At 32.4% G+C, this 115,141-nt stretch overlaps 8 protein-coding genes, 1 long non-coding RNA gene and 1 other non-coding gene across 17 annotated transcripts; 5 read left to right on the forward strand and 5 right to left on the reverse strand.

The window, feature by feature from the left end:
• Positions 1-6,751: 6,751 nt before the first annotated feature.
• On the reverse strand, positions 6,752-7,897 carry LOC130828172 (protein DOG1-like 3). The gene has a single exon (XM_057694009.1). The coding sequence runs from the start codon at positions 7,789-7,791 to the stop codon at positions 6,952-6,954; it is 840 nt and encodes a 279-aa protein (XP_057549992.1). The 5' UTR covers positions 7,792-7,897; the 3' UTR covers positions 6,752-6,951.
• A 5,024-nt stretch (positions 7,898-12,921) lies between these two features.
• LOC130828173 (ABC transporter E family member 2-like) lies at positions 12,922-20,439 on the reverse strand. The gene is made up of 13 exons (XM_057694010.1): positions 20,152-20,439; positions 19,222-19,375; positions 18,041-18,126; positions 17,832-17,929; positions 17,634-17,751; positions 17,462-17,551; positions 16,142-16,446; positions 15,846-16,041; positions 15,592-15,777; positions 15,176-15,445; positions 14,672-14,917; positions 14,314-14,494; positions 12,922-13,690 (listed from the first exon to the last, which is right to left on the reverse strand). The coding sequence occupies exons 2-12, from the start codon at positions 19,322-19,324 to the stop codon at positions 14,375-14,377; spliced, it is 1,818 nt and encodes a 605-aa protein (XP_057549993.1). The 5' UTR covers positions 19,325-19,375; positions 20,152-20,439; the 3' UTR covers positions 12,922-13,690; positions 14,314-14,374.
• A 3,183-nt stretch (positions 20,440-23,622) lies between these two features.
• LOC130828174 (alternative NAD(P)H-ubiquinone oxidoreductase C1, chloroplastic/mitochondrial) lies at positions 23,623-33,894 on the forward strand. The gene is made up of 11 exons (XM_057694011.1): positions 23,623-23,820; positions 26,789-26,982; positions 27,557-27,652; positions 28,532-28,598; positions 28,688-28,868; positions 29,225-29,318; positions 30,043-30,255; positions 30,501-30,896; positions 31,033-31,109; positions 33,232-33,335; positions 33,431-33,894. The coding sequence occupies exons 1-11, from the start codon at positions 23,772-23,774 to the stop codon at positions 33,568-33,570; spliced, it is 1,611 nt and encodes a 536-aa protein (XP_057549994.1). The 5' UTR covers positions 23,623-23,771; the 3' UTR covers positions 33,571-33,894.
• A 1,229-nt stretch (positions 33,895-35,123) lies between these two features.
• Positions 35,124-35,208, forward strand: TRNAM-CAU (transfer RNA methionine (anticodon CAU)). Its single transcript is given in 2 exon segments — positions 35,124-35,161; positions 35,173-35,208. It is a non-coding gene; the product is annotated as a tRNA-Met (tRNA).
• A 591-nt stretch (positions 35,209-35,799) lies between these two features.
• Positions 35,800-44,622, reverse strand: LOC130828175 (filament-like plant protein 3). 4 transcript variants are annotated; one of them, XM_057694014.1, is made up of 5 exons: positions 44,227-44,601; positions 43,284-43,510; positions 41,182-41,362; positions 38,835-40,741; positions 35,800-36,728 (listed from the first exon to the last, which is right to left on the reverse strand). In XM_057694014.1, the coding sequence occupies exons 2-5, from the start codon at positions 43,398-43,400 to the stop codon at positions 36,372-36,374; spliced, it is 2,562 nt and encodes an 853-aa protein (XP_057549997.1). In that variant the 5' UTR covers positions 43,401-43,510; positions 44,227-44,601; the 3' UTR covers positions 35,800-36,371. The 4 variants fall into 4 exon arrangements, with proteins under 4 accessions (XP_057549997.1, XP_057549995.1, XP_057549996.1 ...); XM_057694012.1 differs by having other exon boundaries at positions 43,284-43,518; XM_057694013.1 differs by having other exon boundaries at positions 43,284-43,544.
• Positions 44,623-51,327: 6,705 nt separating this feature from the next.
• LOC130828177 (uncharacterized) lies at positions 51,328-53,620 on the forward strand. The gene is made up of 3 exons (XR_009047332.1): positions 51,328-51,975; positions 52,439-52,510; positions 52,933-53,620. It is a non-coding gene; the product is annotated as an uncharacterized LOC130828177 (long non-coding RNA).
• A 3,723-nt stretch (positions 53,621-57,343) lies between these two features.
• On the forward strand, positions 57,344-65,827 carry LOC130828176 (CBS domain-containing protein CBSCBSPB3-like). The gene is made up of 14 exons (XM_057694017.1): positions 57,344-57,709; positions 58,154-58,328; positions 58,421-58,553; positions 59,470-59,640; positions 60,232-60,310; positions 60,391-60,504; positions 60,598-60,664; positions 60,767-60,872; positions 60,957-61,015; positions 61,851-61,951; positions 62,026-62,153; positions 62,503-62,585; positions 63,087-63,176; positions 65,175-65,827. The coding sequence occupies exons 1-14, from the start codon at positions 57,573-57,575 to the stop codon at positions 65,358-65,360; spliced, it is 1,629 nt and encodes a 542-aa protein (XP_057550000.1). The 5' UTR covers positions 57,344-57,572; the 3' UTR covers positions 65,361-65,827.
• Positions 65,828-66,698: 871 nt separating this feature from the next.
• On the reverse strand, positions 66,699-94,646 carry LOC130828178 (zinc finger CCCH domain-containing protein 19-like). 5 transcript variants are annotated; one of them, XM_057694020.1, is made up of 20 exons: positions 94,294-94,645; positions 92,645-92,724; positions 78,702-78,889; positions 74,999-75,935; positions 74,331-74,362; positions 73,639-73,698; positions 73,246-73,296; positions 73,079-73,151; positions 72,428-72,874; positions 71,763-71,866; positions 71,073-71,132; positions 70,645-70,695; positions 70,495-70,567; positions 70,060-70,157; positions 69,501-69,951; positions 69,017-69,171; positions 68,403-68,462; positions 68,070-68,120; positions 67,660-67,731; positions 66,699-67,240 (listed from the first exon to the last, which is right to left on the reverse strand). In XM_057694020.1, the coding sequence occupies exons 1-20, from the start codon at positions 94,401-94,403 to the stop codon at positions 67,034-67,036; spliced, it is 3,360 nt and encodes a 1,119-aa protein (XP_057550003.1). In that variant the 5' UTR covers positions 94,404-94,645; the 3' UTR covers positions 66,699-67,033. The 5 variants fall into 5 exon arrangements, with proteins under 5 accessions (XP_057550003.1, XP_057550001.1, XP_057550004.1 ...); XM_057694018.1 differs by having other exon boundaries at positions 74,259-74,362; XM_057694019.1 differs by having other exon boundaries at positions 66,700-67,240; positions 69,068-69,171; positions 74,259-74,362; positions 94,294-94,644.
• Positions 94,647-106,015: 11,369 nt separating this feature from the next.
• Positions 106,016-106,659, forward strand: LOC130828180 (uncharacterized protein At4g08330, chloroplastic-like). The gene is made up of 2 exons (XM_057694024.1): positions 106,016-106,148; positions 106,233-106,659. Exons 1-2 carry the CDS (start codon positions 106,081-106,083, stop codon positions 106,657-106,659), a joined length of 495 nt encoding a protein of 164 aa, XP_057550007.1. The 5' UTR covers positions 106,016-106,080.
• A 274-nt stretch (positions 106,660-106,933) lies between these two features.
• Positions 106,934-113,136, reverse strand: LOC130828179 (uncharacterized). The gene is made up of 10 exons (XM_057694023.1): positions 112,586-113,136; positions 111,413-111,533; positions 110,768-110,853; positions 109,800-110,205; positions 109,598-109,698; positions 109,020-109,086; positions 108,670-108,897; positions 107,491-107,967; positions 107,305-107,377; positions 106,934-107,181 (listed from the first exon to the last, which is right to left on the reverse strand). Exons 1-10 carry the CDS (start codon positions 112,990-112,992, stop codon positions 106,934-106,936), a joined length of 2,214 nt encoding a protein of 737 aa, XP_057550006.1. The 5' UTR covers positions 112,993-113,136.
• Between the last annotated feature and the right edge of the window lie 2,005 nt (positions 113,137-115,141).

Here is a 115,141-nt window from a genome sequence, read left to right on the forward strand (position 1 = left end):
GGGATGATTTATATCCTACACGTTTTTCTCAACTAATTAAATTAACAAGTAGTTTAATTATTTCAACCATATAAATGTGCAACCAAAATATACTTAGCAATTAGTTTATTTTATTTAACTTCATTATTTTGGAGCAGATTAATAATAAATTATACATTTTAACAATCTATTTTGGGTTTCTTTTATATTTAATTATTTTTCAATTACAATATACATATATAAATACTTTATAACCCACCTTCATTTAATATTTTTATTAGTCTAAAATTTCATTAAAATATTACCGTATTTAAAATTCCGTGCAATACACGGGTTTCTATACTAGTTTATTATAAATGGTTAATGGTTATTTTGGTAATCTAATGTATACTTCTATAAGTAATCCTAAAATATTTATGCTTTCTTTTTGAGCTAGCTAAGAAATATTTTACTTCAATAGTTCCTCTTTAAGTTTTAACTTACGAAAAATGCGCGTGCATTATTGATTGAACAATTTTAATTTGTATTTTCTTTCTAACAAATTAGTTTCTTTAATTGAATTTTCATATCATTCAATGTGCTAATTTAAAACTTAATTTTTGTAAAAAAATACAAATTTTGCTATTTTTCCTATTAATAATACCAACTTTTTATCAACCATAATAATATACAAATTTAGAGGTGTTTACCTAGAATAATATCGACTTTTAATTAATCATAAAATATTGTACTTTGTTTTTAAACTATTAGGAATATTATAGGCAAACATCCTCATTGGTTTGTATTATACATGTTGAATTAAAAGTTCGTTTTAATGTAAGAAAATCGACAAAAGTTTATATAGACGACAATTTTTTGCTAATTTAATCCTTAATATTACTCTAATTAAGTGTGCATAATAAAAATCTCTAGGAAGATAATATTAATAATCCTAATTCAATCGCAGCCTTTATTTTTTTTTCCCTCGTTTTTTTATCTAATTTTATGTTGCGTCTGTAAAAAACCGCAGCATATGTAGCGCAGCAAATGAAGTTTTTTCCACTAGTGATTCTCTTGACTATGTTCTATTTTATACTTTAAGTATAAGTTAAAATATAGTTAAGTAGGATGTTTGATTTGTCTCAATACATGCTTTATATAATCTTTAATTATATAATACATAATATAGTCAAGTAGGATGTTTGATTTGTCTCAATACATACTTTAAATAATCTTTAAAGGAAATTATCAATGGTATCCTTGAGTTTGACACTTTATCAATGGTATCCCTAAGTTTTTTTATTATTAATAGTACCCTCGTATTATTGAGCGTTTTACAACCGTAACCTTTTTTAACTTCTTTCATCCAAAATCGTCGAAAACCGTTAACTTTCTTTCTTTTTCTTTTATTTTTCAATTTAAAATATAAAAAGAAAGTTAACTGTTTTGGATGATTTTGGACAGAATAGTTAATAAAAGTTACGGTTGTAAGACGCTCAATAATATAAGGGTATCATTGATAATAAAAAAAAATTAAATGTACCATTAATAGTAAAACAAAATTTAAAAGTACCATTAATAAAGCGTCAAAACTCAAAAGTAATATTGATAATTTCCCAATCTTTGATTATATAGTACATAACTAGCTAGTTTGACTCCTATATGCACATGCGTAGATTACTAAGTATTAAAATCAATTTGGTTTTAAATTTTTTTTTTATTTTGATGATTTTTACTTTTTGCCAAGTATGTTAATATTTACCCAGACTTTAAAAAATACAATATTAATAAACATGTTATTTATTGTACATAATTCTAGGCTCACATTTTTATTATATCCAATTAATATCAATTGGTGCAACCCTATCTAAAAGATAGGTACCTCTTTCCTACTAATGCATCATGACCAATTGGGTTGAGAGTAGGGATGGAAACGGTTTCATAAATCATACGTAGGACTCCGGACTCGGATGCGGATTCGCGAGTTTAAATTTTCAGCACCCATATTTTAATTCATGATATTGCGGATACAGTATCAGACCCGTGTCCTAAACGAGTCCAACTTATTTTATTTGAATCTTGCATCGTATTAAGATTTCAATAGAGTAGTTATATTCATTGACTAATAATAATAATAATATATATAACTACACTAAACCTAATTATATCAATAATATATAATCAAGATTACTTAATAATTTAAGTTCAATTTGTTTTGGGTTCCATTTCAATTCTATCAAGTACAATTAACAAAAAAATAATGTGAATCAAAGAAAAATCCTAGAAATTTAAATTCAAAATCTAAAATTTACAGTAAATATGAAGAAGAAAATACCATATCAAAGATGAACAGCAAGATATTCCATAATCAAAGAGAAAAGTTGGTGTATCTATATTTAAAGGTACTTTTTTAATATAAACGGGCCCTAGGATCCATGGTTCCGGTCTGGGTATTTTTTAAACTTGGATTTGGATCCGTCAATTTTAAACAGATTTAAATCTGACCAGAATCTAACAAGTCTAAAACTTTAGAACCCACACCCGCGAAAACGAATCTGGATCCACGGACCAAGGCGAGGTCTAAGATCCATTTCCAGCCCTAGTTGTGGCTTTGTGTTTGTACCTACCCTTTCTTTTGTGCAATGGAAATTTTCATTTTCTAAAAAAAATAAAATAAAATAATAATAATAATAATAATAATAATAATAATAATAATAATAATAATAATAATAATGATAATAATATTAATAATAATAATAATAATAAAATTATTATTATTATTAATATTATTATTATTATTATTATTATCATTATCATTATTATTAACAATAAATGAGTCGCCTTAAAAAATTTGGGGGTCCTATGCAAAATTTTTATTTTGCGCCTTATTAATAATAAACTTCACATTTTTTTTAGGAAAAAATTATTAAAAACTACCTAATCTAATTTTTTTTTTGTAAAAAACTACCTTAAATGACATAAACGTTTACAAAAGACTACCAAATGACGGAAACCGTTAGTTGTTGACTTTGCATATGATAGGCATGTGACATAGATTAAACTCACTAAATTAACAATTTCATTTGTTCTAACCTACAAAAAATTAAATTGACAAGAGGGCATTATTTTCCTAAACTAAAAATAAAATCATCCATGAACAAACCCAAAATGAAAATCAACCTATCATTAATTGCTTTAGGATTCGGCTATAACGAATTATATATACTCCATTAATTATGGCGTCGTCTTAGCTTTGAAGGAGGAGCAAATATCACATTGTCGTCTATGATGAACTTTATCATCAGAACTACTAATACTTCTTCCATTAGCAGAAGAAGAAGAAGCAGCATCATGGCTAATCGCCTTAAATCTCCATAATTCAAATCATAATAAATATTTATTGAATTTAAACTCAAAGAATTTTCCCTCTCTCTCTTCCACTTCCACCATTTCCGTATAATCAGAATTCCTTCTATAAAACACCACATTAGGAACAACTTCACCAGTAGAATCATTTCTTATTGAAGAGAAAATGGATTGATTAGTTGGGATTGCGATTTGATGATGATTTTGATCATTGTGTTCCAGATAGATTGTAATTTGGTGAGGTAATTCATAAAAATTAGGGTTGATTGCAATTGGGTTAAGCCATTCAAAAATTTCACTCGGAAAGAGTAGACAAATATCTTTGCCAATCAAACAAGAAAATATCTTAATTTAATTTGGAAAATAATTAAGGTTCTTAGGGATTGAAAGGGAAAGGGGGAGAATTAGGGTTCTTGTGATTTCAAGGGGAAAGAGGAAATAATTAGGGAAAATCGTGTTTTCAAACAGAAGAAATCAATGCCTTAAGTAAATCACGTGAGATACGTGCTGGTCAACTAATGGTCAACTAACAGTTTCCGTCATCTGGTAGTTTTTTGCAAAAAAAAAAATTAGATTAGATAGTTTTTTGCAGAAGGTGCTATAGATAGGTAGTTTTTAAAATTTTTTCCTTTTTTATTAACTTTTTCATATACGGAATAAATAGGGGCCTGTCGGTCGATCACCTCATAAACCCTTAAAGACCCCCTGAATAATAATAATAATAATAATAATAATAATAATAATAATAATAATAAATAATAATAATAATAATAATAATAATAATTAGCAGGGAACTGCACTTACTTTGTTGGACTTGGTTTATTGAAGTTGTCTAGAATTCTAAGCACAGTTTAATTACCAGGAATTTTTGTATCATTTCATATGTAATTGATTTGGTAGATGGATCATCTAGTGTTTTGTGGCGAACAAAGGGTAAACAACAATAACAACAAACAAAACAGCGGTATTGAATTTTACAGTATCCCTTGGAGAAACTTCTAATCAATCACCGTAATTTATAAATCACTCTAAAAGATAAAAATAATAATAATAAAATAAATAAAATTAAAAAAATAAATTATATTCACAAAACTCTCACCTATAAAATCCAACACATAAAACTAATTTGTAAACTCTACAAATAACGGTTATTAACTAACACGTTCTCGTATCCCTTAATCTTCCTTAAACCCATGTGATAGGCCCTCAAGATTATATGAGTAATAAATTAAATGCGATTTGTTGAATGTTATATTCCTACTAATAATGTGTCACTTTCGGTAGAATCTAAGAATTAAAAATAAAAATTTATATATACTACCCTTTCTATTCCTTAAAAAATACTCACTTTCTATTTTGGGTATTTCATTTATTGTTCTCATAAGAAATCTTTCTATACAAATTTTGGACAAAAATAATCTTGACCATCCTCATTTTAATATTTTAATAATGCTTATGGTACCACATATCTTCCACTAACTTCATTTTAGCATTTTTATATTCCTTATGGTCCTCATATGCTTTCCACTAACTTTATGATAACATTTTTTATTTGTTGTAGTTTCCGTGTTTTTTCAACTAACTTTGTTTTAATATTTTTTTAATGTTTATTGTACTCACTTTTGCTCTATCAAATTTATTATTCAATAAAATAATATATTTACCATCTAGAAGATTCTATTTTTCTAAATTCTCGTGAACATTTTTTATGTGAACTTCATTAAGAAACGGAGGGTGTATTATGCTACAATGATTTTCCTTGGCATTAATTACAAGCTACCGTTTAGATATGGATTATCATGTTGCTCATACTTTCTCCGTTCTAAAATACTCGCTACATAAGTGTTTTTGACACTATTTATCGATTAAGCTTATTCTATATATTATGTCTGATGTGTAAAAAAAAATATAGTCAAGTGAGATCTTGTTTAAATCATCTAATCGCATACTTTCATAATATTAAGTTTAGATGTATACATTTCAATATATAAATAATCAAAATAATACATTAAATTGCATAAGAAGTCAAATATAACAAATATAATGGAAAATATTAAGTATTTTAACTTAGTAATATACCCAATATTTGATGCATAGAATTACGTGACATCTTTGAAATCAAACAAATACAAAAACTCAATTTCTTATGTGGTCATTTTTTATTGCGTAGTCAATATTTTTTCAAGATTGTCTCCTTTAAAAAAAATTTCCCAACTCATGCTATCTCTTTAATCTTTCTTATACTCCTTAAATTTTTATTTTTTTTTTTTGAATTTGAAATTTTGGAATTTAAATAAAAAAAATATCTAAGTACGAAATAAATTTAAATAAAAAAAGAAATTAATGAAATAGTAGAGTTCATGTCTCAAAATGTAACATAATAAACTTATATGATCATTATTAAAATTGTAATAATACGGAAATACGTAGCTTTAAAAAGAATGATATGCCTAAATGGAGTTAAAAAAGAAAAAAATTTCTATTATGGTGTTCACTTAAAAATATTTTTCAAAATGGTGTTCATATCACTAACCTATTTTAATTTTGGTTTGGAGTCTTCAAATCTTATTGTGAAATTAAAGAATAGTAGGTCTAAGTAGAACTAGAAAATAAAACAATATAATCTCTAGTCCTCACTAAAATTTATTTTCAAAAAAAATTTTTTTAAAGGAAAAAAATTAAACCAAATTTATCTGAATTTGATTTGAAAACTTCAAACATAAAAATTAGACCGACAAAATAATGCGTATATACATCATAGAACATGTGATACATAGAATCAATTATGATACAATAATATAGATATAAAATCGCAACAAAGAATTAAAAGTCAGATTTTATCATTTAATCATATGGGTTAGGGGAATTTAGAAAAAAAATAGGATTGCATGGTTGAAATATTTAGGACGATGTTAAGCAGTTTACTTATTTATCTACTTTACTAAAAAAAAGTTGTTCCCAATAAAAACGAGAAAAATCTGACAAAATATCAATTATAATTTATCTACTTTATGAGAAGGGTCCACCAATTGTACGGATAATTTTGAGTTTACCAATACTAAGAATTTTTTTGAATTAACGAGACAGAGTTAAAATTGTTATTAACAAATTTTCTAAAAATAAATCAACGTCCAATGATAATTTTGTATCTAAATGTTCATTATAAGTTTATAACTTTTCTTCTTTAGTTTAAACTGTTATTTTACTCAGATTGATCCAAGTCTCAAATGCATCAAGTAGTTGTGACTAGCTATAGGAATATCAAGAGAAGTGATTTTTATTTTTTTTCATCGCAAATTGAAAATATTTTCAAATATTCTTCAATCCCTTAAAAAATATTCCAACAGTTATTTTAGCTTACATTGAGATTTGAAAATTCCAAAAAAAAACAAAGTAGTTTAGTGTTGAACTTTGCCTATATAAACTACTTTAGGAAATTTTTTTCAATTAGCACCAAAATAGGAATTGTTTTCTTTATTAATAGGCGAATCATTCCTTTAAAAAGACATTCACTAGTAGTAAGTAGTAACACGCACGAAAACTATTTATAATTATCTTGCATAATTTATAATTAAATATTAATTATAGATTAAGATTCTGAAATTATTATTATTCTATAATTAATAATTAATGCAGTTGTGCATCTTTCTTCATTCCCCATTCATGCACCTTAAGATGAAGCTCAGCAGCTGCTATCAAGAAATGAACGGCTTGGATTGGACTAAAGATTTCCACCACTTTCTTTAATGTTCTCAACCGTAGATCATCTGCCTTCCTAAATATTTCTTCTAACTTATCCTCTTTAGACTCAAGTATTATCTCAACTCGTTCACTCACTGACTCACCATTTCCAACTCGCTCACGAACTCCGGAGTTAATATCACATGTTAATGCAGTAGCGTCACGTGAGAGCTCAACCATGGACGAGTCAGCAACTGTCTCTTGTTGTGAAGCTAAGGATTCAGTCAACTCCCTCTCCTCCTTAACTGTTTGACGTTGTAGCTCGTTGACTTTAATGAGTTGACTCGATGAAAGGTCTCTCAAATCGCCCGTTTCCAACCCCTGTATCAACTCACTGAGTTGATCTTCGAGTTGCAACCCGGAGATTGAGAATAATAAATGAAAAGCCATACTTGGTCTCCACCCACCTATCCAGAGGAACGCACTCTCAAGATTCGACCTCCATGTAGCAGATAACATCTGCAGGGCGTTTTGTTTCATTGACTCGGATTTGACTCGGTAATAATTCTTGTAGTGACTCATGACTCGGTTCACGAGCTCCGCGAGTTTTTGAGTTGACTCATTGTGTGATTCGGTTATGATTAACTCGGGGTAAGCCTTCGCGGCTGACCTCAGCTCATCTAGGCTCCGCTTTTGAAGTATCAGCCAATTATCAAATACCTCTGTAAAAGATTCTTTAGATTTGAATCTTACCTTTGCTTCTAAATCTTTAAAACTAGGCAACATTTTTTTCTTTGGTTTTTTATTAATAAGGCTTAGAAGTTAGAATAGGAGATACTTACTATATATAGTTGTATTTGGTCCGTTTTGAAATACTCGCATATAAGGCTTATGGGTGTTATTTACTTTAAACTTAATTTTATATAATCTTATATGAATTATCTAGTCATATATTTTTTGATATCAATTTTTTGTATTAGAGGAAAAGTGAGATTATAAACATTATAAAAATATTAAAAGAAATTTAGTGAAAAAAATATATAAGGAACGTAATTATTGAAAAAATATTTTTGTATAGTTAGTGAGAAACATTTGAATACCAAATAAATAATATTAAAATATTAAAATGAAATTAATGGAAAATATGTGGGGACCATAAATATTATTAAAATATTAAAATAAAATAAATAAAGTTTAATTATTAAAAATTTGTAATGTATATATAAAGATTCTCTATATGAGGTAATAAATAGAACAATTCAAAATGACAAATGAAAAAATAAATATGGGAGGGAATAATTTTAGCTATACATAGTTTATGATAAATCGATCAAAACTATACATTGAACATACATGCATATTAGAGGTGATCAAACACCGGGCCGGGCCGAGAGGCAAAAATCTGTCCATTGATGCGGGCCGGGCCAAAGTGCGGGCCAAAAAGTTCTTGCCCAAACCCGTACTTTGCGGGCCTATGTAATATATTATTTATATATATTATGTAAAATTTAAATAACTTTATAATTTTTAAATTTTTATGTAAAATTTATTTATCCAATCTAAAAGCACTCATCAATAATGCTTTAAATTAAAAACTCTCATTTTTTATTTAATAATTTCTAATCAATCACCGTGATTTGTAAATAACCAAAAAAATAAAAATATAAAACTAAAATAAATAAAACCAAAAAAGACAAAGAAATTCACAAAACTACAAATACAATTGTTGCAAATTATACATAATTTAAAACTCAAATTAAAAATAATTGAAATAATCAAATACAATTGTTACATATTATACATAATATAAAACAAATTTAAAATGCAAATCATGAACACACACTTTTTCAGGCCGGGCCGGGCCGCGGGCCAAACACCAAATCCCAAACCCGTCCCAAAAAAAATCGGGCCACTTATTTTCTACCCAAACCCGCGCCATCGGGCCATATTTTGACACCCAAACGCTCACTTTTTCGGGCAGGGTTGGACCGGGCCGGCGGGCCGGGCCGCCCATGATCACCTATAATGCATATGAATTAGAGGTGATCAAACACCGGGCCGGGCCAAGAGGCAAAAATCTGCCCATTAATGCGGGCCGGACCGGGCCGAAGTGCGGGCCAAAAAGTTCCTGCCCAAACCCGTACTATGCGGGCCTATGTTATATATTATTTATATATAATTAAAAACACAAATTACAAATAATTAAAATAAACAAATACAATTGTTGCATATTATACATAATTTAAAACACAAATTACAAATAATTGAAATAAACAAATAATTGTTACATATTACATATTATACAAATTACAATTAATTGGTTGTGCTTATGATATAATTCATATGATATGGCCATATGGGAAAATAAGCTTAATATTAGATGCTCAATGCTCAGAAGAGTAGTGCGGCTAAGAATTATGTGCCGAGAATTATGTAGGTGCAATATTAGATGTTGAGCTTAATATTCCTAGTGGGGTATTTGTTTATTGTTGACTTGCAAAGAAGAGAACAAATCATGAACCCACACATTTTCGGGCCGGGCCGCGGGCCAAACACCAAAACCCAAACCCGTCCCAAAAAAAATCGGGTCACTTATTTTCTACCCAAACCCGTCTATCGGACCATATTTTGATACCCAAACCCTCACTTTTTCGGACCGAGCCGGCGGGCCGGGCCGCCCATGATCACCTCTAAATTATGAACGTAGACTACCTATACATTGTACATTTGTACGATGGAACTTGGAAGCATTATTCTAGAAGATATCTTCTAGTCACTCCCTTTCATTGAATTAGTGAACAAACGAAAAAAAAAAATAATAGTTATATATATTACGTGGAAGTATTAAGAAATATATGAATGAAATAAAAAAGTAAATTAAATTTACATACAAATTATAATAAAAGATTGTCTCTTCGAAAGACTTGTTAAATGTATAGACTAAATAATTTAATTTATACAAATTAAAGAGAAAATAAGAATATAAACTTCTTATTTTAAATCGTTTGTTTGAAAAATAATCTCTTTAAAAAAATATCTGAAAATTATAAACTAGAATTATAAAAAGAATATAAGTCATAAAAAAATAAATACAAAACATTTTTGATAAGACAAACTAAAAAAATACTCCCTCCTATTCAGCTCAATTGTCCCATTTGTTTTTTCACACTTGCCGAGGCAACATTTTAACTCTTAATATCTCAAATTATGCTTAATTAAAAATTATAAAAAGTTGATATTAATAATCCTTGTATTGAGACGAATCAAACAAGATCCCATATGACTATGTTTTAACTTATAGATTAAGAGTAAAATACAAATTAAGAGTGATAAGTGAATAGTGCCAAAAAAAAATGGGACAATTTAGCTGAATAGGAAGTAGTAGTAAATTTGGTAGGAGATAAGGGATAGTTGTACTTGCTAGGTAGAACAGTAGAAGTAGAAGTATTACGTACTGAGTGAGATCATGTGCAAGTTGGGGAAAGGCGGTTTGCAGCTGGAGAAAAGGCACATAAATATAGTGTTAATTGAATATTTGGCTGATTTATGAAAATTGAAAACCCTCCTAATTAAGCAAACGGGAATTACAGATATACCCTCACCTTTGACATTTATTAATAAATGATAGTTTATCTGTTTCATAATACTTACACCTAATAAATTTTTGCGCAAGTCAATATGTCGGTCAGATCATTTATATCTATAGTTATACATAACTAAAAATTATAAAAATTTATTATGAAAATATGCGACGAGACGAATAAAACAAGATCCCACATAACTATGTTTTTTTCTTTTATAATAGTTAAAATATGTAAATTACCATAGAATGAAAAACAGTGTAAAAATTGGTTTAGTGCAAGTAATATGAAACAAAGGAAGTATAAAAATCTCTCTATCTTTCTGAAATAATACAATTTAATTCAAAAAAAACTCATATTTTTAGTTAAAGTAATTATAGTGTCATTTGATTGGGCATATTTGTCAATACAATAATTTAGCATTAATATATTTAATAGTACATAATTTAAAATTGTAAAAAATTGATATTAATGATTTGTGTTGAAATGAATTAAGATAATACTTAATTATGTTATAACTTATAAATTAAAAATAAAATATAAATTTTAGGAGTGATTGATAAACAATGTTAAAAATCTTGAATGAGAGGAAGTATTATATCAAATGGACAAGAGTTCGAGAGACATTGTTTTAAGAACTAAACGACTTGGAGTATAGATCATACACGATACCATATCTTCTCTTTTTCCTTCCCTTGTATATATTTATTTATTTTATATATTTATTTATTTATTATAGGATTTGTTTTTTGAAAAATATTTATTATACGATAGTTTGGTGAAAAGCAAATCAAAAATCTTGTAAAAAAAAATTGCATTTGCTCCATATGAGAGAAAATTTGATTCTACTCCCCTTTTATTTATTGATGCGGTCAATGTTCCTATAAATTTGTACTATCTTTTAGTTATAATTAAACTATACACCCTCCAATCTTAAATAATTTTCTCATATGAATATTTACATAAATTAAAAGAAAACAAGATCTTTTATACTCCATAAGAGTAATAATAAGGTATTTAGGTGAGATATTATCTTGATTAACATATTACAAAATAAAATTTCTCAACCGATAACCTAAAATAGCCAGAAATCAGACAGTATAGGTTTAATGATTAGTTTCTAACTATTTTAAATAGTTGGAATAAATGTAGTCGATATTTTATTTTAATAGAAAATCAATCGAATTTCCGCCTAACATCTAATAGTCGAAAACTTAGTCAAAATTTCCGACTAACAAGTTAGTGAGAAATATTATGAAATTCCTATCTGAAAGCTTTTTTTCCAAATTACATCCCAAAATGAAAAATTTTAAAAATTCTAACCATTTTTCCAATTAATCTATGACTAAAATAGTAACATGTACGTTAAAAATAATATTTAGAAAGCTCCACCAACAAGCCATATCCAAAACCCATAACCTCTGATATCAAGGGAAACAAACAATTCATAGAAAATATTTATTTTGTATCATTTTATTTAATATTTTATTATTGTAGTTGTTGTATTATTATTAGTATATGGTTCGTCATATTAATATTGTGTTAGTAAAATATAGTCATATTAGTAAAATATTAGTCGTATTATTGTAGTATTAATTTATTATTAGTCGAATTAGTACAATATTAGTTGTGTTAGTTTAATATCAGTATATAATCAATTGTATCAATATTGTATTAGTACATTATTAATTATATAAATATAGTATTAGTATATCCTTAGTCATATAAGTATTGTATTAGTAAATATTAGTCGTATTAGTACAGTATTAGTCATATTAATATTATATTAGTTTACTATTACTCGTATTAGTATTGCGTTAGTAGTACAGTATAGTTTAGTTTTATTAGTGTATTTTTAGTACATTATTAATTATATTAGTGTTTTATTAGTATATTAATAGTCTTATTGGTAAAGTGTTAGTCGTATTAGTACGTATATTATAAGTCCTATTAGTATTGTATTAGTGTAGTATCAGTCGTATTATATTATTAGTCGTGTTAGTTTAGTGTTAATATATTATTAGTCGTAATAGTATAGTATAATATTTGACATAATAGTATATTATTAGTCATTTTAGTTTAATTTTAGTTAAATTAGTATACTTTAACGGGGAGTGAAAAAAATATATCTATCATGAGATGGCATTGTTATATTATAATTATATTTATTATAAAATTTTAATGTAAAAATTTCAACTTGATAACAATAACATAAGTGTCTAAAAATCATAATACTTTTATATCTTAATACTAATAAATCCGTCCATTGCACAAATTTTTATGTTAATAATTGTAGAATTAAAGAATTAAAATGAGAAGAGAGATTAAATCACAGAGTACCAACATTTGTTGTCTTTTTTTCCTTTCAAATAGTGTGACATTGTCTTTTATTTGTTAGCTGTTAGTAAACAACGAACAAAAAATTTAAAATTTTTTTAATCAGTTTCTTTGTTCGCTGTTAGTAAAAGCTAACAAATACTTAACCTCATCTTTGGCATGAAAACACTTATTTTAAAAATTAAAATATCACAAAAACTAATTTTAAAAAATTATTTTTAAAGTAAGCTTATTTATTTTCAAATTTTCCTTTTATTGAATTATATACTCCTATCACCTCTGTGAAATGTGAACCCTCATTTATATCAGTATCAGATATTGTGAAATATAGTACGCATTTTTACAACGTATCTACTTATTATGAAACTGAACTACAAACCTAATAAACTCAATGAAAAACAAAATACATTCTAATCAGACACATTACATCTCACACATTATTATACTTCGTCAAAATGACATTCTAATTTCTAATCAAATATCAATCAATACCAAAAAAAATAAAAAATAAAAAATAAAAAAAAAACACGCTGAATCTGATCAAAGCCAAAATTAATTTAGGTAAAATCCACTCACTACTCACTAATTTGGCGATTTACCAAACCGCAAGCCTAAACTCGGTGCAAAATTGATGACTACAGAAGAGATCCAATGCTACACAAATAGATTCAGAAGCATAAATTTGTATGAGGATTAGATAATAGTCACCTTCATCACCCGTCCTCAGCGACAAATTTATTGTTGTGGTGGAAGATGTAGCACAACTCCTGCAACATCCGATGTAACATAATTAGAATTCAGACTTCAGCTTGTGGAAAACACAGACTATATAGAGAAAAATAACCTTATTAAACTAAAAAATTGTAAATATATGTTGAAGATTGTCTTGGGGCAATGTGAAACTCACAAGACCGTTTCACCCTTCAAAACACTAAATCTGGGAAAGTATCATCCGGAATGAACACATAGTCAAACTATCCATCAGGAATTTGGTCATGTTGTTTGAACCAGTGTCACATGATTCGCTAATTTCTTGGCGAATTGCGATTCGAAAAAGGCAAATTATGGTCGGTTTAAGGCTATTTTTGGGCAAATTTGAGCAAATCGCGAATTCTAAAGGCGAATTAGCTAGCGAATTATGTTATATTGGTTTGAACAGATAAACAAACAAATCCATAAAAAGTGATACTAGCAAAAATAAATTCACGATTTCAGTTATGTTATATTGCAAAAAGTTTAGACCACCGATCCAATGAATTAGGCTCAGGCTAAAAAAGAAAAGAAATTCAAACACAGAAAAAGCATAAACTCTCCTTGCAACCGCAAAATCTAGTTTAGCATCAGAAATTGAAAAGTGTAAACACAGCTGAATCACATACTGAAGCTTTACCATCAAAAGGAAATTTAAGCTACAGAGCAGATTGTTGAGGAGGAGGAATCAAACATCAATCTCAATCATCCAAGTAATAATAAGTTCCTGCAGATTTCTGCTCCCTGTCCTTTGTGGATTCTGACTTGTTAATCCTTGGGCGATAATTAGTTGGGTCTCTTCTGAATGTGATATCCAAATGCTGCAATTTCCAAGGATAAGGTAATAAAAGTTACAAAACACATCACAAAATGAAATTCAGAATGCAAAAGATCTTGCTACTTTCCAACTTTAAGACACAATTATCATCTATCAATCAACCACAAATTCAAGCTTAATCCAAGACATTTCCAAGTACCGATTAAAAAGGGAGACTTACAGATAAGAAAAGATTCATTCCAGTCAACAATGATTGAGGTGCATTTGCCGTACAATCCACGGATGGCATCCCTTCATATACAATGACTCTGTCGGCTAGATATGTTGCCATAATAAAATCGTGTTCAACAATAAATGCAGTCTTCTTTGCATGGAGAATAAATCTCTTTATCACCTTTGAAGCCACAATACGTTGCTCAGAATCCAGGTATGCACTAGGTTCATCGATCAGGTAGATATCTGCCGGCTGTATGATTATGCACAATGTTAAACATACAATATTTTGAGAAAAAACATTCATTTCAGCCATCAACTTTGTAGGCAATAGAATGAATTCAATAGGAGAAAATGCTACCACATGGACACTCTTCCATAATAGGCACATGTTTCCAATGTATGTTCCGCATATAAATACTATTAGCAATCAAGAAATAAGGCAATAAAAGAAGCCAAAGGGAGATAAGACGACAGAACATTAACTGAGACTTAGAAACACAAGGTTTACCTTTCCCAGGCACAAAGCTAATGCAACTCTCTGCAATTCTCCACCAGATAAATTCACAACTTCTTGATCCATTAACTGCTCTATCTGAAGAGGCTTCATAACATCTGAAACAAATTGGGGATGAATATACATATCCCTTATCTTCTGATGTAATAGGTGCCTCACAGTGTTTGGGAATCTTGGACTAATCTTTTGGGGCTTGTAAGAAACATTGAATTCGGGTATTTCCACATCAGAACCCTCCACAGTATCAGGCTTCAATAGACCAGCCTGAAAATTTGCAATTGAAAACATTTCAATCCTAAAGCACAAAAAACCTCACCTCAGAAATTCACCGATTTATTTATTTATTCTCCAATAACCAAAACCATGATTTATCACCTACAGAATTCTCAATATACAGAAGGAGAATATACCAGCATACGAATAAAAGTTGTCTTTCCTGTTCCATTTTCTCCCAACATCACAATAATCTGTGAATCTGTAAATTCACCTTCCACAGCACGCAGTCTAAAACCACCCTGAGTTTTCGTCATGGTAGGGTATTTGTATCGAGCATATGTCTCAATATCCTCAGCATTATCTTGAGGTGTCTCAGCAACCTACAAAAACTAATATTAACAAAAAAAAAATGGAAAAGCATATGTATTTACGTGAAAAGTCAGTTTACCTTGAAAGTAAGAGATTCATCCCGGAAACGAAGATTCTCTGTGGGTACAAATCCTGCCAAGAATATATTGATTCCTTCTCTTACAGAAAACGGCAGAGTGACGACCCCATATGCACCTGGTTTACCATATAAGCAGCATATGAAATCTGAAAGGTAGTCTAAAACACTAAGATCGTGCTCCACCACAATGACATAGCTGAAAGGGAAAAAAAGAGCACAGTAAAAAAGAACCTTTAGCGGGTGTTGTCCAGTACAAAAAAATATGGAAGGTCAAATTATAAAGTACACAAAGATACCTATTTGGCCTAAGCAAAGATCTAATAACTTGGGCAGCTTTAAGCCTTTGTTTTACATCCAAATAACTTGAGGGTTCATCAAACATATATATCTCAGCACTTTGTATAGCCACCACTGCAATTGCAAACCTCTGCAGTTCACCACCAGACAAATCTCCAACATTACGATCCAGAACTTTGTTCAGCTCCAAATCTTCACAGAGTTCAGCCTTCATATCTCTCTCGTCTTTTTGCTCAAGGACCTGTCCAACATTTCCCTGTACTGCCTTTGGAATATGATCCACATACTGAGGCTTGATAATAGCCTATAGATATATACATGTCAGCAACAACACAGAAAAAACACAAATTACAAGTGATCACATGAACCTTAGTTTTAAAAGGGGCAAGGCGCACGAAGGTGCCGGAGCATAAGTGCGACGTGGAAGTGCGAGCATATGGTGGTGAGTGAGGGCTGAGGCGCAGGATTTTGTCCAAAAGCTTAGAAAGCCATTTAAAACATATTTGATGCTTAAAGCTATACAAGATTCATATTAATGTTGCATTAAGCCAACAATATTAAGAGGGTACCAAAAACCCACTTTTTTAGGCATTATGTCTAATTATCTCTATCCAGTTGTCAAATTGTTATTAAAAAAGAAAAAAGAATAAAAGAAACTTAAAAATCGAAGAGAAAAATATAAAGAAAGAGAGAGCAAAATTAAAAGAAAATACAAGCCGAAAGTAGAAGAAATAAATCGAAGAGAAAAATTAAAAGAAAAAACTAGAAAAAAGAAAATACGAAAAATGAAAAAGCCAAAGGAAGTAGAGAAAAGAAAAAATAACAAATTTAGAAGAAGAAAAGAAAACATCAACAAAAAATAAGATAGAAAAGAAAAACGAAAAAAAAGAGATACCTTAGGTGGAGGCACTGAGCCGCATGCTTTTAGGATTCCAAGTATATCATTATTTTCCCTTTTGTCTTTATCTCTCTTTGAAAACAAGAAAATATTCCTTTCTTCTCTCTTTTATTAACACATAACTTTTATTGTCTAATTGTCTATGACATATTATTGAAAAAGGCTTGTCCCAAAGAAAAGCAAAAGCGGTAAAAGCTTAAAAACGCACAAAAGTGTGCCCCTCAAGTATCTCGTTGAGCCCAAAGGCCCCAAACTAAGAGAAGCGATTTTTCTAGAGCCTCTCTTGGAGGCGCTCCATGGCGCACTTTTTAAAACTAATGAGAAATTAGAAGAAAATAAAAATAAAGACAAGCACACCTTAATTAGTAAAATAGGCAAAGCAAGAGCATGAAGCTAAAAATCAATCCATCAATGTTTCTACCTTCAGATTATCTTCCAATATGCGTGTGAAATAGTTTTGCAATTCAGATCCGCGGAAGTATGTTAAAATTTCCTGCCAGTCAGGTGGGTTCTGCAAAAGATATATTTCCCTAATAAATACCTTGAAGAGGTCAACAACCACTTAAAAGAATCAGCGTAATTATGCACATTACATTGAACCTGCCCAAATTGGGCTTCAATTTTCCAGCCAAAACTTTTAGAGCAGTTGACTTCCCAATACCATTTGTTCCTACCAAGCCAAGAACTTGACCTGGCCTCGGGACAGGTAACCTGAGAATAAATATTTTCACTTTAAAACTGAAAATTAGAAAATACCATGTCAAAGACCCCAGGAGGCCAGGACAACTTACCTATGTAATTTAAAGGTATTGGCACCATAACGGTGTGTTGTATCCTTGTCAAGATCTTTAGGAAGATTAATAATTTGAATTGCTTCAAAAGGGCATTTCTGCATACACAATTGGGCTACAAATTAGCTATTAGGTGTGATAAGCAACAACGAATGTGCTTGTGCAAACGTGTATGGATGAGTGAGGATGAAGGATGAATTTAATTTGACCTTGACACAAATACCACATCCAATGCACAATTCCTCTGAAATAAAAGCAAGCTTTGATGCAGAAGTGACCTCAATACAAAGTTTGCCTGAAATAAAGAAAATGAACAATAAGGAGTCATTCACATACTAACATACACAAATCACAGGGTTTACCAGCTATACAATACTGCGTGGTGTCATGAGTTATAAGTGAGACATAATTTTAGTTACGCCCAAGTATCTACCCACTTTCTCAAAGAACGAGCCTCCTTGTCCGCCATCATAGCTTAGTGAACAAAAGCACATATGTGGGCATATTTATAAAGATCCTCCCCCATCAGCCCACACGACAAAAAGCACACATGAAGGCACACATGCACAAAATATAGCAGCAACAAGAACAAATGCCCCTCAAGCTCCGTCCTCCCATTCAAATTGAATTTGAGGTAGAAAAAAAGAATTTTAAAACCAATGCCTTGCAACAAGATGAGTGACAATGAGTAGACCAACAAATAACATTTCAGGTTAATCCATTATAGTCAGATTTACCACCCATTATCTCCAAATTTTCAAACTGAGATGCATCAACAAATATGATAGCCACACAATTGTTATAATGAATGTATGAAAGAAAAAAAAAAAAAAAAAACTGAAATTGCCTAAGCAAGCTTAGTTTTAACTGATGTAGGCACCCTAAAATGCTAAGGATCACTAGAGCTAGGCTTTAGGAGGCTGGAAAAAGTGCTAGCTTTTGGTAATTGGGGGCGAAGCACTTCAAAACCCAGTTAATAAAACAAAATAAAAACTTTACAAGAACCCAAAAAACCCAAAAGAAGGAGAGAATTAAAGAAAAAGAGAAGTGAATTAAAATAAGGGAAGATAAATATATTTGGTGAGTCAAATGGGATCCTTCTGAGACAAACCAAAAAGCCCTGAAAGGCATTCTGATGCGCTCGACTTAGGCGCTACAAAGCCCTCTAAGACGATCGCCTTAAGGATTTGTCTCACCTCGCCCAGCTGTATCAAGGCACTCGATCCATTGCCTGCCCAAGGCACTAAGTCACTAACCTTAGACGACCTTTTTAATAATAAGCAAGCAAATCACTTTAGCCATGAGATAAAAGATGGTAAATAGGTAACTGAAGGTGAAGTAATACTATCACACAAAAATTACTAACTGGGTTACACAAACAAAGGCATACCGGTCTTAACTACAGGACAGCTCTTCTTGCACTCCTGACGGCATTTTTTAGGCTTGCACCGATCAGAGCTCACAATTGCAATACGTGTCAAACGATCAGACATGGTTCTTATTGCAGTTCAAAAGGAAACAAATGACTGAGCAGCCTATTAACACTGTAGAAAGGAAACAAAAAATATAACAGTGAAGCAATCTGATCAATTGAAAATATTTCAACTACCCATAAAGATCTTCACTCAACACAAGATGAATTACAGACTATGAAGAAAATATTCATACTAAATTTAAACCAACAGTTCTAGAATAAAAGTGACTTTAAGTCTTTAACCGATGAAGGCTGAAGCCTCAGTTCTACTTATAACTGATTTTGTTTTAAGCACATTCTCTATTGCTTTTTCCTATCCTCGATTGCTTGCTCGTCACCAACCAAATTATAATCAGTAAACAATACATGACAGAGAGGTAACAGAAGGTGATCAGCAACATTTCGTAGCAGCAATGCAACTAAATGGCTCCAATTATAAGGTACTCAAGGCATCATTTTGCGCAAATACGGATCAATTCATTACTGCTGACTGGTCCAAATATCCTACGTAATCCCAAATTAACCAATTACATGTACTCAATCAAGATATACAAAAACTTTTCCAACCACCAATCGTCCAAAAGTCTAACATAATCTCAAACTCAAGAGGTTACCAATATATACTCACACGACTCATCACTGAATACTTCAAAAATAATTAATATCAGTATTCACCATATTAATAACCACAAATTAAAGCCAATTCAATACTCAATTTTTATACAAAATAGAAATTCCATATACAATTCTATACCATTGACAATGAAAATATAGAATTAAAATAAAAAATAGATGTAACTAAAACCTAGGTAATTAGGGTTTTGCTAGAGTTATAGGCTTTGATACCTGATCACAACAGATTTTCCCCGTTAGAATTGACACGGATCCGGCACCGAATACGAGTAGGATCCCTTGAATTGAACTTGGTTCCGTTAGGGGTTTTGTTTAAGGATCCTCTGTTCTGTGATAATCGTTCTCACTGTCGACTTTATCGGATCACATCCGCCCTTTTCCCTCTTAACGCTAACTAGCTAGATGTCGCACTGTCGTGTGGCATGCACAAGTTTTTTAGATTGGAGATAGAGATAGTTTTTGATTTGAAGTATTTGATAAACAATAGAAATGTTTGGTACAAAACCAAGGCCGAGATTTTGGGGTATTCGATCTAGTATTCGGGTAGATACTCCTATTAGACATTATTTAAATTTGTAAAATAATTATTGATATAAAACAGGAGAAAAAATTAAATAAGTTGATTAAAAGTGTTGATTATGATATCCTTTACATTCAAGATTTGATTCCCATGTGCAGCATATTCATTCCTTTTTAAAAATTTTCATTACTTGATGATTGAGAGCTCCGACTTTTCAGCATTTACTCCATCAAAATCAAACCTAACACTATGCAGCGTAGCCAGCAACATTATTCCTCTTCAGTCTTCCCCAAGAAGTTTCAACTGCAAACTTTCTACCTACTCACCACCACAATAAGCTTCGGTCGCCAGCCTTCACCTATCAACTATCGTTGTCTATCTCACTGTTTAGTATGGACCAAAATCCTTAAATCCAAATCATCCATTATTACAATGATATTTACAAAAAAGAGTGTCATTGTGATCGTGAAATTCAATATGATGGGGCCTAGAGAGACTTTGATCAAGGTTGATTGTTGTTGAAAGTTTTTCTTTGATGACAAATTTTCTTATACTTAGCTTAGGTGAGTTGATTCAGTTGGCACAAAATTGTAATAATCCGACTTACTTATTAACTAACTAAGTTGGGTCATTTCGGGGCTACTTAAACCAAAGGAACTAAATCTCAAACCATAACCTTTAAAGGGGTATTATAAGGTCTAAATCTAACTATAATAACTGATCTCAAGCTTAACATCTAAACTACAATTCAAAACATAACTTGAAACTACACAAGTCCAAGATGAGTCTACAAAATCAAACTATTACAACTTCACTATTAAACCACATGGTCTCCACAACAACTATTCAATCAATAAAAAAAGTCCGCAAAACTCTAGTCACCTCGAATATCTCAATTCTCACCCTTCTCGGCTGGTACCGATCTGCGAGGAATCCATAAAAAGAAACAACGGGGAGTTAGACGTAATTGAATGAGAAGAAGCTATCCAAAACAAAACGAAACATGTTAAATCAAATCAAAGGTTTAAAAGCAATATCAGTCCTAGATCGTTGTGCACACTAGGAGTCTGGTTGAGAGGAACAGAGTCTGGTTGAGAAGAACATCCATAGCTCCAAGACTACATCACTAGAGCTTTTAGACTTTTTTGTCGATTGAATAGTTGTTGTAGAGATATCCAACTCCCTGTTGTTTCTTTTTTTTAGATTCCTCGCAGATTGGTACCGAGCGGGAGGGTGAGATATCCGAGGTGGTTAGAGCTTTGTGGACCCTTTTTGTCGATTGAAAATAGTTGTTGTAGAGACCATGTGGTTTATAGTGAAGTTGTAATAGTTTGATTTTGTGGACTCATCTTGGACTTGTGTAGTTTCTAGTTATGTTTTGAATTGTAGTTTAGATGTTAAGACTCGAGATAAGTTAATATAATTAGATTTAGACCTTATGATACCCTTCAAAGGTCATAGTTTGAGATATAGTTACTTTGGGTTAAGTAAACCCCATAATGACCCAACTTTCTTAATAAGTAAGCCGAGTTGTTAAAGAAATAGCAAAAATATATTATTACTAATTTCAATAAAGAGAAAGAAGAGCTTCAAAGCGAGTAGATAGCTTAAAGCAACAATTAATGAAATTTTGACCACCTACAAGACGAAAGAAATGGATCGGATCATGATAAAATTCAAAAATTAATGTTGTATAGTGTGTTAAGTTGTATTGAGGAATAAAATGTTATGTTTTATGGTGTATTAATGATCAAAATGTTATGTAGTATTGATTTATTATCTGATTGAATGTTGCAGTTTGTAATTCTTAATGAATATTAATGAAATTTATGTAATATTTTAATTTAGGCAACATATTCCCTATATTTCATTGATTGTGTTTTAATGCTTTTTTAATAAATCAATTTTCCACCCTAAAGTAAGGCATTATAGGCTAATATATAATCGCTTATAGAAGTATAATTTATCACCATAACCTCCGAGCATTAATAATTACAATATGAATATAATAAAACATATACAACAAAAACAATTAATACTCCAACAAAAATATAGAACGATTCAATATATGCAATAAAATTTATACAATGTCGTCACAACTAGTGTCCTAATCCTCATCACCCTAGGATATCATAATCAATACGTTACCAACTTATTTAACTTTTTCTCTCGTTCTATATTACTAATAATTTTGTTAATAAATTTAAATTATGTTTAATATTTATCCGTCCTAAGTCCACCTTAAATTTTTACCAAATATTTCTAATGTTTATGACAAAAATTATCTCCAATATAAAAACTTGTGCATGCCACACGAGACACGGCAATGCGACATCCAAATAAAATGGATAGTGAAAACGAATATTAGAGGATCGTCAAACAAAAGCCCTAATACTCCTAATAATAATAATCTTTTTCAAATAGTAACAGTTATTATTATGATTATTATTATTATTATTATTATTATTATTATTATTATTATTATTATTATTATTATTATTATTATTGAAGAGAGCGAAGAGAAAAAAATCAGCCAAATAACACCAGAGTACACGACTAGAGCTTTAACCCCTACGGAACCAAGTTCAATCCTAGGTATCCTATTCGTATCCGGTGTCGGATCCGTGTCAATTCTAACGAGCTTTTTGCTCCGGAAAATCTGTTGTGTTTAGGTATCAAAGCCTATTACTTCAGAAAAACCTTAAAGCCTAGGTTTTATTGACATCTATTTTGAATTTTAGTTCTATATTTTAATTGTCAATGGTATGGAACTTCTATTTGGTATAAAAATTGAGTATTAAATTGGTTGTAATTTGTGGTTGTTAATATGGTGAATACTTATATTAATTGTGGTACGATTTTTGTCATTCGGGAAGTGATTGCAAGAAAAACCGCTAAATTTTAAGGTCGTATTCTATTAGTAAATGTTAATAAAAGACTGATAAATAATGTCAACATATCCTTATTCATTGTTAAACAAATAACGAATAATATACACTTTATTTGACCGCTTACTTCTTTGTTTACAGCTAGTAGCAACGATTAGGAACAAGTTGAATTTTATTGACTCTATCAAAATATCTTTGAGGAAGTTAATTTTTAATGTTTTTTTTTCTATTAAAATAAGCTTATAAATTTCAAAAGTTGTTTGATTATGAAAATAGGGTAAAGTTAACGTGGAAACAAAAGGGCCAAGTAGCGAAGGAACACCCAAGCTCCACAGTCCACTCCTTAGTTAATCCTTCAATTCTCTCTTTTTCTGGAACAAACGACAGAGTTAGAAAGGGAAACAGGAAGACCTCTTCAATAATCAATGTCGCAATTCGCATTGTCAGCCACAGCAACGCTTCCTTATCTAAGCCGTAAGTTTCTTCTTTATACTTCACTTCATGCTATTTTCCATTCAATTCATGTGTAATACTATTGTAATGCAATTTATCATAACTATTAATTGTTGTTTCAAAACCTAATTTTTGGTTAAGATCATGTAGTTGGAGTACGTTTTAGAAGCTACCATGGATGAGGTTTTATTCATAAACATGAATGAATGTAGTTGTGTGATGTGCTGATAATTCTTTAAGGCCAATTTTGAGTTCCCTTTACGCTTATTTTGATTTCTGGCTTTATGTTATGATATCGGTGAATTGTTCAAAATTATCAAGGGAAAACAATTAACAGAGACAATAATAACAACTTTTCATTACCATTAAAGGACTAATATAGGTTCAGATGTACACAACCTAATTGTTAGGTTGATCGTCGAAAGCTTTATGTCACCATTTATTGTTTTTATATGGACCTCCTTCATCCGAAACTCCATAGTGAGTTTAGAATTATTCTTTTGAACTTCTAATGTTCTCAAGATAAAAAAACTCCCTCACGTAACGCTCATTATGTAACATGTTTGAGATTTGTCGCGACGTTAAATACTGTTATATAGCAGTGCATGAATTTTCACCATCAAAATGTCGCGTTGAATGTTACGTTATGTGTAATGCCCGTTATTTCATCGTTACAATTATATTTCACCTCTACAACGTTATTTGTCTACCATTAAAATTTCATTAATACCCATTAACTTGAATTATTATGATCACTTTAATTATAGTTACTCATAATTTTTTTTTGTTAAACAAAATAATTAACTAATAAATAGATTAAATATCCACTAAAAGTATCTCATATAGTGCAATTATAATAGATTTGGGCATAATATTGCATAATGATAGTAGTTCAACAACAAAAATATAATTATAAATTCAAAACTCCCCTAATGTGATTTGTTTTCAAAACTTCACACCACATCAGCCGCAATTTGCATTATTACTCCGTTATTGCTGTTATTCGGGATACCGTGGTTGTTTTCGAAAACGAATCCACCACCGTGGTTTTTGTTCCATGTGCTCAAGTGGCCAAGTTAAGTTTTCAAAAAGAAAATCATCTCATCTTCAAGGTTTAGATGAAACTTGAATATGTCAAAGACAATCAAGAATTAATTATGAACATACTTGTTTCACTAATGATTGAAAATTTAAGGAGTACATCATACGTTTTTGTAAAAACATTTGTGAATGAAAATGGTACAATAGAATTATAAGAAATTACATCATGTAGCATTGAATGCTAAAACTAACATAAATTATAGAAATGTTGAAGTTCAATGGTTAGAAGTGATACAAAACTGAGTCATCAGTGTGTAAAGATGATAGCTTTGGTGAATGTCGGATGGTTTGGGGATTTGGGATTGGTGTATCTTTTGGTGTTTTTTGAGGTAAAGGTCGAAGCTTTATGGTAAAATTTGATTCTTTGGAATTTTATATTTGTAGTTAAATGAATAACGCGATCAGAGGATTTTTGGTTTTGGTCTGAGTATAAAGGCTGAGGATTTTGTGTTTTAATGGTGAGTAAAGGGATAGGATAACAAATCTTAAACTACATTAAGATACAATTGCACTACAAAATTTAACCTAAGTTTCCAAAGATCAAAATTGCCTATGTTCAGCTGTTAACCCTAATCTTGAAGGGTTCGAATAGCCAAAAGGAAGAACATAGGTTTTGAGTTTTTAATAAATCAAGCGTGGTATTTATTTGATTCATACACTTCTCTAAATAGGCAAACAAAATAAGTGTTTAAAAATGAAACTAATTTGAATTTAACTAACTAGTCTACATAAAAATAAAAGTAAAATAAATGCTAGCTTAAATTGGGTAATGACGTGTGGAAGTAGTAGTCCTCACACGTTAATTCAACTTGTCTTCTTGTTCATCTGTGCTACCCTTGATCCAAAAAAAAAGGATCAATTGTTGATTAAGCACCATATAGGATTGACTAATATTCTCGAATTCTGGTGGACTTGGATGAATTCGAGACTATCATGTGCGTCTGACTCACCAGATAAATGGCGCTTGTCATTGCCATTTAATAATACAATGTTTAGACTATCTCTCAAAAAAAAAAAAAAAAAAAAACTGTTTAGACTAATTTAATATTTGGGTTTTGGTCCTCCATCCGCCACTTCCAGACTCCTTCTCTTGATTTGGGCTTGTTGCATGCCATCCGGTCTTTCCTTCCTATCAACTGAATCAATTCATAGTCCTATATTCTTCCACTTAGGTGTGTGTTCCAGTTTTAGTTGTTGATTTTTTCAGTTACATACTTAAACTACAAGCTAGAAAGTCCAATTCTCGTAACTTCTAATTTGACATTCTACTCGAAGCACATGCAATCCTTTTTTTTTGTTAAATTTAAATAACTTGATGGAGATAATGTATTGTTGATGAAATAAATGTTTTAAGACTTAGACTTGACTGACTAATGAATTCTACAAAAGATAATCAATGAACATCAAGAACGTCATTCTCAACATCCACCATGGCTGTGAAGACCTTCCACTTTGTCACACCTTGTCAAGCAACTCTGAAGAATTTTCGAACCGGAGGATGATCTTGTATCAAAAAGTTTGATGGAATAAATTTAAGAAGGATTTTACTATCAAAATGAGGTGCTTATACTCGTTGCTTCAGTGAATATGTTTCTTCTTAGATGTGGTGTCTTATCATGGTGTCTTTTATACTCTATAGCGTTTACTTGTACCAACATAATTCTGACCACAAAAAATTGTGCACCTGTGCAACTCTTATGTACTATGAGCTGAATTTGTTGTTATGTTATGAATGAATTAGTTGATCACACAATTTGGTTTAGAAATCTAGTTGTTTGGGATCTGGACACTAGTACTTGCTCAATCTAGCCTAGAAAGTAGAAACCATGTTGGTTTCCTTCTTTTCAACCTTTATGATGATTGCTTCTCTATACTTTATTCTTTTCAGGAAATGTAAAGCAGTTGAATAAGGTTTTTCCCATTTTTACGGGACGGTATGCTATCAAATCTTCCATGTATGGAAATTCTCAAAGGAAAGGATTCTCTGTCATTGCCTCATCTAATACAGGAATGAATGGGGGTATTGCTGAATTGTCTGAAAGTGAGCAAGATTTGAAGCATTATATGTGGCCAGACAAAAAGGTTTGATTTATACTATAGATGCAATGCATGCTCATTCACTCCATGAGTTATCTTAATGTTTCTGACCTAGTGTCGCCTATGTAGCTTTTGTTTTCAGTGATTTTGGCCGTAAAAGGACCTGGTAGATCAAAATAACTTGTGTATTATAATCTCCTCTGCGAATTTCGAAAAGTTATTTCTTTGCTCTTTGCAGAGAGATGACGTTTTCCACAGCTGATACTTACCAACCTGGCCTTGATACTTATTATTGATACCCTAGGGGTCATGCTTGAAACTTTCCATGTGGAACCTGTCTCACTGTATGCGGGGTTATTAGACAACATGCTATAATCTATAGTTCCATTTGCTTTGCTTGTTTTTATGATTTATAATTCTTTGGGGTGATTTTCATGCATCATCTCTTTGTTATTGATTTGTCTCTTCAAATTTCTATCTGGAGAGTGCTAGTTTCTTTTGTTATTTGACTATATAGTGTGTGCACTCTGGTATTCATTTCTGTCCCAGAAATAGCTTTCCAAATTTTTGCTCTTTTTTTTTTGGTAGTTCCTTAACTCTTTCTGTCTTTGTTGACCAGAGGCCCAAGGTGTGCATAGTAGGTGGTGGATTTGGAGGGTTATATACAGCTTTAAGACTAGAGTCTCTTATATGGCCTGATGGAAAAAAACCCCAAGTAAGCTTCTTTATATTACATGAATTCTTTAATCCTTTCAGGCTGGTGATATTAAGTTCACTTTAAATTGGAAACAGCCACTTTGTGTAATACATGGATAAGATTGCAATTATCCGACCCCAAAACCCTGACTAGGTGACCACCACTTGGCATTGGGTAATGGCATGGCACCAAAATTAAAGGGATCAATGACTGAGAAATGTCGCCATAACTTATCTTTTGTTGATTTACATTTTTTCATAATTTGCATATGTTCTGATGAAATATTATTAGGAATAATGTTGGCTTTCTTATAAACTAAAGTGTTATCCTGAACCCATTGGCTTGATATATGTTAAGTTTTGACAAGTAAACTTCACGTTTATGTTGTGTACTTGTTAGCCACACAAAGATTAAGAGTTCAGACCATCATTTGTTGGCCTCGGGAAATTTTGTACACTGGTTACAGATGCAGCACATGTTTTCAGCTTTTTTTAATATAAAATCTATTTACAGAGAAATGTTTTTAAGCTATTTTTTTTATCTATCTGTCATCACCATCAGAGTGAAGTTGGATATTACAATTTTAACGGAAAATGCCATCGCCTTTTCTGATATGTAAGGATTTCCATGTCATAACTCGTTACCGTTGGGGGCTGAAACTAGTATTCAATATTCCACCTGAATAAAGATATCAGTTGAGTGTTGAGTAACTATTAGTCGGTCCTATACAGTTTCATTTCAGAAATTTATTGCTGGATGTACTATAATTTCTGAATAATATCTCGAAGGTGTAGTTCATCAATAGATTATGATGGCCTGATCTGTGAATTCAGCTATTTTATCTTAGCTTCTTGTATGGTGCTCTAATATTGTTTACATTATTTTATCTGGGACCAGGTACTTCTCATTGATCAGTCTGAGCGTTTCGTTTTCAAGCCGATGCTTTATGAGCTTCTATCTGGAGGTTCGTTTAGTTTTTCATGATTAATCTTGTAATGTTTTCCATGAATCATCCCCGTATATTTACTCTTTCCTTATTATGGGTTATTACAGAAGTTGATGAATGGGAGGTAGCTCCCCGATTTTTGGATTTACTGGCCTACACCGATGTCCAATTTATCCAAGACAGGGTCAAACTTCTGCATCCCTCATATGTTCCTGCTAGTAATGGCCAGAGTTCTTCATGTGCTGGAACTGTGCAACTCGAAAGTGATCTTCTTATTGAATATGATTGGTATTAATCTTTTCAGCGTGCTTTCCTTTTGCCATTATTTGACTTGGCATATCAGCTTGTGGTGACTATTAGAGCAATAAGTCCTTTACATTGTTTGAATTATGATGTAAAAATGAGCTTCTCACGTATTTTTGTGTTATGTGTATGCAATTATGTATAGTTCATATGTGATTTATTCAATTTTAAATTGTATTTTATCTTTCTCCTTCTAGGAAATTGTGGTTGCTAATAATGTATTTTTATTATGTGTATATAAAGTTTCTCCAAGATGTCATCCTATCTTGGCTGTAATCTTCTATGGCTGTTTAAATTTATGCTGCATAGGCTGAGTACCATTTGTTTGCCTGGACAGCCAGGTTGGTTCTTGCTCTGGGGGCTGAACCGAAGCTGGACAATGTCCCTGGGGCCGTAGAGTATGCTCTTCCATTCAACACTTTTGCAGATGCATGTGTAAGTCATTTGAGCTAGTATCGTATTATTTTGGGATTTATTTGATACTTTGATACGAATATCTGCTCACCTTGATACCGGCCTGGGTTTTACCCATCAGGCCATCATTCCTAGACCTCATGATTACTAATAGTTGATGGAATTGAAAGCAAAGTAAGAATTTTAAATATAATTGATTCACAAGTGAATTATAAGAGAATTTAATGGCTCTGCGAAGCCCTTTTTGCTACTGAGGCTTTAGTTGCGTCAAACAATGCCTATTATCACTGGATTGATGAATCCAGCAACATGAAAATGGAGCATAACTTTGTATACAGATGAGAAATAATTGCCATAAGATAAATATCTTGAATCCTAATAAAACTATTATAAGGTTAAGGTATAAGTTATAAGTTGCTTATTGATGAAAAATGAGAACTGCCCCCTTTTCTAGGTTAACTATTTGTGTAATACTGTAATATATCTATGATCTGTGTCATTGCTTCCAATGCTCCTGGGACATGTGCAATGTGTTGAGAATTCTTAAGGTATCAATATTCAATTTTGCTTAAGTAATACAACAGTAATTATAACCTTAATCCCGAAATATGGGGTCAGCAGTCCGCAATCATTTTATTTTTGCTAAAAGAATATTTTAAAAAATTTCTACCATTTGGGTTTTCCAAGATCCGTCATGCTTTGTCCTGATACTGTCTTGATAGCTTGCCCATCATTGTTTTGGCAGAAAGTTAACAATAAACTAAAAGCATTAGAGAGGAAGAATTTTGGCAAGGAACTTCCAATCCGAGTAGTGGTTGTAGGGTGTGGTTACTCTGGAGTAGAATTAGCTGCAACAGTAGCGGAAAGATTAAAGGATAAAGGAATTGTGCAAGCAATTAATGTGGAAAATACAATCTGCCCATCTGCACCCCCTGGTAACAGGGAAGCTGCTTTCAAAGTAAGTTTTTTCTTTTCTTTTTTTTTTTTTTTTTTTTTTTTAAGTGAAGCGATGAAAGTAAGTTTTTTAGTCTTTCTACATTTGGCTTTAATTTTATACCATCTGCTTTAATTTTTTTTTCGCATTGAAGACTTGAAGTTAAGTGGGTAGGTGCATAGTTGCTCACTTCCTTTCATTGCTTCTATCTTTGGTAATGATTTCTTATTGGCAATACAGAATCCTCATTAATTCGCATTTACTATTAGGTGCTCTCTGACAGAAATGTTCAACTCATGTTGGGGTATTTCGTCAAATCTGTAAATACAGCTGCAGTGGTTGAGGAACTGGACCAGTTAATAGACGATGGAAATATCGGCGTGCAGCATGATGCAGAAGAACTTATTGTGGAAGTCCAGCCTGCTGAAAGAGGCCTGCAAAGTCAAATCTTGAAAGCAGATTTAGTTTTGTGGACTGTTGGAAATAAACCTAGCCTTCCCCAATTGGAACCTTGTGATAAGCCCCATATGCTTCCTCTTAATAACAGAGGACAAGCTGAAACTGATGAAACCCTTCGGGTCAAGGGTAACCCACGGATATTTGCATTAGGGGATTCCTCTGCTTTGAGAGACCCCAATGGAAGGCTTCTCCCCTCTACTGCACAGGTAGTACCGTAGTAGTTTGCAAGATTCCTTTTTTCCATTCATTTGATTTTTGTGACATCATTTTCCATTATGGCCACGTCAATTATTGATCTATGTTGTTTGATTGTAGCATTTCCCTTGCCATCATGCTTTGCAGGTAGCTTTCCAACAAGCAGATTTTGCTGGCTGGAATATATGGGCTGCTATCAACGATCGTCCTCTACTGCCTTTCAGGTTCAGTCTACTATAATTGTTTTGTGTATTTTATGCTCAAATGTTCAGGTGTTTCCAACTGGCGACTTCCTTAGACTATTCAGTAAACTATCCCTGCCAAAATTTATTAGCCTTCTCTAGAATAACATCTGTTGCCATCAGGGGCGGACCCAGGATTTAAAGATGGGGTTGCACAACTTATTTGTATGTATTTTAACGTACGATCAAAACAAACATATATAGTTGCATTACATCGATAAAGTATAAGATATAGAAAAAATACATAAATAAAGCAAAACTCCACTAACCCTTTAATCGTTTAAGATCCGACAACAAAGTATTTGACTCTAACAAAATCATATAATTTTGTTATCAAGTAACCTGCAAAAATACCAATTTTCATGTTTTAATCTGCATAAAAATAACTTACCATCATTATCTAGTATTAAGCAAACAAATAAACAAACAAATACAAATGCACACAAAAGTACTAACAAAAACTTGGAGTCATACAAACTTGATAAGTTGAAAGTTCAGTCTTTTATTTGCTTCATTATGAAATTTTAACAATCATAATAAAATATGAACACATAAAACCCAATTGCTTAAGAAAACATTAAATCAAAACTAGCAATTATGAATGTAAAATTTTAAAAACACATTGTACATGCAAATTCTAAAAGCACACTAACAAAACACACACGACGTAAATATAATTGCTTTATAATATGCTTCAACAAATAGTGCAATTGGTGAAAAATAAAACTACACAATGCCTGTATCTTTATTTATAATTTAAAAATTACAATTTACATAAAAATAGGTCAAATATGAAATAACTATAATTGGAAATTACAAAATAACATTAGAATTTTTGGGAATATATAATCTAATTTTGAATTGTGATGGAACGGTGATACAACTGTATCATGTGAGACATCAAAGAAGAATGATTAGATATTGGCCATCTATTATTTAATGGCAAGAACATTAAACTAATAAAAACTCCTTTGGCCAAGCGGTGTGGCACTCCCAGTGGTTGCGGCTTCGAAACATAGTATGCACAACTTTCTTAATTTTTTTAAAAACGATGGGGTGCACATGCAACCCCAAGCAACTAGCTGGGTCTGCCCTTGGTTGCCATTGTCCATAAACAGTGCAATACCTCTTTTGTTTTCGTCTGCACTTGTCTTGCAATGGTAGATATATTTTTTGAGAATGTTCTTGCATGTTTAATGCAAAAGAATCCTCAGCTTCATTTATCTTCTCTTCGGTTCTTCAATTTCTTGTTATGATGTCAGCACTCAGACATATGAAGTTTAATCTAGTGATCTTTAAACATATCTTGACAACAAGTATTTTTCAAGTGACGCCTTCTTTTTCCATCTGTTCTCTCTATAGGGGATGTGGTCTTTAATCATTACTATTCGCTCATTGGGTCATCTGATTTCACCATACAATAGTTAAGACTGTAACTTTTAATAGTTATGGGGAATTTAAAAATGCTGTTGACTTGAAATCAATTCCTATACACAAATGTCTAAGAAAACATAGTTGTAAATCTATGCTAAACTAACTAAAAAAATAAGAATATACTATAAGATTTAGGATACTAAGTGACATTCCCTTTTTCCCCATGAGAATGCCACAATTTCTATATGATCTGTCCGTTTTTCTTTGCAATATTTCCTTTTTGAATTATGCCCCCACCACTCTTTTTAATTCTTATCCACTTATTTTCTCTCTTTAAATTATTTTCACACAATGTCAACGTCCCCACCATTTTTTTAACGTGTGTGCAAAGTTGTGATGTAGCATACGCATGATGATTGAGGGAGTACTAAGACGTATTAACATCTATTCTTACTAGTATTACATGAAGAATAAGATTTTTATCACATTCTTTTTGAATTCTTGATGACTCAGTTCATATCTTTGTTTTTATTGGACTCCAATTTCCAACCACGAGATTCATTAAAGTGCTCACTAGGTCTTGAATGCATTCTATCCGCATTTAACGAAATTCCTTTCATAATCGACCCATTATAGGGAAGCTTTCTTCTTCATCCATGGCTATCAATTCTAGGTACTCCAAAAAAAATCGTTAAATATTTTTGACAAGTTATACTCTTTGGAATTGTAGGTTTCAGAATCTGGGAGAGATGATGACGTTAGGTAGATATGATGCAGCTGTTACCCCTAGCTTCATTGATGGGTTAACCTTGGAAGGACCCATTGGCCATGCAGGTAAACCTTTCCTCTCTAAGCTTTGTTAGAAATATGAGTCGGCCCTCGTCTTTTTAGGTTAATAGCTAGCTATTCATTGGTGACAATTGTTGCAGCAAGGAAACTGGCATACCTTACCAGGTTACCGACTGACCAGCACCGGATTAAAGTGGGACTCAGCTGGTTCACAAAGGAGGCTGTTGATTCTGTTGCAATGATTCAAACTACCTTAACCAAAGTACTTTCAGGATCATAATATGCATCTCCTTAAAGAAGTTGGCAAACTGTTTTATTTTTAATGTTCGCCTGCTTCGTTTAGTTCACAAAAAATAGTTGTGTTCTTGCACTTTCTGCAAGGCTTCAAGTTGTTGACTTTTGATTTTTTATTATGCCCCATATAAGGAAATGCAATTTGAAACACAAAATAAAAGTTTCGAAAATTTGTCTATTATATATTTTCCTTTTACTGTTATGGGTGTATTATGCTATAATATTGTGATAAAAGACATAGTTTTTGATTTGTGCTAAGCTTATATTTCCGATATCAATGTATTTGGACAACATCATGGCTTTTTCTCAACTCATGTTGGATCAAATTTTGCTTTCTAAGCTTCAGAAACATTTAATTAAGTTTCTCGTACTGAAAATATATTTCTGGTTTTGGTTTGCGTTATGGTAAAAGGACAAGATTTCCTGTTTAATATCATCTTGTGGCTGTCCATATATGACTAATTGACAATACGATCATCTTTGATAAACACTGCAATTCGGTTCCTATTGCTATTCTCCTCAGTGATTTCTCATTTCCAGAATTGCAGAACTGCATGGGCACTTTCAAAGTAAGAATAAGTCTAATGTGATCTTAGTGCACGATATTATTATTGTGCACTATTTTTTAAGTGCCACTTCATTGGTCTATACTCTTCACTTGCGACTTCACTAGCCACACTTTCAAATTCACATTCTATATTCTACGAGTTAAAGGTTGGTATTTTGTACTGAGCAAAATTTGAAACAAATAAGTAATTTTAACAAAAGAAAAAAAGTTAAGCTTCCAGTAAACTTAATTTCAAAAATAAATGTTTTCATGTCCGAGCCTAAGGTTAGGTAGGTTTGCAGTTACTAACAGATAACAAAAAAATTGGTCAAAAAAAGTCAAAATTGTTTGTTCGCAGTTATTAATCGCAAACAAAAGGGAGACAATGTTATAATGTTAGATGGGACAAAAAAATGAAAGTCATGCTTAACAACATGTTTTCCAATTTTTTTTGTCTCATCTAACATTATGACATTATCTCTAGTTTGTTAGCAATTAATAACTGTGAACAAATAATTTTGACCAACTTTTTTTGTTCGCTATTAGTAACTGCGAACATACCTGACCTTAGGCTTGGACATGAAGACGCTTATTTTTGAAATTAAGTTTATCCGAAGTTTTTTTTTTATTTCTTTTGTTAAAATTACTTAATTATTTCAAATTTTCGTGTACTAAGTCCATATATGACCGATTCAAAAAGAAAACTTACGATAGTTACGAAATTGAGTATGAGTGTATGACTAAGATCTAATTCCCTAAAGAAGCATTGAGTTTTCTTTCACCATTTTAGCAGAAATTTGATTTTTACTACTTACAAATTAAATTATTTTTTTCCCTTATATGAGATCATGACATATTTGAAGTAAAATAATTTAAAAAGATAACACGTGAAAAATGTTTGAAAAAAAATAATGTCAGCCTGTTATGCTGTAATTATAAGACTGTGAAGTCTCTTTTAGACAATTAACACAACTTTCATAATTATAAATAAAGGGGTGGTGGCGCAGTTGGCTAGCGCGTAGGTCTCATAGCTTCTGAGTGATCCTGAGGTCGAGAGTTCGAGCCTCTCTCACCCCATATCTTTTTTCCTCTTATCACCACTAGATCATCAGGCTGGGTTGGTTCTTGTTAGTGCAACCTAGTAGCTCTTTTTTTTTTCAATCGGAAAATAAGTGTTCTTACCAAGTTTTATCATCTCTCGTTGTGAATATTCGGTTTCATTAGGTCATCGAGTCGATTTCGATTTAGATGTTTCAGATTGAGTTGAATTTGAATCTTATATTTATATTGATTTTTATATAATTGTTAATCCAAAGTTACAAACTTTTATTTGTTATTATTAATTTGTCCCTTTACATTCATTGTGAAAGAGTTAAAAATCTGTAAATTTCTATTCAATTTGTGTTATGTAGTAGACATTCAAAATGAAAGAAGTACGAGACTAATTGCACATATATTTAATACAAATAACCTTAAAATATAAAGCAAAAGCTATTACAACTCACATTATTGATGTAATTATGGAGAAAGTTTTTGTTATAATAATAATGTATATATATGTGGATAATGTTACATTGGTGAATATTCTTTCAATAAATAATGGTATATGTGAATAATATTAAATTAGTGATGTAGGAAATATGTCATTTTGAAAAATTTTAACTAGAAACTTAACTAAATTCTATTATAATATTTTATTGGTGATGTAATCATAGATTTTTACTTGTACTAGTTTGATCACTTAAATCTGTTGAATGTACATTCCAGGTTTCATATCGAAAAAATAAGAAAGCTTTGACAAACATAAAAGTAATTGAATGATGCTTCTTGGGAAGGTATACCCTAAAGAAATTATGTGTGGGCTCAGATCTTAGCAGAGATTATCATACTAATGTGGATTATTCATGGCTGTTGGGCCAACAAAAAAAACAACTAAATTTATCTTGCCTAAGAAATTCTTCACACGATGTACACTTTCACTTTTGTTATACCTCACCAATCAAAAATGTGGATCAAGAGTTGCACATGATGATAAAACTCCCTATACACAAAAGTAATGTACAAATCCGAGGCACGGATTTATAATAAAACAATAGACAATAGAATTATCTGAGTGCGCGTTTCCTCTCTTTGGAAGGGATACGGGTATGATCTGTCCGCTACCTTCCTCCCCGGACCCCACTATGCGGAGAATGTGCGCAGACATCACATAGTATAAACCATCTGTTTATTCAAGTGTTCTAGCTTCTAACTATGCTCTTAGTTCGAGCAAACAATTTCACATACCCATGTTCGTCTTGCTTGCTGTCTAGACTCAATGATGACAAACCCTTTTTAGCAGCATCATATTTGGCAGACTTTCCCTTAATTTCCTTTCGGAATGATGAAGTATTCCGGTAAGATTCTGACGTTAATGTATCAGAAATTACACTGCTGCTTAGAGGAAGATCTCCAGAGACCTCCATCAGCCTCTCTGACTCCAAGAAAATATCCTCGAGTGATGCCAGCGATTTCAGTTGATTTCCGAGTGATGCAATTGTTTTTTGACATTCTGCCAGTTTGTTGGCAGCTACTGCTAACTCTTTTTCCTGCCAAAACTATCAATATTATATACACATATGTGAACATACAAATGCTGATAGGAAATAGGAAGTAACATATTACATTGAACAAGAAAATTTACAAGGTGAAGAATTTTTTTTTACATTTTATTTCATTACCCCGATGTAAATATATGGCTTCCACCAATGCGGGATTTGGGAGTCGGATGTACTGAATCTTATCCTTGTTGGTGATAACAAAATAGTTGTTTTTGATTGACCTTAAAAGACAGTATCCGCAACTTCACATAAATAAGAAGTGCACAAGATTAATGAGCCATAGAGCTATGGATCTTTGGCTCCATCGACAAAACTAAAGATCAAGGACTTTTGAAGGAGTTCAAATCACATAACATTGTTTGGAAGACATCATGTTGCAAAGACCGTTTGATAGATGCGACTCTCATAAACAATTTATGGTACGGTATATGAGGATTTGAGATGGTATGGGCGTATGGAAAAGGGAAGAATATATGCTTGTGAATGTTTGATTGTTGCTGCACAGACGAAGGAGACTGTAAGTTGCTTTAGCCACTTATAAGCGCAGCTTTGAAGTATCATGCTCCGTTTTGTAGTGTGAGTAAACATTATTAATTCCCCTTTGTTCTAATGACCCGTAGTATATATACCCATATAGTACATCATTTGAAAAGTAATTAGCCTTGTATTCATCAAGTGTGGAGGATTATCCTAGTGAGTGAGAGGCACAAACGTTAGGGTTTAGTGAGAGAGTTTGGGATTAGGTTGTAATCATAGTGTAAAACAAGGCCGCATCGCATAGCATTGGCCGCGTTGTAAAGGTTTTCAAAAGAAATGAACTGATATTTCCCGCATTGTAAAGATGTAAAAAAACCCGCATTTTGGACGTATCAAAGGATATTTTATAAATAGGCCGATATTTGGGCATTACGATAACTGGATCACACCCGTTACCGTATCACACGTTAAATTACCACTATCGCGACAATTACTGTGTTGTTACACTATGGTTGTAATCAATAATTCTCTACATCAATAGAAGTATCTTCCAATTGTTTAGATTGGATTTTATAGTCTAAGATCAAATTGATCTTAGGATTTTACCCACCTTCCAAATTGTTGTGTTCTTTCTCGATTGCATTTTGATTTCTTTTCTTATTACTTTGTTGTTTCAACCTTCAATTTGAGTTTTTGCCCTAACACTGTCAACTATTAAAGATCAAGTCCTAGATTGCTATGAGGTGTATACTGGAGTTTGTTACGATCACATATTTCATTCGCCAACAATCACCAACTTATAAATGTATATTCTAAAATCTATTGTAATTTGTTTGGTTCCTAAACAGGAAATTTAAAGGATATGAACAATAGGAAAGTGTAACAGATCAGCCAAGATGATAATCAAAACGACCTTTATTAATGAATACAAGAACAATAATATGGGACGTTCGAGTCTCCCAAACACTCCTAAGTGTTTCCACTTCTCTCTCTAGATATTTCCTCCCCCAAACACCCCGTACTCCCCTCTATTTATAAGATATGGGAGGGGAAATACAAACAAGAATACAAGCTAATAAAAGACTCCTAACATAACACCCTAAAAATATAACTCTAACTTTTATTCTATTACATTATTTAAAACCCTATGAGTATGCCATGTATGACAGAAAGGACTGAAGATGGAAGGGAGAATAGAATAAAGGCAAGGGAAGGAGATGTAAATGTGGCATATCTTATATAGAAAAGAAAATTACTTTCAACCATTCGGAAAACTCAGCGTAAAGTAAAAAAGTTATTTAAACCCTGCAACCATTGTCACATGATTCACTAATCTCTTTACGAATCACGAATCAAAAAAAGTGAATTATGGTCGGTTTTTGGCTATTTTAGAATCATTTTGAGCAAATTGCGAATCCAAAAAACGAATTAACTGGTGAATCATGTTACACTGCCTTCAACAACATTTTTCATTTCTGCAATACCATATACTGGCTTCCACCAAGGTGGGGTCAGGTGGGGTCGGACAAACCAACCATACCCTTGTTAGCAATAACAAAGAGGTTGTTTCCGATTGAGTTTTGATAGCAAACACCATCCATATGTTCTTATATGAAGTAAACTAACCTGCTGTTTATTCAACTCCTCCTTGGATATCAGTGGAACCTGAAAACAGGCTTCAGATTTTATCTTCGAAAGCTCATATTCTAACTTCCTACACTTGGATGCAAAGTCCGCGGACAACGCCCTCTCGTTTTCCACTTCATGCTCCAATGAGCCAACTTTAGCAAGTGCTTCTTTAAGTTGTGACTCTGCTTCTTCTTTCTTTGCATTTATCATTTGAAGCTCTTCATTAACCGAATCCTTCAAGTCATTGGCCGAAGTTAATTGACTTTTCCAGGTCTCAGCGTCATTTTTCATTCTCGAAAGCTCATTCTCTAACACCTTACACTTGGCACTAAATTCTTCAGACAACCGTCTCTCATTTCCTATATCTTCCTCCAAGGAACCAATGTTAGCGAGTAGGGATTTGGCCTCGGCATTCACATCTTTTAGTTGTGATTCTGCAGCCTCTTTCTGCGCAGTTGTACTCATAAGTTCTCGCTCAAGCGCTTCCTTTGATTCATTCATAGATGCCAACTGATCTTCCAAAGTTCGACACTTTACTAAAGCCTCGGCTTTCACATCTTTTAGTTGTGATTCTGCAGCCTCTTTTTTTGCAGTTGTGCTCATATGTTCTCGCTCAAGTGCCTCCCTCGATTCATTTGCAGATTCCAACCGACTTTTCCATGTATCATATTCGTGTTTCATCCTAGAAAGCTCGTCTTCCAAAGTTCGACACTTCATTGAAGCCTCTTCACATAATGCTGTCTCCTTTTCAGCCTCGCCCTCCAAAAAACTCACTTTAGAGAGCAAACTTTCCCTCTCATCCTCGATTACTTTACACCGAGACTCCGCCTCTTCCTTCCTCACATTTGCATCATCGAGCTCAAGGTCAATTGCCTGCCTCAATTCATTTGCCAAATCCAATTCATCCTGCAACATTCCAAGCTTTTTATTCGCTTCTCTCAACTGTGCTTGTGATATCTTCAGTTGATTCTGACATGTGTTCAACTGAGCTTCCGAAAGCTTCAACTTATCCTGGCATTGAGTTAACGCCGAAGCTAAACTAACCTTTTCTGTTTCAAGAAACTCGATCTTCTCCTCGCGCTCAGCCGCTCTTTTTATCATGGTATCAAGTTCCAATTTTAGCGAGGAGCAATTGTTGTTACTATGTTCGTCAATTGAGGTTGCACGTTCAAAACTCCGATTATTTTCATTCTCGGGCAATGCTGCTAACATCTCCATCTCGAGGAAATCATCCATGAGATTAATTTCTAGTGGTGGGGGCATGTGGGTTTTTGAGGGCGTTTTTTCAACTTTATGAGAAGATGTGCATAAATCTGATCGGTTTGGCTCACAATCAGTTAACCTTTCTCTATAATCTGATTGACCGTCAGTGGTAGAATCATTACATGATGTTACCTTACGGGCCATGGTTTTCAATCTTCGGCATTCAGCCTCAAGCTTAGCAACCCTTTTTATGCTCTCTAAGTGCTGTTTACTCGCTGTTTCTGCTGTTTTTGTGCTCAAATCCCTTTCAAGAGTCCTGATTTTTAACTCTTCTACTCGAGAACGGAGTTTCATTTGCAAAGAAGTATTTTCCTTTTCTATATAACCTAGCTTGAGGCGAAGATCGGACTCCAAAGAAGCCGCAGCTTCCAGCTTACCATTTGCCGTTTCAAGTTGGGCAAGTAGATCAGAAATCTGAACTTCAAACTCACATTTTTTGGACTCTGAATCGGGTGCTTTCTTACAAATGGCTTCTTCAGTCTTTTCATCTTTCTCGTCTCGCACTTGTCGCAACTGCCTCAAGCACTCCTTGAGGGCCCCATCAAGATGCAGTATCCTATCCTCAAGTGACAAGTTTTTCTTTGATGCAGCATCGAGTTGCTGCTTTAATATAACTACCTCATTTTCAGCTTTTTCCCAACCTAAGTTCATTTTGAATCAAAACAGCAGGATTAAAAGGTTAGAAGAAGGCTAACTCATATTCATATGTAAGTTTTTCATCATCATCATCCCAATGAGTACCACACAAAGCTGGTTCTGAGGAAGGTAGGAAAGAAGGCAGACCAATACCCTCATCATCATTTAAAAGTCAAATAAACATATCATTCAAAAGAACGAGTGATGTCAAAGAAACAACAGATTGTTGTTAGCATGCTAGAACTTTTAATCATTATCATCATCATATCCAGTATATCCCACTTATAGAAGCTATGATTAGGGTTTGGGGAGGGTTGGAAGACGGTAAACCATGCCGTTATCAAATGAGATAAGGAGGTTGCTATCAATGAGGCCCTTGGTACGAGAGTGACTTGCAAATGAAAACAAGACATAAAGTTTATGTAGAGAAAGACCAAAAGGAAACCTGCAACAGCTTCTTCTGCAACTTTAGCATGCTGCTTTACCAATTCTTCCTTTGCACTAATAGTTGCAACAGCAGCAGATAGTTTCTTGGTCAAAATATTCACTCCATCATTGACATCTTCATCATGAGGTGCCACTTTTGAGGTGACCTCTGGTGATTGCGTAGTTTGATTTGGAGATGCCTGAAGTCATGTTCAAAACTTCATTAGTGTACATATGGTAATCAAAGTGCAAAAACAAGGTTGCATCACTGTATCACGACCGTATTGTAAAGGTTTTTGAGTTTACCGCGACCGAAATATAGGCCGCAGCCCGCAGTGACCATGGAATTATTCGTGTCGACCGTGATATCTGTTTCACGACCAGTACCCATGATGACCTTTACGGCCCGTTTGGTTAGTGGTAATGAGAATGATTTATAGTGTAAAATTTCATCAAAAGTTCTATATCATTCCCATAGTGATGAAACTTTGATCAAAAAAAGGTTTTTTTGTTTACAAATTTCCATTACCACCTAATACCACCTCTCCCAATGGTAATGCATTGGAATGAATTTTATAAAATGAGATGATTGAAGTTGGACAAACATGCCCATCAAGGTAGCCAAGAGATTTTTCAACCAAAATTACAAGTTTTTCATTCCCATTAACACCGTTTATTACCACCTATCAAACGGGTCGTTAAGGTTATAGGCACAAATCAAGATATTAGTTGTTATTTTCATCACCACCAACAACAATATCAGAGCATTATTAGCCCCAAAAGATTAGAGTCGGTTAATGATCAATATATCAATTATAGTGGTCGTCCACGTGGATTTTTCTTCTCCAACCATTTCGATTTTCTACTATCTTGACCTAAAAGTCTAAATCAAACATGATGTGACATACAATGAAACATGGATAGTTTTTATCACATATAATACAGAATGTAGGGAGTATCTCACGAAAGGTTCAAATCTCATATAAAATAAGCCAATACATAATGGGAAATACATTCCCAAAAGTGCAACATATTCATTGAAAACTATTCTATAGTATTACACAAAAAACTATCACTTAATCAGATCTCAACTCTCAACTCAACTAGGCAGGCTTGACTTTATATACTTGAAATCACATAAGATAACTCTAACTCAAGTTTGAATTAGGTCAAGAAGTTCAGCAACACATAACTACACACATGCCTGAAGCCCTGAATGTTACCAATAAATCATCCCAACAACAAGAGTTATATATTCTTTACGCGAACAATGCCGAAGCCTTAGATAATATGACTCATGTTGTACATAATATTATTTTTAAAGAGGGTATGATAATATGAGAGCGTCTTATTAGATGATGGGTTGTAGATTGTAAGGGTCCTTCTTGAGGGTAGCTTGCGTGTTTTGGGCTGGTGGTGGGTTTTGTTGTTGAGCTTTGCTTGGGATCGTACGAAGTCAAGCCTTTTTGTTTATCCCCATTTTTGGTATATATCTGTAGTTCTATACTAATTATTTGCCGGAAAAAAAAATGTCGAAGCATTAATCACTGCTACATGAACAACTAAAGCAATCATGGCGGTCGTTCACATGAATAAATTAAGGGGCTATGTTTAAACTCTTTGGCCTCTTAGTTTTTTTAGGGGCGGAGCAAAAATATTCAAAATTTTCTGCGGCCTTGTATATTTAATATCTTTATCGATATTATGGAGCCTATAAACAAGTAATCAAAACTAAAGTAAAAAGTAATGTTAGGCTTCTTAATTAAGAAGCTCTCTGTGTGGTTAGGCGCCTTGCACATGCCTAGAAACACGCTTAATTTTCTTTACAAAATTCAAAATAATGTGATGAGAACAACCTAAAATAAGATTGGAGTCAGCTAAATAAACCACTAAATCGATCACGGAGATCATCCACATGAATAAATTAAGGGTCTAACTACTAAGGTCTAAACTCTTTAACCTCGTAGTTTCTTTACAGAATTCAGAATAATGTGATCAGAACAGCCTGAACCAACAACATACAATAGACATTATAAATGAATCACACTTAATAAATCATTCAAATTGATGAAAGTTTCCATGATTTGAATCAAACTAAGCACAATGTGATCAATAACAAACCTGGTGCTCATCTGAGAATCTCTCAGAAGGGGAAGAAATTGATCCTGAGCTATCGGTCTCAGCACCAGGACACTTATCTGATGACCTTCTCCTCCATAACCAACTCCGACGGTCCATGAACTCACCTTGATCCCACAACTCACTTCATTACCCTTCAAAACCTCTGATCAATTCAGTTTCACCCACAAATCACCCACAAAAGTCATCAACTCTTCCTACTTGAAACCCTGAAAATCTTTATTGGGTAGATGTCAGAATCTCCTGATTGTAAGTCAATTCACAAAATTATCAATCAGAATGTGCAAATTTAAGGATCACAGTACAAGATAAGACAGTATGGTATTACGTATTTAAATAAAGGTTGGTGCTTGCCAACAAACTATTGATGTTTGACAATGAAATATGTCCAATTTTTTTCCAAAATTGAATTAAAAAGAGTGGTGAAAAACTTTGCTTATAATTCAATTTTCAGAAGTTTTAACCTTCATTGATAGATGACCTTAAGACTGAAAGATTAAACCTTTGGGAAATGCTAATAAAGAGCAAATAAATAACACCAAGATATTGCAAAAAGTATTAAATTTTGAAAACAATTGTTAGATTGGGATTGGAGATTGCTTGAAGCATAGATTTTTGAACAAATAGCTTTGATTGTTACCTACAGTTTGTCACTCTTCTATATTGTGACATACTATTGTGTAATGTTTGTGAACATCTCCAAACACCACCCCATCACTGTATTATCTTAACGTCATTAGATGACTCACATTTAGAAAAAAATTAGAAAATTTAAAAGTTAAAAGACATATGTAATCTTATCCTTTATTAATAAATTATAATAACACTAACAAAAAAAAGCTGCATCCATTTAATCATCAACTAACAATGACCCACAAAAAACAAAACTCAAAAATTTGCACAAAAATAGCTCAATGCCCATTACCTAAACTATCTCAAAAGATTTCCATCACCTACAGGATGTATTAATTCTTATTTCCTTATTGATAGGAATTCTGTATCCAAACCTTGAATCAAAAGGAAAAAAAATCGCAAAGATTGAATTTGGTCAAAAAAAACATGCCCAGAAGCGAAAATCAGTAAATTAATCAGAGAACAGAAAAGGGTAAATCTCAAATCCCAAAAAACAAAGTGAATAGTGTGTAACAGCAAAAGATCTGGGAATGTCAGAGTGTGAAATAAGGAAGTTGGGATTGTTGAATTATCTTTTATAATAAATATAAATTGTTTTCTTTGTGGGGTTTCTTTGAAATTATGATGAAGGAAAGATAAAAGAACATGTGAAGCTCAGGTGAGTATCAGAGAGGGACTGATGGAGTGTGACGATCACCCCATTATTTCCTTTATTTTATACTTCCTCCTATTCACCATAACTGTCCCATTTGCTTTTTAAACATTACTCTTAATTTGTATTTTATTATTAACTTATAAATTAAAACATAGTCAGGTGAGATCTTATTTGATTCGTCTCAATGCAAGATTATTTATATCAATTTTTCATAATTTTTAATTATGCATAATTAGAAATATTAAGAATTGAATAAGTGCATTGGATAGAGTGTATAAAGCAAATGGGAGACACTTATCGCGAATAGGAGGGAGTATTACTCCTTTTGTTTATTTTAAATATATCATTTGCTTTTGGGTTACTATTTACTTCCTTCATTCCTATGAGAAGAACCAAATTATTTTAAATAGAATTTAGAGAAAAGTGAAATTTAGTTGGAGAATAAGACAAAACAAGTGGATGATAGAAATAAGTGGTTTAGATGAAAAGAGAAAATAAGTTTGTGAATGAAATTTAAAGAAAGGAAGTGAAGTCAAAGAGTGCAAAACGAGTGAAACAAACTAAAATGGAAAACTACGATTGTTATGTATGAGATCTGACAATGTTGAATATCCTCTTTTCACATCGTTGTTTGACACAGCAACAAATCAATTAGATACCAAAATTCAAAAAACCAAGTTTCCACGATGAGAGGGATCAAAATCCAATATATGGGTAGAATCAACCCAATAAATGGATAAAAGAGAACAAATATTTATTCTAATCATATTGAAAAAGCTTGAAATAGAAAAATTAGGGTCTTACTGTCAACTAAAAGGTTGATGATAGCCCCAAACCAATAATATGGTTAAAATTGTTATGTATTTGCTTATATTTATCTCTGATGTAAATGTCATATGACTTTTTATTAATGAATCAAGTATTTTAAAAAAATTAAAATGGAAAAAGGTACAAATTCGAGGGACAAGTGAGTATCAATTATTATTAAATTGCATTTTATTCTTAATCCATATATTAAAACATAGTCAAATGAGATTTTCCTTGATTCGTCTCAACATAAGTTTTATTAATATCTAGTTTTTATAATTTTTAATCATATACAATTAACGCTATTAACTATTAAATTAATTGGCAAACGTGCAAAAAGCAAATGGGACATTTGAAATAAAACAGAAAGAATATTACTCTTTTTCAAATAATGACTACTTTATAATCTCTTCTATTCAAGCTATTAGTCTCATTTGACTTTTGAACTGTTCATCAATGACAATCATCCTTAATTTGTATTTAATTCTTAATCTATAAGTTATAAATTATAACATAGTTAAATAAGATTTTATTTGATTCGTTTTAATGCAAAGATCATTAATATCAACTTTTTACAATTTTTAATTATGCACAATTAGAGATCTTAATAATAAGATTATTGTAGGCAAATGTACCTAATCAAATCAAATGGGACTATCATTATGAATAAGAGAGTATTAATCTTATAGGTATATTTTATGTAATAAGGGTATTTTTTTTTAAAAAGGACAAAAGTTTAGAGTCATTATTAATTAACAACTTTATTTTCTTATTTGGATTAATTAGTGTAGATATCTTATTATGTTTAAAAGCCTATATAAAAGAGTATAGTATTAAATAAATTAGTTAATGAGGTAATTAATGTATGACATAGATTTGACAAATTGTATATTACTCATATATTTTAATTTTTATTAATTTTATCCACACATTGAAATTAATTCTCTAATATATTTTAATTTTTTCTAACAAAATATACTTCTATTTCTTATCGCTATTATCGGGACAGAGAACTGAAAGGAGTATGCTTTTTCCTTAAGATGGCAAGACTTTTGTGCAATTATTTTTCCGCTCCAGGTTTTTGTGGAGGAAATAAAGTGGGGTCTATTAATTTTTTAAAACAATTTGAAAATAAACAAAAAATTTCAAATGTGTAATGGCGTCATTCCCGCCATGGGAACATGTTGATTTGACTCACATACTTTATCTTCCATTCTTCATTCATCTTAGCTAAAAAAAAAGGTATACTTGGAGCGGGGAGCCTAATAATATTATACTACGAAATCTCAAATTACGCCGATTAGGGATGAAACTTCAGTTTATAATATAATATTTTATAAAACAAAATGGAAAAATAATCAGGAATAATAAAATATTTTGCTTATATTTTTATAATATTACTATTAATTTTTGATTAACCATGAATAATATAAACTTATGGGGTGTTTTCCTAAAATATACCTAACATGTTAAAAATCAAACTATAGGTTATTATGTGACAAAAAATTTTAGTAAATTAGTTAATTAACTAAAGTTGATATTATTCTACGAAAAAACCCCCAAAATTGGTATTATTCATAGTTAATCAAAAGTTCGTATTATTGTAGGGAAATTAACAAAAGGTTGTATTATTCACGATAATTTTTCCAAACAAAATCAAACTAAATTTAATTCAGTATTTGATTTTTCAATCTAAATTCAAACCAAATATACCTAGGGATGGTAATAGATATTGAACCCGACTTGGATCCGTGGATCCGTATTCATTTTTTAGGGTCTGAATCCTAAAGTTGGACCTGTAAATCATTTGTATTTCACGGGTTCGGGTCTAGATCTCAAAAAAATACCCAGACCCAGATAATTAGGATCCTCTTTATTATTTTTTCAATTACTCATTTTAAGATTTTAACATCTATTTTAAAGTAAAAAGTAAAATCTCAAAATTCTCTCTTTTTTCCTCTATCAAGCTATTCTAACCATTAGATTTGAGTAATGAATCATCCATTACATTTTAAGTAATGGAGAAATTCCTAACTCAAGAAAGCTTGATTTATATACGAAACAATCATAATTTGTTAATGGGGTATTTTCAAGACAATTTTAACTTGTATAATGTTATTTTGGATGATCAATTGTGGAATTATATATATTATTATCAATAGTCAATGAATATAGCTTTATCGCAATCTCAACACGATCCAAAATTACCCAAAATGCAAAAAATAAGCTAGAACCGTTTAGAACCCGGATTCGGCATTGGTTCCGCGGCATCCACATATCCAGATATGGGTCCTAAAAATTTAGACCCACGGATCTGGGTCTTGACCACGAAAACGAATCTAGATTCGAGTCCACCTAGACCCAGTCCAGATTCGACCCATTGTCATCCCTATATATACTCATTACCAAAATAAAAGTCGCTTACATCATCATACTCCAAAATTGATGATGTGTCTTTTTGTAGAAAAAAATTTTCCCTCAAAAATAGGATAATGATGTCATCCTAAAAATCTAAAATTAAAAACTAATTAGAATTGGAATTTTCAATTGGTTAATCCTAATGTGAACTTTTTGTTTTTTTTGAATAATACTTTATTCATTAATAAAGAATCATACGACATCTACATTGGAGATAAAAATTAGCGAGTACATAACAACTTTAACCAAAGATAATTCAAAATTAACAAAACTACGATCGTTGTAGATAAGATCTGACAATTCTGAATATCCTCTTTCACATCGCTGTTTGACACAGCTTTCTACGAGGGGGTCTTTCAATATGTTGTAGTCTTGAGATAGAATAGAATTTGATGTAGTTGATGGTAATTGCAATATCTGTTGCATTATTGCTACCAACAAATCAATTACAAACCAAACTTCATAACTCCAAATCTCACGAAGAGAGAGATCAAAATCCAATATATGGGTAGAATCAACCCAATGAATGGATAAATTACCTCTCCTGTAGAGAGAAAACAAAAATTTATTCTAATCATATTCAAAAGCTTAAAACAGGCAAATTTAGGGCCTTATTATATACCAAAAAGTTGATAATAGCCTCAAACCAACTATGGAGATTAGGATTTTTTAAGAGAGAAGAGAGAAAAGAAGTATTTATTCTACTAATATATTATTGAAAGATGTACACTTATTATTATGGTCTACACTTATCATTATTATTATTGTATGAATCATTAGAAGATGTACATAAATGTTTATTATCTTTAATTTACAATGCAACATTAAAATAATATGATAAATAAATAATCTTATGATAAATTCCTTCATCATAATTATAATCATAATCATAAATCATATTCATCATAATCATAAATACTAATAAAAATGTAGGAAAATAACAAATGTCATCCTTAGAGGAGTCATGAAAAATAGAATTATTTTAGTGGATAATAGTTGATTACATGATAATATTTACCTAATTTAGAATTTAATTTTTTTTAAAATCATAATAAATAATATAAATGTAGGAAAATAACAAATGTCATCCTTAGAGGAGCCATGTCAAATAAGATTATCTTAGTGGAAGATAGTTGGTTACATGACAATATTTACCTAATTTAGAATTTGATTTTCTTAAATTGGAGCTAAATTAGGTAAATTATTTATATATTTTATTATAACAATTCTATATATCTAACCTAGAATTTGATATATATTTAAGAAAAATTTGATTTTAATAATCTCAAATTTGAGCGCTTTTGCGGGAAATAATCCCAAAATTTGAATTATTTTTGTATAATTCGAACTTTCAAGTTGATTTGCTCGTAGCATACCGGATCACCTAATGACCTGGTATAGCAAGTTACATTCATTAGAAAAAAAATCTGAAAAAAATAATCTAAAAACCAGGAAAAAAAACAAAAAGAATTTAAAACCTCCTGCCACCACACCCCATCCCAGCCACCTCCCTCACCAATCGCACACCACCATCTTCTCCCACCAGTCACACAACCTACCAACCACCAGCGAATCTCCACCACCGGAACACACAATCGCACACCACCAGCACAAAACAATCGCACATACACCCGCAATAACCGTAAATCGAGCACCACCTTCACCAAACGACCACCAATAATTCGAACACCACCTTCACAAACGGCCACCAACGAAAACGCCAATCGACCACCAACAATTTCACTAGCGTAGGATAGGGTTTCGATTACCTAGATGGTTGTACAAGAAGGGATGGGTGGGTAGTTTTTTTTTTTTTTTTTTTAAAAAAAAAAAAATTTTTATTACCTAGATGACCTACTATCTCGGGTCAAATTTTAAGAGGGTATGCCACCAACAAATACATCCCAAAGTTGGGATTATACAAAAATAATACAAAAATGGGATTATTCTCGGCAAAACACGCAAAGTTCAGATTATTAATGTTAAATTTTCCTTTATATTATTATTATTATTATTATTATTATTATTATTATTATTATGTATGACTCAATTAAATATAGGAAAAATTACCTAAAATAATTCAATCTTTTCATAATTTTTCTACAATAATCCCAACTATTGATTAATCATGAATAATCCTAATTTTATGGGTATTTACCAAGGGTAAACTTAAGTATTCGGATGACCTACTATAATAGGTAATTTACCAAAAAAGTAAACTATAAATTAAAATAAAGTTAGAGAAATTTTTTTCAAAATTTACATAAAAAATTCTAATTTTTTTAAACATTTTTCAAATATTTTTTTCGACATTTATTTTAATTTATCTTTTTTTAAAAAAAATTTGCTATAGCAGGTCATCCGGTTACCTGAGTTTGTTTTAGGCAAATACCACAAAAAGTTGGGATTATTCATGGTTAATCAATAGGTAGGATTATTGTAAAAAAATTATGAAAAGGTTGGATTATTATAAGTAATTTTTCTTTTTTTTAAATTAGAGCTAAATTAGGCAAAGTATTTATGTAATTTATTATAGCAATTCTATGTATCTAACCTAGAATTTGATATATATTTTAATTGAGTCATACATAATAATAATAATAATAATAATAATAATAATAATAATAATAATAATAATAATAATATTTAATTGTTGCTTTGAAAAAGTCATGAATTCAATAAATTTAATCATGATAATATATACTTACATTATTCTTTAAAGTTATAATTTTGTATATTTTCATACTAATAAATTTGTGCATTGCAGGAATTTTTATACTAGTTTATTTATAATTATTTTCCATCTTCTTTTGTTATTAGTTGAATTTGACTTTTCAATGATCTACCTCATTACATTGTCTCTATATATAGAAGGTTTACTTGGGAATTCAACTTTTTAACCTTATTCTTATTTATATTTGGAAATTGACATGATGGTAATCCACTATGAAAATATGTAAGGTGAACATTCAATAAGTTAAGCTAAGAGATATCATCCAACAAAATCATCTTTCTGAGTATAGTTACGGTGGATGAAAATTTTGATGATATATATGTTGGGATTATTGGTGACTTATGTTCACCAGGTAATCAAAATAATGATTAAAAAAATTAATCATATTAGTTAGTGTAGTTAGAAGATGACACAAATAACATTGTGATTGGATGATGGAGAACCAAGTAAGTATACTAGTACATTATACTAAGTGTTTGTGGTTGCTTGTATGAAGCAAAACTTGGCCTCCAAAGACTCCCTTCAGAGTTGGGACAATAGTACGTTGAGCTTGATGAGTATGGGGACCAAGGGACATGTGGCAAGGAAGAAACGAAGAATAGAACAACAAACTGCAGGTGTAACATTTGAGAAATTAAAATTGGGAATTTAAAACAAATATTAGTATGAGAATTATTTTGGGTTGAGTGAAATAAATAATTATGAGCTAAGTTAACGAAATAAATATTTGGCCTACTCCTTACTTTTCCAATTAATATTTAATTTTATTCTTTTATTATTATCCCTGTTTCTATATGTTAGAAACCAAAAATCAGATTTTGGCCTTAACATTACAAGTATTCATCTTCTCCTCAAAAACCCCTCCTCCTTCTTCTATTTCCTCGTGATTCTCTGTAATCTTGAGGTAGTAATGCAATGTTCGATTCCTGTGAAGCCTTGAAGCAACTTCCTCCCTCTCCTTGCGACAGAATCGGGCAGCCATCAAACCTCACCTTCTTCCTTTTTTTCCATCTATTATTCATCTTCTTCATTTGCCCCCTTTTCCCAAAACCCTTACATTTTCGAAAACCCCAATCATCTTCCTTTCATTCTTGATTTCGAAGCAAACTAGCAACCAAAAACATCATCTCATTCTGTCTCGGTTTTGAATTGTAGTTAACCCCATTTTCTCTCATCTTTTCTGAATTTCGAGAGTGCTTTTGGCAAATACAAGAACCATTATCTAATTTCTTGGGTTGATTTCTTTGGTGTACGACTGGGTCAGTGTAGGTGCAAGCTGAGGCAACATCTCAAGGCTAAATTCTTGCAGTCTCTCTTTCTGGAAAATTTCGAAAGAACCAAATATTAACATTTCCTCCAGTTTCCTATGATTTCTCGGCCAATCAACAACAACTTCCTTCGTTTCGGTTGCCACTGGTTTCGAAGTGGTATGTGTTAATATACCCTTGGCCCTCTTATTCTTATATATTACTTTTATTCAAACAATCCTCTTTTGATCTAGTTACCTTGTTATTTTACTGATTTCTTATCAAGAATTATCACCATCATTAGATCAGTTTGTTGATTTCAAGATTTATGACATATACTTGCTTCAATTGAGTAAATAGATTTAACGTTGTTTGATATAAAATTAGTGAATTTTGAGATTATAAATATTGTTGGGAAATAATTGTGGTAAAATAATGGGTATTTGACGTTCTTTGATGAATTGGGCCCTAAACTTTATTTATGGTGAATTAAAGACTAGATTATGCACTATTATGATAATTTAAACATGTTAGAATAGAGTTTTTATTAAGATACAACTTTAGGAGGAGAGGTAATAAGTTATATGTTAGTATAGCAACGTCGAACGCACTTAAATGGTGTTATGTTATTGTTATGCTCCAGGGAATGACTTTGCAAAGGATCTTCTAGTTGATAGCTATAATTTGGACTCAACTCGTTAAAACAACGTTGTAGGTGAGTAGTAGCAGTCCCTTAAAGGGTCTGATCAGACTACATTCTTGAAAATAAACTTTTTACTAAAGCACTTTTGAAATTGAAAATTTTTTGAGACAAATGTTGTTGTGACTGCTTATGTTGATCTTATGATATGGTCAATGGATCGGGCTTCCGAGCTGGTTATTGATGGAGTTGAGGAACATTGTTCCTTACTCTTTGTTTTTGAGGCGAGTTGTCATTCAGATATTGGCTAGCTTCACCCGTGAGCGACATAGCCTTAGAGCTATGGGGCACCTCTCAAACTAGACTCCCTGTGCGCACATAGATCTGGAAAATTGATGTTGCTTTTAAACCTATGATTTGAATTATTGTGTCTTGTTGTTTTGGATTGTTACTTCTCATTCAGTTGAACCTGACCCCTTGTTGTTTCCATCTTTTAGTTTGTTTGCAGATTGGAACTGGTCGGGAACGATGGGTTAGCGGTGATGATTAGAGATACAGAGATGTTATATTTTGCTGAGTACGTGAGAAGTGTAGTATTGTATTAGGTTTTTGATAAATGTTCATTAGACGTGGTTGTGTTGGTTATATTGGACTTATAGAGTGGCTTTTATGATTACAATGTATTTTAGTTATATGTTTGGTTTGAGAATTAACTGATTTAGCTATGTTTTAGAACTGGTGACCCTTTTGCTCAAATTTTGGAATTTAGATTTAAGTTTCTTAGGAAATAAACTCCGTGATGACCCTATTTACTCAGTCAACGGTAAGATGGGTTATTACAGCAAGCTGCTCAATCAATCGCTCGCTCGAGCATGGGTCGAGCGAACCTGTTGCCCTTCTTTTCGTCAGTTTCTGTCTTCTATTGTGTATGCTACGTTGTTGCTCCCTTCTTATGGTTTCTTCCCCTATAAATATTCCTTTATATGCTAAATAATTGGTACACCAAAGTCTCATACTTAGAGCAACCTTTATTGTTTAGTTTTATGCTAAGTTAGCTCCTCTCTTCTATAGATAACGTCTATTGTAATTTCTCTCAAGTTTTGTATTTCTCCTTTAAACACATTAATATAATTCTAGGCTAGATAGTGGATGTACCATATTGATTGGTGAACCATCTTAAATCCTTGTCTTGATTATTTCTTTTATTTTGTCATTCATTACATATGCTTGCATATTTAATTCATACACTTTGACGCAACATAAACATCATCTAAACTTCAGTTTGAGGTATATACCTCTTCTTTTTCAATATATTTGCAACATCTAATTTTTTTGGACATTATAAAGTTTTTAAATATCCAGTTTGTCTAACAATGATGCTAGTATTAGTTGAGCTGTCTGTTAAAAGGAACTTTGATATTTACTCCATAACTATGCGCAAAACTATGTCATTTTCTTTTATTTTTATAAAATAAAATATTATTGTATTATTAACCATTTGCTTATTTTTGATAAATATTTTAAAAATAATATACTTTTATTCAATATTGAATCAAAGTTAAATTAATTTGTTATTATATATATCATAATGACGTATATTTTCACAATATTATACAATATAAATAAAATATTTTACAATGCATTCAAATTGAAAAAGTGATATAGAATATTAATGATAATATAAAAATTTATTTCTAAAACTATATATTAAATTAAATATGTAAAAATTATTGTAAAGTCATGCATCGCATGGGTATTATCTAATTTGGTTACAATTCAAATCAAACCAATTTAATTCGGTGAAATTTTTTAAGTCCAATCCAAATAAAATTACTACTTAAAAACAAATTTAAACTGCAAATCAAATTAGAAAATCAAGATACTACATCAAAAAATTTAAAGTTATACTAGCAAAAGTAGGAATGAAAAAATTAAACTTGAATTGTTGATTGAATTGTTGATCTTTTTGCTTAGGTTTTTTTTAGTATTGCCTACTAAGGTGACATTAAGCTCATATTTTATTCGTTTTAAAATTTTAGTTTTCGCTCTTTGTTAAGCTCAAAGCTAGTCCAAACCAAAATATTTCGTTCTGAAAATTTTCCAGTTTAAATTCAAACTAAATTATGATTAGTCCAAACTATATTCCTTATTCAGTTTGAATTGATTTGTTTTATATTTTTTATTCAAATAACTTTAACCCTTAATGTGAGTTAGAGTATTGAAAGTTTTCTGGTTTATTGGTGTGATTTTCCACAATGCTGGGATAAAGATTTTTTTCTTAATTAAAGTTAGTCTTTTGGGCTATGCACAATCGAATATAAGATCTGATTTGATCTAAATGCTTGAAACTCTGAATATTAAAAGCTTGGTTTCTTAATTTAGAATTTTTTTTTTCATTTTATACATGTCTGGATTTGAGTCCTTTATTAATAAATTGGGAAGATCTCTTTAAAATCTCACAAAGGACAAAACATTAAATGACGGTTGCAAGGAATAGTGCAACTACGTGCTCCACCAACTTTAATGATTGGACTAAAGCATACCTTTAATTTGTTAAGAATCGAATCTCTTTTAAAGTGGAAGTATTTAAAGGAAAATACTAATTTTATTTCCTTTTTTCTTTCCTTCCCTTCTAAACAAAAAAATTACACTCTCTCTTTTCTTCTCCTTTTACATAAGAGTAATGAGTCATTGTAGAGTATAGCGGGTCGTCTTGTATACTAGTATCTAACTAGTACTACTATTTAATTACTTAATAATACTTTTAGAGGACCGAGCCTTGCTAGCATGGTGCTTTCCATTGATGGGAAGATAATTGATTCAGATCAATCGTTGTTATAGATTTGCTCGACCATGTGTTTTTCACGTTAGCTACATCAGTAAACCTCGTAAATTTTGTGTTCTTCTTTATTCTTACTTAGTATTCCATCTTACTATTTGTATTAATTACCTAGTTCTTGTCACACCTTCAAACTGCAATTTTCAACACGATTTTAACTTATTTCTCGCTTCTGCTCCTCAAATCGATTCATAATAATATGTCAAGTTGATGAATTATCAAACAACAAAAAATCCACTACTCACTCTATCTTGTAAGTTTTCCACTGAAAGTGATATTTCTCTTTCAGTAGCAAACTCAAAAAGTACAAAGCTGCAAGAGCTACTTTTGTGAGAGATCATCTCTCGGTGAGACGATCTTAGAATAAGGAGTCTATATGCTGATAATTATATTACTTGAGTTCTTTAACCCATATACAAAAAGCGTCTTATGAAAAGATCGTCTCACACAAGATTTTGCGAAGCTCAAAGCATCTTGTAGCATAGGCATCTCAAAAGAAGCAAAATGATACATTTTGCATACCCATCACCCTTCTTGTTACCCTTGTTCTTCCAAGGTTTGAACTTTGAACAACAACCATCATGACAATATGGAGCAAATTGTACTCAAACTACTCATGACTGAACCCAATTATGCAAGTACAGGCCCATTTACATATTTTGACCCCACATTTCAGTCCATCATCAAAGGTGACTTTAACTCCACGTTGCCCAAACAAACAACACAAATACAAAAACACATCAAAACCATCAAATTTTTGGCACCTTCACAAAGTACCCAAAGGATAAATGCTCATAAATAAATGTCTTTTATTGAAAAATACAAAAAATATTTTAATAACCCAACAAAAGCTTGATTTTGAACCCCCATATTTTGGGTGGCAAATTCAACCTCATTATAATTATTAGGAACCACAAAACAAAACTTCCACTTCCTCAAATGTTCCCCTCAATTGATTTCATTGGTTATTATTGTCTTTTTTTAAGACAAAATTGGCTATGTGCCATTTAAGACAAATTTATTTAGGAATATTGATTTGGCCTTGTCTCAATCATTATACACTAATTTCTTTTTTAAAATTAATAATTTTCACAATTGTCTTATAATCATATATTCATATTCATAGATTCAAATATTTTTTAAGTTAAAATTTATTACTGTAGTTTATTATATTTACATATTATTTTTAATATAAACCTAGAAAATTAATATTTATTCATATATTATTTTGATATTGCTACAATATGTATTATAGTGATATTATCACTTGCAATATGTCATTATCACTAGAAATTTTAAAGAGTGTATAAAATTCACTATAGTAAGAAGTGTTATTTAAATTAGATAAACTGAGTAATACAGATCACGTATGTATAGGGTAAAGTAAAAATATAACAATTTAATGGTTTCATTTATTTAACTTTTTGTGGCATGGTAAAAAACATATAACTAAAACTAAAGCAAAATAATATTCAGCAAATCTCCTATGAGACGGCCGCATACATGCGATCACTTACAGGTCCAGTCCATAATTTTGAAGTTGCCATTTTAAACCTTGAACTGAACACTTTGAACCTTGAAATAGGCATTTTAAGTCTTGAATTTGACAAACTTTAAACCATGAAATAGACATTCTAAGTCTTGAAATAAATATTTTACAGTTGGAGTAAGTAAATAAATTATAACATTAATGGTTGAAATAGGGGTTTCAAGAATTAGAATTGACATTTTAAGTGATAAAATAGGTTTTTTAAGAGTTGAAATTGATAGCTAAAAACTTAAATTAAGCATTTGGAAAAGGAAGATTGAGGCTTGGAGTAGGAATTTTAAGTGTTAGATTCGACTTTTTAAGTCTTGAAATAGGTGTTTCAAGGCCTAAATTCGACAAGTATAAAAATCTTTTGGTCACACACATGAGACGGCTGCACGTAAATTTTTGTGAATGATATTAACTAAATTGAAAATCAATTGTAATTTAATTCAGAGAATTTATTCAATTCAATTGAAAGTCTTTTACATACTCAGAACCACTGTTTTAATGAGACCCATCAAACAACATAGTTGAGGTAAAACAAAGAAAAAGAAAAAAAACTTAAAACTACATAAAAAAGGGATATTTTATTATTTTCTCTCTCCCTTCTGAATTTTCAAACGATAAATAAGATTCCACATCATTTGAATTTAAAACTCAAATATAATTCCCAACTAATAAAGTTCCTTTTTTTTTTGAATTGGAAAAAAATTTGATCTTGAAACCTAAAAAATTTGGCCCCAGGGTTGAATTTGATTCCGGAAAAGATGAGTTCTCAAGTAGTACCACCGCCAGCTCCGAGAAGAAATAGTTCGACGCATAAACGGCAACCGGGGCCGAAAAAATCGGCACCACCTGCTGAAAATGGAACCATTAATTCATCTTCAAAGCCTACTTCACCGTCGTAAGGCTTCATCTTCATTCTAAGTTTTTGTATTAGCAATAATTTGGAACTATCTGTATAGGAAATGAAATATATACTACATATCTTCAATTTTTTGAATGTGTTTTATGTTTATATTTGATGAATTATTTACTTCAATTCAAGTTTCAAGCTTCAACTGAAAATATGAAAAAACAGTATTGGAATGCGTTTTGCTTATATTGATACTCCTAAATTTTTTTGCCTTCAGTTTTAAGAGTTGAAACATAGCAAATTTGAAATGACCATTGGAAATTGAATGGGTTTTTGGTTCATGTATATGGGCTGTGTTTAATTTTTGCAATTTTTTATCATTTCAGATTTTAAAATTTTGAGAAGTTGGTATTGGAAATGAAATGGGTTTCTTGATTTTTGTTATGGGTTTTGTTCAGTATGATGAATGATTAGAAACATCAAAATTTACAGGTCATCGGTGGTGGGAGGAGAGAGAACGGTGAAGAAATTAAGGTTGTCTAAGGCACTGACGATTCCCGAGGGATCGTCGGTGTCGGATGCTTGTCGAAGGATGGCGGCTCGTCGTGTTGATGCTGTTTTATTGACTGATTCTAATGCTTTGTTATCTGGGATTGTTACTGACAAGGTTTTTGTTGCTTCAAGTTGATTGATGAATGATTAAAATTTGTGCTTTTTGAGGTTCATTTGAGTTTTTGATTGGTTTTGTTTGGTGGATAGGATATTGCTACTAGGGTAATTGCAGAGGAGTTGCGGCCGGAGCAAACTCCACTATCGAAAGTTATGACAAGGAATCCAATATTTGTAACTTCTGATACATTAGGGATTGATGCTCTTCAAAAGATGGTTCAAGGTTAGCTCAAAAAATTTGTGTATGATTTACTTGGGTGCTTGTGTTTTGATTTGTTTTGTCTTTAGAGTGTTGTAGTTGAACATTTTTCGAAGGAAGTGGAAAAGAAGCAATATGAATAAGTTTAGTGGGCAAAAATTTTTATGATAGGACCGGTGAGACATAATTTGTTAGTTAGTTCGCCTTTTGAATTCGTGATTCGCTAAAAATGATTCAAAAATAGCCTAAAACCGACCATAGTTTGCTTTATTCGATTTGGTATTTGCGAGGCGGTTAGCAAATCATATGACATTGAATGGGCCACGAAATTGAAGTATATGGATGTCAAACTTGTTATTTTTGTTTCAGTGCATCAAGAAAATTGGTGAATTTTGAGGCTTTAAATGGATGTTGTATTAGTAACTAAAGTGCCTTTTCTATTGTAGAAGTCAAAAGGGTCATGTATTAGGTGCTTGGGTTACCCCTCCCCGTTGCAGGTATTTGCCCTTTGTGCCTCAACGTGATACAAATTAGGAATGTAATGTATCTTCTTCGATCTTCTTTAATGGTGGAAGTCGACTTGTGGCAGTGTACTGAAAATAGGTTAATAATCATTTTAAAAAGGTTAATGGCTTTGTTCGTTTGGACTTCGGAATATGCATTTGAGAAGATTTATAAAGTGAGGATTTCTCCCTATGGAGGAGAAAGTTACTACCTTTACAAGCCAAATCTTTTTACCATTATCTTATGTTTGCTACCTTGAGTCACCTATAATTTGTACAAGTGCCAAACTGATTTTGTTTACTGATTAAAATTCTTTGGAAAATCCTACCCCTTCAGTGAATGCATATCATGATCGTTCGCATATTAGTTAGCAATTAGGATTTTTCTGTCGTTGAAATGCTGTTCAAAACTTTCTGATATCTCAAGTGTTTGGCAGGAAAATTTAGGCATCTTCCTGTTGTAGAAAATGGTGAAGTAATTGCTTTGTTGGATATCACAAAGTGTTTATATGATGCCATATCAAGAATGGAGAAAGCCGCGGAGCAGGGTAGTGCTATTGCTGCTGCAGTTGAGGGAGTTGAGCGTCAGATGGGAAATGGTTTTGCTGGTTGGATAAAAGCTCTCTCTCTTTCTCTATGTTTCTTTTTAGGATTGTGATAACTGATACGGCTTTTTCACTCATCATTTCTGTGATATGTTTGGCTAGCTGTCCAAATCTCCTCTTGCAAAAATTTATTTCTTGCAACAAGAATTTTGTTTCGTTCCTTGGAAATTAATGTATTTTCCCACTCCCTTGCGTACATCAACGCTTTAGCGCCATCGTTGTAGTTTGTACAAGTCTATTTTTTCATTTTTTATTATCATGCTTGCTGATAGATTAAAGATAGTGGAGCTAGTGGAGTTCTTTGGTATTGGAGAAACCTTATCAGTATTAAAAATAAATGACATTATTTTCCATCACTTTTCCAGCTTTCAGAGTCCTTGAAAATCGTTATTTCCAGTAAAACTGGTCTAGGAATTAAACATTCATAAATGTTTTTTTTTGGCTCTTTTAATGAACTGCAGTTGTTAAAGCGTAAAACATAGATATTGTTGAGTACCTGACTGAATTTTCGCTTTCATTTGTTTTCAATTACTGACTTTATAAATGTTACTTTTTGTTGACGGTTGTTATTTATCAATTTTTCTCTCTGTTTAGCGCCTGCTGCGTTTATAGAGACATTAAGGGAACGGATGTTCAAGCCTTCTTTGTCAACTATCATCAGTGAAAATACCAAGTATGTACAAAATTTATTTGCATATGATCTGAGTTGTATTGTGGGCATTGCTGGCGGATTAATGGTTGTTGATCTTTTAGGGTAGCAACAGTTTCGCCATCAGATCCTGTTTATGTTGCTGCAAAGAGAATGAGGGACTTCCGTGTTAATTCAGTCATTATAACAAGTGGGAACAAAGTTCTTGGGATCCTAACGTATAGTTCATTCACCTAGATACTGTACTTTGTATTCTGTTTGATACATCTTGGATTTGCTTATGGTTAAGGCACAATTTGTTTACTTTGCAGGTCAAGGGATATACTCATGCGGGTCGTAGCACAAAACTTATCAGCTGAACTAACTTTGGTAGAAAAGGTTTGGAAGCTCAATGTTACTAAAACATACATCTTTAGAATACAAAGGAATTTGTCTGTTCTTTTTCTGGTTTTGGTCTTAATTTGCAATTTCTCATCCAAGGTGATGACACCCAATCCTGAATGTGCAAATGTGGATTCAACACTCCTTGAAGCATTGCATACAATGCATGATGGAAAATTCCTTCATCTTCCTGTTTTGGACAGAGGTATACATAGCCGTTACAAATACACCTTTATGTATTTGTTAAGTGACTGTATTGGATGTTTCTTTGATTGTTTCCGTTCTGCAGATGGATCCATTGTCGCTTGTGTTGATGTCTTACAGCTGACTCATGCTACTATTTCCATGGTAACTCTTTTCAAACTCTTTTTTATTATTATTGCTTTTAAAATGGGAACCAACAATTTTGTATGCCTTTCAGTGACAAGTATGTCATCTTTATTTTGCATGTTTTGCGCTGATTTGTGGTTAATGAAGTGGAAATAGTTGTATTTTCCACAAGAGTGTTTGCCATGTTTACTCTTATCTTCTTTGAATCTTTTGACTATTTTGAGTGTTGAGTGTTGACATCGTACCTGTGTTATTTCAGTTTATATGTTAGTTGACTCTATTAGCTCCTGGCACTAGCTCTGCAGGGTGTACCAGATACACATGTCCAGCAGGCATCTTCGCTTGTAGGTTCTCTAGTGAACATAAGTCTGTAATGGGGATGCTAGAAATTATTGGAGGCGAACTAATGCAGCTTCTTTTATTTTTATGTTGTATTTTGCAAAGATATATCTCCCACGCTGATTTGTTTTGGTTCAAGGAGCCAACCCCATATGTTGGGAGTAAGGCTTTGGCACTTTTCTCGATGTTTTACAAGGAGCTATCTCTAGATTATCAAATGGCTGTGCGTGCTGCTCAGTTTCTGGTGGTTCATAATCTGCTTATTTGCATACACTGCTATTTCTCTTTAAAGAATGTAGATTGTAGCCTGTATCATATTTATAAAGATTAGGTTAAGGCCTATTTGAATATGTACTAGCTGGATATATGTTTTCTTCTAATGGATTGAGATATACAATATTAAAACCAGTTAAAATTTTATGTAGCCTGGATTTATGAGTTATTGCATAGTACTCAATGTTTATTATCAAATTCTTAATTCTTAATTTATGCTGATTTTCTTGCCTTTAACTAGGTTGAGAGTAACTCTGGAGCGATGGACGAGATGGCAACCACAATGATGCAAAAATTCTGGGATTCAGCCTTGGAGCCACAAGATGATTCTGATTCTCATAGGTTTGTATTCTAATAAATTGTACTTCAACATTTATGGTTTTGCTACTAACAGTTTTCGTTTTTTTTTGTTGCAGTGAAATGTCAGCTGCATTCATGAGTTCCGAAGGACCGGAGATGGGAAAATATCCATCACTTGGTCTTGGAAATTCGGTTTCCTTCAAGTTTGAATATCCCAAAGGTCGTGTTCATCGATTTAATTATGGTGAGTACTACGTCTCACCTTTTCAGCTGTTTGGGCTTTTGAATAACTTGTTAAATAAGAATGATGTCAGGGTATTAAATTCTCGTTTCCCTTAGTGGTGTGTAAACATATATCTTACTTATTTAGAGATAGTATCTAGATGCTGGCCATGCAGACTTGTCAATATCGCAAAGGTTGTGTTGTAGTTTTATCGTGTTAAAATTTTGGTGAAGGTTTGTTCACATTGGTATTTGATTGTATGTGTGATGCACTGGGCGGCATCCTTTTTTCTTGGTTATTCGTCATGTATCTATGATTTGGAAAGATTATTGTTTATGTATGATTAATGCTAATACTTATACTCTGTTAGCGGCCGAGAGTTTGGATGAGCTTGTATCTGCTGTTATGCAAAGAATTGGATCTAGTGACGTTAACAACCGTATGCAATTACTGGTAAACTTTTCTTATTATTAGTCTCTTTTTTTAACACTATGTTTGGCTGGAGGGATTTGGAGGGAAAGAGAGGGATGGATTTAGAGGGAAATGATTTCCTTTATCTGGATTTTGGGAAGGAGGGATTTGGAAGGAAAGAAATGGAGGGACTAATGTCCCTAATTTTATTAATAACCAAAAGATTTGGAAGGAAAATAGCTTGTTAAGTAGAATATTGTTCATATTCAAACTTTTTTGTGAACTCATTAATATAAAGCTAGAGTGTGTATTATTATTGGTAGAAATTAAGTTATTTAGAATTTTGTAAATCTATTTTCCTTTCCTTTCCCTTTAATTCCCTCCTTATCCAAACAAAGGAAATTCTCCTCACTAATCCCTCCCCTTCCTTTCCCTTTTCTTTTTTTCTTTTCCCTTCCTTTCCTTTCCCTCCTAAAACCTTATCCAAACATAGTGTAAATCTACACATGTATAGTTCTTGATGTGAATTTCCTTTGATTATAGTATGAAGATGATGAAGGTGATAAAATATTACTCACATGTGATTCTGATCTCATTGGTGCGGCGTTTCAAGCTAGATCTGCTGGACAAAAGGTATTGCATTTTACTCATTTTGGAGCCTAAACTTCTTGCAAACTTTAGTCTATCTTCCATATCTTGGGCTCAATCTCCTATTTAGACCCTTAATAATGGTTCGCAGTCTTACTCTAGGGCTCTTGGACTTGCTAGTAGTATATCATTTGCTTGAGTGACATGATGCAAACTTTTTTGTTAATGTACATCTCTTTTTATAAATCAAACAAAAGTCAGAATGTGCTATATATTCACTGTTCATAAGGAAATGGAGCCTTAAGCATGCGCAACTTATTTGGAATTTCGGATTGAAGAATTTGGTGAGTTGAGTGATTTTTATCTTGCATTCTTTAGTAAGCTCCTTTGAAAAAAATGGGAACCCATATTTACTAACTCTATCATCATGCAATCCCTGAATTCCCTCAAGAGTTTCCGATATTTCATGATCCTCTAGAATCACAACATATTGTCCTTAATTGGTAATGGTCTTGTTGTTTGGCTTAGTTATCTAGATTCAGGATAGATTTGTAGCTTTTTTAAGTAGATTTAGGTTACAACTGAGGGAACAGTGTAAATTGTAGGATGATAAGACCATAGGTAGCTGTTAAGAGTGTAACATGATTGCACCCTAGTTTGATTTGGATGCGTTGGCGAGAGTAGGTTGATAAGATCATAAATTCATAATTCATAGGTAGCTGTTAAGACTTGAGAATGTAAAGTGTAGCCGTGTAGGTACCATATGGCCTTACGGCCCGTTTGGTTAGTGGTATTAAAAGGTGGTAATGGAAATGATTTATAGTGTAAAATTTCAACAAATTTCTATGTCATTCCCATGGTGATGAAACTTTGATCATTAAAAAGTTTTTTTGTGTACAAATTTCCATTACCACCTAATACCACTTCTCTCAATCGTAATGTATTGGAATGAATTTTATGAAGATAATGAGATGATTGGAGTTGGACAAGCATGACCATCAAGGTAGCCAAGAGATTTTTCATCCAAAATTACACTAGTTTTCATTTCCATTACCTTCGTTTAATACTACCTGCCAAACGGGCCGTTAATGTAACAAAGACTAATTTGTGGGAACATCTAAAGAAAGGATGATAGGGACGAAAAATTAAGAAGACTTAGAGAAAATATACATGATGAGTACATGCATCAAATGGGCTTCAGGGTCAACAAGACCAAAAGGCTCTCAAGAGCTTGCCTTTTAGGCCATTATAAGACGCTATCAATGCACCCAACTTATTTTGTCCCGCTCAAGGCGCTTCTAGACAAGCTTAGTAAGTTAGTGATATTTAAATTAGAAGTGCTTAGTAACGATCAAAGCTAGGTGTTCCAGTTATTGACAAATTAAAGGTTTGATATGAAGTGAAATGTTTCCTACTTTCAAATCTGTTGAAAATTCAAATCTCCCTCAATCTTTGCTTGTCACTCAATGAACCTATTTCAATAATCTAAATATATTTTTCGAAATTTATAAAGAATACCTATTTATTCCAAAACTATCTAAAATGATCTAATCACAAAACAATTAAAGTACCCAAATACATAAAAAATAATAATGCAACATTAATTGTGTAATTAGATTAGAATCAGTACAAAGGGAAAACCTTTTTGGAGAAACCTTGCTTATTATACTAGGATTCCTAAACTAAATTCGTTATTAGTGAAATGTATAAGACCGTACATCCATGCACACCCATACGATCACTTATCCATCTGCACCTCCTAATGCAAGTTCTCGACTATGCCATGCAAGTTCATGGCCACACCATGTCTACGAGTTTCATGCATGTTCGTTGTTAATACCATGTTCCTAGTTGCGGCTACACACCTCATGCTTTGGTACCATGCTCCTAGATTACTCGACAATGTTTTTCATGTGCTGGATATATGTCAACATTCATTGATGAATTCAACCGTGTTCACTCTGACACTTTTTCCCGATTAATCCTTGATAGCTGGAAGTTTACGTATATCAAGTTGCTCTAATGTGATCTCATTTTTGACAGGTTTTAAGGTTGTTTTTAGAGTTTCCTGAAGCTACAAAGGAAGCAATAAAGGAAGCAATTTCAGAGACTAATGCAACTGTGCTACAGAAATCTGGATGGACATCAGTTCAATCAGGGATTTTGGCTGGCAGCATGGCTCTGACAGCCATTGCTGTGCTGATATATTTGAAGCGTGTAAAACACTGACGTATTGCAAGGAATCCACAGATTGGTAGTCCTACTCCTAACATAATTATACGAAATCTTGTTTTGGCTTCGTTTAGGAAGTTATATATCTTTAACATGTGTTGTATGCATAAAATTTTGTTCGCCTTCAGAGCGATGGTGACCTTCAACCCATATTTTGTAAATTGATATGCAGTGCAAACAACACACTAATTTTGCATGACTGCCCCTGCTTTTGGGTCGCAAAATAAAGTTTTTTGTATTAATTGAAGTCATTTTAGGCTTCAAAATGAACATTAGTCTTGCCTTTTGTCATCAAATATGCCTAAATCGGCATTAGGAATGTAAGTTTAATGTATTAATTGAAGTCATTTTAGGCTTCAGAATGAACATTAGCCTTCCCTTGTGTCATCAAATACGCCTAAACCGGCATTAGAAATGTAAGTTTAATGTATTAATTGAAGTCATTTCAGGCTTCAGAATGAACATTAGCCTTGCCTTTTGTCATCAAATACGCCTATACCGGCATTAGGAATGTAAGTTTAATGTTTGGTTTTGATTTAATACGATGTCAAATTAAATCAAATTAAATTTGATTTTGATTTTTCAGTTCAAATCAAAATCATACTCTACTTTTATGTTTTGTGATTCAAATTTAGCTAAATTGACTTATAAATGTTAATCCAAATTGAATCAATTTAATGGAATTGACTAGATTGCTTTGAGTTGGCCAATTTATACCAAATTGACTAATTAACATCAAAATTACTAGTTTGCGCTGAATTTTGTGAAATTTATAACAATATAATAGTGCTATGCAAGTCTATGCAAGTATTGCAATAAAAAGTCTAACTAAACTCCTAATTGTTTTCCAATTCCAAGTCTTGATCATTTTTCAACTTTTTAACTAGTTATACAACGTGATGCAAGTTTGTTAATATTCTACTTCAACACTTTCATACTCCATTCATAAATGTTGCTTCAAGAGAAAGATTCATAATTTTGTTTGAAGGTTTTTAGGTTTTAACTTTCAAAGCATGGACTGTGTAAGTCCTAGAGTTCTACCTTAAATTTGGTATTTGAATTTTTTGGTTTACAAAACCTCAAAACCAAATCCAAATCAAACACCGACCTAAAATCAAATTACTTACACCATTAATTTGTCAATACCTAATTCATAATATTTGTTGTAATAAAAATTAACCATTTTTGAAATTACTCTCTTGCATACCTAATCAATCACATCGAAGTATACAAAATCTTTATCATTCATGTCCCCTTCCCTCCCCAGCCCCCTTTTACTAGGAATCAATAACAAATCTACACTTATCACAAGGCTTAAAAAAAAAGTTATTAAACTATATGCATTTCTTGATTTGTAAATTTGTAGACGGCAACCGCTTTATTATTACTAATTCGAATGAGGTTGTAAGGTTGTGTACATTCAACCCATATAATGACATTATTGCAATGAAATGTTGTTTAAAAGCTCCAAATACATAAAAACAGGTAGAATTACTCCTAATCACCAGTAGTTTTACTTGAGCCTTTAATTTCCATGTGAATTTGGAATACATACATATAAATATAATGTTAAAGCATCACCTTAAGAAAATAAGGTCTCGTCCAAAGTAGTAAATGTGAATATCCATCATTCAAGCACTATTAACATTACCTGATGTGCAGAAAACCTATTACTCTTGTTTGCTCCCATTGCCTTCTGATTTTTCACCATGATTTGCATGTGACCAAACAATTTCGGAAATATCATACTGCCGAGTCTTCTCTGATTCAGGCTTGACCTCAATGACATCTGCGAGAATTTTAGGAACCTCATTTAGCAAGCGTGCCTGCTCGGCCTGTGACTGAAGCAACTCTCTCTTTCGATGATATTCAAACATTGTGAAAATCTATCGAGGTCAAGGATAAATACTTCAACATAGTAAAAAACGAATGCCAACGAATGTGAGAGCTTGCTGCAAGTTAGCACCCACTAAATATACAAGCACACAAGATTCATTCCGATGGTGATAAACTTTGATTAAAAATTATTTTTTTTATTCATAATTATCTGCCATCACATAATACCACCGCTTCAAATAGTAAGTTAGTTACACATTAAAATGCTATCTCATTTTAATAGAACAAACATAATCATTAAACTTGTCAAGATATTTCATATCAGAATACGTTTTTTATTATTGTTAAATGTGCGACTAAGGTTTAGAAAAGGATTTTCTTTCAACACGCGTAATTTTGATTGAAACTAAATAACAAAAAATGGAAGAAAAAAATCAACAAATAACTGATATGAAGGATATTTAGCTCGTTCTCCCTTTTCATTTGCTAGATCAATGCGGTTTCGTAAAATAGAGAGTTCCATAGTGATCCACTGCATGTAGTTGCAAAGACATAGTAAATCAAAATCAATAAATAAGCAAGCCACAACCACCAAAGGATACACGGATACCACATGTAGCCCATTGAAAGCCAATACTGACCTTGTCAGGACTCAGATACACAGGCTCAATGCACATACTAAGCTCAGAGGGATAGAGTAAATGCCAAATTAGAACGATGGAGACAAGGGTTGAAGTCACCAGGTTTCAAATTAAATTTGAGCAAGACAGAGTACATGAATGTAATTTTAGCACAAACGAGATAAAGCTAGAAGAGAAAGAAATTGTATGCTAAATTGAGTAACACTCAATTAGTAAGTAAAATACTCACATGTTTTGTCATATCTTCATGGAGGTCTTTCACTTTCTTCTCAAGCGCTTCCTGTTTAAAATAGTAAACTATTCTTATTAAGAATGAAGTCCCCATTGTTTCGATAAAAAAAGCAAATGATATTTCTTCTAATGTATTTTAATGGAAAACATTCTTTTTTTTTTTTTAACATTTTATAAGGGTTAACCAAATTTATGCTTTATAAAACATATAATGATGTCTCTCAAAATAGAAAACTAAAATTTTACTCGCTATCAAGACTTCTGCTTAAGCAATTAATATAAGATTTTATATTCAGAAATTCTATTCTGTATTAAAGTTGAGAAGGCTTACAACAGTAGGCTTTGAAATAAGACCATTATCCACTTTTTGGCGCAACTCCTCGTAATCTTGCTGCATATGAAAAACCATTTAACATGCCACAGTTACTAAAAGTACATACTCTTAAATCCCTTCACATCAAAGAGCAACAAATAAGCAATCAACAAGAAAGCATATGATCAAATACTATATCGATAAAATAGGGATGAAAATTCACCAAGGATAGAATATACAGACAGAAAATTATGTCTAGGGAAAGGACATGAGGACTAGCATGTTCATGCCAAAAGTTTTATAATTTAGGAAGTATAAAAGGGATTAGTTAATCGTCAAGACCTCATTATATCACTAACGAGGGTAAAGTTGTGTATATCCGGCTCTCTCAAATCCTGCCTACATAGCCTGGGTGTGAGTCCCGTAAATGCATTGGAGTAATGGAATTTATGTCACATTTTAGGCATGAATTTGTAGAAAAAAATCCTCTTTTTTACTTTTTACATCCCATTTTAACTAAATGTTGAAATCATTAAACAATCTAGAATCTAGATATTTACTAAGTAATAATTATAACATTTCACATTGGAATGCAGAATAATAAATTTGATAAAAGAATTATTGGAAATTACCCTGAAAACACATAATACATATAGCGAGCAACAATATCTCGGATTGAGTACCTCAGAAATATCATCGTTTGATAACAAGCGCATGGGGACGTCACTAGCAAGATTAGATATTTGTAGAAGAACCTTTTCATTTCCATCACCAGAATTTTGGACTCCTAAGAGGGTACACATAGAAACAATCAGTTTGTTGAGCAAATATGATTTTCAGTAAATGAAACCAGTGATTTCAATTGGTAACTTCCAGTTTGCTTCAGGGTATATCAATGAATACGTAACATTTATCTACAGTTTGGATGTGTTTTTACAGTACCGAATTAATATAGAACAACAGGTTGCTAACTTTGCGAGTAACTGAATTATCTTTTCGAGAGAGATTATACACATAATTTAAGTGAACAAATTAAGAAAAAGATATAAGGACATCAAACTCTGCTATATTTCTCGTCATCACTAGATATTGTCATATTACTAATATATGCATTACCTATTACTGGAAGAAGTTGGTATGGATGCTTTGCATCAAATGGGTCTGACTTCACTTTCACAAAGCTTCCCACCACTTTGCTTTCAAAACTTTCACGATTCTCCAACAGTTTCTCTACAAAACACTTCTTCAAGTAAACGAGCTTCATGTTTTGTGGACCTATGGTTGCATAACGACTATAGATGTCTTCAACCACAACTTTTGTTTGATTAGGCTTGTCTGATATGGATTCTTTTTGTTGAAACTTCTCCAAAAGCAATCCATTACGTTGAATTGATCCAACTTTTCTCCTCCAATTCTGCTTTTCTGCTGGCATGGAAACATTGTCTTTATCATACCCTGAACTGTACACTTCATCTTTTGATTGGTCCACATTTTCAACAAAATGTGGCTTCAAGGGAACATTGTCCTTATCAAATCCTGAACTGTACTCCTCAGATTCAGACTTGAGCTGAATGACATTTGCAAGTAGCTTAGAGACCATATTGAGAAAGCATTGTCCCCCAAGCCTGGTTTTTCCAGGCGAGGAAATATTGTCCTAATCAAATTCAGGCTTTACCTCAATGACATCTGCAAGCACTTTTGGGACCTCATTTAGCAAGCGTGCCTGCTCAGCCTCTGACTCAAGCAGGTCTTTCTTTCTACGATATTCGAACAATGTGAAAAGCCATCAAGGTCAAGGATAACTACTTCAACATAGTAAAAAGCGAATGTCAAGGAATGTGAGAGCTTCCTGCAAGTTAGCACCAACCAACTACACAAAGATACTCAAAGTTTCCGAAAATGAAATCATAAATATACAAACACATCACAGATGCAGGCATAATCGCTCAGAAGCTTCGCGAAAAGAGTATGCTTCATCATATGAATGCACTAATTCTATGTATATAACTCCTAAGGCTTAAAAAAGATTTTTTAATGCAAGACGCATAATTTTTCTTGAAACATATAACAATAATGGAGGACCAATTAACAAATAACTGATATGAAGGATATTTAGCTCTTTGTCCCTTTTCATTTGCTGCATCAATACGATTTCGTAGAATAGAGAGCTCTATGGTGATCCGCTGCACGTGGTTGCAAAGAAGCACTAAATAAAAATCAATAAATAAGCATGCGTAGCCCAGGGGAAGTGAATACTCACATGTCTTGTCAAATCTTCATGGAGGTCTTTTGCTTTTTTCTCAAGGGCTACCTGTTTGGAGAAAGTATGATATTCTTAACCAAGAATGAAAACCCCAATGTTTCAAAACAAATCCACAGCTAATTTGTATCACATAAGGAAGATCAAGAGACAATCAAAATCCCTTTAAAGTTTAAACTTCAATATTTTTGGTAAGTGCATTACAGATTAAAGAAGAAATGTAATGATATATGAAATTTATTGGGAAAAATGTTTTTACAAAAGGGTTAACCAAATTCATGCATTATAAAACGTATAATGATGTTTTCCAAAATAAAAAAGTTCCAAGTTTTGTGGAGTGTTAACACTTCTGCTCAAGCAATTAATAGAAGATAGTATATTCAAGAGTCCTATTACTCCAATTCCGTATTAAAATTGAGAAGGCTTACAACAGTAGGCTTTGGAATAAGTCCATTATCCACTTTATGGCGCAGCTCCTCACAATCTTGCTGGATACGACAAACCATTCAACATGCCACGGTTACTAAAAGTACATACACTTAAAACCCTTCATATCAAAGGGCAACAAAATAAGCAATAGACAAGAAAACATATGATCAAATACAATATATCAATAAAATAGGGATTAAAATTCACCAACGATAATCTGCAGACCTCATTATATCACTAACAATGGTAAGGCTGCGATTGCATACATCTGAACCTCTCAAACTTCGCCTACGTAGGAGCCTAAGTGGGAGCAATTATTGCATTGGACTAATGGAATGAGTTAAATTTTCAGGTAGGAGTTTACTGAGGAAAAGTCTACTACACAAAAAAAAAACCTTTACTATCACGACATGATTGCCTTCCAGTAAAGGGTAGTTCAGGTTGAGGGAGAGGGAAGTGAAGAAAAGTCCTCTTATTCACTTATTCACCTTTTTACATTTCAATTTAGTTTTATATGCAAACACTTAAGGTTAAAATTCTCAAACAAGATCTAGATATTTACTAAGAACATAATTATTATATTTAACATTGGGATGTAGAATACAAAATATGATACAAGATGTAATGGAAATTACCCTGAAAACATATAATGATATATATAATGAGCAATAATATGCCTGATTGAGTACCTCAGAAATAGCTTCATTTGACAGCAAATGTATGGGGATGTTATTAGGAAGATTAGATACTTGAAGATGAACCTTTTCGTTTCCTTCTCCAGAGTTTTGGACTCCTAAAAGGGTACACATGGAAATTAGTTTGGATGATTGAAGTGCGAAACTCGAAACTATGCCCCGCACCTCATTTCAAATCGTTCCTACCGAAATAGAACGGAAATGCGATTTGACACACTAAATGTTTTTTGTTTCTCCTTTGCATCAAGATGGATAAACTCCTGTTTTTTCTCTTATACTGTTTGTAACATTATGTTTTACTTTTGTGATAAAAGACTTTTGATTTATGGTTAGTATTATGCTTATATTTATTTCTTATGATCAATATATGTCGACAGCATCACGGCTCTACCTTAGCTTCTATAGATCAAATTTCTTATTCTAAGTTTCCAAAACAATAAGTTAACGTTTAACATATTGAATCGAATTTCGTTAACATCGGTTTGAATGTAAATTAACAGTACCCGTATAATATAGAACAAGTTGCTAATTACGGCGAGTAACCTACATAAATATTTGAGAGACATTATCAACGAAAGATATAAGGACTTAAAACATTGACAAATATCTCGTCATCACCTGATGTTGTGATGTTACTGATAGATGCAATGATGCATTACCTATTACTGGAAGAAGTTGACATGGATGCCTCGCATCAAATGGATTTGACCTCACTTTTACAAAACTTCCCACCACTTTGCTCTCAAAACTTTCACGTTGCTCCAACAATTTTTCTACCAAACACTTCTTCAAGTAAACGAGCTTCATGTTTTGCGGACCTATGGTTCCATAACGACTACAGATGGCTTTAACCACACCTTTTGTTTTATTAGGCTTGTCTATTATGGATTCTTTCAATTGAAACTTCTCCATAAGAAATCCTTTATGCTGAATTGATCCAATTTTTGTCTCCCAAGCCTGGTTTTTTCCAGGTGAGGAAACATTGCCCTCATCAGATTCAGGCTTTACCTCAATGACATCTGCAAGTACTTTAGGGACCTCATTTAGCAAGCGTGCTTGCTCTCCCTCTGATTGAAGCAGGTCTAGCTTTCTATAATATTCGAACAATGTAAAAAGTCATCGAGGTCAAGGATAACTACTTCAACATAGTAAAAAGCAAATGCTAAGGAACGTGAGAGCTTCTTACAAGTTAGTACCCACTAACTATACAAGGATATGGTATCTCGGAAGCTCTGCAAGACACATGCTTTTGTGGAAACTTAATAACATTATATGGAGGGAACATTTAACAAATAATTAATATGAAGGATATTTAGCTCTCCGTCCCTTTTCATTTGCTAGATCAATGCGGTTCCGTAGTATAGAGAGTTCTGTGGTAATCCACTACAGGTAGTTGCAAAGTGACAGTAAACAAAATCAATAAACAAGAAAGCCACTAGAAGATACCATACTTAGCCTAGGGAAAGTAAATACGTACATGTTTTGTTAGATCTTCATGGAGGTCTTTTGCTTTCTTTTCAAGTGTAGCCTGTTTAGAGTAAAATATTCTTAATCAAGAAAGAAACCCCAGGCTACCGTGTTTCAAAAGAAATCCACGGCTGATTTTTATCATAAAAAGAATTTCAAGATACAATCCCAATCACTTTATACTTCAATATTTTTTGCAATCACATTATGGTTGCAAGAAGAAGCATAATGATATTTCTTATTTTGATAAATTTAATATATTTTACTGTTAACAAATATTCCAAAGGGGTATATCAAAAATATGCATTATAAAACGTATTATGTCTTCATAAAAACAAAACTTCCAAGTTATAAGATCATATATTCAAAAATCCTATTCCGTATTATAGTTGAGAAGGCTTACAACAGTAGGCTTTGATAGAACATTGTTATCAAATTTCTGCCGCAGCTCCTCACAATCTTGCTGCATATGACAAACAAATCACAGTGCCACTGTTAATAAAAGTAAATACTCTGAGATCAACATCAGCAATAGACAAGAAAGCATATAATCAAATACCATATAAATAAAACAAGAGTTATGCAGAGACACTGTGGTTATGCCACGAGGCAAGGATATGTAGTCAATCATCAGGACATCATTATATAAATAACAAAGGTAAGGCTGCGTACCCCGACAAACTCTGCTTAGGTAGGAAACTAGATGGGAGCCACTTAATTGTCTTGGAAAAACCCACTGATGTCATGAGTGCTTTCTAATAAAAGTAGTAACAAGTTGCTAGTTTAGGTTGCGGGAAAGGGCAGTGAAGAAAAATCCTCCTTTTTCACTTTTTACATCCCATTTTAGTTTTGTGCACGAGGACTAAAGGTTGCAATTATCAAACAAGATTTAGATATTTACAAAGAAATTTAATTATTATATTTAGCAGTAGAATGTAACAAAACTGATATAAGAATTATGGAAAATACCTAGTTAACATATAATGATACATATAATGAGCAACAGTATGCCTAAATGAGTACCTCAGATAGATCATCGTTTGATAGCAAGCACAACGGGACATCATTAGGAAGGTTAGATAATTGAAGACAAACCTTTTCGTTTCCATCACCAAAGTGCTGAACTCCTAAAAGGTCACACATCGAAACAATTAGTTTGTTGAGCAAATATGATTGTCAGTAAAGAAAACCAATGATTCCAATTGCTAACTCTCGGCTAGCTTTAAGGTATCACAACGATTACAGAACATGTATGCACAGTTTAGATGTGATTTATTAGTAACCAATTAATATAAAACAAGTTTCTAGTTCACACAGTCTTTCGGAGGGAAATTATACACACAATTCAAGTAAACAAATCAAGAGAAAGTTATAGTCATTATACACTTGCAAGAGGTGTATAAATTCAGAAGTTGTAACATATTTTTTGCTTCCCACTTTCTTACATTTGGAAACAGTTGAAAACCATAGAAACTCAAATGATATCAGAGTAAGATCAGATTTCTTTTGGGTTTTCCCTTGTTGTAAATAATTGTTCATGTGCCAATATGTTTTTTGTTCAGGAAAAAATTTGCTTGAGGAAAGCTCAATATGTGTCAACTCCATATACAGATTTCCCTTGCAAAATTCCCTAGGTCCTTCTACAGGGGAAGACAATACTTCAAAAATACACATTGTTTTTTGTGAAAGAAAGGGCATAAAACTCTCGAGTCTCTGACATATTTCTCGTCATAACCTGATAATATTACTGAAATATGCATTACCTATAACAGAAAGAAGTTGATATGGATGCCTCGCATCAAATGGTTCCGACTTCACTTTCACAAAGCTTCCAACCACTTTGCTTTCAAAACTTTCATGTTGCTCTAGCAGTTTTTCTACCAAACACTTCTTCAAATAAACGAGCTTCATGTTTTGCAAACCTATTGTTGCATAAGGACTATAAATGACTTTAACTACAACTTCTGTTTTATTAGGCTTGTCTAATATGGATTTTTTCCTTTGAAACTTGTCCAAATGTGATTTTTTATGCTGAAAGGATTTAAGTTTTGTTCTCCAAGCCTGATTTTTTCCAAGCGAAGTAACTTTGTCGTTATCAGATCCTATCCTGTACCCTTCATCTTCTGATTGGTCAATAAAATGTGGTTTCAAAACATTCTTTACTTGATATAATCTTATTGAATTTCTTCCCAGTAGAGAACGCAGACGTATATCACAAAGAATCAACTTCTTTTTGTCGGGATGAAGTAGTTTATTTTCATGTGCATAGTTACTAACAATTGAAGCAACATCATCCTGTGATAGCTTCTTGCCAGTATCCGCTCGAATAGATGCAAGGAACTCTATAAGAGGTTTGGAAGCCCAACCGGCAAACTCAATTCTTTTAGGACCTTTGCGCCTTCTTAACATCTTAGGCTCCTTTTTATAAGCTATAATCGTTTGTTCGCCATCATCATTATCATGTTTGAAAGCTGGTAATTCTTTATTTTCTTCCTCTTTGATCGACTTATCTGAGTCAGAAGGCAGCCGTTGAGACTGGTGTAACTTAAGGGACAATGATCTACAGTTTTCACCCTTTTTCATTTGCACATCGGCATAGTGTAGATCTTTTAACATTAAACCTTCTTTTCCCTTAATTATATCAAAGTATTCCTTAAATAAGCCTTCATATGTTTCCCGGTCGTTGAAGTCTACCTTTTCCTGGATTATAAAAACATTGGTCAATTATAAAGCTTAAAACTTTAATGGAAGTTCATTAAGCTAAATAAACTTCCATCTTTTGGTAAGGGTTAAGCAATGGCCTAACATGGTTAAAATCACAAGTCTCTTTTAGTATCTCTTTGTCATGTCATCAATTTAAATAAATCATAACGTCATGATGAATGTAAGCGAGGTGATTAGTCAGAAGTATTGGGACATAAGATAGCCCATAAAGTGGATCATAAGACCTTTAGTGGTCTAAGAGATACTCCTTGGAAGAACATATGTTATGTGATGTAATAAGATAATTCTATTATGTGCTTTCAAAGCTATAACACATAAACTGCACTACTTCACATTAAGTATTAGTTTTGAAGCTTTGGTTTGTATTATTGAAGAAAATTGTAGATATCATATTATACTCAGAAGCATGAAATAAAATTGAGGCCGTTACATTAAATAATGACTGTTGTATGATGAATTTTAAGTAACAACCGTTAGCCATTATTATCTTTTTTTTCAAAGTTATTAGGTTCTAAAAGACTATTACAAACTTTAATCTTAGATATATACTAAAGAAAACGTAAATTATAATGACAAAATAAATTTTTCAAGTTAAAAATTCACCTAATGATGTCCGCGAAACGAGTCGTAACACCGCAAGGTGCTACTTCTGCGACATCGAGACTGTTACCGCGTACACAACGACATCGTATTTATTGCTATGCTCAAAAGTAAATTTATGAATTTTTCAGATTTGCGCTTAGGTGCTCAAGTAGTATGATCTAAAAGCTAATCCATGTTGTTCGTATAGAATGAACATACAATCTCAAGGTATTCCATGGTATGGTCTCAATCATCTCACAAGATTGTGGCAAGAAAACCACATGAGAACAAAGTTCAAGGTTTTACAACATCCCAAATTCAAATTCATCAACAAAAAGTAAGGCCCTGAAAGAGGGCTCTTCCTCTAGTCTTAAAGCTCATGTACACACTCAAAGAGATGTCTAAGCTTAGGTTTGCTACTATTAATCCCTATGGCGACATCAAAATAATATCATCAAGATTAATAAGGAGAATGAACCACTTCATATCTTCATTCTACGGATGAACTCACTGATGACTTAGGCCATCGTCTAATTCGGCTTACTCTAGTCCAAGCTTTGGTGTTAATTTAATACTAAAAAATGAAAACGTAACAACTATTTGTTTCAAAGTTAATTTCAACTTAGCAGATTTTTTTTTCATTTATATATGGTTAGAGATATTATAGAAAATAAGTTCTCTACAAATATTGTTTGCTCTAGTATTCTGGTATATGAATCATTTTAGAGTAGTTTGGTCTAAATCGTTATGGCCTAAACCCTGGTATGGAGCAATCTGATTCTAACAAGAACAAAGTACTATACAGTTCCAAGGATAAGATAAAGATAAAATATCCTTAGTAATTCTAGGTGAAGCCTTTGTTAATTGATAAAAGCATCAATGAGTAGGATGATCATGTTGGATAGTGCAACAACAAATGAATGATCAACCAACGAACATACGAAAATCAGCTAAATTGGGTGTTCGAAAACAAGTTTGCTATTCTGCAGTCCTATCATTGCACAAATTAACAAATCAAGCAATATAATTTTAAGGAATCCACAAAGCAATACTAAAGTAGAGCAAGAAGAAAGCCAAAGAGAGTAGGAGTTGCAAACCCATACAATTAGCAGAATGACCTTATTGGATTTTATTAAAGCTTAGCAGAAGAGCACAAACAAACCCTTAACTGAGGAATAGACGATAATTTACATTTAGTGCTTGATATAGAATGTGTTAAGAGCATGGTAGAGGAAAATAAGAAGAAAAAAACTAATATTAATAGGAGCCAACGCAACTCGAAGGTTCTCTGATTTTACTAACATATAGCCAATCAGACACAATGCTAAACAAAAAGGTCAGAAATCTGACCAGAATCCAGATTTCAGATACTCTTAATAAGGTAAAATTTAGAAAAGAGGACAACCATGCCTTTATGATTTTTGACATATAATCTCGTCCATGTTCTATTGGGTAGTACAACAATATTCCATTACCCGTATGTCATCAAATGACTTTCATGGAGACAAATACTCTACTTGGGAATCAAACCCATGTCATGTTATGGTGTACGATGCCGTTTATTTTGTGCATTGTGGAGAAATCCTCCGTTCAAAGTACATGTGTGGAATGTGGACAAAGTTCGAATATGTAACATATGAAAAACACATAAGGTGTATAAAAACACAATTGTAACACTCATGTGCCTTTCAATATGCTTATATACTTTTTTTAAAATTCATTGCACGTGCATTTGAAAACCACTTATGTGGCACGCAAAAATAATTCTTATGTAATGGTGTGAAAGGGCGTAAATTAGAATGAGTTTTAGTATTGATTTTGATGGAATTTGCTATGCCATTTCCAAGTTAGTGGAGTTCTCATGTTAAATCAAATATTTTCTTCACAATTTTTATTACCACCTAATACCAAGTGGTAACGGATAAGAATAAATTTTGTGAAGAAAAATATAATTAGAGTAGGAATCAAAAACTTTATCTAGTAACTTTTCTGGCTAATTACATTATTTCATTACCACTTTCACTATTTAGTATCAACTTCCAATAGGTGCCTAATTGGAGAAACCTATAAGGCAAGACCATCCCTAAGTTACACATAAGTATATACAATAACAATCAAAAAATAACCTAGCAAGTTATGAATATAAAAACTAATCCTTACCCCATCTGAGTCAACCTCCATGCCTTCCTCTTCAAGTAATGCTAGTTTAAGGCAATCATTGCAAAACCCTTTGTTACCTTTAACTTTTGCAAATAAGGCATCCTTGAAGCATCTTAGGCAAACAGCATTTGGGCAGCAGAAACACTGAAACCTTGAATTTTTTCGACATATAAGGCAATAATGCCAGTCTGAAAGAAAACATTCATCATTATTCAACTTGCTTGTGCCTTCTACAATAAGACCCTTGAATTGATAAAAAAGAATACAATAACGGGAACATGGCAACATAATTTATGATTAGAATGGCCGAATCTGCCCAAATATATTCATACCACACAAAATAACAAGATTAATAACAAGATTTATTTCAGTCAAGTAGGAACAAATTGGCATATCTTAGTGTTATTTGAGAATGTTTTATTAGAAAGCTTAGAAGTGGCATATTGGCATGCAACACCAACATCAGCTAAAAGATAACAAAAACAGATCATAAGCAGCACCAATCTTGGGCTAAGACCCGTTTCTGAAGCAAATATAACATCGAACTTTTACAAATATACAACATTCTGTTATCCTTATGTCATTAATTGTCTTCCCTTGTATGAGCCGTTGATAGTAAATTAATATAAAATAAAGAAAAATTTGATATTAATTATCCCAACTATCCATTTGTTCAAAATAATTCCAAATATAAATTATTCTATGATAATCTCAAGTATGGTGTGTACATTCTCAAAATAATCCCAAAAACTATTATCTTTCTTTTGTAATGCACCCAATTTGGATTTATTATGAGCGTGAAATCAATCATTGGGATTATTTTGAGAAAGTACACCCCATACTTAGGATTATGGAATAACTAATAGTTGGGATTATTATAAGTTACTGGACAATAAATGAAAATATTATTGTCTATTTCTTCTTAATTAAAATGTTAGAATTCATGCAAAAGTTTAACAAACTATGAATATATCAAATTTCATTTGATTGGTTTTATAAATTTTATAATACACATTAAATAATTTTTATTAGCATTTCTAAACGCAAAATCTATCACAATAACGTATAGAAATATTTGTTAAAACTTGTCCTTTATATGTAATAACAAATTCATAATTTTTATGTTGGGCGCTTAGAGCGCATGCCCCATCGACCCTACCGCCCCATTACGGCCTTGACTACGCATAGGCAAGAGATACGCCTTCCTATGGTCAAAGGAAGGGCCTAATCTCATTCCATGCACTATATTCTCAAGAAAATAACAATTTTTTTGCCAAAAAGTAACATCTATTGTGCATAAAGTAACACTTTTTCGACACGTTTGTCAAATTTTTTCCTAAAATTTCTGTTTTGGGTAAAACAATTGTTGTCTGAAAATTAACACATTTGTGCCAAAGAATAACACATTTATACATAAAACGTAACACTTTTCTGTCAGATTTTTTTTTTCGTTTTTAAGAATTTTTTTCTTAAAAGTAATAGTTTTTTGCCAAAAAGTAGCATGGCTCAAGTCTTGTGAGTGGAACCCCGAAGCACAACAAGCCTTTGAAACCATAAAAGAAAAGCTCATCTACAGTATGTTTTAGCCGTTCCTGATTTCTATGTGATGTTTGAGGTGGATTGTGATGCCTCAGGAGTAGGAATTAGAGCTATCCTAGCACAATACAATCGTCCTCTTGCTTATTTAAGTGAGAAGCTTAGTGATGCCAAAAGAAAGTACTCTTCCACTTATGATAAGGAGTTTTGTGCTATCATTAACCCCCATTACCCATTGAAGATACTACCTTATTACTAAGGAGAAATTCTTCGTTCCAACCATGAGGCCCTTAAATTCATTCAAAACCAACAAAAACTTCAACATAAACATCCTAAGTGGGTTGACTTGCTTCAAACATTTCATTTTACTATCAAAAACAAAGTCGGGATATTAAACAAGGGTGCGGATGCTCTATCTCTTAGTTTTAAAAAAACGTGCCTACGGCGCGCTTAGGCGCACCAAGGCGACCGAAAACACAACTCAGAGACTCAAAAGGCGCGGCGCAAGGGAGAGGAGAGCGTCTTGTGCGCCACGTGCGCCTCTGGTTTGTTACCTTCTGTTTTTGCTTGTTTTTTAAAGCTTTAAGTACTAAAATTCTAAACTTTTCTTGATTTAGTAGATTACCCTTAAAGAAAGAGCTGCTTATTTGATTTTAGAAGAGAAAAAGCTTCATTCTTCCACTAGCCAAAGTAGATGAAGATAGCAGCAGGACCATTGTTCTTTCAAGTATGCCGCTATTCATGACCAAATATTCTTCTTCTTCCCTTTTCTTCTTCATTCTATTTTCTCTTTATTCTTCGTTTTTCTTTCTAATTTTGATCACTTATCTCTCTTTTTTTTTTGTTCTTGTTTATTTCTTTTTTCTCGTTTCTTTTTTTCATTTTACACTTCTCCTATCTTTTATTACAATGATTCATTTAATCTCTAATTTGTTTACATATTAGTCAAAAGAATAACGATAAAAATATAGTGTATTTGATGTGTAATTTAATTAAATGAATTACTTAATTTTTCTGCCCATTTTGTTATAGTGATCGAGCCTTAGCATATATTTTTTTTTTGTTTTGTGCTATCATTTGATTGTTTGTGCTAGTCTTGACATCAATGTATAATGATTTTCAACTTCAAACAATGATTTCATCAACTCATGATGTATCATACCCTTGGATTCTGCAAGAGAATATGGTCAACTCAAAACTATGTTATCTTATGACTATATGTGCTATAGTAGTGTTTATCTAACTTTTATGTTGTAATAATATGGATTTCATGTTGTTTTAAGCATTAAATATGTTTTAAAATTGATTATTGAGCCTTTTAGCAAGACTGTGCACCTCGCATACGAAAAGCTCGCGCTTTCTACTTGCACCTTGCGCCTCGAAAAAAAGACCTTTTACGCGTTGGTGCACCTTGCACCTCTTAAAACTAAGCTTTATCTAGAAAATTCATTTTTTAAACACTTTGAGTCGTAGAGTTATTGGGATGGAGTTGCTTAAGGTCCGCAGTATGAAGGATGTTGACTTTATAGTGATCTTGAGAAGTGTCACAACAAGCCCTATGGTTTGTTCTACTTCTTCCAAGGTTTATCTTTTGTAAGGTAATCAACTTTGTGTTCCAACTTCCAAGGCATAGTGTGAGTTCATCACATCAAAAAATTTCATGAGGGAGGATTAGTGTAGGAGGCCACTTTGGCATGGAGAAGACTTTAGCTTTTTGATGTATAATACATCATGATCACTTTCATTTTGGAGGTCTTCATATTCAAAAACATGCAACTAAGCTCTAAGGGGTTAAACATAAGGTCTTATGATGACTTAATGGTCCAAATACAAGGAAAGGTGATCAAGTCCTTGAGTTCAATGGGGGAGGAAACACACGGCTTAGTTTTCTAAAAATGATGTTCGTATCTTCCTAAAATCAGTCAAATAAATAAACCCAAATACCCTCTATAGCTTGGAGAATATGAATAATTTAGTCTTGCATAAGTATGAAAGTTTGAGGGAATATTGCTATGGTAATTGTTGAATTTATTCTTGCCTTTCACTACATCTATTATAGCTTTTTTAAGAAAGGAAACTTTGTGGTATTACAGCTATTATCATTATTTCCGTCCATATAGCTATTGAGGTTCATAATGTCGACCATATAGCTATTTGAGGGGGTATTATTGCCGTTTTAGAGTGTTATTTCGTACATATGGCTATTGCAAGTCATAACTCTATTGTTAAAGGTTTTATGGCTGAACTCAAGAGGAGTATCCAAGGGTCAACAACATTCAAGAAAAAGATTTATGAAGAATAAAAGTTTTGAATCTCAACAAAAGATGAATTACAAGATTACTGGGTTGGCACTTAAAGGTGTTTTCTGATTTTATTAGTTCAGCAAATAAATTAGCAAATAATGAGTTTTAACAAGTATTGGTTATAGCTTATTATTACAGTAATTTTAATACTTGTAACCAAATTTCCCAAGGCATGTCAAGGGATTTTTCTAGTCTTTTTAATATGTTTATAGTGACTTTTATGTTACTTTAGGATGTAATTTCCGTAGCCTCTAAAAAAACATTTGATATATACTTGAAATTTGATTAAAAAATCTTAAGCTATTTTGCTTGTTAAGACTTTGAAATTCTTGTAGGCAATTTGTCTTATTTAATCCAATTGTGAGTTTTTCTCATCGTTGAAAAAATAGTGAGTTTGTTGAGAGTTCTGAATATACTAGTTTATATGATTAATTCGAGTGAGTGTTCCTCAAATTAAAAGTACACCCTGGCAAGATTAAGTGAGTGTTCCTTGGTTGCATATTCCTTTAGTCATAACATTCTAGTGAGTGTTCTTAGTTTGTTCGTTTATTTTCCATAAATCCTATAATCATGACAAAAAAAGTCATTGAAACGGGTTTCCAACCGTTGAAAAACCAATCCAAAAGTTCCTTGAATACGTTTTCAATCCGTTGAAAACAGACTTAAACAGGCCTCCTAAATCTTTGGTTAATCTAATCCCTTTAGATCACACATCGCTTTTGTAAGTGAGACCTTTCATTGGCCTAGAATGAGAAAAGATATTAATCATGTGATTAGGACATGTGTCGCTTGCCTCAAAATCAAAACCCATACACAACCTCAAGGTCTAAACCTTCCTTTGCCTACACCTACTACACCTTCGAGGATGTTAGCTTGGACTCTGTTACTGGTCTTCCTAGATACTAAAACCACAAAGATTCTATTATGGTAGTTATGGATAGATTTTCTAAAATGACTTATAAAGTGGTTTGTGTCATAGTTGCATTGTATCGTATCGATTGTATTGTAAAGGTTTTCAAATTTATCGAATTGGTATTTCCGCTTTGTAAAGCTGTAAAAAACTTGTGTTTTAAGTTGTTCCAAGCGTATTTAATGGTTTAGACCCACATATGGCAGTACGGCAACCGCACCATCCCCGTTACCGCATCACTTTGTCTATTACCTGCAAACGTGACCGAACTGCATTTTTGCACTAGGATCTGTATTGCTAATTTATATTTCAAGGAAATTGTGAAACTACATGGGATAGCTTGATCCATGGTGAATGATAGGGATTTGAAATTCCTTAGCCATTTTTGGTTGACTTTGTGGAGGAAAATGGGATTATGGGAACCAAGCTAAAATTTAGTACCTCTAGCCACCCCTCAAACTGATGATGTATGGCCTTAATCCTATAACTCCTATTGACCTTTTCTTCATTTTCTACACCTACAAAATTTAGCCATGATGCCCAAGAGAGAGCTAAAGAGATCAACAAGATTTATTCTCAAGTCTGAGATGATTGAGAAGATGAATGAGAGGGTGAAGGGGTGGATAAGAAGAGAAAGGAAGTAAGCTTTGTAGTTTTGTAGATGGTGACTTTGTATGGATTTACTTGAGAGGTTTCCAAAAAAAAGAAAGTCCAAGTTGACTGCAAAGCTAGATGGTCCATTCAAAGTGCTTCAAAAGGTGAATGCCAATGCTTACAAGTTGGAGCTTCCAAGTGACTACAGTGTTTCTAACACCTTCAATGTAAGTGACTTAATTCCTTTTCATGAGGATGATCTTTTACCAAGCTTAAGGATAATAGTTTTCAAAGAAGGGGAGGATGATGAAGTTCATATTCCTTCTATTCACTCCATCCATGCATTTCTTAAAGATCATTTATTTTACCATGGTTCATTTAATCATGTTGCTAAACTATTTCATATAGTTAATTGATCATTGGTACATATTTTTATTGCTTTATGTGATGTCTTTTTTATGTTGTTTAGAGTTTAGTATTAATTTGCTTTTCAATTCCCCAAATAAAAGATAAGCTCAGCTCAGTTATCTAGGTCTAGAAATTCATTAAATTCCTAGACTACCTCCACTACTAGGCTGAAAAAGATGATTCAATCCATTTCTAGAGTAGGTTTATAAATTCATTAAATTTCTAGAGCAACTCTAGTACAAGGTTGTCCACATTGTTAAAAGCTCTTATTTCGTGTCTTTTTTATGTTATTTTCTATAACTTTTTTATAACTACGATGATTAATGAGTGCATTTGTTCGCAATTGGCTACCAACATCTTTCGAGGCAACAAGCTGCCATATCCATTATTGTGTATCGAGATCCACTTAATCGAAAAACAGAAGAGCAAGTACTGTTATTTTCAAAAAAATTGTTTAAAACTTTTATATTGCATTTTAACTATTTATACACAACGATACACTCCTTCCCCGCCGACTCCATATGCACTGATGATTCACAGATATGGCGCATAGAGTTTGTTGATATGCTATGACATTCGTGGAGATCCATTTCTCGGGTCATGTTTAGCATCAGTTTAGGTTTGAGCAAGAATCTAAGCCCCGCTAACATGAGCATCGACTTGCAAGGGATTGATCGTCGACAAAGAAATAGAAACTATCCCATGCGACATCGAATACATGTAGAGGTATGGAACAAACGTGACATTGTGTTGTTTAGGGTGTCCCGCACACGGATCAAACACTGGTCAGGTACATGAGCTGGTATCGATGCATTACGAGGTTGTGCCTTACTAACCCCGACGTCCGACCACCTAAATCTTGTTATCTGCTAGAATCTACGAATGTCATCTTGGTAATTGTTATAAAACTCTTTTGTCTTTTATAAAATAATTACAATCATCTAAAAGTTGTTTGCATCTATGTAGGCGCATACTATGATTGATTCCGTGACACATGGTCACGCAACATTAGATGCAAGAGTTTCTCTATCACCAGAGACAAAGGAGCACGACGTATGCTATGTACAGACGATATTGTAGCATTAACGCTCTAAGATTAAATGCACTGCAACAAGTTGGACATGTTCATTTAGCCCCACAACACACTACAGCTGCCCATACATCTAGTTCATTGAAAAGTACCCTTTCACCTAGATTACATGCTCCTTATCCACGCAAACAATCCTCATATGCTTTATCTCTATTCATTCTGCCTACACAGGTATCTCCTCCACCTTAATTATCACCTGAAGCACCACGTTTACCACAAATAAACGTCGACTGTCGAGCACCATCACTTGATTCCAATTGATAGAGATCAACCTCGAGTTCCTCCTCTACTGGCCCAAGCAAATAAGGACTCCAAATTTTAGGTTTATTGTCGACTTTTGAGCTATGTATATGTGAACTTTTATTTATTTGTCTATTGTGTAGATTTAGTTATAGCTAACTGTTGGTTTATCACTACGCTTCAAGCGTAGGAAAAGATGCATGTATTATTATTGACAATTTGGGGAGCTATAACTTTAAAGTTTGTACCTTAGCCTTACCATATAAACCACAAAGTAAAATAACAATTTAATTTAAAATAAATCGCTATCTGATAATAGTGGTTTATTTTAAGTAAATCGCTATGCCTATGTTTATTGAATAAATTTTACTTACATTAATATATTAACCGCCATGTCACTTGGCAATTTATATGTAGTCATAAACCACTATGTCACTTAGCGGTAGGGCTGTAAAAACGGGTTAAAAGGTCGGAAACAGGTCGGTCAAAAACAGGTTCGGTAAAAAACGGTCGGTCAAAAGCAGGTCGTATAAGTCTTTCGGTACCGGTCGGTATCGGTCGGTTTATTCGGTATCCGGTCGAATCCGGTTTTTTTCCTTGGCGGGTGTCGGTCGGTATGGGTCCGGTATTTATCGGTCCGGTCATTACCGGAAACAGGTCACATTCGGTCAGTCCAAAACGGTTTTTTGCAGGTCGTAATCGGTATACAGATCATAACCAGGCGGTCAAAATCGGTAATCGGTCGGTCACAATCGGTATGCGGGTCAGAATCGGTCGGTCACAATCGGTCGGTTTTGGTCGGTATCGGTTCAGTTCAATTTAGTTGAACCGGGATTCAGTTCTGTTCAGTTCAGTTTTGGTTGGTATCGGTTCGGTTCAATTCAGTTAAACCGATATTCCGGTTAATTTGGTTGATATCGGTTCAGTTCAATTCATTTAAACCATGATTTAATTCAGTTCAATTATGTTCCAATTATTCTGTTCCAATTTGGTAAAAAATCGCATCGTGTTGCCTCATAATGTCATTGATCATGCGTTTATCCATGATGGGAATGATATATAGAAGGTGGAACCTCACATCAAGTTTTATAGATGTCGTTAGGTTATGAGTTTTATGACATCAAATTCAACTAATCAACTCTATTTCAACTTTAAGTTTGATTTTAAACGAACTCTATTTAAGTTAATTAATATATTTGATCATAGGTCTGGTTATTTCAACTTGATAAATTGATTATAATTGATATATATTTGATCATATCAGGTTAATTATTTTCAATTTGATAAATCATGTTGTTATCAATGTTGAGAATGATAGAAGGTGAAACCTCACATCAAGTTTTTATAAATGTGGTTAAGTTATGAGTTTAATATATATATTCAACTAATCAACTTCGTCTAAGCTAAGTTAATTAATAGATCATAACATGTTATTACAGTCACAATGTGAGTTTGTTAGATTGTCTTAATAATCTATCTTCATCATTGATCTGAATTGACCCTTGTTAGCCCATGGGTGTGTTATTTTAAGCTAATGTGATCAATCTATCTAATCAATCTAGCTGCCAGCGATCTAAGTTAATTGATTGGTTTTTCATTCTATTTCGTCCTATCTAAGTCAATCATGACAAGTTAACATGTAAATCCATCTACGTTGATATGTTTGATCATAGGTCTGGTTATTTCAACTTGATAAATCGATTATAATTAATTAATATATTTGATCATATCATGTTAATTATTTCTATTTGATAAATCAACTCGTGAATTATTCTAACGATTATCTTTTTGGGTGTAATTTATAGACTTTTCAATTTCAATATAGAATTATATAAATACCAATAACATTATAACATTGTTTTTTTTTGGCAAATAAAATAATAGTTGCATAATTAGAAGTATATATATATATATTTTAGAAATAAGAAAGAAAGAGGTTTATTTATTAAAATTAAGAAGTTTATTTAGAAACCATTAAATCAATGAATTACTCATATTTTAAAAAAAAATTTAGTTGTAAAAAAATAAAAACACATAAGATTATCCCATTGGTGCACAACCTCAATACATGGATTGTCAACTTGGCAAAAGGCATGATAAATCATAACCCTTCATTTTGAAATCAATTAATCTAAACCATTGATTAAACATACTCTAATATATTTAAAAAAAAAAAAAAAAAAAAAAAAAACTAATATGAACCGTTAGATCAAGGGATCTAATCTAAACCGTTGATAAGCCCAAAACATGCTAACCCTAATTCAATCCCATACCCAGTACCACGCACCGTGCCAGTTCATTACTTCATTTTCATCTTCCGTTCTTTCTTTCTCTTTCATTTCATTTTCTTGTTCCAGCTCCTCGCAGGCTCGCCTCCATTCTCTCCCTAGCGCTTTCTTCTTCAAATTTATTCATCTTCACCCTAGAGTTTTAGGTATTTCTACTCCTCAAGTTTAGTTCATTGATTTTCGTTTAATATCTATCAAATCTGTTCATCTTTGTTTTTTGTGTTTAAAATCTTTGTTCGATTTGATTTTGTGTTCTTCCATTTTCGATTTGATTTGATTTAGTCTTCTTCCATTTTTTTTTTGTTCGATTTGATTTTGTATTTAATTTTCTGGGTTTAATGTGTTCGTTTAGGGTTAGATTTAGGGTTTTTTGTATTTAATTCAGTCGAGACTCCAGGTACTCCATTTCTTTGGTTTTCTTTAATTTTTCTTTAATTTGGTAGTGATTTCAATGTATTTTGTGGTTTTATTGTGTTGATTGTTGAAGAAAATATCAATATCTTGAAGGAATGATCAATTTCTGTTTTCAATTCTTGTTTTTTAATGTTAAAATACTTAATCTTTGTGGGTACTGGAGTATTGCTGTATTGGTTTTGATTACTGTTCTGTTTTCAATGAGGAATGAGGAAGTTTTGATTTCTGTTCCGTTTTCAATTCTTATTCTGTTTCTGTTTTCAATTCTTCTACTGTATTGGTTTATTGGTTTATTGCTGTTGCTGTATTGCTGATTTGCTATATTGGTTTATTGGTTTATTGCTGTTGCTGTATTGCTGTTGCTGTATTGCTGATTTTCTGTATTGGTTTATTGGTTTATTGCTGTTGCTGTATTGATTTTCTGTATTGTTTTCAATTTTCTTCGAGTTGTTGATAAAATTGAAGATGCGTTGGAAACACTTGCAATATTTTGTAAAGTTTAATTGAATTACTACTATTAGTTACTTTCTTATTCCTGTTGTCATATGTGTTTTTGGAAAACAGAAGGATTTAGATATTATAAATCTTTGCTTCATTTTTTTTGGTAGAAATCAGGTGATAAGAGTTAAAATTTGCTGTAATTTGCACAGTTTTGTGTTCTTTGCTGCCTTGACTATTTGTGCTTGAATATAGGGTTTATTTTTGTTTGAAAATAACCCATGGTGTTATTTTTTTTTTTTAAGGTATGGCTGACCCTGCTGTGGCTGTCCCCGAACAAAGAAGAGTTGTTAAACATAAAAAAATTACGTCACCGGTTTGGGATCAGTACCATGTATCGTACCCCAATGACGTACGGACGGTAAAGTGTAAATACTGCGATTATGAGGCGGCAGCACCAGGTAGTGCAGGTACAACTAATTATAAACGTCATACTGAGGGCTGTAAAGGTTATAAAGAGTTCATAAAAAATAACCCAAACGCTAATGTTGTGTATGATCATGATACTTACGTGCTTAAGTTTGCTGATTCGATATTATATCATGGATATTGTTTGAGTATGGTAGAGCATATTAAAACTAGAGAATTGCATCGTTGGTTAAATCCTAATGTCAAAGATGTGTCTAGATATACGATAACTAAATGCGTAATGGGTGAACATGAAAAGTACAAAAAACTAGTATTTGACAATATGCAATCTTGTAAGAGTCGTATATGCTTAACTTGTGATGGATGGACATCATGTACTTCGCGTTCATATTTTGCCCTTACTGCCCATTTCATCGATGATGATTATAAATTGCATTCCCTTTTGTTAAATTTTCGCCGTTTTCCCCCACCCCACGATGGTGAATCTATATTCATGTTTGTGAAAGGTTTGTTGAATGACTGGAATATAGGTAGAAAAGTTTTTTCAATCACACTTGATAATGCTTCCTCTAATAATAGGATGGTTGAAAAACTAAAACGTGATTTGCACTCCTCTTCTCCTCTCCCTTTAGATGGCAAGTATTTTCATATAAGGTGTTGTGCTCATATTTTGAACCTTATTGTTAAAAAGGGTTTGAAACTTGTTGATAATTCCGTGACTAAGTTACGTGCGGTTGTTATATATGTTGATTCTTCTGATTTTCGACTTACAAATTTTGAGAAAGCTAAAATTGATAAAGGTTTGCAATCAAAGGGTAAATTAGTTTTGGATGTTTCCACTAGATGGAACTCTACTTATGACATGATTCATAGGGCTCTTGAGGTAAAGGATGCTATTGATTTATATCTTATTCGTGAAAGGGATATTGATGTTGATATTATTTCTGAGAATGAGTGGGATACACTTCAAGATATTTGTGATTTTCTTGAGCCATTCTATGAGATTACCAAGCTTTTTTCTGGTTCAAAATATCCCACTGCAAATTTGTACCTTTCTTGCATAATATGTATTGAAAAGATTTTGACTGATTCCCACTAAGATCCTAGTGATGCTGTGAGAAAGATGGCTGCTCCTATGTGGGAAATGTTTGATAAATATTGGTCCGATCATTCTATGGTTCTGTCTTTTGCCTTTTTACTTGATCCACGTTTTAAGATGACTTTCCTTAGTGATTATTATTCTATGCTGCATGTACCTACTGCGGTTGAACAAAAGGTAAATGATGTGCTTGCTGCGTTTGTTGCTTTATATGAATGTTATATGAATACCACTCAATCTGCTCCTGTTGCACCCTCTCCGTCAAACCTTGGTCCTCCTCGTCCGTTCCAAATGCGCAAGTTACGTCATGATTTTCCTCGTATTTCTGCATCTAGGACGGCGAGAGGTGATGTGGACTCTTATTTGGCCATGTCTCTTGTTGTTGATTATGATGGTTTTGATGTTCTTGAATATTGGAAGGGACAGTCTACCTCTTATCCAACACTCGCACTAATGGCTAGAGATATTCTAGCCATTCCAATTACTTCTGTTGCATCTGAATCTGCTTTTAGTGTTGGTGGTCGGATCCTTAACAAATTGAGATCTTCTTTGTTACCAAAAAATGTTGAAATTTTGGTGACAACGCGAAATTATCATATCTGAGCGCCCAATTTATATTTTATAATTAATTTATATTTTTTTTATTTTATTTATTATAACTTTCTGTCGTTTTTCCATCTCATGCTCTTAATCATAATACTCAGTATCTGAAAGTTGTTACTTTTATATGATCTTAAGGTACACTAAGTTTGGTGGAGCAGTTCCTTACAGATTATTGAAAGGCGGTGTCGCATTGAGGACTAGGAGCAGGAGATCTAAGGTGGTGATGGAAGAGGAGGAAGAAGATGAAAGTGATGAAATGAGTTATACTTCTGAGAAAATTAAAGAAAAGTGATGAAATGAGTTATACTTTTGCAATTTCTTATGCATAACTAAAATTTAGAAAAGACTTTTTGTGTAGTTAGGATTATTGATGTTTATATTATTGGTAGGGAAAAAAATGTAATGGATCTATTTTAAATTTCGTCTAAACTATTAAATGAAATGAAAGTGGTTTATCAATTTCATAGGTTAATATTTTGTATTGGTTTATATTGTTATATGTTGATTTTAATACAGTATTAATTAGTCAGCAAATTAACCTGAACTTGGTAATTATATTGGTTGCAAAGTATGAACTATGTTTATGCAATTTTGCAATTTCTGAGTTTTGTAAAATTTATACTTAATTTTTTAGAAAAGAAAAAGGCTTTACTAAATTACTGAGTTAATATATATTAACTTATAATTTATATATTTATTTTATAAAAATTTATATTTAATTTAATTTTTATCATATAGAAATAATATAATTAAGTTTAATTTAATTATTTTATATAAAATTTTATTATATTTTGACAACTTAGAAGAATTATGTAGATAAGTTCGGTCCAAAACAGGTTCGGTACAAAATAGGTTCCAGGTTCGGTATAATACAGGTTCGGTACAATATAGATTCGGTCAAAAACGGTCGGTTAAAAACGGGTATTAAGCGGGTCGAAAACAGGTTTCGGTCTGAAAACAGGTTCGGTATCGGTCGGTCACGGTATGATAAAAACAGGTCGAAAACGGTTTTCGGTTTAAAACAGGTTCGGTACCGGTCGGTTTCGGTATGTGTAAAACAGGTCGGAAACGGTTTCGGTCACCATTCGGGTTCGGTAGCGGTCGGTATCTGGTCACTTGTATTCGGTCAAAAACGGGTTCGGTATCGGTCGGTAACAAGTCGGTAAAACAGGTTTCTGACCACATTTACAGCCCTACTTAGCGGTTTACTAAACAGATATAAAATATTGCATTCGAAGTAGATAGCATATAGAGAAATAAGTTTTTGTTATGCTAAAGTGAGATTTAAGTGTTTTAACAAACTATATATTTTGGGAAAAGATTGTATAATGCGTGAAGTTCAATTTTAAAAGAGGAACCATAGCTCATATTTGGCCTAAAGCCCCTAAAATTTTGTGGACGTACGCTTCTGATTATAAGCTCAATATAAACATGATATGGACAGATGCGTGTTTGGTTCATAGCTTTTTCCTTAGTTTTTTAGCTTGCTTTTGGTTTATTGGTTAGTCAAACTACCTTTTTAAGGAAAAAAAAATAATACTCCAGTTAATGGGACAACATTGTGTATGAATTAACTCGCAGATAATATTACCACAAATCCATTGTTCATCAACATCTTCCGTTGATTCTTCTCGACTCACACATTGAGGGTGATAAGCTTTGATACATTCCCTACAAAACCAAATCACTCGTGAGCGACTTAAACAATATGTGTATGGGAGTGGAAGAAGAGAACATAGCATAATGTTGAAAAGTTCAAACAAAGCACAATAGTCTGTAGGACCGGTAGAATTTTATTTTCTTTTTGCCTCCCTTCAAATAGAAAATAAATCGCACCAAAGAGTGTTAGTCACAAATGAAAAGAAAGAGTTATAGTAGAAGGTAGTATAAATAAATAAGGCCAATTTATAATATTGACAAATTATTTTTATGTGGAAAAATTTGATAGGGTGGGATTTTTAGAATATTAATTTATCTTTTTTTATTTTATTTACTTTATTAGTATTTATTATGTCTTTTTACTTTTTGTTTAATTTATAAATCACAATGATTGATTAAAAATTTGATAAATCTTACGTCTTACTTGTAACAATGATTGTGCAACGAGATGGGGGCCTGAGCTTGAATTTGACCCTTAAATGTATAAGCTTTTAACGAATTGGATGTTAAATGTACGAAACTTTATACGAGTAGGACCTTAATGGAGCAAGCTTTGAACGAGCTCTTAATTAAAAAATGAAAAGCGCTAAAAACAAATTTTATATGAATCTTAAATAAACCTATATTATTATGAAAAAATTATCTAAAATAATCCAATTATTAAATAATTTTTCTATAATAGTTTTATCAATTAATTAATCATTAAAAATCTCAATTTTAGGAGATATTTGCCTATTAATTAACATATAAAAAAAGTCAGAGATATTTTTTTAATATTTTTTTGACATTTTATTTTAATTTATCTTTTTATATAAAAAATAAAACTTGTTAAGCAAATTATCTCGTTATCGGATTTATTCTAGGCATATACTTTTTAAAGTTTGAATTATTCATGTTTAATCAATAAATTATTGTACAAAAATAAAAAAATTTGATTTTTTTGGTAATTTTTTTTTATTATTATTATTTGCTTGATTTTGTTGAGTATATACATAATGTAGCAAATTAAGAAAACATTAAAATAATCATACTATTGGTACTCTCCATTTACTATCTAGCTTTCCGTGCGATTTAACTTTAAAAAAATTATGTAGAATTTATAGTAAATTCGTTTTTGGACAAAATAAAGTGGTAATAAGAATGAAAGAATAGTTTAATTTTGATTGAAAAACTTTTTGATTATTTTAATAGTTATGTTTGTCCAATTCTAATCATCTTATTTTTTTCATAAAATTTATTCTAACGCATTATTATTGAAGAAGGTAGTATTAAATGGTAATGAAAATTTATAAACAAAAAAATCTTTTGTGATCAAAGTACCATTATCATGGGAATAATATAGAACTTTTGATAAAATTTTATACTATAAATTATTTCTAAATTGTTCCTAAATTGTGAGACGGAGGGAATAGTTTTGAAAAATAGAAATCATTTCAAAAACAAGCACAACACTACAATAAGGGCAAGAAAAAAAACATTTGATTCACAAAACTTCAACAAACCACAAACTATGAATTGAATAGTTGAAAAAGAAGAGAATGAGGAAGGGAAAGAGAAAATGGAGAGAAATAAGAGACTAACTTGTGGTCACAGACCATAAGAAGACCACCATCTTTACAAACAAAACAGTAATCTTCGGTGTTTTCTCCATTTTCAACCTTTTCTTTATCTCTTCTCTTCCTCTTCAGCATTGCTTTTTTTGATTATGGAGGTTGGAAACTTTTCTTCCTTTTTTTGTTTGATTTGATGATTAATTGTCAGAAGAAGAAGAGACTGAGAGTGGGCGACAGCCAAGAAGGAGTTGGAGCTTACTAAAATTGTTGATATAGACTGAAAATGGAAATAATATTCTTGTATGCCAACTAACGCAATAAATCTTCCTTGATATCCTCTCTTTACGGTCTTACTCTCTCTACTCTCTAGTCTCTAGGGTGGGGGCATTGGATAACAAGTGACAACAACTCTAAAAGAGGTTTTTTTTTATAGATGTGTTTTTTTTTGACTGGCTTGATATTATAAAAAAAAAAATAAACTTAAAAACAAATATGTGTATTTTAATTTATTTAGAGTTGGAATTTTTAACTTTTTTAGTTGTTAAACTATTAAAATTACTAATTTAACATATCAAAGTTGGTATTCTAACCTGTTAAAGCTAGTATACTAACCTGTTAAAGTTGATATTTTAACCTTTTTAAATTGTTATTTTAACCTATTAAAATTTGATGTTTTAACATGTTGAAGTTGGTATTTTAACCTGTTGAAGTTGATATTTTAAAATTAGTGTTTTAACCAACTAGAACAGATTAAAACTTAGGTTAAAATACCAACTTCAAGATGTTGCAATACCAATTTTTATAGGTTAAAATACCAACTTGAATAAGTTAAATTACCAACTTCAACAGGTTAAAACTCCAACTCCAAATTCTATTTTAATGGCTTAAAAACCTATTCGAATAGGTTAAAAAAAAAAGCAACTTCAATAGGTTAAAACAGATTAAAAAGCACATTTTATATTTAAATTACATTTGGGCTAGGTCTGAGAGACACCTCTTTAAAATACCGTCTCTCAGGAGAGTGGCTAATTGGATAAACTTTTTTAAAATTAGAATATTTGAGTTTTATGTAATAAACCAGTTTTTTTCTTTAAACAAATTCTCATGTAAGACGATATCTTAAAGAGAGTCTTATACCTTCATTTCACAACATCAACAAAAACAGCTTTCTCCCTAATTGGGAGGTTGTTTGAGGAATCTAAAAATATTTAATGCTATGTTTGAAAATAATGATTTCATTTGAAAATTTAGAATTGGCTAAAATTTATTGTTTGACAAATCAAAAATTTTCAAATGTGAATTTAAATCAAATTCTATCATTATTTTTAAAGTAGTTAAAATTGATAATTTACAAGTGACTACCTAAACTTAATCATTCTCAAATTTTTCATTTATAATTTAATAATTAAAATTCATAATTTAAAATAAAATATTTCTTCACAAACGCTGCGTAAAATCATTCTATCTTCGTCAAAAAATTATTTTGGAAAAAGTGCAGAACTCAGTTGTTTGGGTTCGAGTAATATTGTCTTACCTGAATAAGGTAATGGAGAAATTAATCATGATGATGAATTTTCTATTTCTTATAGGATACAAATTAGTCAGACTTTATACACTTGTAAATATACTAATTTAATGCTTTTTATATATGATTCTGCACTACAAAAATATAAAAACTTAATATTACTACACTTAACATTGAGAAGAATTAAATACAAACCCACTTAATTATATTTTATTGTACTCTATATTCTAGTCTTTTTGCATTATTTAAATCACCATGTCACAACTTTATCACCTAAAATTGTAGAAATATGGGACTAAGTAGGATGGACAATCAGATCTGAGTCGAATTCGCACACTAATTATTTTATTAGACGTAGAATCCGACCTAGATTCATAAGGTTTGAATAATTTAGATTTGAACCCAAACCCTTTGGATCTGACGGGTCTAGGGTCTAGATCTCTGGGTCTAAAATATCTTTTCCTGAAAATTTTTTAAAAATATATTATACAATTTTCGATCATTCGTATACAAGTATTTAAACATTTTCGACTAACAATGTTCTTCTAATACTTTATACTAATTAAGCGAATAAATATATTAAGTTTTCCAACATTCAAGTTCTTATAACGAAATATTTATCAAATCTTTTAATTTTTAAACTATAGATACAATGTCCACATTTCAACTTACATGAACCAATAAAGTTCAAAATCACGTAATGTTTAGAAATATAATAAAATTCCAAATCCAACAATTAAATACACATGATAACTAATACATAATTTAAAAAAAAAGATGTAAATCGGTCTAGGGGTCGGATCTGGATCCGATATGGGTCTCAAACGTGTGGACCTGAACCCAAACACGAACCTTAAGGTCATGGACTCAGATTCAACCCTGGTTCATAGGGTTTAAAAATAGGTGGATCCAGACCCTTAAATTAGGATCGGATCCGCTCTAGACCTTTAGCGTTCAAGACCCATGCCCATCCTTAAGACTAAGGAGTGTTAATTTAAAATAAAATGCAAGTTAAGAGCAATTAATAGAAAAGTTAAAATTTAAAAATTTCAGCTTTATTCTCTCAGATAATAAATATTGCAAATTTTGATTAACATACAAAAATCCCACCATCATATCATTTATTTATCTAAAGTAAATTTTAGTTACTTAAAATGTTAACATCGTTTCTTGTGACCATATACTGATGTAAATACCTTATGCAATAACAAGGAGATTAAATGCATCTTTATATAAGCTTAAGAATGCAACAAAAAACAATCAAAAAGTACTTTAGATGAGTAAATGATATAAAGGTAGGATTTCTATATTTAATCATAATGTGAGATTTTTATTATCTGAGAAGGTAAAGGTAAAATTATTAAATTGTAATTTTCTTTATTAATAAATGGTGCCAACAAATAAATGAGACCCATGTGCCCAAAATATTTTAATGTTTTATTTATAGATACATAATTCAAATAATTGTACAAATTCTCAAATAAGACTATCTTACGATGAGATTTTCTTTATTGGATTGACTCAATATAAATTTATAATTTTAAAGTAATTACTTATGACCAAGTAATCACTTCAATCTTAAAGTGATCAATTATAACCTTAGGGGATGTTTGGTATCAGAAATGTAAATGTAATGGAAAGAGAATGGGTAGAAAAGAGCAAAGGTAACGATAAATGTTATCATTAATGAGTGTTTGATATGAAGAACAATAACATGATTGAAAAAATACGGATAAACACCTCAATTTATTTTCGGTAACCGGTCTAAGCACCCTTACATCAACCACCCCACAACACAGCAGCCTCCCAATTTCCCACCATTACTCAACCGCAACATACCACTATCAATAATTAAAGTAAAAGTCATATTTCTTCTTTTGCAATTTTGTCTTAGAAATTCATTTTGAGTTTCAATTGATGGATTTCAATAGTCACATATTAATTTGAATTTCAATTTGTAATAACACTACAAGAAAAGTTATTTTTAGCAACAGAAAAAGTCGTTGCTAAAAACCTGATTTCATTGTTAAAAATGATTTTTGCAACGAATTCCATTGTTGCGGGTACAGCCGTAGCTAAAGCTTTTAGCAACGACTATAGTGGCTGCAAAAGGTATCTGTTTTTTGCAACGAGTTCTATTGTTGCAAAAGAAGTATCGTTGCAATTCCTTCCAACGTTTTTAGCAACAAAAAAGCTCGTTGCCAAATTTTCTACATTTTTAGCTACAACTGTTTTCGTTGTTAAATATCTGTTTTTCACAACAATTCAAGTTGTTGCAATACATGATAGTCAATCTTTTGCAACGACTTTACTGTAGGGAAAACAATTAAGTAAAATTTGTTATTAATGTTTTTAGCAACAACTATTACCGTTGCAAAAAACATACACATTTTTCGCAACGACTTTGTTATCTTCTGAAACAACCTACAATCTATATATAAACTAGACAATTAAAATAATAAATAATTTATCACTAACTAAACTAATATCACCGATTATCTTTATATATTAATTCGTATCCCAAAATATCACACGTCCCAAATATTATCGTGTGTCAAAAATATACGTAATTCATATACATGTAACGGATAACCAATTTTCCAAAATAATTCTCCTACCATATACAAGTTTTCATGCAAAAATTTACAAGTGAAAGGCACTTTGAAAAAGTCCAAAAATTTACAATTGCACATATAGCTACTTCATAACCCAAAACATCGTGCATCCAAAATGCTTGTAGCTATCACCAACTTTGTCATTGACTACAAAAAATTTTCAACGAAGATATGTTTGCCTACACCAAATAATTTTGTTAGTAATTAAGAATCAAATGAGCCCCAATATAGAGTACTTTATAGGGAAAACATTTAGCATGATATTCACAATCAAACCATCCCTACACTTTTTGTTGAGACATAATAAGCAAAGCATTTAGCATGATATTCACTAACAAAAGCATTACGTGTATAGGGAAAGCATTTAAAATTTAGCATCAAATTCACAATCAAACCATCACAATTCAACTCAAACATAGCATGAAGCATATGCCAAAGACCAAAAGCGTATGCTTAGTTCTCTTGTCAGAATTCCGATTTTTAGAGTTCCTCTCACTTATGACCTGCATGATAATTACAAAAGTTGATGCCAATCAAGTTCTTGCTATTATTGGTAATTCCTAAATGGCATCATTGACGAGAAGATACATCAAAAACATTTATGTTTAGACAAATGGATGTATCCATGCATGTTAGTTTTACATATACATCGGCTCAATGTTGAGTTGTTTACTTACATAAATAGTTCATAAATAGTACATAGTTTAATTAAAGAAATACCTTAAATTTGTCAGATCCGTAATACTTGATCAGATATTCCCATTGAGGTTGGGGTAAGTCAAGAGGAGGATTCTTTTTGCGCTCCTCGTTAGTTTTTTCGCATCTCGCACTTTTGTAGTAATTGTGCAACCTACACTTGTACAATCTATATAAACGTTGCATGGTCTCTAAGACAAATGCATACATTCGGAAGTAGTAACTAGACTTATCAATTTCAAACTTCTCCTGCACAAAGAAGGTAAGATGATAAGTACAACTAAAACCAGAAAGATAATAGTCACTTCGACTGCATATTTTCTTTCCCCCTCCTCTCCCAACCATCTTTTATCTATTCAGATATTTTTGCAAAATTATCAAACAAAAGGTAGCTTCAACAATAAACAATATATTTCAAGATAGAGCGGAAAAAATAAACAATAGTAGCCGAATTGTTCATATAGATAACAAGAAAGATGATAGTGAATGTAAATGTTGTACAACATAACATAATCAAGGAGAAGAATCAAAATCAAATTTCTTCTTCAACTTCACTCGATTCCTCAAAGACTTCAATTTTACCATCATTAATGAAATTGTCATCTTCCAATATTTGTGTAACCATTTGCACTACATGTTCTCCTTTATAATCCATAAACATATTTGTAGCCAACGACGAACTAACTCTGAAATTGTCTGTATATACGCAATTAGTACATTCAGCTTCAATATTAGCTTCCACCTCTACTTGTTGAAAGGCATCTACATCTATACCCTCCTTATCTAGATCACTAGCACTCATATTATACAAATCCCTTGGTTATGCTTTTATAACAACTTCCCAATTCTCATTGTTTTCATCTTCTATGTAAAATACTTGCTCCACTTGGGATTCTAGCACAAACACATCATCCGACTTTAAAAGTCTATTCTTATTCATACTAACCAAACCATGCTCATCTACCTTATACCCTCTACCAAGGTTTTCTACATCAAACCAACTGCATTTGAACACAAATATATGATTTTCTCCAGGATAACGCATTTGATATATGTCTCTCAAAACGCCATAGTATTCCTTATCTGAAACATCATCACCACGCACCATGACACCTGAATTTTGTGTTTCCCTATTTTCTGACCTATCACTGGTGTGGAAACGGAAACCATTTACAATATATACTATGTAATGCCCTACAACTCTAGAAAGACCACAAACCAAATTGTACAAGTCTTTATTACAGCGTCCAAGTTTATAAATTTTTTGTACCTAAATGAACAAATGTTAACATACTTTATTAGCAAAATGGCTTACTGGACAAACTTAAGAAGGAAACCATTTACAATGTATTACTTAAAAGCTTTCTTACTTGATTTTGTATCCATTTGGAAAATTGTTCTTTGTGCCTCCGTTCTACATTTCTTGGATATTACTTCTCCAATTCCAACTTATGTATTCTATGACACCATATAAAAACAAATAAAAAACTGGCTTCTATAGCCTAAAATATACTATACAATTCAAACTAATTAAACATAAGGAATAAAAATGGCTTGCTGGACAAACTTAAGAAGTGGATCGTAGTTTTGAAGAATATAAAAATGGATTTGATCACACTCTAGATGATCTAGATGTTTTGGTGTACTCCCCCCAATGGTATGTCCAAGTGGTCTAAAAACCTCAAGGTTTGATTTTAAGGTATCCCCTTCTATATCTTCATCGTCATTTCTTACTTTGCGATTGAATTTAGTGTCAATGTCACTCATGTACCTAGAGTAGAATGTTAAGCACTCATCTGCCAAATAACCTTCAGCAACGCAACCTTCTAGATGTACTCGATTTCGAATATATGATTTTAATGTTCGGAGATACCTAATAGAATAAGACATGTTATGTTAGTATTTGAATAATTGACAAACACGAGTATATTTCTTAAAGAAAAAGTATACCTCTCAATAGGATACATCCACCGATATCGAACTGGTCCAACAATTTTTGCCTCAGTTGCCAGATGTATAACTAAATGCACCATAACATCAAAAAAAGCCGGTGGAAATATCATTTCCAACTTGCATAAGGTGTAAGGAATTTTTTTTTCAAGTTCTTCCAATTGACCAACACTTATGTTTTTAGAGCAAAGGTCTCGAAAAAAAAAAACTTAGTTCAACCAAAGGGTCATAAACCTCTTTAGGTAAACACCCACGAAGTGCAAGGGGAAGCAACTGCTCAATAAAAACATGATGGTCATGGCTCTTCAAACATGATATCTTTTTTCCATTATCTTTAACACAACGAGAAATGTTTGATAGATATCCATCGGGAGATTTCATTTTTGCAAACATACGACATATGGCAACCTTGGCATCTTACCTCAATGTATATATAGCAATAGGAACACGCACCTTACCATCAACCACTTTAGGATGCAACTTATCTCTGATTTTCATCTTCACCAAATCCAATCGTGCCTTAGAAAATATTTTCAACACATGACAATTTAACAACTTTAATAACAATTTAACAACTACATGAAAGGGAATTTTAACTTTAAGTTGTTTGAAGAACAATTTAACAATAAAAACAAGAACAAAGATTACCATTTGTTCAATGTATGCGTGACAAATCAACTTAGAAAATATTTTCAACACATGACAAATCAATTTAGACAAATCAACTTGAATAAACAAGAACAATTTAACAAGTTCACATGAACCATTTTACTAGGCTTCATTATAATCTAAAACAAATAAACTAAAAATCTTTGCCCTCATCAAGTATGTATCATCACAATTGCAAATAATGAGTTCTTTTGCTTCAATTTGAAAAGAAAAATCTAATTCCACCATGACATCAAAATCTTACACCGTGAAATCATAGGCCATAAACTTACTTTTGCTTTAATCTTATCATCTAGAACTTCAATTTGAAGTAACTCCATCAATTTTTCTTAGCATTACTTTGGAAGAATCTCACATTTTAATAAATTATCCATATAAATCAAAAGCAATCTCACCTTATTCAAGAAACGACGTTTTATCCCCCCTAAAGCCACTGCTAGCTAATTCCACATGAATTGCACTGAGAAAATAATAGTAATAAAAAACCGCAAGTAATTTCCCAATACAAAAAAACACACAAACATAAACCCCTAAAAAACGTAAGTAATCAAGCCCTCAAGATCTAATTGTAAATCCTCAGTGGCAAAGAAAAAGGTTAATCTATGTCATGAAATACAACCCAACATTTCAAAATCATGAAATACGCATACATAAATCTGATAATTAGAACAAAGCCCAAGAAAAACACGAATTCTTGTTCCTTCACTGCCAAGAGGGTTAAAATTCGCACAACCCAACATTTCAAATTGACGAAATACACATACATTAATCTGATAATTACAACAAAGCTCAAGAAATTCAAAGAACAACCCATAAATTGAAAGCAACAAGAAACAAGAACAAGAAATTGAAAGAAACAAAAAGGCAAAAAAAACAAACAACCTGTCGTGGGTTATTTGAAAGGCGTATGTGCAGAAGGCGGTAGCACCGGTGTGCTGAAGGTGGCTGGAACTCCGGCGTGCAGGCGGCAGAAGCTCCGGTGTATAGGCAGCAATCGCTAAGCTCCGGTGTGCGGGAATAGGGTTTGTGAGGGAATCAGGTTTGTGAGGGAATCGGGTATGAGTTTCTGAAAATGCGAGGGAGGGAAATGGGGATTGTGAGGGATTGGGGTTCTGATTTGAGAGGGAAATGAAAAAAAAAATTATTAGTATAAGGGTTTTTGCAACGACTTTATTGCATCTGTATATTTAAATATTTTTTGCAACAATATATACGGTTACGAATTATTTATTTAATTTTAACAACTAAATTGTTTGTTGCAAAAAATTGGGTTATACCGGGAAATTATTTTAAGGGGTGGGGAAGTTTTTTTTTGTTTTATGGCAACGATTATTTAGCAACAACAACGGATTTTGCAACAACTTGTATTTTTCGCAATGAAAAAATATAGTCGTTGCTAAAATTTGTTGCTAAAACAAGTTTTCTTGTAGTGTAGCTTCCATCAATTTAATAGTAAGTAATTTATTTCAAACATTCACAATTGCCATACCTTATCCCAAATTGAATTAACATCCTCTTTTTACAACATAAATATTGATCAAATTCTTCAAATTAGAGAAGAAAGAAGTTGGATTTCATCTTCAATTGGTCAAAGTAGCAAAGAGATAGATATGATTAGCTTCAACAATGGTGGTGATATCAAGAACAAGCAAACAGAAGGTATGGTGTGGTTGCAGTCTGTGTTCGATGATGGAGGATGGAGAAATTAATGCTAGAAGGTTGGTTGTTGAGTTGTATGAGAGAGAAACTGGAGATTCAAATTCAAGGAAGCTTATGGTTGGATAATAACAAATCCATTTCTCTTCATAATTCAGCAGTAACAATTTAAGGGTAATTGTTACTCTACTATAACAGAATCGATTAACAATAATACAAACCAAACAATTTTTAACGGATTGCCTTAAGCGAATTCATTTCCAACTCCTTAATTTTCTATAACAAACACCTCCTTAAAGTGATCACTTAAAGTTTTCAATTGATCATTTTTTATAGTTTTAAAGTGATGATCATTTATAATCTTAAAGTGATCACTTATAGTTTTCAAGTGATTACTTTTTATAGTATTAAAGTGATCACTTATAATCTTAAAGTAATTAATTAGCAAAAGTAGCTAATTGTATAGTCTCGTCTCACAATAAAGTCTCATACAAAACTTGCTAAAAATTTGATAATTTTTTAGGTCAAGTCATAAGTTTAAATTAGTACTTATATATTTACAGGATGATGCTAGAACATATAAGTTATGGGGACCGAGAAATTATGAAGCAATATCAATAATATATAATTGAAAACTTTGCAGGGACCGAACTAAAAAAATAGGTCTTAAGAATAGACTATAAAAATAGGCTACGCGATTGAACCCATGGCAGACCCCACGTGTATTCGCCTTTGTATATAGTATGATCAATCCATTTAAGAGGGAAAAAGTATTAATGTATGTGTTAGGAGGAGGATCCAAAAATCTGGATACCAATACATACACTCGAATGGAAGATCCACTCTACATCTTCAAAAGTACGTAGTATCAAATGTATGGTACTGATGAACTTGCGGGGTGCTTCATTTGATAAAGTAGAGAATTAATTTTTCATAAATTAGGCAAAATATTTGTATAAATGTCTTTCTTTCACGTTAAAAGAGATAGCTAACTCTACTCTTAAAGCTAGGTTAAGGTAAAAGGTGTGAGACATCAGAAAATAACCTAGTGGTACTCAAAAAGAACAAGAAAGATATTTCTTAGCAATTTAGGGTTTACACTCCTCTAAGTTCATCATTTGGCATTAATACTTCAAAATTCCTCACTTTCAACCTCACGTTTTATGCTAAAGGTCATTTATTGTTATTCACTCTCAATCATTTTGTGACCAAACATTTACGTTTCTTGAATTTACTCATACATTGAAAGACATTTATTAATGTGTCACGTACTAAACTAACTCTGATAAGTATTTTCAAGTTAAGAGCCCTTGTGCAATTAAGACTGAGTTTCCTAGGTACTCACCCGTATATTTATTGACTTGAGCATCAGAGGTGGTCTCTAAAGTCAAACTTAGGCCCTCTAATGTTTGTTGCATGTGCAGACATGATCATCTAAGTGGTCTTACTGTAAGAAGAATTAGATAGCAAAGACAAGCCTCTCTCCAACAACACTCACTAAACATCCATTAAATCCTTCTTAACCTCGTTGCACTAATCCGCTTTTTGTAACCTCAATTGTATCCGTTTGGGACAGAGATAATAATAATATTCAACATATTCTTCAATAGGGATGTTCATGGGTCCAAAATTTTATTAGATTTGCTCCAAAATTGACCTGGACACCCCTTAAATCTAACCATGATTCAACCGTAAATAAATTTTAGACTCATACAAGATGCGTTTAATATTTAGTTGGGTTTAGTTTAGACCTACATCACAACTCATTTTAAATCTAATTAAATGATAAAATTACTAAAGTGATATGATATGAACAAACTAGATTAAGATTCATTCAAGTTCAACACTAAAAACTCTTTTTGGCCCCAAGACTGATCAAATTGAATGATTTAGGTAATGGGTCAAAAATTTGCGAAATTAATAAACTTGCACAAATTATTATATAAGACAAACTTATTAAAAAACATTATATATAAGTTAAATAGTCCATCTAATATATATATATATATATATATATATATATATATATATATATATATATATATATATATATATATAGGATAGGGATCCATTGAGAAGGGGTTGAAAATAAGAAGGGTAAGAAGTACTTTACACCCTTGATTTCACTAAAATTAAAAAAATCTATGGTCACGATTGAGCTAAAAACACTTAATTATAAAAGTAACTATGTTACACAGAAAGGTAAATATGAAATAATTTTTAAAATATTCTTAATTTATAATATAGTATCCTTTTTTTATATATAATAACCAAACAAAATCAAACAAAAATCTTTCTCACACTTTTTATTTTAAAATCCTTTTTATTTGGTTCTATATATATATATATATATATATATATATATTACGGGAATATATACTTATTTTTTTTGGGAGAGTAGCTCATAAACCGGAGCTAAAGCTGACTTCAAACAAAATAAATAGGTATGGGTCCCATAACCAACCCTCTATCAGAAATGTCGTTTAGGGGCATTAGGGGTGGGACTTGGGAGCGCTCTTTACCTTCTTGCGCCAAGCTGGCAACTTTTTCTTTTTTCTATGAAAATAATAAATAAATAAAGGATAAAACAACTGAAAGCTAACGGTAACTTAGGGTGGCAATCTCAATTTAACAGATTTTTAAAAATGGAGAAGCTGTGTTTGCCATCCTTGGCCAACATCTAAAACAGCATTCAAGAATTAAGATGGTTTTTGTAGATGATTCCTATCCTCAACTTTCCCCTTCATCTTCTCTCCGCGACGTAGATTACAGGTTAATCCCCTTTCACTTTTCTCCATTCTTCATATTTCCTAACATTTTCTCATTTCCATTTTTCCTTGATTTTTGTCATTGCAGCTGTGGTTCTTGTGGGTATGTTCTCAATTTGAATTCCAGCAATCGTAATACCTCTGTAATCGGTTCCAAGAGCTACGGAAAATCAATCAAAAAGGGCATCATTTCTTTCATCTCCATAGACGAGACACGGTTTACTCAAATCGAACAACTTAAGTGTAAGCCTTTTTTTGAATCGCCTCGTTCATGGGGATTCTTCCAGAGAAGAACTAAGCTTTTATGCCGGAAGTGTGGCAATTACGTCGGAAATGCGCATAGTTTGAGCACTTTCGACAATTCTCCTTTGAAGCACAAAGAAGTATCTCCTGATTCAATAACTTCAATAGGATGGAATGGGATTTCTGATGCAAGGACTTACGATATCAGGATTCGCGCTCTTCAGCCTTCTTCTTGTAACGAATCAAATATGTTCAACAACGTCCTGATATGAAGGATTAACGGTAAAACAACTCCCAAACCCCGCCTAAATTGGAGCTAATTTTTGGCTCGGGATAATCAAATGTTGTGTTGTACACCAGAATATGAAAAGAAAACAAATTATCAGATCCATTTTTTTTTCTTTCAACTTTAAGAATAATTTTTGCTTCAATATATAATTGTGTATGTACAATCCTTGTTTTGTTTCTTGTTAATAGTTGGGAAAGATGATTTGGCTTGAGACATTTTAGGTGTTGTATAATACAGAAAAATATGTGATTTTATATTTATTCAACCCAAGTGATGTCTAAATTATTGAGATTTGTAAGCCAATCTGGAGGATCTAGAGATACAAAAGGTTTACATGCTATCTTTTCTCCAACTTCAACCTTAGCAGATGAAACATTATCAATTTTCTTATCCCTGGAAAGACTTGCCTGTTGCCTGTTGGGGTGTCTCAATTTGAGTGATAGGAGGCGGGATACTTCGTGTAGGCCACCCCATTTTTCTAGGGCTCGAGCAATGTCATAGCGTCCTGTCATAAAATTATTTTTTCAGTCTACTTCAGATCTTTCACAAACCAAGGTAAAGGATAAATATGCCAATATTTGAATTCAAATTAATATCTAAAGAGCTTGTGGATGTAATGGTTGTTAACCTGCACGTTCGAAGGCTTTTCTGCTGGGCATATAAGATGGATCCATTCCCCAGCTCTTCTGAAATCGACTAATCTGAAATTGATAGAGCAAAGAGCATCATGGTCCATAAACTAATCGAAACTGAGGAGCAACATTAGGAGAAAGTTACAAATATATAGCAATATCTGTGTAGAACTAGAACTTACTTCCTCCTGCAAATTTTCGAGGTTGTCCCAATAACCTTTGGGTTTCCGATGTTTGTACGCAAGAGACAAATTCATCAGTGTAGCAATCCTACGAAATCCGCCCATCCGGTTGATTGCCTTCTCAATGTCAACCCTGCCATGAGAACGGAGGTGTTTTCTCATGGGCATAAATCCTTCCTGCCCGTGCTCAGCTACAAATTTCAGGATTTCTGACTTCAGAACTTCAATATCCTGTTGTAAACCAGGGACTCTAGACCTTTGTTTTGTGGAGCTTGAACTTTTGCTGCTTGAATTATTTTCCTTAGTTCTTCGACTATTATTGCCTTCTTCAGATGATGAGCAAGATTGCTCTTGGGAATTTTCATCTTTTTGTTGCTCCGTCTGTGGTTCATCACTTTCGTCAGAGCTTGTTCCCGTCTTCTTCTCAATGTAGTCTCGAATAGCACCTAAGTTTGACGGAAGATCCTCGTATATAACCTGTGACAGTATAGCACTGAATAGTTGATGTCGAGTTGTCAATAGAGGCAACCAAATTGCACCAAGGTAACAAGCCTAGTTCCTATGCTTTATGCTGACCAGAAACAACTTCCTGAGTACTTCTTGGATAAAATCATCAACATTATTCCATTACCCCTATGCCATGAAGTGGCTCCACCGGTTTGATGGGGAGTCGGATGTATGCAACCTTACCCTTGTTAGTGATAACAAAGAGCTTGTTCCTGACGGACCAGAGAACTACTCCCTCCGTCCCTTTCAATTTGCATCTCTTTCCATTTTAGTGTGTTCCACTCATTTTGCACTTTTTCTTTTTTTGGAAATGACCCACTTTCTTTGTTTAAATCTCATCCACAAACTTATTTTCTCTCTCCATCTTAACCGCTCATTTCTATGATCCACTTGTTTTTTTGTCTTATTCATCAACCAAATTTCACTTTACACTAAAATCTATCCAAAATAAAATAGGTGCATTCTCATAAGGACGAGGGAATATTACTAAGAAGTGCACATGATTTAATGAACCATTTATTAGAATCCATTATAATCCGAAACTAAAGAACTATAAATATGTGGCCCCAACAAAATAAGGGATAATATTGATAAAATCATAATTATGCAAAAGTGGGACACAATGCACATTTCAAAGCTGATTAATTACTAAAAGCTAAGTTCATAGCCTACCTCTTCCATGATTGCTTCTGATAGGAAGGTATCTCGGCGCATTTTTGACTCCACAGAGTACTTAAGCAATGTATGATGGTTCCCAAGCTGTTCCAGCTGCCACCTGCCTTGAAAAGAGTCAAAATCACCTTCAACCTGCTGAAAGCTAATCTCTTGTTCATGCTGTTCACATAAGTCCATTACCACTCGTGCATGGAGTACCATATATAATAGACCTTTGCACCCTTCCTGTAAATTGATGCATGATGAGAACATTCCCAAAATCATTTAGTAACTTGGTGGAAAAAATGAAGACAAGGTATGAGTATCTTGTTCATATTTAACAAAATAAAAATAAAAAACCTTGTTACCTGAAGAACGCGAACTTTGTTTTTATCTCTGGATAATACTTTACTGATTGCCAAATTTGGAACTACCCTGCAGAAAAATGCCGCCCCCCCAATCAGGACATAGTATACCTGATGCAAAGAAGCAAAAACTTTACAAAAAAAGGTTTGTAGGTTCTTTTTTAGATTCTTTCCACATCGAAAGAGGAGGTGACTTGGCACATAGTTTCTCGTACATGGTAATATTTTATAAGAAGTTTTTGGGATAAATTGACACAGAATTTTTTTTAATAGGCCAAATGGTAAAAGAAGCTTCAAATTGGCCTAACGGGTTTTTGGGATGGGCTGACACAGAATATTTTTCTCAGGGACGAGGAAGTTAAGCAATCTGACTTTCAAGCACAACATTTCTGTTTTGTTCCCAAGAGGTCAATGTCGTACGTAGAACTCAAGCTAAAGAACTTATTGACCAATTGAACAAAATTTAACTCCAAGTATTCGCATTTGCTCAACAGAATTACAAAACTGTTAAGTTTAGCTTAACAGGGAAGAGGAGACTAACTAGCTATCTAACACTGATTCATGCAATTAGCTGCACTTACTCGGGAAGACTTTCATAAGCAGTTAAAACACCCCAGACTTCATGTACAGAAGCTTTTACTGTAATGCTAGCAATAACACAGCGATGAACACCACCATTTTCCTACGGCACAATAGAGGTAATCAGATTGCTTGCTGTGGCAACAATGATATTAATTTGTTTTAACCGGAAAACATTTTTAAAATAGATGATAAATTCATTACCAATAAACCATCGAATCTACGAAGATGAATCTCATCTACCAAGCAAGGCCTGTCAAACCTACAAACTTTACCAAAAACCCCCCAGGTACTACTCAACTCAGCAGGCACCTGGGGCAAGGGTCCAGGACTAGTACCAGGCAAGTTCTTCTTCAGCTCCCCACTAGACCTATTTTTCTCCATTACAGTGCTGGACAAGCTGGTACTGTCAGTATCTACATAAGTTTCAGTTTTTGAATTAACTGTGACAGGCATCTTTTGATTTCCTCCAAGGCTGCTCTCAGATCGGCATGCCAAGGCTCGGAGATTTACGGGCAGGTCTGATCGAATAATCCTCTCCAAGAAAATAGCAGGAAAATTGAATTTTGGTATGACATTGACCTCATAAGATAGAGTTGTTGACGAGGATCTGATGTTATGCAAATCAGAAGTATGTCAACAAATTATACTATTGAAACTTATAGAAATCATAACTAAGGAGGCCCATTCATTTCTGCATAGCCAATTTAACTGGAACACAGAAATACACAACAAAAATACAAGATTTTCAAGGTTGTCATGTCAGGTTCATAATAAACTTATGTAAATCGCTCATATCAAAAGATTCTCACAGGCAAATTATTAAAGTTCTCTGTTCTGATAGAACATCTCCTGTCAGCTAATCGGATATCCAAAGAGGTCAACAATGTCAAGATATAATAATTCTTTATTTTTTTGAAACATATGATATACTTACATAATGTGTTGTCTATTATGGCTTTGGTGAGCTCTGTAAGCAAATAGGATTGGAGATCATACTTTCATACATATACTTACATTTTTTTTCTTGCCCTTGGTGTAGAAGATACCTATGACAATAAGTGTAATTGTGGCCTTCTCTTACTCTACTAGATATTTCTATGATAACATATATGAATATACAATTGTAATTAACAGCGAATCCAGAAATGCTAAAGTAAAACTACTCATACCTTCTCTTTGATTTTACCGACCACTTTCCTTCAAACTTCTTAAAGTCTCCATCAACCATGGAAAAATGGAGTTCACGTTCATTCGACTGCGTCAGGATCAATGATTATTTTAGCATGTTATCAATGATTATTTTAGCATGTTAGAAGATGATTAGAAAGGACAAGATATGAAAAGTGGCGTGAGTTATGGTTTATTGGACCACAAAGTTTATTTAGTTATCAACGCCATATTTCCAGGCAATACGTCTTTACAGATTTAAGTCAATACATTTTAGTATACAGGAAAAGCAGAAAGCTAGCACATCAATAAAGTTACTGAATCATATAGACAGTTGATTATAGATCTAACAAATGACCTAGTGTTATCGAAAGAACGATCACCTAAACAACAATGACGTATTCAATCATTTCCATGAGTTGTAAAGACAAGGAGAAGACTATTTAGAAGCTCAATGCTATATGCAGCTCTGGCCCTATGTGAATTTATTATACAAACACAAAATAGGAACACCTCTTTACACGAAACATCCACCTAGCTCAAACCTCTTTGCTCAAAATTACATGTTTAGAATGATCAGCAAACGTTTCAAGTTTAATAATTATGGTAAAGAGATTATAGATACTATGATAAGTTTAGGTGCTTACAGAATTAGGAAATTCTTGGAGATCCAAGACAACACGAGCTTCAATATGCCAATATAGTGCCCTTTGGAAGCCTCTTTGCTCGACCCAAAGTCTACCCGGATATGGACAAGGGATTCTTCCACTGACAAGAAAGTAGGAAATAATTCATCAAACAAAAGCATCAACATTGATGTACAATTAATAAAGGGAAGATGTATTTCCCCCTCTAATGACAAAAAAGAATTGCATTAATCTACGCGTATACTTCTTGGATTTAGGAACTCATACCCAATTAACCACGTATCTAAATCATGGAAATATTCATATTTTTAGCCAAAATGAAGTGCCTAGGTATCCTACTTATGTTGAATCAAAAAAAGTATACTGTTTATGGTCGAACTAATTAAACATCTGAGTAACACAGATCTAAGCAGTACACCTGGTTCTTAAGTTCTATTATTATTATTCCCTTATTACAACACATACCCAATATCTATAGACTATAATAGTGCACTAACCCAATGTTACATGAAACGAAATTCGATTCAATACAAAAAAATAAAGTGAGAAACACTAATTTGATGTTTCAGAAACTTAGGAAACAGAATTTGATCCAATAGAAACTAAGATAAGGCCATGACAATGTCCTAATACAGTGATCACAAGTAGGAGCCAAAGTCTTGTATCACAAAAAGTAGAATATAATATAACCATAAGAGCCAAAGAAAAAAAAAGACATGGTTTTCATCTTGATGCAATGGAGAAACGAGAAACATTAATTTAGGCTTTCGAATCGATTTCCATATAGTTTTGGTATGAAAGGTTCGAAATGCGTTACAGGCCATAATTTCGAGTTTTGAGATTCGGGCTTCAATGCACTAACCTAAAATTTAAGTTTACAGTTATTATAAATTCAAATATGAAATTTTCATAACAAGATATCATATGTGCTGTTCTTTCACATTAGAGACTACAAATTATTATAACATATCATGGTTGAGTACCTAATCATAATCAGCTAATACTAGGAAGCATAAACCCAGGGTAAAAATAACATGCCATAATTGTCTACTCTACTAAGACCATTTTTTTTCAATAAATATCTATCAGCAAAGATAATAGTCACCAAAAAAGGTACCCTAATTTAGAATTATCAAAAGATAACGCAATTACTATTTACAATGATTAATTTACCTAGAAACAAGATTAGGGACATAATCAGCGAGGCGTTCATAATCAGTAAGAGAATGCCAAACAGAATCAATATCTGCATTAACACTAATTTCCGCTTTAATCCGACGCTCTCTCCATGAAATCACTTCAACTTCACAGTTAACTTTACGCTCCCAACTGTGTCTCTCCGGTAACTGTTCATCAGCATCTCTCTTACCTAATCTCTCAAATCTTCCATCAACAGCGTACGCATTGGCAATTAGCTTTCCTTTCTTGCTGCAAATTCTAGGGTTCAATTTAAGGTCGCTACAAAAAGGAATAGGAGAATCAGAAGAAACGTTAATGGAGGGGTTTGAGAAAAATTGGGAAGTAGGGTTAGGAAATGGGATTGATAGAGGGTTGAAGATAGTTGCATCCATGGAAATCATGGAGACTGAAGTTTGATTTGAGTTTGAGTTGAAGTTTGCAGATCTTTTTGGTGAGGAAGTGTGTGTGACAGACACTGTTAGAGAGGGAGAGGTGGTTAGGGACAGTTATTTGGCACATTGTGTAAGAGTGTAGACTCAAGAGGAGAAATTTGTGGTGTGAAAATGAGGGGAGTTTTTTTAATTTTAATAAATTATGTGGTGGGAAATTGTTGGGTTTGATTTTTGTGTAAAGTCTCACTCAAAGATCTTTGTTTTTTTTTTTTTTTTTGGAAAAAAATAAAGAAATTTAGATGACAATTGGAAACTCTATAGTAATTGAAGGTGAATATTTAAGGAAAAATATAAAATTAAATTATATAAATAAATGTAAGAAAATGTAAATTTAAAAGGGGAGATGAAGGATAAAAAATTTATCAGTATAATGAAAATGATAGAAAAGAAAAATAATTCATATTGTTTTGGAGGAGAAAGAGGGAATATTACCCCTCGATCCAATGGGGTGAATATTTACCGAAAATGATGTACTAATTTTTTTTTTCATCACTTTACAATTATATTTTACCTTTGAAAACAACATATCTTCATTGTAATTTATGGGTTTAAATTGAGACTTTGTTTGAGGTAATTTGACCTCGAAAATAAAATTTAATACTCAAAAATATTATTTGGCCCTCCTAAAGTGTGTTTTAATTTAGTTTGGAATAAATTATTATGAATATTAGAACTTTTTAACACTTTTTTCCTACATTACTTTTTTAATTAATCATAAATAATGCCAACCATAAATAATATTTTCTTCTAACGTCCTAAATTACATATAACCTGCCTGTAAAATAGAATTACACAAAAATTTGATTCCAGTTAGAAAAGAATCCTACTCTCCCCCCTCCATTCCCCTACCCCAGCCCCTCCCTCACCGTCTCAAGCCCAAGCCCAAGCCCAAGCCCAAGCCCAAGCCCCCACTGACGCCCACTTCCTCCACCACTTCCTTGCCATAACCTTCCTATATTTTGGACAATCACCCCTAACTCGTGACACCATCAACACCACCACCTAGTAACGCCTAAGCCAACACGACAACATAGCTATTTGTGCTTCCCCTAACACCCGAACCACCGTACCACTAAGATGCCAAACGCTAATCATTTTTAAGATCTAAAAATAAAGATATGAATGGGAGTGGTGTTTGAGAGTAGGGGATGGGATGTGTTGGTGAAGAAGCAAAGAAAAAATTGGTATTATTCAAAGTTAATACTAAAATGTTATATTAGTATGTGCGATATTACCATATATTACATCATTACTAACACCACCTAGTTGTACCCAAGCCAACACCATCAGCACTACCACTAAATTTTGTATAATAATCTCATTTTTTTATTAATCGCAATTAATATCAAATTTAAGAAAATTCGTAATATATTGTAGGAAAAATTACCCTGAATAATACGAACTTTCACTGATTTTCCTACAATAATACGAACTTTCAATTAACCATGAATAATACGAACTTTGATACATATTTCCCGCTGGCATACCATTTTACCTGTTACCGGTAAACTTACTCATTCCTTTAAAATTTTTTTTTGGCTGATAAAACTAAGTAAGAAAAATTACCCTGAATAATACGAACTTTCACTGATTTTCTTACAATAATACGAACTTTCAATTAACTATGAATAAAATACGAACTTTGATACATATTTCCCGTTAGCATAATGAAGAAATGGGGAATTTACCGTTTCTCCAGGTAAAGAACCGGTCAGGTATGCTAGCGAGAAATATGTTTTAAAGTTCGTATTATTCATGGTTAATTGAAAGTTCGTATTATTGTAGGAAAATCAGTGAAAGTTCGTATTATTCAGGGTAATTTTTCCTATATTGTATTACCACGAATAATATTATTATGTGCAATTTTACCATGTATGAGTATTGATTTAAACTGCATTACCCCACCCTTTAAATCTTAGATCCACCCCAAAAAATGAGTAGACATGATTTAATTCAAACACCCAAATAAACAAATTTATGGTAGGTCATATATGATAATATGATGTATTTTTCACGTAAAAATTAATGACATAAGTAACATGTAAAGCACAAATTTTCATCTAAGACATCTTACTATAAAATAATTTTAAAATAGGCT

Source organism: Amaranthus tricolor, chromosome 12, assembly GCF_026212465.1.
Source record: "Amaranthus tricolor cultivar Red isolate AtriRed21 chromosome 12, ASM2621246v1, whole genome shotgun sequence".
NCBI lineage: Eukaryota > Viridiplantae > Streptophyta > Magnoliopsida > Caryophyllales > Amaranthaceae > Amaranthus > Amaranthus tricolor.

Coding starts and splice junctions, on each gene's coding strand:
- LOC130828172 (XM_057694009.1), bottom strand. CDS start 7,791: ATGTTGCCTAGTTTTAAAGATTTAGAAGCAAAGGTAAGATTCAAATCT.
- LOC130828173 (XM_057694010.1), bottom strand. CDS start 19,324: ATGTCTGATCGTTTGACACGTATTGCAATTGTGAGCTCTGATCGGTGC. Junction 15,778..15,845: donor ATGAATCTCTTACTTTCAAG/GTAAACTGACTT, acceptor TAGTTTTTGTAG/GTTGCTGAGACACCTCAAGA. Junction 15,446..15,591: donor CAACTTTTATTCGTATGCTG/GTATATTCTCCT, acceptor GCAAATTTTCAG/GCTGGTCTATTGAAGCCTGA.
- LOC130828174 (XM_057694011.1), top strand. CDS start 23,772: ATGTCGCAATTCGCATTGTCAGCCACAGCAACGCTTCCTTATCTAAGC. Junction 26,983..27,556: donor ATATGTGGCCAGACAAAAAG/GTTTGATTTATA, acceptor TTTGTTGACCAG/AGGCCCAAGGTGTGCATAGT. Junction 30,897..31,032: donor TTCTCCCCTCTACTGCACAG/GTAGTACCGTAG, acceptor CATGCTTTGCAG/GTAGCTTTCCAACAAGCAGA.
- LOC130828175 (XM_057694014.1), bottom strand. CDS start 43,400: ATGGACCGTCGGAGTTGGTTATGGAGGAGAAGGTCATCAGATAAGTGT. Junction 41,363..43,283: donor GATTCTCAGATGAGCACCAG/GTTTGTTATTGA, acceptor ACATGACTTCAG/GCATCTCCAAATCAAACTAC. Junction 40,742..41,181: donor TGCAGAAGAAGCTGTTGCAG/GTTTCCTTTTGG, acceptor AAATGAACTTAG/GTTGGGAAAAAGCTGAAAAT.
- LOC130828176 (XM_057694017.1), top strand. CDS start 57,573: ATGAGTTCTCAAGTAGTACCACCGCCAGCTCCGAGAAGAAATAGTTCG. Junction 60,505..60,597: donor AAAGTTCTTGGGATCCTAAC/GTATAGTTCATT, acceptor TTTACTTTGCAG/GTCAAGGGATATACTCATGC. Junction 62,154..62,502: donor TGTTCATCGATTTAATTATG/GTGAGTACTACG, acceptor ATACTCTGTTAG/CGGCCGAGAGTTTGGATGAG.
- LOC130828178 (XM_057694018.1), bottom strand. CDS start 94,403: ATGCTGAAGAGGAAGAGAAGAGATAAAGAAAAGGTTGAAAATGGAGAA. Junction 70,568..70,644: donor ATGAAGATTTGACAAGACAT/GTGAGTATTCAC, acceptor AACCACGTGCAG/CGGATCACCATAGAGCTCTC. Junction 69,952..70,059: donor TGCTTGCAGATGTCATTGAG/GTAAAGCCTGAA, acceptor AATGTCATTCAG/CTCAAGTCTGAATCTGAGGA.
- LOC130828180 (XM_057694024.1), top strand. CDS start 106,081: ATGGTTTTTGTAGATGATTCCTATCCTCAACTTTCCCCTTCATCTTCT. Junction 106,149..106,232: donor CTCCGCGACGTAGATTACAG/GTTAATCCCCTT, acceptor TTGTCATTGCAG/CTGTGGTTCTTGTGGGTATG.
- LOC130828179 (XM_057694023.1), bottom strand. CDS start 112,992: ATGATTTCCATGGATGCAACTATCTTCAACCCTCTATCAATCCCATTT. Junction 111,534..112,585: donor GTCCCTAATCTTGTTTCTAG/GTAAATTAATCA, acceptor CTTTCTTGTCAG/TGGAAGAATCCCTTGTCCAT. Junction 110,854..111,412: donor TCCAAGAATTTCCTAATTCT/GTAAGCACCTAA, acceptor ATCCTGACGCAG/TCGAATGAACGTGAACTCCA.